Source organism: Schistocerca americana, chromosome 1 (assembly GCF_021461395.2).
Source record: "Schistocerca americana isolate TAMUIC-IGC-003095 chromosome 1, iqSchAmer2.1, whole genome shotgun sequence".
Lineage (NCBI taxonomy): Eukaryota > Metazoa > Arthropoda > Insecta > Orthoptera > Acrididae > Schistocerca > Schistocerca americana.
Window position 1 is genome coordinate 189,989,080 of NC_060119.1, and position 144,179 is coordinate 190,133,258.

At 38.7% G+C, this 144,179-nt stretch overlaps 1 protein-coding gene across 1 annotated transcript; it reads right to left on the reverse strand.

The window, feature by feature from the left end:
• Positions 1–24,791: 24,791 nt before the first annotated feature.
• Positions 24,792–117,103, reverse strand: LOC124621914 (parkin coregulated gene protein homolog). Its single transcript, XM_047147422.1, has 4 exons — positions 116,803–117,103; positions 101,463–101,634; positions 89,525–89,674; positions 24,792–25,933 (listed from the first exon to the last, which is right to left on the reverse strand). Exons 1-4 carry the CDS (start codon positions 117,040–117,042, stop codon positions 25,773–25,775), a joined length of 723 nt encoding a protein of 240 aa, XP_047003378.1. The 5' UTR covers positions 117,043–117,103; the 3' UTR covers positions 24,792–25,772.
• Between the last annotated feature and the right edge of the window lie 27,076 nt (positions 117,104–144,179).

The following is a 144,179-nucleotide window of genomic DNA, read 5'->3' on the forward strand; positions in this document are numbered from 1 at the left end:
CAGATTCCTCGACTTGCGCCATAGGGTGGTGGGGTTTTGGGTTCCGCTGGATAGGTCAGGAGTCCACTACACGCAACAAGCGGCTACACGGGTAGCAGGGGTTGTGTGGCGTGGGCTGGACGGTTTTTTAGGTTAGATGGCCTTGGGCAAGTACAGAAAGGGCAACAGCCTCAACGGGTGCGGGGCAAAGTCAGGACATGCGGGGACCAAGCAGCAATCGGTATTGTAATTGTCAACTGTCGAAGCTGCGTTGGTAAAGTACCGGAACTTCAAGCGCTGATAGAAAGCACCGAAGCTGAAATCGTTATAGGTACAGAAAGCTGGCTTAAGCCAGAGATAAATTCTGCCGAAATTTTTACAAAGGTACACACGGTGTTTAGAAAGGATAGATTGCATGCAACCGGTGGTGGAGTGTTCATCGCTGTTAGTAGTAGTTTATCCTGTAGTGAAGTAGAAGTGGATAGTTCCTGTGAATTATTATGGGTGGAGGTTACGCTAAACAACCGAACTAGGTTAATAATTGGCTCCTTTTACCGACCTCCCGACTCAGCAGCATTAGTGGCAGAACAACTGAGAGAAAATTTGGAATACATTTCACATAAATTTTCTCAGCATGTTATAGTCTTAGGTGGAGATTTCAATTTACCAGATATAGACTGGGACACTCAGATGTTTAGGACGGGTGGTAGGGACAGAGCATCGAGTGACATTATACTGAGTGCACTATCCGAAAATTACCTCGAGCAATTAAACAGAGAACCGACTCGTGGAGATAACATCTTGGACCTACTGATAACAAACAGACCCGAACTTTTCGAATCTGTATGTACAGAACAGGGAATCAGTGATCATAAGGCCGTTGCAGCATCCCTGAATATGGAAGTTAATAGGAATATAAAAAAAGGGAGGAAGGTTTATCTGTTTAGCAAGAGTAATAGAAGGCAGATTTCAGACTACCTAACAGATCAAAACGAAAATTTCTGTTCCGACACTGACAATGTTGAGTGTTTATGGAAAAAGTTCAAGGCAATCGTAAAATGCGTTTTAGACAGGTACGTGCCGAGTAAAACTGTGAGGGACGGGAAAAACCCACCGTGGTACAACAACAAAGTTAGGAAACTACTGCGAAAGCAAAGAGAGCTCCACTCCAAGTTTAAACGCAGCCAAAACCTCTCAGACAAACTGAAGCTAAACGATGTCAAAGTTAGCGTAAGGAGGGCTATGCGTGAAGCGTTCATTGAATTCGAAAGTAAAATTCTATGTACCGACTTGACAGAAAATCCTAGGAAGTTCTGGTCTTACGTTAAATCAGTAAGTGGCTCGAAACAGCATGTCCAGACACTACGGGATGATGATGGCATTGAAACAGAGGATGACACGCGTAAAGCTGAAATACTAAACACCTTTTTCCAAAGCTGTTTCACAGAGGAAGACCGCACTGCAGTTCCTTCTCTAAATCCTCGCACAAACGAAAAAATGGCTGACATCGAAATAAGTGTCCAAGGAATAGAAAAGCAACTGGAATCGCTCAATAGAGGAAAGTCCACTGGACCTGACGGGATACCAATTCGATTCTACACAGAGTACGCGAAAGAACTTGCCCCCCTTCTAACAGCCGTGTACCGCAAGTCTCTAGAGGAACGGAGGGTTCCAAATGATTGGAAAATAGCACAGATAGTCCCAGTCTTCAAGAAGGGTCGTCGAGCAGATGCGCAAAACTATAGACCTATATCTCTTACGTCGATCTCTTGTAGAATTTTAGAACATGTTTTTTGCTCGCGTATCATGTCATTTCTGGAAACCCAGAATCTACTATGTAGGAATCAACATGGATTCCGGAAACAGCGATCGTGTGAGACCCAACTCGCCTTATTTGTTCATGAGACCCAGAAAATATTAGATACAGGCTCCCAGGTAGATGCTATTTTTCTTGACTTCCGGAAGGCGTTCGATACAGTTCCGCACTGTTGCCTGATAAACAAAATAAGAGCCTACGGAATATCAGACCAGCTGTGTGGCTGGATTGAAGAGTTTTTAGCAAACAGAACACAGCATGTTGTTATCAATGGAGAGACGTCTACAGACGTTAAAGTAACCTCTGGCGTGCCACAGGGGAGTGTTATGGGACCATTGCTTTTCACAATATATATAAATGACTTAGTAGATAGTGTCGGAAGTTCCATGCGGCTTTTCGCGGATGATGCTGTAGTATACAGAGAAGTTGCTGCATTAGAAAATTGTAGCGAAATACAGGAAGATCTGCAGCGGATAGGCACTTGGTGCAGGGAGTGGCAACTGACCCTTAACATAGACAAATGTAATGTATTGCGAATACATAGAAAGAAGGATCCTTTATTGTATGATTATATGATAGCGGAACAAACACTGGTAGCAGTTACTTCTGTAAAATATCTGGGAGTATGTGTACGGAGCGATTTGAAGTGGAATGATCATATAAAACTAATTGTTGGTAAGGCGGGTACCAGGTTGAGATTCATTGGGAGAGTGCTTGGAAAATGTAGTCCATCAACAAAGGAGGTGGCTTACAAAACACTCGTTCGACCTATACTTGAGTATTGCTCATCAGTGTGGGATCCGTACCAGGTCGGGTTGACGGAGGAGATAGAGAAGATCCAAAGAAGAGCGGCGTGTTTCGTCACTGGGTTATTTGGTAATCGTGATAGCGTTACGGAGATGTTTAATAAACTCAAGTGGCAGACTCTGCAAGAGAGGCGCTCTGCATCGCGGTGTAGCTTGCTCGCCAGGTTTCGAGAGGGTGCGTTTCTGGATGAGGTATCGAATATATTGCTTCCCCCTACTTATACTTCCCGAGGAGATCACGAATGTAAAATTAGAGAGATTAGAGCGCGCACGGAGGCTTTCAGACAGTCATTCTTCCCGCGAACCATACGCGACTGGAACAGGAAAGGGAGGTAATGACAGTGGCACGTAAAGTGCCCTCCGCCACACACCGTTGGGTGGCTTGCGGAGTATCAATGTAGATGTAGATGTAGACTACAGAACAAGGCCAGAGAAATCTAATTTTTTTATCCCGTAGTTAAAATAGTTTGAAATCAATTTAGAAAGAACTTTTTTCCAGATAGTAGTTAGATTGTAGAACTGTATATTGTGTGATTTTCGTATCTGGACATTGAACTTTATACCATCTGTGAAGTAATTTGAAAGTTAAGTGTGTCTACGACAGTAAATTTGAAACTGTATTTAGTGATTAGAACCTGATATTGACAGTTATTTAATGGTATTGACTAGAGCGGCATTTAAAATGTCATTGAATCAGCAACGAGAAGTGCAACAGCCTCCAGCTGTTTGCGCAGGAGCAGAGGCCACGGATAGCAATTCTGAGACTGTTGTGGCTAGCGGTAGCAATATAAATAATCCCGCTGGTTCAGAAAACATTCATACAACAGCTGATCAGACTGTTGTTGACACATTAGTTGTTATTATGCAACAGTTGTCTCTATTAGCCGAAGGCCAAGCGGAGGTAAAACCAGACTTATCCGTTATACAAAATGAATTCCAAAATCAATTAGCCGAAAATCAAACAGAATTACAAAATCAGTTAAGAGCAACCTTTACCGAATTAGATCAGAGATTAAATACCCAGACACAGGAAATAAAAGAACTGGCAGAAAGGACCGAACAGAATCTTATTGCTCAAATTGAGCAGGTCCGCCAACAATGCCAAGAAAACAATAGTAAATTAAAAGCGGAACTAACCGAATATGTATCCGTCAAAATTGACACGATACAGAAACAAGTAGAACTGTTTCCTCAAGTAATACAAGCTCAAGAGGACATACAGTGTTCCGTATCTATGATACCAGAAATAACAGAATCCCAAGATAATCTAAAGAAGCAGTTTGACGAAGTGAAGGAAAAACAGGAGACAGTGGAACATAGAATGAATGTACTTGCGGGAAAGTTTTCAGAAATGACATTAGAGCGGCAAAATTCTCCTTCAGAAACGATAGAAGAAACTTTGAAAGTAGCTTTACAGTCAATTTCAGAGAGTTCCGAGGATAATTTTTTTAACAAAGGGTTAAAGGAAGTTCGAGAACAACTTGGCGAAGAATTCTCGCGTTGGAAAGAAAATATTGAAAGATCACTAAATCTCTCGCAACAGGATTTAGAAACAGCGAGAAGTAGGAAACAAAACTCTCAATCTGCGCGTGACATTCCGTCCACGTCAAGATCCGATTTAGACAGAACTGGAACGTCACAAGTTAGATTCGATATAATGGATAGCCACAGGGAAAAGTACGAACAGGACGATTTTTGGAATCATTGTACTGTTGAGGAAAAGGTGATTAAACAGAGACAATTTCAAATCTTTAACCCTGACAAAAAGAATGTTCATCCTGTAGTCTTTATTCGAAGTTTCAGAGGTCTATTTCCACGATCTTGGACAGAATGGCAAAATATTAGTTTTGTATCTGGATATATACAAGGATCAGGAGCATTGTGGGCATCCGAACAAACATCTTCCTGTAAATGTTACAAAGAATTTGAGCAGGCTTTTCTAGCAAAATATTGGTCTGCTGGAATACAAGAAAGACTTAGGCAGGAAGTATTATATCCTGAGCCTTTCTCATTTTCTAGAGGATCTCTAAAGAGATATTTTGAGAAATACATTAATAAATCTTTGTATTGGGATGTACCGATTCCTTTGCCGGATATACTTAGGATACTCAAGTCCAGACTACCCACCAGTATAAGGAATCAACTGTTATATATAAATGATAAGGATATAGACTCATTTATGACTACGCTTGATCATATTGATATAATTGAGGAGGACAATAAAAGGGTAAGAGAAATGTCATATCAAAGAAGAGCAATAGAAGCGAATCCGAGCTGCAACTCGAGTGGGAATGGCAGTAATGGTAGCAGTAACAATAATCATAACCAACTACACTCTCTGAGGAGACTTAGCAATGGACAAAATGCAAACAATAATTATTACCATAATGGAAACTTTAGTAATGGTGCAGCGAGGGGCTATTTTAGGAACAGTAGGAATTTTAATCAATATAATCCAATGTATGGCAACACAGGACAGTTCTACCAACACCAGCAGAACAACAACAATAATTACACGAATCAAGCAAGACAACATAGACAGAATTCACCACAACAACCGATAATCACTGAAGTAGCTGAAGAGACAAATACCAATCGGACCAATAATCAGTCAAACTAAACATGACCACATCGTGCCCAGGAGGAGCGGTCAGGGGATCTGTTAGGGGCGAAACAGTAAAATTACAATTGTTAAGATATAATGATGGTGAGCTGTTGACTGAAGAGTTAACAAAGGATTTAATAACGTGTCATAATGACAGATCGAAGGTTCCGGTATCGAAAGTATTTGTTGAAATAGAGGAAGTTCCAACGAATGTGATATTAGACACCACCGCTTCCGCCAATGTCATCTCAGGCGCTCTTTTTTGGAGAATTATTAGGAAGAAGAAGGTACCAATTTTGCCAGTACAGAACTGCAAAATCATCGGAGCTGTTGGAGCACGCTCTCCCAATGTCAAAATACAAACACAATTAGAGATGAAAATGGGAAATGTAGCAATAAAATGCACGTTCCTTGTAGTGGAGAAGTTATTAGTGGACTGTATTCTTGGTATTGGGAGTATGCAGGAGTACGATTGTCAGATAGATTTTTTGGAAGGAATAGTTAAATTTAGATTAAATGGAGAAGAGATAGCACTGGATTTAAATAGAAAGGAAACGGTGCATGAGAAATATTGTCGCGGTGCCATAATTCAATTAATTGACACTACAAACGGTCATTGGAAGGAGCTTTCAAAGGATTTGATACAACAGGAGGACTTTAATCAAACAACAATGATAAAAGCTAGTGAATCAAATCAGCTTACCGGAGAACAAAGGCAGCAGCTTCATTATTTGTTAGAGGCATATGAAAAGATTTTTGATGAGAAACCAGGAATTATTAAAGGGTATATTTGTCACCTACAAGTGAAGCCACATCAGACTTACTGTTACACGCACTATCCAATCCCCTGGCGTTTAAAACAATCCGTTCAAAGGGAGATAAATAGAATGTTAGAATGGAACTTGATTGAGCCATCAACTAGTCCATATTGTTCTCCGCTCTAAGTCGTTCCAAAACCTGGAGGCAACATAAGAAAAGTATGAAGCCCAGAATTTAAAATGGGAGGAAAAGATTCGACTCGCACTTGTCAATTTAACTAAAAAGGCAATACAACGGAAATTGACATATGATAAACGGATTCACCGGATTCAGACGTTTTCATCTTGGAGAAAAGGTTTTATTGAGGCGACACATCCATTCCTCGAAACTGATGAAGAACATAAAGAAATGGAATCTTATTTATACCGGACCATATGTTATTGTAAATATACCAAATCCTGGATCATACTTGTTGGCATATCCCGAATCGAAAAGAATAAAGGGATTATTCCCGCATAATGATATTAAGAAATTTTTTGAAGGATCGTAGATCTGTGATACCAAATATGGAGAAGAATTTAGAGTGGAATTTGACTATGAGTCAAATGTGTATATAAATATCAAGAAGTTAATGTTGTCTAGAGGTTAAGAGACAGTGAGATTGCTCCTGTGATAGGTTAAGAGACAGTGAGATTACTCCTGTGATAGGTTAAGAGACAGTGAGATTACTCCTGTGATAGGTTAAGAGACAGTGAGATTACTCCTGTGATAGGTTAAGAGACAGTGAGATTACTCCTGTGTTAGTTTAGCACAAAAATTTTAGGATAGGTAGAAGAATTTGTTAATTACTAGCGTTTGTAAGTGTGGAATATGAGCAGAAGCCACAGTGATATACAATGAAAGTGCATCTACATTTCCTCAAGACACGGCACTTATGTGAGAATTGCGTGTGAAACTTGAACAGTGTGGGATATGTAGGTAAATACGCTGTGAGTATGATGTGCGCTGTCCGCGCAAGAAAACAAATGAACTGTGAAATGAAGCAACAGTCGATAACGTCACTGTTGCAAACAATTGAAGAAACTCTCTGGTTGCGCTAGAGAAAATTATTATAATTTTTAGACTTTTCATTATGCCTTCTTTACCAGGAGACTCAATTTAAGAATTTTAACTAACATTTTAAGAATAGCGGTTTGTGTGTTTCATATTATGGACATAGGCCTAATTGTTGAAATATATTTCCATAAATGTTCATGAGAGGATGAAGAAGATTCTGCGATTGGATGATTGGTTAAATGAACATACATCATCATTAATGATATTTATTTGCAAGTGGATCTATAAATCAATTAATTATAAGAATAATGAAAATTTTTCAAATTATTCCTTTTGTGGAGTCAGTGTCATATGCCTATGTTTAAAATTTTTCATCAGGTGTAAACTTAAATTTTATCCATAATTTCGTAATTGAAAGCAAACCTCGGACAGATTCAATGCTCTACTTCCACCTGCACTATAACAAAACGAAGATTTGATTAAAAATTTTTTTGAGAGGAATACATTTGATATGAGCTACAACAAAATTTAAATGCCCACGGTCTATATGGCAATGTTTTGGACAATCAGCAGTTGTAATGCAAAACAACTTTGGTATTGAGGACTAAAAAAAAAAAAAAAAAAAAAAAAAAAAAAAATATTCGCGATTGTCAGGACTGATGGATGTTCCAGTCTAGTACAGGTGGAAGAAGAATGTAGGGATCCACTCCGATTTTGAGTTCAACGATGAAATATGGACTTCGTTGCCTTAATCCACTCTCTTCCAGGGATTTATTCAGTCAGAACCTTTTCTTATTCCACTTTAAACCTGTTTCATGTTCACGTCCCTGACCATCTGTTCCTGAGATCATCTTCCTGTTTCTACGGCACGTTACCAGCTTCTATCCTGTACCATAAGCCATCGCCTGTCCTCCGTGCCGCCTCCACCAAACGCTGTACGTCGCCTACCCAGTGTCCGTATCCAGTGTTCCTGTTCCATCGACTTCACAACGAGATCGCCGGCTACATCGTCGAAAGAAGAATTTTGAAAAATTTTTTTGAGCAATATTGTAAAATTTTTTTTGCCTATGAGGCACTTTTCCTTCGATCTAATCTATGGAGCTTCTATATATTTCAAAATTACTGGATTTAGGCTTTCCTATCTTCTTTAATACCTGAGCTGGGGTCTATTCTTCCGGGTTTTCCAGGGTTTCCCTGTGAAGGCCAGTTCCCAAATGGGTAGACCTTTTTCGTAATTACACCAATCTACATCTTCCCTGGTTATGTACTCGGGATGCGGGTATACCCCGGTACATGTAAAAGCTACAGCTTAGGTATTCCCGTAACTTATTGTCTTAACATGTTACCCATACTCTCTACAGTAAAATTCTACTAATTCAAAATATTCCTCTTTTGAATAAACAACCCAACAAATTTTTTCTGTTAGCTCGCAAAGTGTATTATCATTAACTTTGCTCGCTGCGAGGGGCAATTGTAATATCTCTTTATATTCGATGAATTATTCTGATACAATTCTACCCTTGAATGACGTTTACAAATTTTCTATCTTCATACTCGCAGAATCCATGCAAAAAGTAGTTCATACAATAGCTATGCCATGAGCGCATAAGTATTCTTTGTAGTACTCTCTCTGGTGGCAAAAAAAAAAAAAAAAAGAAGATAACTGATACGAACTGTACGATTAAGAGTGTGTGTGTATATATATATATATATATATATATATATATATATATATATATATATATATATATATATTTTTTTTGCTCCTTCAAATAAAAGGTGTGTATTGGAAATATGAGAATTAATGATATTTATCGATATATTGCGTAGTTGTTAATCAGAAGGGAACTTCCGAAAGACTGGATACGAACCTGCATTTAATAATCCAAGAGCTCCATTACTTCTTCGGAAGGTTAAACTTCATCAAAGCCAAATATCCGCTTGATATGAGATTTCCCGACTGATTATACAATGCTCCCAAAATTACGAGGCATTTTATTTGTACAGATTAGCAGACTGCCGCAAAGCACAAGCCTGCAGAGAAGAAGAATCATCGCCTGATTTCATTCTAACAAGTAAAATTTCAGAATCATTTTGAGTGACTGAGCTATGACTGTATTTCCTGTCATGAATGATTGATTGCTCGAACGAATTGCGAGCTACAGAATTACGTAGAAAAGATAGGAGGAAAAATTACACTCTGTTGATTATTATTGTTAGTATTGATGCGTGTACCATTTTTCTGATTGCCTTTCCACTGCGTCTACTTGTTCTAGATATTTCAATCCTTCCCTAAAAATTTGGCCCTTACACAGCAGGGTAACCGCCTAATGACAATGCCTAATAAATCTTCCTCTTTTATGAGATCATCCAGATATTTTGCTCTGTTAAGACAGCATTTCACAAAATTTCTATACCTGTTCCATGAGATATTGTTGTACAGTTTCAGTCCTAAAAGTTCTAATCTCAATTTCTTTTGGGCTTCCAATATTTAAGACTTAAATGATGTTTTAAACACATTGTAAGCTGTGAATTCTTCTAGCTTTAACACATCCCATTGTGCAGCATCACCCATCAAATGACATCACACATTGTATCTTACTTAAATCTGACCAGGAATTGTATCACATTCCCCAAAATGAGTTTAGAAATAAAACAGGGTAAATATTACACAAAGGTGAAAACTTGGAGAATTTGTGATTTATTCCTTTGCTTAGTGTTATGGTGAAGTCATCAAAGTTATTAGAGATTGTCCTGTTCTTCAATAACAGGTCTTCTACCTCTTCTCTTAGCTCTTTCTTTGTTTTCCCCAAGATCAGAGAGTTATTATTTATCTCTGCCTTTGTGTTTGAACTTAAAATACAGCTTTTGTGATTCCTGACATTGCAGACATAGTCTTTGTAGAGATGGACTTATTGTCTATCAATTCTGTACTACAAACATTCTTACTAAATTCAAGTTTTTATACCTTTGTTCCAATTCATTGAGTATTACAGACAAAACATGAATATTTTTGTTAGTGTAAGTATGTAACATTATTTTAGTATTTGTCAGTTCTTTCTCTAATATCTCAATTCTCCACACTAATTTGTCATTTTCTACTTTGATGATATGTACATGCTCTAAGGTACTGTCTTGTTTAGTTTCCACTATTTCTACATGCCTATCTATTTCAGAAACATGGTCAAAACTCATGTTCAATCTTGTTTCCAATAAATCAATATTACTTTTAAGTTGGGTAGTGAATGCATCAAATTGTGTTTCCAAATTCATGAGACTATTGTCAATTTATGTCTATCTGTTTTCTACTTGCGTGAACTTGTCATCCACATGCATAATTGTAGTATTTAAGTGATGCAACTGTTTGCATTAACTCTTCCTCAGCCATGCTTTTATCTATGTGTACCACAATATTTTTTTTCCCAAACTAAAACAAATTTATAACTATCTCATGTATTAACATAGGTTTCTTGAACTATACAGGGTGAAAAGTATTTAAATCGACAAACTCTGGGAGGTTGTAGGGAACATCAAAACAAATATTTTTCCCTAATGTCATTTTTTCCTATGAGGAGTATTTAAACCGGTAGAGGAAGATTTTTCTGGCGGCAAACTAATTAAACCAACAAACACTTTTCCATTTTTTTATGACCAAAAGACAACACATTAACACAACACAATTTCAATTACAGTAGATTTTTAAGAATGCCTCCATTGACACGTAAACAAAGGTTGCACCATCGGATCATGTTCTGTCTGACATGGGCTAAATCCCCAGGAGTATCCTGAATTGCTCTTGCTGCTGCTACTATCTGGGCAACTATATCCTCTTCTGATGCAACAGGAGTTGAGTAAACAAGGTTGTGCATCTCTCCCCACACAAGAAAGTCCAGAGGGGACATATCTGGGGATCAAGCAGGCCATGGTACAGGACCACCTCTGCCAATCCACGTTTCTGGGAACCGTCGGTCCAGGAATCGACACACACAATGACTGAAATGTGCCGGCGCCCCTTCATGTTGGAACTACATGCGTTGTCTTGTAGGGAGTGGGATGTCTTCCAGCAATTCTGGCAATGCTCTGGCGAGAAAATTGTAATAGTGCCTGCCATTTAATGGCCTAGGTAGCAGATATGGCCCAATTAAACAGTCACCAACAACACCGTGTCACACATTAGTGAAGAACCACACTTGATGAGCGCTAGTAACTGTCGCATGTGGGTTATCCTCACTCTAAACATGCAAATTGTGCATGTAGAAGACTCCATCACTCCCAAACGTTGCTTCATTGGTAAACAACACAGAGGATGGAAATGTAGAATGCATTTCACACTCTTCCAGGTACCACTGCGAAAACTGTGCTCTGGGTGGATAATCAACAGGTTCCAGGTTGTGGACACGCTGTAAGTGAAATGGACATAACAACTGCTCTTGAAGGACTGTTCTTACATTCGTCTGATTCGTCCCCATTTTATGTGCAATTGTACGAGTGCTGATTGAAGGATCCCGCTCCACATGCTGCAAGACAGCTTCCTCAAATTGCAGCGTTCTTACCGTGTGATGGCGTCGCTGTCCAGGTAATCTGCTAAATGACCCGGTCTCACGCAGACATTGGTACACAGCAGCAAAGATCGTATGATGCGGGATACGGCGATTAGGATATTGTTGTTGATAAACCCGCTGTGCAGCTCGTCCGCTGTGGTGAGTTACGTAGTACGCACCAACCGTATCAGTGTACTCACTCCAGGTGTATTGCTCCATTAGTAAACAGAGACAATGGACTACTACACTGGTGGACAGCAGTTGCCTACAACTGAAGAGTGTAATACGTCCCCTAACAACTGAAGATCGTAGTATGGCCTCTAACAACTGAAGAGCGTAATACGGCCTCCACCGGTTTAAATAATCCTTATCCGAAAAAAAGACATTAGGGAAAATATATTTGTTTTGATGTCCCCTACAACCTCCCAGAGTTTGTTGGTTTAAATACTTTTCACCCTGTATACAACATAAGATGTCTTAATCATGAAATGGGGGTACGTATATTCACTGTAATTGTCTGGTTTCTTCATTTACTATGTGTAATAGTACAATACTTGAAATAATAGAACATTTAAATGTCACAGTGATCTGGGTGTAAACAACTTTATTCACAGAAGTTGTCACAACCAAATTACTGTAGTAGTGTTTCAGTTTAATCTTTATATTCATGTGATCGCACCACTGCTCTTTGGAAAGAAGAATAAAAAATATCAGAAAATATCGAGTTACAGCATTTTACGACTCATGGACAGCTGCAGAGATGTTTGCTGTTTGGTGTCAACTGCTACTGTTGATATAAGTGTGCTGTATTGCAACAATTTGTCGAACTGTGACCTGATGGCAGCTGCCAAACTTCTATGCTCTGAACAGCACGTATGGTCATTCATCATGGGTACTCTGATTATCCATTTGCTGGTAGATGTAGTTGTGATTCCATGGTTGTTTAGTTGCTTAGCAACTGAATCCCAATTGTGATGTTATAAATATATTCATTCTTAAACTGAAATTCCAATATATGGAAAACTGTTATTTGTTCAAATTTGTTGAATTCCACTTTTGTGCTTTTGGCTGTACTGAGTCTTGATGTTTCAGTGTTGTACAGTTGTTTGTATTGGTCCCCGAATAATAACTTTAGTACTGGATAGTACTGCCTGTTACCAACACCTGTTACTTGGTTAGAATTGTTACTTCTTGAAAGAAGAATGTACATTTTGGTTGGCTGGTTGGTTGTTTTTGGGGAAGGAGACCAGACAGCGTGGTCATCGGTCTCATCGGATTAGGGAAGGATGGGGAAGGAAGTCGGCCGTGCCCTTTCAGAGGAACCATCCCGGCATTTGCTTGGAGTGATTTAGGGAAATCACGGAAAACCTAAATCAGGATGGCCGGACGCGGGATTGAACCGTCGTCCTCCCGAATGCGAGTCCAGTGTCGAACCACTGCGCCACCTCGCTCGGTACATTTTGATTATTTCCATACTGCCTGGTTAATAGTGGCTTCTTGTACTATCACTTTAACTTTCGTGCCAGGACTTCCTTATCGATTAAATATTCTTCTTATCTGTAGAATTTTACTAGAAACCAGGACTTGGCAACTCCAATCTTTTAAGGCTTTTATTGCGCCTTTAAATACAACACATATTAGACGATTAGTATATTGCTACAGGAGACCTTCTGGGCAATGAATAACAAGCATGTTTTCAGTACATACATATGTACATTTATTGATATGAACTTCTGATTATTGGTATTTCTCTGGCGCAGAAGAATCATTGCTGCCTTTGACTACTTTGCCCGTCAAGACTCCAAGTATCCTTTTAACACTCTTGGGACAGTGTGGATACTGGGAGGAATATCTCATGCAAATAATAAAATACACAAAACAGAACTTGTCCCCTAATAAACATTTTTACATAATAATTAAAACTTTATATTCTGAACAACTATTCTGGATAACACCAAATGTATATAATTCTACAAATAAAGCATGCTCATTTATATTCAAAATAAGTATGAGATTTCACTTTCACTGCTGAAAATTATTAATTTACAAACTCTACAAAACAGCTGGAAAATTTTGTACCTTCACAACATGCAATAAGCTTTTTAATTAGAATTGTGAAAATACAATTCAGAAAAATTGCCATAATTTTCGTAGTTTTGGTTTTATAAACAGCTGTGAAGCAGCAATGATTTTACCTCATTGTTATGAATAGTTTGGTGCATTCAGTTTTTCTGTAGCATTCACAGATCAAGGCATCATTAGTTAATAATGGAAGGATATTCTTAAATGACAGAGCAATCTATGAGGTGTGTTCAAAATACTCCAGAACATTCGTACTTTCGCGCCAATGGTGTGTTGGAACAAAATGCAATTGGCATCCTTGCACATGCCTGTGTTTAATATGTAACTGCTAGAAGTTTCATTGTTGCATGTCTGTTAGCTATTATTCAGTGCTGTATTGAGTAGAACAATGTATCACACAGTTTGCAAATTTTGAGATGGCACAGTTTGAGGAGCAACGCATCTGCATTAAATTTTGCATGAATCTCAAAAAAACCTTTACAGAGATACACTAAATGATGCAGGAAGACTACGGTGATGAGTACTGAAGCCACACTCAGCATTACAAATGGTTCACATGGTTTAAAAAAGGTCAGACGGAAGTAAAAGATGACCCTTGTTCAGGATGCCCTTCGACACCTACCGACAATGCTCATGTCAGAAACGTCAACGAAACAGTGCCTGTCAATCGAAGACTCACTGTCTGAAAGATTGCAGAAGAATGTAACATTCACCTTGCAATCTATGAAGAGCTTTTGGACCATGCAAATGAGAATGAGATATTCCATAATAGGATCATAACTGGTGATGAGACTAGGTCTTTGGTTATGATGGTGAGACAACGGTTCAATCTTCACAATGTGTCAGGAAAGATTCTTCAGGATCAAAAAAGGCTTGTCAGGTCAGATCAAATGTCAAAGCCATGCTGATAGTTTTCTTTAACTTTGAAGGATTAGTCCATCAAGAATTCAGTACACAGGGCAAATTGTTAATTGGTGGTACAATCAGGACATGTTGCAAAGGCTGTGAGAAAATCACTGTGCTGCCTCATCCTCCATATTCTCCAGACCTGGCCCCTATGGATCTTTTTTATTTCCAAAGTTGAAAACCCTGTTGAAAGAATGAAGATTAGCAACAACACACAAGATAAAAGAAAATTCACGGACGGAGCTTCACACAATCCAGCGAGAGGTGTACCAAGACTACTACTGCAAGTAGAAATGGTGCTGGGACTGCTGCATCAATTGTGGAGGAGAGCTTTTCAAGGGAGATGATGCACAATAAGAAAAAGGCAAGTGTAGAAAAATTTTGTGGATAATGTTCTGGAATTTTTTGAACACCTCATGTGTTATTAAATGGTAATCTCGTTAATAGTTCATGGTATACAATCCCAGTTACAGGTTGCCTATGTGACAACTTCAATGGCAATAAAATTTTATTTTCAACATTTTGTATAATTATTGCTTTTGCATAATCTACTCTGCAAGAGATAGAATCTTATCTTAAAGGTTAAACACAGTAAGACAAGTATTACAGTTAGAAACCATGTGTATGTTTGGAGGCAGTTTGCGCCAGTTACCTGGACCACATTCACCCACAATATGAGGATGAGAGCACTTGGGACCTTCCAAGAAACTTTATATATATTTTCAAATTTTTACAAATCTTTCGGACCATGCAAGATGATGAAAGGAAAAATGTTTATTGCTGTTTAGTCCAAATTATTTGTTTAAATCATGAAATTAACATAGACAGTTATGTAAACAATACTTTTGACAAAACTGTTAAATTACTTTGGAATTAATTAGGGGCTTACTTTGCTAACATGTTTCTGACTAGAGCCAAATAGATACTTTAAGAATATTAGCATTTTGTCTTCCAAATGTTTACAACTATTACAGAATTTATATTTGTTTATATGTCAACAATAGGATTTAAGTAACGAAACAGTTGCCGATTTCACCCTATAACAAAAGATATCAACTAGGAATAGTCAAAATAAATTAGAAAATCACTTACAAACATAAAACTAAGCACAAAATTGGATCTGGTGTTATACTCTTTAAAACTAAGGTCCAGCCATTCTCTTTTGTGAAAATGCACATTATAGTCATGTTTGTTAATGATAATCAGTTAAAAATTAAAAAACAAATTGAAGGAGGCAGATGGAAAAACAAGAGAGGAAGCAAAAAATATCCCAGCTTGCTTCATCACAAGGCGAATAAATGCCTTACATTGAAATATTCATGTGCTGTGTATTATTGGTACATTTCTGTATCCTACGTGAGGGAAAATATCTACACTGATGACCTCGACTACCTGTAATGTCACAATAACTGCAAAATTTCATCTCAAGTTGCCTTATCGAGTGTTAACAATGCAGCCATTTGTCATGAAACATGTTTTGTCTGTTATTCCACACATCTCTATTGTTCTGTTTTCATAAGGACCTGTGGCGATTAGTGTTCTCATTGTATTCAACAGCAGACAGTATGAAAAACTGGCCAGGATGCTAGTGCAAATTGTGGCTTCTCTAGGCACAGTGACTGCGACATAACAATGGCTGCCAATGGAACCATTATTAATGAAACTCCCCTCTGAACCTACTCTGGGAAGTTTCGTTGATACTGCAGACTTGGTGTTTGTGCAAATGAATGTTGTGCCAACTTCACCTTTTGTGACTACTGCAACAACTGTTTCAACACAATCACAATGCATGCACAACCATTGTGCAAAGTCGAAACCATGTTTGGTTCCACAATTGTGCTGTCGGTGGCACCAGTTATACCTTACTGTTCGGCTTCCACAGTGCATCTGTCATCATATTATACAGCACAGCACCCGAACTGTGCCTCAACATAAACTTCCACCTTTCCTTACCAATCAAGTGACATTGTGGTTTTCTTTGCTGGACAAGGTGGGTGACAACTCGAAGTTTGTTATGCTCTTATGTCATCTTGCTGAACATACTGAACCGATTACTGACATCTTATGCATCTGTTTGACCCATAAGTATGACACCTTGAAGGCAGCCTTGATACAACAGGTTGCTCACACCATGGAACAATAGATGCACAGCTCGGTCAGCGGCCTCCTCCTCAACTGTGGTGCCTTTTACATTCCTTGTGAATCATCTCGTATTCATGCCAGACCCTATGTTCTGGACGCTGTAGTCGTCATCAAACTCTCATCTCAACTAGTAATGATCACACATCAGGCAGAACCATTGGAACAGAAACTCACCCTAGTCAACAGATTCTAAACGGTTATACAGCACAGGCAACACATCAATGTGAGTGAGCCTGCTCCCTTAGTCCTGTCATCCGGCTCGCACCCCGAACAAACTCAGTGCCTCTTGACTCATATGAAGCCAACATCCTGGATCCCCTCCCAAGTGTCGGATCACAGAACGCATATGGCACCACACTGCTAGCAGAAAATGCTGCATCAGCTGACCCTACTGGCATGTGGCCACACCACTGATGATACTACTTGCAGTTTGGCACCCTGCTCACAAGTGCCAGCAACCCTGCTCTTACTCAAATGACGAATGTGGTCCACAGGTCAGCAACGCCAGCTGATGCCTAACATCAAGTCACCTCTCGTCCACAACCTCAACATCCGCTGAAGGGTGCCTTTATATTCATGATTAACCCACAACTTCCTTGTTCACATGGGTTTACATCTATGCACAGTGCTTTGACAGATGTTGGAACCACATTCTGAAGCTCTTAGGCTATAGCTGACAACACTTAGCATCCATGTGCACTGTGACTGCAGCTCATGTACGCCTTACAACTCACAGACCAGCTGCACTGCCCTTGTACTTCCTACATCACTGCCATTGCTGACCTGTGCTGGGGATTGACTTTCTCTGCAGATTTTGTCACTACCTAATCTTGACCATGCTGCCTTAGTCCATCATGTGATGCATCAGTTGGTCCTGGGGATCCATCATGGGCCACGAACCAGTGCTCACATGCACCTGTGACCTACATCACTGCCAACACCGACTGTTGTTCAACTCTTCACCAGTGCATTGCAACACTGGAATGTATCAGCATACAGGAAAGTCTCCTCAGCGCCGTGACAGTTTGCAGCTCCTATTCTCCATCTACGATGACCTGGATCGACAGTTACAGGAAAAATCTTACACATGTACCCGAGATACTCTGGTGTCTATCACACACTGTGGCTACCTCAGACTATGTGAGGTCAGTCCAGCACTTTCTGCATTGTCCCTCCTGGTTCAGTAAAGGCATTCCAATCTCCAACACAACACATTGCAGGTTAGGCTCTACCAGTGTCCTATCAGAAATGGTATGACGCATTGCATCATTACAACCTTGGGTCCACACATTCCTCATAAACCATGGTGCCTCACACCTGCAATCCTTCTCATGGCTAAGGCAGCAATGGATGAACTGAATGGATGCACCGGAGTATTGTTCAACCTTCAGACAGTGCTTGAACCTTGCCCATAATGTTGGTTGCTAACAAAGATGGTTAGGTCTGCCTCTACAGTGACTGCAGAGCTCTTAATTTCTGCACAGCTACCCATGGTGAATATCCAAGATTTTCCACATTTGCTCGCAGGGGCTATTATTTTTGATGTGATTGATTAGTGCAAGGCCCATTATCAGATTCCCGTGCATCCAGATGATGTTACCAAGATGGCTATTATCAAGTCCTTTCCCTTGTTCAAGTTCCTTATCATGCCCTATGGACTGAATAATGCAGCACCAATGTGAGAATGATTCACTGATGGAGTTTTTCAATCCCAAATGTACTTACTCTGACCTAGATGACATCTTCATTTTTTCTGTCGATGTTCAAACCACTAAGATCACCTCAAACTCATTCTCACTGTGTTCTTTGACGAAAGTGGGTGATCATCAATGAGGAAATATTGTCATTGCAGAAGCCAGACCTAACATTTCTCTGACACACTTTCAATGCTCATGGGATCAAACCAATACCAGACCATGATGAACTCGTTCACTAGCTGCCACTCCCTGAAACTATCATGACCTTTGCTGGTTTCTGGGAATTCTCAACTTCTGCTGATGACACCACACTCCACAGAGGCTCAAGCATCCCTGATCAAAGCCTTAGTGGGCACAAACACACACTACAGTCAATCCACGACATTTTGTCATCTCAATCTCATTCCTCTGCACACAAACTATGTCTGTCATCTGTGTGCAGTGGGCAACGTTGTTGCTGACTATCTCTCATTGGTACACACAATAACTTTCACTCTTGATTACAGCAGACAGGTTGCGGAACAAGAGAGGGACCCCAAAATTTCTGCCTTACTTGATGACAATTTCTTCAGTCTCAAAACTGAATGCTGATCAATTCTTGGTTCAGATGTCAGTATCCTCTGTGGTGTGCCCCATCACCAGCTTTGACTTCTCCTCCCCATACCACTGCAATGCCAGTCTTTGATCATCTCCACAACCTTGCTCATGTTGTTTTAATTGATGATATAGCTTGTCATTGAATGCTTTGTTTGGCCAGGTGTTAGTTGCGATAGCCACCAATGGACACAGGAATGCCTCGAGTGCCAATGTAGTATGGTGGAACACTACACACAAATATCCCTTGGCATTTGAGATTCAACTCAGATACTTCCATCACATACATCCGGATGTTGCTGGACCCTGCCAGAGTCAGAGGAGATTAAATGCCTACTCTCAACAATTGATCACATTTTGCACTAGGTGGAAGCTGTGCTGATCACAGATATCACAGCAGAATCCCAAACCAAGCCTTCATGGCAGCTTGGACCATCACCACTGATCAGAGTCTTCTGTTCAAATATTTGGTCTTCAGTACCCTTTGTAACTTCAGCGTCATCTACCACCATTGTAGTACGGCATCCCATCCCCTGAACAACCACATCATGGAACGATGGCAAAATATGATGGAGACGGCACTTGTTCCATGGGGATGCATAGATTGAGGCTCTTCTTTGGGTTCTTCTTGGTGTCTGAATGGTGTTCAAAGATAACTTATATCACTCATTAGCAGAAATACTCTAAGGTGAGACCCATACACTGCCAGCAGAATGTGTTCTACAGACTCTGGATTTGGCCCTGAAGTCATTCAAGTCATTCATCCATAAACAGTTCACAGATTGTACATATGTTGTGCCTCACAATGATGCCATACAGATGGTCTTACAACCACCCTACACTGGGCCGTTCTGAGTGTTGAAGCATGGTCATCACACCTTTAACCTTGACATAAATGGCACTTCTATGATGAGTTCCATCAACAGACTGAAACCTGCATGGGCCTCTTCACTTTAGATGATCCAACTGCTCTTCGGGGTGACAATGCTTGCGATAACTCACCCATATACAGCTCATGAATGCTGAACCAACGAACGACCATTACAATCGACATCCATGGCTTTCGATCAGATGAAGTCATGGTTAAATTGGACAACACTTAACTTTTGGTGGAAGCTACTCATGTGGCTCTGGATGCTCCACCTACACCAATCACAACCCAGCTCTCCTGCACTTACCCCTAATGCCATCTGTGCTGTTTGCTGCTGTGTTCTCCCGGCTTTCTCAGGCAGACGAGCTTACTATCACCCTGTCAGCTGCCTCTCCGTGCCTCTCATCACCGACAGCTATGCCACTGTTACCAACACCACCCATATGCAATCAACCACCACCAATGGAAAACTGCAGAACTGCCTTCAGCATCCACTACCTAATGCTATGATTGGCTCTCGCTGTACCGTTGGTACACAATATGCAGACAACAGCCACTGATGACTACTGGCAAAGATCTCTGCTCGTCGACGTCGACCTCACAACACATCCTCTATTGCTCCAGGGGCAGGAATAGGTGGTGGGGTATGGGGAGGGACAACTCTGTGGGGACATTGCTATTTGTTACAGATAACTATGCTGGCCAGAATTCCCTTGTGGAGGGGTGGAACATCTGTGACAGATATTTACTATCAAAAACAGTCTTGATCACAAATTATTTATTCCAGTGACCGGTTTTGCCCACAACTGTGGTCATCTTCAGACCCATGAGTAAGAACCTCCTTCTGGTGGTAAATCACTACTCGATTTACCGCCAGAAGGAGGTTCTTACTCATTGGTATGAAAATTATCACAGTTGTGGTCAAAACTGGTCACCGGAATAAATAATTTGTGATCAAGACTGTTTTTGATAGTAAATATTCGTAATAACACTGATCACTGCATACTCCCACAATGTAATCAAAAGTAATTGATCTGTAACAGAGACTGGCTGCAGACGGTATCAATATGTCTCACTGACTGAACCTGCCAGATTATATCGTTGTATGACACACAGTTTAGGAGATATGACATCATAAACATTGAGATGCGTGGAAAACTAGCTTCTGCACAAAACAGAGCACAAATTACCCAGACCATCATCACCCAGTGTTTGATATGTGGGCACTCTGTGACTTCCATCAAACTTAAAACATAATTTCAAACATTTTCAAAATTTTTTCTCATTTCCATGCTTAACATAAAATATCAACCATATATAAAGTAAGCAAAGATTTGAAGCTGTTTTATAAATGGAAGTTCAATTTTTTAAAGCTACAGTTGTTTATTGATTATGTAAGGAAGATTACCACAGAGAATGCAGTGTCCAGTAAATCATTATTCCTATGGTATATAGTCTAAAGTAGTCATATCTTTGATGGCAGAAATTCAGTATCAATGAAAATTTTCTCTCCATTAGGGAAAAGCTTTCTTTTATGAAGTTTCACATTTTAACAAACATTTGTTCATTTCTCTGTGGATAATTTTCCTTTCTAAAGTCCATAGCTGATTACACTACATGACAGAGCATATGGATTCACTTGATTGTCTGTTGCATTTTCTGTCTCAAACAGTGTAATGTCTCTTGCAGCAGTCTCTCCGCGATATTTTCAGAAATTTTATAAATTATATAACTCAGTACATATCTCGAAATACGAGGGTTATTCCAAAAGTAAGGTCCGATCGGTCGCGAAATGGAAACGACTATGAAAATCCGATAAAGCTTTGCACAGATGTGTTGGGTAGTGTCTCTAGTATAACCCCAGTTAGCATCACGTCGCTCTTCTCATTTCTGAGCTCGCAGTGAGTGCGTAAAGATGTCTAGAAAATAGTTTCTGCCGCCAAGTACGAGGGCCTGGTGAGAAATTTCGCCTGAAGCTATGCAGCCAACATTACGTAACTGTCGTGCTGTTTCGTCTTCACGACAATTCTCAGCCGCATTCTGCAGGGTCAATGAAGATGCTCCTGCATTGTTTTCAAATGGAAATGTTAGATTACCCACAATACAGTCCGCAATTGTCTCCCCCTGAGTTTCATCTCTGGTCACATGAACCGCTGTCTTTGAAGACAAAATTTTGACACAGACAACGAGGTGTAGGCCAGCGTGGAGAATTGGCGGAAAGCACTGGCGGCTGCCTTCTATGATGAGGCTATTGAAAAGTTGGTACAACGCTATGACAAAAGTCTAAGTCAGAACGGCGACTACGTAGAGAAGTAGCTGAAAGGTGTAGCTGATTGTTACAAGTAAAACATTTCTGATGTTCACTGTGGTTTCAATTTGGCAATCAATCGGACCTTACTTTTGGAATAACCCTCGTATCTCTTCTTATCTTACCGATTCCTAAACTTTAATATACGGTGATTATCAATGCAAAGTAGTTTCAAGCCCTATTATTCCTTGGAGCGTCCATTTACTCCATGGAATAGTTTCTCTGCTATCTGTTTTCTCTTATGAAAAGAATGAGGCAATGCTTGCCGATTAGCCGTGAAGGAAGGGGGATGTATATGTGTGTATTGTTGAGCTAGTCACCATCTTGATGAGATTCTGTATGAGAAGGAATTTAATATATGAACTAAACTAAAGTAAGTGTGTTCGTGTATTATTTAACTGATTATTATTGACAGTGTCTGCTTACTACGCTGTGTTGCACGGGATCAGTGGGGAACATCTGATTTACACTGGACGAACCTGCCGTTTTGTACGCTCAAGATATCCAGTTACTTCAAATAAATAGGCTAACATGGTCTTACCAGCAGATCTCCGGTCTTCCCCATGTGATCACCGAAAGTTAATAATTATTACAAATGTTTTCAGGAGATCGACTGACAATTTTCGTTGCGAGCTGCAACCAGACATGGAAGTGACATTGGAGGTTGAGCTCTGGAGCAAAATCATCATTCTAACTCATCCCAATGGTGTTCCATTGGGCTCACAATCTGAGCAGACTGTTGCATGGAAACGAAAATATATTATTTTTTCATTAATGAACCAAACATGGGGAAAAGATATAGACAATTATTTTTAAAATTAATTGGCGCTCATTTTATGGTCACAGTGTAATTATTTTGAGAATGAACCAGTTCCTTATTTCTGTGAGAGTGCCCAAACATGAATGTTAGTATTTCATGCTTTGAGAAACCCTGTGACTGAAGCAATAATTTTAACTTATTGTCAGATAAATAAATTTAAAATATAAATCATCCTATGTTAACCTCAATTAAACATATAAAATCTTGTAATTATAGTGAACATTAATCTAGTGTGTTGCCCTTTTGCGTTTATGACAGCTTGAGCTCTGGAGACAATTTAATTGAGGTATCTGAATGTCTGTGGAGGAATGGTAGCCCATTTTTCAAGAGCTGCAACCAGACATGGAAGTGACATTGGAGGTTGAGCTCTGGAGCAAAATCATCATTCTAACTCATCCCAATGGTGTTCCATTGGGCTCATAATCTGAGCAGGACAGTCCATTTCAGTAATGTTATTGTCCACAAGCCATTGTTCACAGACACTGCTTGATGACAGCAGATATGAATTCATGCTGATACAAACAGTCAACACCTCCAATGCTGTAGCATATATTCATATCTTTCTACATTTAGCATATTCTTAAGTACAATAAGGGCACCACACCTAACCACAAAAAGACCCCAATACCATAACACCACCTCCTCTGTACTTCACTGTTGACACTGCACATGATGGCAGGCAACATTCTCCAGGCATTCATCAAACCCAAATCACTCCATCACATTGCCACAGAGAGTAGCGCAATTCATCACTCCAAGTCACTTCTTTCCATCCATCCATTTTCCAGTGACATCCCTCTTTACATCACCTCAAGTGTCATTTAGCATTGACTATAAAAATATGTGGCTTGTGAATAGCTGCTTGATCAATGTATCTCTTACTTTTTAACTTCCTACATAAGTCATTAAGCTAGTTTGATGCTGGCAGCATTTTGAAACTCATAAGTGATTCCCTCCGCCAATTCATGCAATTTCCTGCAACCACCTTCTGCAATTCTCGATGGTGCCTGTCCATCAGCACATGAGGTCTGTTGGTTTAGTTGTGGTTCCTTTGAGTTTACTCCTCACAATCACAATACCAATTGTCAACTTGGGCAGTTTTTAAGGGTTGAAATGTCCCTGACGAGCTCTTGTGACTGACCCATTTTGCTGTTACTGCTTCTCTACTAACAATGCAATACTCTCCACCTCCTTTTATACTGGCGGATCCACCTCTCACCTTATCTAGTGGTCAATTTCGCCTTAGATATAGGGGCATCTTTGTAATTTTGATCAGCTAGTGTATTAAAGCATTTTCAGCTTAGTGTCCTTTTATACTGACTAAAGGTGTTGTATGCCTGATGCTAGTATGTTTTGTGGCTTGTAATAATAATAATCTGCAATTCATTTCCTTCACATAGTCAAATCCAAATATATACAAGTGGAAACAACAGATACAAATAATGTATCATCCAATCTTACTAAATAATGCATGTGTGGAATTTCATATAGCAAAGGCACACTTGCATGCAGCTTAAATGTATTTATGTTCATTTAAGTGTAAACCTGAAAGCCACTTTGAAATATTACCTCTTACAAAGAAAAGAAACAGAATTGTATGGCAATAACATATCTTTCCAAGTATATTAACCAATAACCTGATGAAATTCAGGCAATAGCATCCAATAAATGTTGTGGTGAATTTCAAGCTTTGGGTTGGACATTACATTTATTCAATAAGAACAGCAGTGGTATGTGGTTGAGATCTATTCATTTCCAATAGTCTTCTCTTACATGCACAGAAAGCAAGTAAGTACTGAGATAATGGTATATCATGTTGCTGTAATTTATCACTTCTGTCAAGGTACAATGTGACAAACATTTAATAAACTTTATACAATTATGAATACAAACAATGTTAAGTAGACAGCCTTGTGGCACAACATGCAGCTGAACATAACCTGCTTGATTTCAATGGCTGCTTCACTACTTGAACCATCTGGATCCTCCCCTTCATCACCAACTTTCCTCAACAGTTATCCTTACATACATTCTCTACTCAGGTAATTATCCAGTCCTCAACCTCCAGTAACATACTGTCCCCGCATCTCTGTCCTATCATCTCCTCCCTATTCTTGTCTCCCATCCTCTTTGTTTGTCACCCGCTGCCAAATGCACCTGTCCACAATTTCCTGCTCCTTTCCTTTTTGTCCCTTTTTTCCCCATGTCCTTGCCCCACAATGTCCTGACACTGTGCTTGTTGGTGTTCTAGTCCTGCACACTCCACGAGACGGCATTCACCTCTCCACCCACCCTTACACCACTATCCCTTGCACTTTGCCACCCACTCCAGATTGCTGCTTGCATTCTACATGATAGTTGTATTCTGGTCCAAGCAGCCAGGGTTGGTAGTCAAGTGTGCATGCAGTGTGCTTGCTTGTGTGTATGAATGGTGTGTTTCTCTTTTGCTGATCATGGCAGTGGCTGAAAGCTTTATATAAGTTTCTTTACCTGTCCTCTTTACTTTACAGTTAGTAGCAATTTCTCTTTTCCTTCAGTGTTAATCTACCTGTTTTCACTAATACATAGTTTACCTAGTAGATAAAAAGTTTTGTGAACCAACTCCCATGAAATTAAACAAGTACCCATGACTTATTTATGAACACATATATTACATTGTACTGAAAAATTTAATAAACATAACAATTTATTTGGTGATTCTAGTGTGCAGTAATAACAATTGTAGTCTGTTAACAGTATATGAAATCTATTTTGCCTACAAATAACCTTGTCTCCTTATGGTTGCTCATTCTAATTCATAACACAGGATTCATAGGTAGGCACCATGTATTTTATATTAATGTACGCATCATCTCCACCATGTCTTTCCAGAATTTCAAGTGTTTCTTGAATAAGATCGCCAAGATTCTCATGCTTCATTTGAGTATAGTCAATGTCATCGCCACAGTTCACTGAAATAGAACATGTCATCACAATATAAAATACTGAGGACATGAAATAAAAAAGCATCAATACATTCTCTGTGTGGATTTGAAAATCAAGTAAATATGTGAAAGATATGAAGTACAAAGCATGTTCAGAAAGTAAGTGTACTGTGAGCATAATGGGCTCTGGTTGTCAACACTGGCCACAGCAAGCATGTCAAGAACACAGTAGTGTGTAAACTCATGTTGTGGTGTCCAGTTGTGTGAAAGATGTCAGTAAAAAATCCCACCAAGTGCAAGCCATGTGCTCTGATCCGCTTCCTACTCGCAGATGGAGTGTATCAAAATTTTTTCGCGAGTCAAAATGGTTTACAGTGAAGGTGTTTCAAACACAACGAGTGTGTTTAAATGGTGTAGGGAGTTTGTGGAGGCAGAACGAATGTTCATGATGAACAGATGAGTGGAAGGACTTCCATTTGGACTGACGAGTTGCTAAATAAAATCGTGGAAACTGTTTGTGAAGTTTCTGCAGTGTTTCCACAATTCACCAGAGCTCTCTTATAAGAGATACTCACAGAAATATTGGGATACCAGAAACTCTGCAAGATGGGTCCCAGAATAGCTGGCAGAGTAGCACAAAAAATACTGGGTCAGTAGCATCTGCGAGTTTCTAGAGCAACTTGAATTGAAAGGTGAGGATTTTCTAAGCTCTATTGTGACTGGATATAAAACTTGGATGGCTCATTATAAGCCTGAAGCAAAAAGATAAGTCATCACAATGGCATCGCACCAATTCCCGTCTACCAAGAAATTAAAAACAACAAATTTGGAACCAAAAATGCAGCATTTTGGTTGAATTTCTGCCTCACGGAAAGATCATCAACTCACAATGATATTGTGAGACCCTAAAAAACCTCAAAACAAAAGGACAGGAATGCTGACAAGAGGAGTATGGCTGTTGCACAATAACACCTGTCCTCACACAGCCTTACCTTGAAGGTGCTCTTGGACTCATTTGACGGGGATGTTTTGCCCCCCCCCCCCCCTCCCACTCCCCCCATCTGCCCATCTATACTCCTGGTTCAGCACCTTCAGATTATCATGTTTTCACCTCCCTGACCATCAACTCACAAGCAGATGCAGAGGGAGGTTCTGAAGTGAGGAAAGGAGGCGGCGGGAGAGTTTTTCAAGGAGGGCATAAAGAAGCTGACACCACGGCACATCACATGCACTGAATGAGATAGGATTTATGTGGGAAAATAGCCAACAAGTGTATCAACGATATCCTGTACTTTTTTCAATCACACTTTTTCTAAGAAAAAATAAAAATCTAGTACACTTAGTTTCTGAACATGCCTTGTATGATTTAGTGCTAGATATTTAGTAACTTATTTTACAAATTGTTTGTTAAGACCACAATAGCTAGTTTTAGCTATGGGCAATACCAGTTTGTATTTTGCAGACAGACAAGTTTGGGATTATATAATAATGAAGTTCTGTATGTTCATTAAATCTGACACTGTGACTACCACACTCTATTCTGTACTTTATTGAGTCGGGTGCAAACAGGTTTCAAATGATGCCATGCAAAGTTACAAATGGCTAAGATGATGGTTTATGTGAAAATGATGCTAATGAGAAAAAACTTTCATTGCTCATACTTTTGTGTCATTAGAGACCATGTTAAGCAATATTTATACGTTATTGGAGATCATATTTGTTGTTCGGTATTCTTTCCATGTTTTCCTGCCCCATTTTATCTCTATGGCCAATGTTCTGCTTGTCTTCTTTGTGGTAGACTTTGGAGCTGTTGATAAAGTATTTGTACTTTATTTGATACGAAATTCTCCACTTGGTTTACTTCTACTTTTCTAGGTATTCAGAGAGTTTAACTTTCATACAGATACGCTGTTTCAATAAGTAAATTATAGTGTTTAAGTTCAGTTTGTTTTAATGTAGAATCATTCAAGTAAAAGTTGTACATTCCACAAGTAGAAGCAGCCATATTATCTCATCTGATGATGTTAATTTCTGCTGTATTAGTTTTAATCATGTCAGTCAAGATATGACCACTGCTGCTTTTTGAGAAACATACAACCTTCACTTGAAGAATTTGACAGGGTGGTCCATAGTTGTGGAACAACCCTGCTAAGAGAAAAAAAGGTGAACAAACAGAAATGTACAGCCAAATAATGTGAGAGACCAAAGGGAGAATAACCTATGAGGTTATGTTACCAATGTGGAGACCATTTTGTAAGCTGCCACCCTGGATGCTACTCAAATGGATAGGGGATCATGTGACACAGAGAACTACACGACAAAAACAGTAGTGTATTTCATTTGAGCATAGCTCTATCCATTCTTAAGTTATGTCTCATATTGCACAGAACAATACAAATGCTATTTATAATGTATAAAGGCTACAGGATGTGCTTGATATCTCAGCATATTGTACGGTTATAGTTATCTCTGGTATCTATTCCTAATGGACTTTAAACCACACATGTACCAGAATGTGAGCACAAGCATAAAAAATGTGCTTCCTGAGATGTACAAGGTTTTTGACATTCACTGCATACACAACTGCCTTCACATGTACTGACGGATAGAAATCTAATACCAAATTTTGAAAGAAAGACCAATTCCAGCCACAACTGTGCATGAAAATAATCCATTGGTGAAAGATTAACATTTGTGCCAGACTAGGACATGTATACATATCTCCTGCTTAATATAAGCAATTGCCTTATCTGCCCTGGCCAACAAGACATGCTTCCTGTATGACTCAAATTCTAAACTTGTCTCACACTAGTAGTGTCCACACTGTCCATTCACCCACTTGTTCTCAGTGAGGCCTGTATTCCTGCAAGAGACTCAGGCCCTGTTATGCATCCATGTGTGTTTTTAAGACATGTCCGACAGAACAGACACCACACAGTTGTTGATACAGTGGCTGTATCAAGTACAGTGGCCCGGCTGTCTGGCCGAGTTGCGAGTTGGTTAAGGCATCTACTTGCGTTAAGAGGGAGTCATGTTCTGGTCCAGAGCAAATTTTCAACTTTCACTATCAAATTATTTCAATGGTGTTGGTTGTTCCTTCAAAAATTGATATTTTTGACCATTGTCTCAACAAGTGTGTGGTGTCTATTCTGTCAGACATGTTCACTTGAGAAAAGAGATGGAGCAGCCACCCTGTGTTTACCTTCAGAAAATTAAACTGCAGTACTACTGATAGACATATTTAGAATGAAAAAAAAAAAGCTGTTCCTAGTGGGCAGCCTCTTCAAGGTAAGCACGGAACACCCTTTAATGTCTCTTTTTAATTTTATAAGTACTTTATCAATAATGGTTTAAAATCATTATGTTAAAAGTAAAGAGATGATTATAAATGAACACAACAATGGAGAACAAACACAGCATTGTGAGAGGGTCTCAGCAGTCAAAATGGGCAGAGTGTTCTGTGAAAGAGAACTGATGTTTTAAATAGATAAAATAGATACCCTGTTTGCTTTTGGGATACGTAGAACATGTCTTATGGCCAGGAGATCACAAGATTGTCTTATTCCCATTATTTGCTAGCTCATTTAGCATTAAATAGGGTGCAGATGTAGCCTTCTGCTACAAACATTGACTAGCTTTAAAACATCATTCAAAAATGTATGGTAAAACCTATGGACCTTAGGCATCCATCCTACATTTTTCTGCTCTGGGTATTGTCTTTTCAAATGCTAAATATTGTGCCCAACTTTGGCTAAACAGCCAATTAGCACAAAATAATCAATGTTTGAAAATATAATACAATGACAGATAGAAAATATACTTACCAAGCAGCGGCAGGAGAAAATACGTACAAAATATAAATAAATGTGCAAGCTTTCAGCTTCCACTGGCTTTATCTCCTGTGTGAAGGGCTGAAGGGAAAGGAAGAGGGATGAAGAAATGGACTTATAAGGTTTAGGAAATGGTGAGAGGTTTGGAAAAGTGGCTCAGAACGCTGGGGCAGGGGAGACTTATTCGACAGGATGAGAGGGAAAGACTGATCACTGGTGCCTCCAACAGATGAGACTTGACAACCTGAGAACTTACAGGTGGAGGAGAGGATAGTAAGCATGATAGAGATTACTGGAAAAGCATTTTGCAAGAGCAGAAACCTAAGTGCCTTATACCTGGTAGACTGGGGAGGGGCAGGAAGTAATAGACAGATTGGAAAATAAAAGATTTAGAAAAAATAAGTGGTAGTTACAAAAAATAAATGGTTAGCCTGCAGAAACTAACATGAATTTTGGCCTTGTGGGAGACAAAAACCAAGCACGTGTGATACCAGTTCCCATCTGCGTAATTCTGAGGAAGTGGTGACAGGGGAAAGAACTCAGGTAGCACATGTGGTGAAACAGGCACTGAAATCATGACTGTTATGTTGTAGAGTGTGCTCTGCAACAGGACATCATTTGTTACCAGTATACACCCTCTGACTATGTCCATACATTCAAAATGATAACATGGTGGTAGCTGTACCAAGGTACAAGACTGAACAGTGTTTGCATGTGTTCACAGGTGGCTCTACCTTTCATAAAATGTTTCACCAGTTACAGGGCTGGCATAGGCGGTGGTACAAGGGTGCATCAGGCAAGTCTTACAGGGGAACAGTCACAGGGGTAGGAGCCTTAGAGTAGAGAAGAGGGTGCAGTAGGAGCAGGGGGTATGATCAAGATATTGCAGAGATTGGGAGGGAGGGGGAAGGGAGGGTGCACATAAGACTATTCTAGTCGTGATTAACTTCTCATGGCAGGGGTTCACAGTCACGTAGAACTTTTTAAAAACTTTATTTTCGTCATTGACTATATCAAGTATTAGTTTCATAATTTCAATTTTGGCCTTAGAGCCATTATCAAGTGGTGTGCTGCAAACATATCTTCACGCCAGTTGTCTCTGTTTACATTTAAACAAGGTACAAGGACAATGGTTTCTTGAAATTTATGTTGAGGAAGTTCACACTGTTATAGGGTTCAGATACAATTGCGACGTGTAAATATCAGAGGATTTTTAGAGTGAGACATGTGCTGAAGCTGAGTAGTTTGCAGCAGATCACTTGACAATGGCCCTATGGTTGAAACTGCTTTTGTAAAAATAAATACTTAGTACAGTCAATGGTGAAAATGATGTCTTTTAAAAATATTCTAGGTGTGGTGGACAAAATGTCAAGCAAAATAGACCTCATTTCAGGGCAAGATTTTAGGAATTCATAGCCTTGTTGATTAATATATTCAAGACCAGAACAGTGCTGAGTGACAAGAGGTGTACTCCATAATTGGTTTTTGGAGGATCAGCAGTGCCAGGCTTTGATGTTATGGCCCAGGAAAGCTGCTTACGAATTAGACTGTGGGATAATTGCACACCATGAAAGCCGAGGAAGAGGGCATATGAACAAATATGTTCGCCTCGAATGCCAAGGCTGCATGAGAGGAAGTGTTTGACATGCCAACAATAGCAACTGTCAACATGTGAGTACTGCTGTTGTTTGCAGCTTAAATGTGAATAAGGATGAAGTCAATGTCAAGGAAAATGGCATGTGATGCAGAAAAAGAACTTGCGAAATTTAATTGGAGACTGTTTTCAGAGATTCCAAAAATTTCAACAGATCAGCCTCAACATGAGCCCGTATGGCAAAGATGTCATCAATGTGTCTAATCCAAACTAGGGACTGAGGCTTTTAGATCCCAGGAAAGTTCTCTCCATGTGACCCTTGAAATGATGCCATAGGAAAGGGCCTATCATGGTTCCCATGGCCGTATCCTGTGGTGAAATGTATCACTTTGGTAAAGTGATATGTGATGACATACTGTTTGGGAGTTAGCTTTTCCGTTTGTGCATGTATTCTGATTTGGTTGAATGCTTTGCATCTTCAAGATGGAGTGACATGAGCAGTTTTTGCTACATGTTACAGTGCTAGCTGGTTAGGCAGTTTATTCTGTGCCTTGACATTCCTATGAGATGTGCTGTGGAATAGAGAAGACTGTTACAGTTAGAGTAACCTCAAGGAAGAGAATTTACCATTATTGTCACAGTTCTGCATGGAGTTGTACTGATTGTATGTCAGAGAAGAGTTAATGTCCTATAATTGTCTGTACATGAGTTGCGCGTGAAGACGTTCAATATTATATAACAAGGGTCAGTATATTCACATTTACAAAGAAGGACTTTCCAACATTTAGTAGAAGGTTGGATTTGAGAAAACTTCATAACTGCCAGTGCAGGAGAAAATTCAGACATGTAGCATTCCGCAGTGACTAAGAATCCCGCATGGTTGTTCTGACCACTGAAGTAAAAGGCAGAAGGTCAGAATTAATGATTAATGGAAACTGAAAATTTGTTCACAAACTCTCACACACAACACAGAACACCTAATTCTGACTCATAGTTATATGACAGCACTGAGTAACACTTCTGTGCCGGAAAAGGGAAGAAAATTGAACGAGAATAATAAATTAAATATGAACTAAGAATAAAGTAACAATTTTGTCCTTACAAACATGATTGATAGCCAAGATTATGGTGCAGTGCAAAAGCCATTACTAGCACTGTAGTGAAAAGCAATTAAAAAGAACTGAGTAGCCAATGAGCAATCATTAAATTTGTCAGCTATAATTATGTGAAAGTAGTATTTAGTAAAGCCACGAGTTGAAAGATCATCCACTACAACTTCTGAGGACTTCAGTTGAATGGGTGAGTTGGAAAAGAGGTCATGTTCTAGAACGCAAATATTTCAAGAGAGACAAAAACCTGTTTTACTATACAATGAGTTTAAGATGGCGTCATGGAGTTTCCATGTACCAATTGGCCCCATGAAGAAACAATATGCACCATTACAACATAGTTTAGCTACTGACTGTGGTCAATAATAGAGTCTGAATTTACTGGAGATGATCTCTTTCGGAACCAGATGATGTTGATGAGGCAACAAGCATTCTGTTTGCAGTGTAAGTATTGCATTATGCTAGTTTATTTCCATTAGAACTGCTGATAGCCTTGGGAGAGCCAGCCCTAACAAAACTGTACCATCTGGTGAGCAAGATGTATGAGACAGGCAAAATATCCTCAGACTTCAAGAAGAATATAATAATTCCAATCCAAAGAAAGCAAGTGGTGACAGGTGTGAAAATTACTGAACTATCAGTTTAATAAGTCATGGCTGCAAAATACTGACACAAATTCTTTACAAACGGAAAAACTGGTAGAAGCTGACCTTGGGGAAGATCAGTTTGGATTCTGTAGAAATGTTGGAACACGTGAAGCAATACTGACCATACGACTTACTTTATAAGATAGATTAAGGAAAGGCAAACCTACATTTCTAGCATTTGTAGACTTAGAGAAATCTTTAGACAATGTTGACTGGAATGATCTCTTTCAAATTGTGAAGGTGGCAGGGCAAAAATACAGGGACTGAAAGGCTATCTATAATTTATACAGAAACCAGATGGCAGTTATAAGAGTCGAGGGGCATGAAAGGGAAGCAGTGGTTGGGAAGGGAGTGAGACAGGGTTGTAGTTTATCCCCAATGTTATTCAATCTATACATTGAGCAAGCAGTAAGAGTGGCAAAGAAAAATTTGGAGAAGGAATTAAAATCCATGGAGAAGAAATAAAAACTTTGAGGTTTGCCAGTGACACTGTAGTTCTGTCAGAGACAGCAAAGGATCCGGAAGAGTAGTTGAACAGAATGGACAGTGTCTTGGAAGGAGGCTATAAGATGAACATCAACAAAAACAAAACGAGGATGATGGAATGTAGTCTAATTAAATCAGGTAATGCTGAGGGAATTAAATTAGGAAATGATACACTCAAAGTAGTAGATGAGTTTAGCTATTTGGGAAGCAAAATAACTGATGATGGTCGAAGTAAGGAGGATATAAAATGTAGACTGGCAATGACAAGAAAAGCATTTCTGAAAAAGTGAAATTTAAGTGTTGGGAAGTCTTTTCTCAAAGTATTTGTATGGAGTGTATCCACGTTTGGATGTGAAACGTGGACGATAAGTAGTTTAGACAAGAAGAGAATAGAAGCTTTCGAAATGTGATGCTACACAAGAATCCTGAAGATTAGATGGGTAGATCACATAACTAATGAGGAGGTACTGAACAGAATTGGGGAGAAGAGGAATTTGTGGCACAACTTGTCTAGAAGAAGGAATTGGTTTTTAGAACATGTTCTGAGGCATCAAGGGATCACCAATTTAGTATTGGAGAGCAGCATGGGGGGTAAAAATCGTAGACGGAGACCAAGAGACGAATACAATAAGCAGATTCAGAATGATGTAGGTTGGAGTAGTTACTTGGAAATGAAGAAGCTTTAACAGGATAGAGTAGCACGTAGAGCTGCATCAAACCAGTCTCTGGACTGAAGACCACAACAACAACATTACTTATATTCATCATAGCAATAAAAGAGCGAATTATGAGGACACAGATTTATTCACAGTGTACCCAAAATACAGCCAGAAGCAAAATATAGCAAAGCAGGCAACGGTGGGTAAACTTTATCTCTAACTTGTTTATCCCTCTCTCCCTACTGGCAGATACTGTTATAAAATGGTTTCCACTCATCAAGTATGTACTATAGAATTTTCATTACATCATCCATTGATGTAACATTGATGATCTACCTGTACCAAAGGGTGTAATACTTGGTGAACATGGTTTTAATGTTGAATGAGTTAGTGAAATAGTAAATAGTTATTGTAATGGAAATGCTGTTACTGAAATTTGCCCTGAGGTAGAAGCAGAATCACAGGTTTTTATGGGAGGTGATTAATACTTGCTTTCTAGAGAAACAGTTCAGCAGTATTTGGATAGATAAAAGGCAGAGAACATTAAAAAATTAACTCTATTAAGAGAAGTAAATGTATCAATGTTGAAATGTTTATTACTCAATGTGTACATTTTAAGAAATTTTGTAGGGATTATAATGTATGTTGTTTAGATATAATTGTTATTTTGGGAGTATGCTCAGTAAAAACATGCCATTATATATATGTTGACCATCAGATTTACTGCTACACAAGAGGATTCTGATGACTGTATTTTTAAGAGCAATTGTACCAGGATGTATGAAGAAAGCAAATGTGGGGCACTGCATTGTTCTTAGTATGGCTAGGAAAGTTGCACCCAGAGCCCGGTTGAGCTGATCGAAGTTCATGTCATTTTATAAGAGGAAATATATGTGTAATTCAAAAAAAATAGTGATGAGTGTAATAATAATATATGCTATGAGCTGGGACTTTGGGTATCTGCTGAAAAATAGCAGATAATTTATCTCTTTAAATAAAATGTTTATCAGTTGTGAAGTCTGTGGAGGTAATCGGATTCTGAGATTGGTTCATTATCAGGAATCTACATTTGTTTGAAATTTTGTCTGTTCACTTTGCTCTGTGCTTTAACGTCTTTCACTTGTGAGCTGATGCAGTGGACACATGGTAAACCAGGATGGGGTTCAGTAGCCTGATCACTGGGAAGCCATGGGATCACAGTTACAGGCAACTGCTTATTTGGGTCATTTTTTTAAAATATTTGTCAGGACATGGTTTGCCTGATGAAGAGTACAATGTACTGGTGACTGTACTTCTATGCAAGAGGGGTGGTCTTGCCAATGGCAGATGGAGCTGGAACTCAAGGAAGCAACTGGGAGACTGCAGTGAGGCCATAACCAGTGAAGTGATGTGCTATAACATGGAGAATTGAAGATAGGCAATTCTATTAAAATTGATCTGATTGATGCCCCCACAGAGATCAATTGTTATTGAATTTATAAACATGCTTAAAATGTAGACATCACTTAGAGTTTAGATGTATACTCACCTACATATAACTTTTATTTCTGTGTTGAATTGTTCGCCACATGAAGTTTCTATTCACACTGTGGCACATTTGTGTGTGTGTGTATTTTGTATGGGACTGGATGTTTTGGTGCTACTTTGTGCAGCCATCACTGGGGTAACACATTCATGACATGGGGGTCCTGTAAGATAACAGGTGGCAGTGTCGTATGATAATATATATCACAGCTGCAGTAGCGCCATCTGCTGGAACATATGTACTGTGGGAAATTTCACAAATAATTTTCCGATGAGAGAGAACAGTGATTTAGAAAAAATATGTGTCAAGACAAGTCATCCACAATGAAACAGTTCTACTTCAACCCATGTAAGATTTGACCATGTTTTGAATGAGAGTCAGAAATTGGTATATACATATATAAACAGAAAAATAACATTTGAATAATGCTGTGTCAAAATGGAAGCTATAAATAGAATAAGACTCTTGACTAGTGTATATGAATTCTGGGGATGTAATGATCCAAAAACAAAAAAAAGTTAATTTTATAACAATTGTGAACTGAATATTTTCAATTTTATGATAAATAATTTTAGTGGATATGATTAAATGTTAAATATAAATGACCTTTTGTGACTAAATGTGGTTGGCTGTATATGGGAGTTTTGACTAGCGTAGTGGTCACATGACTAATGGAGCTGAGAGAGTGCAGGGAAGTTCAGGGAAGTTTTTGGAGTCTTTTTGCTGGTGGATGCTGATAGAGTAAGGCTTGTTAGGTGGCAAAGTGATGCTTGGGCATGTGAGCTGAGTACAGCTTGACATTAGGACTGAAATATCAGTAGCCGGTTGTCTTTTGAGCACTACGTAACAATCTTTTTTGGATTTGCATATACATAATTTACCTGCAAACTGCTTTCCATGCACTGGCAGTCACATGACCAGTTCAATTTGTATTCGACCATTTACCAATTTCAGAAAAGGTCGATATCGTGTTGATGTATGGCTGTTATGTTCAAAATGCCCAACATGCGTGTGCTATGTATGCTGCTCGGTACCCTGGATGACATCATCCAAGTGTCCGGACCGTTCACTGGATAGTTACATTATTTAAGGAAACAGGAAGTGTTCAGCCACATGTGAAACGTCCACAAGGACCTGCAACAAATGATGATGACCAAGTAGGTGTTTTAGCTGCTGTTGCGGCTAATCCGCACATCAGTAGCAGACAAATTGCGCGAGAATCGGGAATCTCAAAAACGGCGGTGTTGAGAATGCTACATCAACATCGATTGCACCCGTACCATATTTCTATGAACCAAGAATTGCATGGCAATGACTTTGAACGTCGTGTACAGTTCTGCCACTGGGCACAAGAGAAATTACCGGACGATGACAGATTTTTTGCATGCGTTTTATTTATCTACGAAGCGTCATTCACCAGCAGGAGTAACGTAAACCGGCATAATATGCATTATTGGGCAACAGAAAATCCATGATGACTGCGACAAGTGGAACATCAGTGATCCTGGCCAGCCAGTGTGGCCGAGTGGTTCTAGGCACTGCAGTCTGGAACCTCGTGACCGCTACGGTCGCACATTCGAATCCTGCCTCAGGCATGGATGTGTGTGATGTCCTTAGGTTAGTTAGGTTTAAGTAGTTCTAAGTTTAGGGGACTGATGACCTCAGATGTTAAGTCCCATAGTGCTCAGAGCCATTGGCGGATTAATGTACGGTGCGATGCAGCATTATGGGAGGAAGGATAATTGGCCCCATTTTATCAATGGCAATCTAAATGGTGTAATGTATGCCTACGTAATGTTCTACTGATGTTACTACAAGATGTTTCACTGCATGACAGAATTGTGATGTATTTCCAACATGATGGATGTCCGGCACATAGCTCACATGCGGTTGAAGCGGTATTGAATAGCATATTTCACGACAGGTGGATTGGTCATCGAAGCACCATATGATGGTTCGCACATTCACCGGATCTGACGTCCTCGGATTTCTTTCTGTGGGGAAAGTTGAAGGATATTTGCTATCGTGATCCACCGACAATGCCTGACAACATGCGTCAGCGCATTGTCAATGCATGTGCGAACATTACGGAAGGCGAACTACTCGCTGTTGAGAGGAATGTCGTTACACGTACTGCCAAATGAATTGAGGTTGACAGACATCATTTTGAGCATTTATTGCATTAATGTGGTATTTACAGGTAATCACGCTGTAACAGCATGCGTTCTTAGAAATGATAAGTTCACAAAGGTACATGTATCACATTGGAACAACCGAAATAAAATGTTCAAACGTACTTACGTTCTGTATTTTAATTTAAAAAACCTACCTGTTACCAACTGTTCATCTAAAATTGCGAGCCATATGTTTGTGGCTATTACAGTGCCATCATAAAGCGAAAAAAGTGGTTCAACTAAAAAATTCATATTTCCTTACATATTACACTATTATGTAATAAAAAATGGGTGTTCCTGTTTAAAAAAACGCAGTTGATATCCATTTGACCTATGTATGGCAGCACTATCTAGCTGGCCACCCATAGCGCCATCTGGTTTCCCCCTTCAAGCTAGACAAGTTTCGTTCTTTGTGGTTTTTTCATTTGACGCTTATTTCGTGAGATATTTGGCCTGGTCACAATCAATGGACCACCCTGTATATATTAATTATCTGACATGTTAACATACAAATCACCAAGAAATAACTAATGTAATGAAATTTTGGAAATGCATTAGTCTAGAAAACATATTTAATTGATTAACATGACAAGATCACAGGTTAATGTAAGCAAGAGAAAAGTCATTGCAAATGTGAACTGCTTGTACATTAATAACCAGTATAAAGACCGGAATATTGAGTGCAAGCATGCAAACATGCAAGTATTGTGTCATACGGATGTCGGAAGTCAGTTTTTTTGTGGGGTGGACTTCCACGCCTGTTGTATTTAGTCAGTCAATACAGGGACAGATACTTATTGTTGTGGATGATACTAAAGGTGTCGTCTGATGACATACATGCTCAATTGGAGACAGATCTGGTATTAGAGCAGGACAAAGCAACATTTTGACACGCTGCAAAGCATGTTGTATTGCAACAGCAGTACGTGAGTGAATGTTATCCTGTTGGGAAACACCCTGTGGAATGATGTTCACAAATGGCGGCACAACAGTCTAATTTTAGGGTGTGTGGGATAACCTCAACAGTGCTTGTGCTGTCATATGAAATCACACTCCAGACCATAACTCCAGGTGTAGGTCTTGTGTGTCTATGCCGCAGACAGATTGGCTGCAGGCACTCACATGGCCTCTTCTAACCAACACACAGCCATTACTGGCACTGAGACAGAACCAGCTATCTGCAGAAAACACAACAGACCTATAATCCATCCTCCATTGATCTACTGCTTGACACAGCTGAAGTTGTAAAGAGCACTGGTTTGTGGTCAGTGAAATGCACACTTCAGGGCATTTGTCTCAGATCTGCAGTTGAAGTAACCAATTTGTCAGAGTTTATTGCGTTACTGTGGTGTCAACTGCATCTCAAATTGCTGCTGCACATGCAGTACAATGCACCACAGCCATACACCAAAACTGACGGTCTTAACTTTCAGAAGAGGCATGTGGCCATCCACAGTCCTATCTGCTTGTGACCATACCTTCCTGTGACCACCACACCTAGCAAACGTGTCAAGTTGTTACATTCCTGCCAAGTCTTTCTGCAGTATCACAGAAGGAGCATACAGCTTCTTTTAGCCTCATTACATGACCTTGTTCAAACACAGTGAGTGGCTGATAATGGCGTATTTGTCATCTTAAAGACATTCTTGGGTAACATCGACTTACCATGTCCAATCCCAAAGATAGCTAATGCTCATGATCATTACAGCATGTATGTAAAGCAAACCTAATTTGTAACCTCATAGTGGTGTTACTGTCCTCACTCTTAAGCTACTGGTGTGAAATTTGAACAGGCATAATCTTCCAGATGTAGAAACACGCTTACTAGCTTTCGTTTATCTTGCACAACTCCTTCTTGGTGTTGCAATTCTTTTTTCTGTCAGTAGAAGTACACTGAAAGCCGCATCAGCATAACTGTAATGAATAATTTGCAATGAATAAAAATAAGCTTTAGCCACTTTAAGTTGAACACAGAGGAGTATACTTGAGAGAAAGTGGATGAGAAATGTCAGTGAGCAGGTGTTGTTGTTGTGGTCTTCAGTCCTGAAACTGGTTTGATGCAGCTCTCCATGCTACTCAATCCTGTGCAAGCTTCTTCATCTCCCAGTATCTACTGCAACCTACATCCTTCTGAATCTGCTTATTGTATTCGTCTCTTGGTCTCCCTCTACGATTTTTACCCCCCACGCTGCCCTCCAATGCTAAATTGGTGATCCCTTGATGCCTCAGAACATGTCCTACCAACCGGTCCCTTCTTCTAGTCAAGTTGTGCCACAAACTCCTCTTCTCCCCAATCCTATTCAATACCTCCTCATTAGTTATGTGATCTACCCATCTAACCTTCAGCATTCTTCTGTAGCACCAAATTTCGAAAGCTTATATTCTCTTCTTGTCCAAACTATTTATCGTCCATGTTTCACTTCCATACATGGCTACACTCCATACAAATACTTTTAAAAACGACTTCCTGACACTTAAATCTATACTCGATATTAACAAATTTCTCTTCTTCAGAAATGCTTTCCTTGCCATTGCCAGTCTACATTTTATATCCTCTCTACTTCAACCATCATCAATTATTTTGCTCCCCAAATAGCAAAACTCATCTACTACTTTAAGTGTCTCATTTCCCAATCTAATGCCCTTAGCATCACCCGACTTAATTAGACTACATTCCATTATCCTCATTTTGCTTTTGTTGATGTTCATCTTATATCCTCCTTTCAAGACACTGTCCATTCCGTTCAACTGCTCTTCCAAGTCCTTTGCTGTCTCTGACAGAATTATGATGTCATCAATGGGTTCTAAATACAAGAGGAGTGAGTCCTTTAAAATACATGAGGAAAGGGGAGAGTAGAGTAGTATACAATATTAAACAAGATACTCTGTCACTGTATATGAGGATAATCCCAAAAGTAAAGTCTCCTATTTTTTTATAAGTACATAGACCTGTTTATTTCTACAGTGGTTTACATCAGTTCACAGCTTGAACATTTAGCTATTTTTTGACACAACCACCATTTCTGTCGATGCATTGTTGTAGACACTGTGGCAGTTTTTGTATGCCCATGTCATACCAACTCACCACCATGCTGTTCATCGTGAATTTCGGCCCGACCAGCTGCAAACTCTCTACACCACTTACAAATATTTTCGGCATCTATGCACGACTCACCATACACTTCCATCAATTGGCGATGGATTTCAATTGGCGCAGTGTCCTTTCCGTTCAAAAACCGAATAACTGCGCACAATTCCGATTTGGCGGTAACACCAAACGGGATCTCCATTCTCAACGGCTGCCAGGCCAAGACTGAGTGCCTCAGCGTGGCGTGCGCATGTTTACACACAGCGTGTGAAGCACTCTTCATGACCAACTGGCTCACAAACAGAGTTCTGTTCTTATAAAAAATAGGAGACCTTACTTTTGGGATTACCCTCATATAAATTTGGTAATTATTAGTGTGGGTGTACCAATAAATGGATAACTCACACCAAATTTTGGATCATTGTTTAGGGAGTGTCCTTCTGCAGGAGGGTTTGTATTTGAGGGTTCCTACAGAAAAAGGATACGTTTGCTTTTGAGGCTTATTCCAAAGCTGCAAAGTAGATGAACCTACCTGAGTTCTATGGTTTGTTGTTTATAAGAATTTAATAAATCAATGATGAGGATGCAAGTATGTAGGCTATTCATGACATAGGGAACTCATATAATGGAATAATTATAGTTTGCAAGACAATGTAAGGTGAATAGTTGTTCTTGGCATGTGACTCCTTTAGTCTGATGAGAGGACGGAAATAATGTACACCTATACATGCTGTAATGCATCCTGGAGGTGTCTGGTGAAAAACCAGCTTAATAATATGTATTTGGATCTCCTATAATGCATTATGTACACATAGTATGCAGATACAAATTTGTAAGTTTTGCAAGCTCTTCTCATGTGTAGTGATAATTTTGTTCATTAAGAGGTCTATATAAATTAGCTGGACAGATTAGCTTCGTCTGCTGTATATAATTTTAGGTGATTTTCCTACTTTGATTACAAATGGAAGTACAAACCAATTACAAGGTACGGCCTGAGTTACTTTAGAAGTAAACAAAAGTTAACATGGTACTAAACTGGTAACAACAGGAGACGCTTGTTTGATACCCGATAAGCATGGTGAAGGGATAAGTATTCATCTTGTGTAACTGAACAACTGAATGACTACAGTCGTGATTGGTGTGCCAGCCGTCTTTGTGTCTAGTTCACATGTATAAAGAAATAGTGTAGATCTGATCATGTTATGACTATAGCTTACTTGAGAATTAAAATGTATATTGTATGAATGGTTAACAGGTAGTCATGTTTATACAAGCTGACTGAAATAATTCTATGTCAATTACATTCCCAACATCAGTAGTTAATGGTAATCAACATGTAAGGAACAAGAAATGGAAACACTACTTAATGATTTAAGATTTTAAAAGTGAGTAATATGAAATAATGTTTAATACAAATGCCATATGTTAATGGTTTTCATTCCCCAAAGTTTGAGATGATTTTGGTTGGTTGGTTGGTTAATTTCGGGGAGGGGACCAAACAGCAAGATCATCGGTCCCAGTCCCATCAGGTTAGGAAAGGATGGGGAAGGAAGTCACCATGCCCTAAAGACTGGTTGTAAATATTTTTTTAATGGTATGAATCACCAAAGTGTGTTCAGTACTACCAGTATTATTTATTTACATCCAATTATTGTCATGACATCATTTGTCTAAGAAAAGGGTATTTCATGTAATGTAGCGCTTTGGTGTCTACAGCAACAATGAATGCTGATCGCCATCAATGAAAGTATTCTTTCTTTTAGTTAAGTAATTTATAATGGTATACTGTTTGGGTGTGGTTGGATACCAAATACCTTCAAGACATGATGATGAGAGCAGCTTTTGCTACAATTTGTGTTACCTGTTAGTTTGGCAATTTATTCTACACTTTGTGGTCCCACCAATAGTAATGGTAGTGTAAAATGATGCCTGACAGCTCAAAACACTGCTGCCAGCTTTCAACTCCAAAGTGCTAACAGGTGCAGTCTATAACAGTAGCTGTCAACAGAACTGTGAAAAACTGAGGCATTGCCAAAGAGATGTTTACAAAATACAGAATTAAACGTACAATTTGTCTGACTGAGCTATACATAGTTGGACTGATTGTACATCTGATAAGAGTCAATAGCTGATAATCGTTTGTGCATGCATTGTATATGACAAACCATTCCGGATTGTACAACTAGGATCAATATATTCACTTTTACAAAGAAACACTTTCTGTCATTTGGAACGAAGTTGGATTTGACCAAATTTCACTGCTGACAATATTGAAGATGCAGAGATAAAGAAGTCTTCGATGACAAAGAAATATACATGGTAATCCAGATCATTAAAGTAAAAGGCAGATGATAAGAATGAATAATACTATGTTGCATTTTAAAATACTGTGAATAATGTTCTATGACAGTAAGGTGACATTTAATGTACTGTCATTCTGATTTCAAATCTGATTTTGGTTTTTCTGTATCATGTTAGATTTTTGTGCAATTCATGTCTGAATTTTAGCTGAAATCACATTTTTTTATCAGAGCATTTTTTAATTGGATTAAAAATAAATTATTTAGTTTGTTACTTTGCATAGAATAGCTACACACAGCATTAGAATAAATAATTATAAATATTCACTTAAAAATACTAATAATGATTACAAAAACAAAACATAAAATGTTGACTATTTAACTTCCATTGCTGATTTCACTGCATCATGTTCCTTCTGACATGGAGCAAAACTTTTCTTCCTTGATTGTCTCCCTTCACCAGTGTTATTTCTCTTAAGTACAAAACAGCAGTTAGCCATCATTTTTGCATTCCACCATTCCTGGTATCTCTTTTCCATCTCCTTGATGCCCTGGTGGAACCATTCTCCTTGTTCTTCACTGACATCGCCAAGGTACGAAGGGGAAAAATCAATCTGTGAATTTAGAAAATGAAGCCTCATGCTCATGTTACACTTATAATTTCATGAAATTCTGCAACATTGTTTTAACTGAGTTTTCTAGTGTGAAATTTTTGCCCAAAGTGTTGGCCACTACTTCTTTAAACAAAATCCAACCACTTTTTTCCCCTCAGGATTTATTCTACTTTCAGACAAACTGTCTTTTATTAAATTTCTGATCTGTGGCCCCACAAAGATCCCTTCTTCAAGTTTCACATAAATTACTTTTGGAAATCTTGTTACCCAGTACAGGAGGCAGTCATCATCTTTTGGGAGTGCTTTAATGAATTGTTTCAGTAACCCAAGCTTCAAGTGGGATAATAGCTTCTTGCTTGGCTGAACAATTATCTCATGTTTTATATTCTGTGAAACAGGTTGGAGGGTTTATCTTTCAGACCAGTCACATTCTTTTCCAGTGCTTGTCTTTGGCTCAGCTGTCCCACTCACAAATGAAACACTGCATGTTTTGCAGTTGGATTGTTGACGAAGTAACATGCCAACTAGCTTTAAATCTTCATATACTGTCCAAGAATGTTTCTCATAAATCATGTATTTCAGCACAACTTTGAAGTTCCTACACATCTCCCTATGATGTACTGGACAGGCAGCAGATATTGAGCCAAATACATTTCCATTACATAAAAGTATCTTTGAGGATACATTTTGAAGAGTCTATTAACAACCTCCACCTACTTGGATCATCACTGACACTGAAGAAATTCAATAACCTCTTAATATCGCAACAAAAAACACATGAGTAGTAGAGGTATGAGCATCCTGGAGCACTTAGTGTACATCTGTGACATTGTGTGACCTAGGTCACTTACGTAGTGATTCCACCATCCTTATCAGTAACATCATCATCCTTATCAGTGATGCCATTATCTCTGTCAGTGTGAAGTAACATACCTCCCCTCCCCTATCTCCAGCCAATCATAGTGCAATAACAAAAAATCCTAGATAAATCTTGTCCTCCTCCCCTATGTCAAAACAATCACACAGTGCACTACTCACTACCTACAGCCAATAATATTACGGTATTAAAAATCCAAGATGGTGCAAAAAGCACAACTGCATTAATGGAAAACCTTCAGGAACCAATTGTAGTCTTCATACCCCCCCCCCCCCCCCCCCTACCACTCTTCTTGAGAGTGTAGTGTTTGAAAATAACACGGAATTTTTTTTTTTCTAAAAAAAAGAGTTCTTCCCATTGCCCCCCTCCTCCTACTCTCCATCCAATCACAGTAGATGTAGGAAACAGACCAACTGTTCGTTTTATACACCACACCACCTCCTCTCTATCTCCAACCAATCAGAGTGTGGTATTAAAATGGCGTCATATTACAGTATTTCTGACATACACATCAGGTCATGACCCCCTTCCCCTCCTTTGACCTTACCTCCAGCAAATCATAGTGCATTACATAAAAATGCAAGAGATTATGGCTGTAGACCAATTGTGTATTCCCCTCCTTCCTTGTCCACCAAGACAGAGCTTACTATTTAAATGATGTGCAAAATTGGTGCCAAACATGTAAAAAGTTATGTAACCTACACTTGAGGGTCAAAGACAATGATTATTTCTCTTGAAAGTGTAAGATGTTCAACCTGACAGTCTCATTATTCCAAGAGTTACACATTACATCCCTCTCATGCAAAGTAACCTCTCTCTCTCTCTCTCTCTCTCTCTCCCTCTCTCTCTCTCACACACACACACACACACACACACACACACCTCTGTATTTCATATGCCAAATATACTATATGCTCTTTAAACATACATATCGTCAGTAATCAATTCTTGTCGATTTTCCCAGGAACTGTAGCAAATTTCCCATGAAATTACCTCTGCAGTGTTTCCTCATTATATCTCATCTCACATATATGTTTGTGCACATATATCTCATTATTAAATGTCATCTCTTATAAATTTTTATGTGGAAGCATACTCCTATCTCTCAAGCTTTTTTCATCACAGGTATGTATACAGTTCACACATTATAAAGCATCAGTGCACATCTGCAGTGAGGCAGATGAAGCCCAGTGCACAGAGATGAATATGAGTTTCCAATAATTGCTGATTCGCTGCTGAAAAATATCAAGGTCTCCAACTGCAAAATCGATGTCCTGAGAATTAGAATGCAACAACTCGACAAACATTTTTAAAATATGGTAAATTCAAATAGACAAATACAAAACCAGATTCTGAAACCAGTGTGTCTTTATATATACATTGGAAAAAATTCATTAAGAAACAGCAGTGAAGAATAAATTACTAATGGAACAAGAAATATAATTCGTTTGGCAAGAAGTGTCTATGTGGGATTCTTGTTGACACTTGGCTGAATAAAAAAAAGGAGGTCGGTGAGTTACAAATATATATCCAAAATAAATTATGCTGTCAAAGAACAGTGTGATTGTCTTGTGGCAGTCTTCATAGATCCAAACAAATTTCTATGTGAAAACTGCCTAGGAAAGGATGGCATGCATTTAAACAGATTACAGTCTGTAATTCACAGCAGAATGTTTACAGATGTCTGCAAAAAAATGAAAAGCAAGGAAAACTAGTATGGTCTGATGGGAGTGAAAGATCAATTACTGCAGCTGAAAAAGCAAAATATGAGCATCACACAAAAAAGGAGGGACTACAGAACATGATCTCAGAATGCAGCCCACAACATGTAGCAAAAGAAAAGTTACATAAAAGTACTACTAAAAGCAAAAATAGAAGTGAAAAACAATCAGTGAACATGGTATAACTGAAATTCAGATAGATAGCTTGACAATAAAGGACTATATCTAATCCAGTTATTTCTGTAGATCTAAATATAGAGGTGGTCCTTATATATTAAAACAGCACAGCCCCTAAGGACTGCAAACAGAAAAGATGTGAGATTACCCATAGCTATAGAAAAATACTTTGAAATTATTGATGTAGTGATGGATAGCTTTAGATTATTTTGTGTGTACAGATCACCATGTGACAAGATTAGTATCTTTCTGAAAAGAATTGCCAACTTACTAAGAATGAATATGAAGAAAAACATCCTTATATATGCAGACTTCATACTGACATGGGAAAAGAATCAAAACCAAGACAAGATCCTGATGAATTGTTAATACAATAGAATATGAGGGCAACAATATCTGCACCAACAAGAGTGACTTCTCAAAGTCAAACAGTTATTCACATCATTACTAATACTAGTAGATGTAACTGTGAGTCACATGTAGTCCAAACAGAAATATCTGATCATCATGGACGGCTGATCTGCTTCCGCAGAAGAAAGGACATAATATCAGAACCAAAACAAACAACCAAAGAAATCGGGGACATCAGTGAACAAAATATTAACATCAAATTTTGGTATAGGGAGACCTGGAATAAAACTCTACAGGTGCGGAATGTAAATGAAAAGTATGATTCAATTATTACAATAATTAAACCTCTTTTTAATGTAGCATTCCCCAAGGTAAAGAGACAAGAAAAGCTCCAGGATCAGACAAAGTGTATTATCAGTGAACGAATAGAACTGTGGGGTCTGAGATCGAGGGTTGAAGCTGAAAATTATAATATGTTACAAAAGAAGTATAGAAAAGTAATGAGAGAGGCAAAAAGCAAGTGCAATTAATGCCACCATTATAAACACAAAAACCAAGGTATAGGTAGCTTGGAATGCAATTAATGATGAAAGAAAGTAAAAAGCTGGATCAAACAAAGAAACAGATATTGGGTCAATGAAAATAGACAAAACATTTGTTAAAGATGGTAGAGAAATAGGTATCACACTCAGTGGTAACTACATAAATGTGGTATGGAATTTGAAATTGAAAAGAAATAGGCCACAAAAGAATGTTACTAAGCAAAACCATGTTCTTGAAACCAGTTACAGAAGATGAAATGAGGAGAACTATACCAAAACTGAAGTCCAACAAATCATCTGGTGTTGACAAAATATTGAATCACATAATAAAGCTAGCAGGACAAACAATCTCACCATTGCTGGACATAGAAAACAGTTCTATCAGAGGTAGAATTTTTCCAGAAACACTGGAGATAAGCATGGTGGTATCAGGATGACCCCAACAACTGTAGGCTAGTTCCACTGATATCAGGTTTCTCAAAAATCCTGGAAATGTTTACATATAATAAATTACTTGATTATGTGGACAAATACAATATCCTTATACATTCACAGCATGGTCTCAGAAAGAGTAAAGCTACAGAATCAGCAGCTGCATCCAACAGAATATATTATACAGTCCGTACATGAAAAACATGATGGGTCTGCAATGTTTCTCGATCTCTCCAAAGCATTTGACATTACTAACCATGAAATACTGATACAAAAATTTGAAAACTCTGGTATTTGAGGACAAGCAGGAGAGTGGATAGAATCATACTTATACAACAGGAAACAAACAGTATGTATCAATATGGAATGCATATCAGTCAAAAACAAAAGTCATTAAATGTGGCGTGCCACAGGGATCCACAATGGGGCCATTGCTGTTTAATCTGTTTGTTAATGATACAGGTGTTGAAGAGAAGGAGAAGAAAATACTGTATGCAGATGACACGACAATAATGAACAATGGCCAAAATGTCATACATCTTGAGGCAAGACATACATATGGGTTGGAACTTAATTAGTGGCAACTATATATTCACAACTGATACAAAACAGTTACATGTTTGCATCTGTTATTATCCTTCAAAGTAGTCACCAGCATTGTGTAGAACCCATTGTCATTGATGTGGAAGGCGTAGTATACTGTTAGCAGAACCTGTTCTGTTGATGGTGCGAATGGAGCGGTCTAAAGTTATGGTGATTCTCGTGTACGACTGTGATGGTGTTATCCTAATGCATTATGTTCCTCCACGGCAGACTGTCAATGCACAGTATTACTGTTCATTTTTGGAGCATCACCTGCGACCAGATTTGCGAAAAAAGCGCCGATGCTTTCTGCATAACACACCCATTATTTTGCATGACAATGCGCGGGCGCATACAGTGCAAGCTGTGGCCGCTCTGTTCGATCGATGGGACTGGAAAGTACTGTACTATCCACCATACTCCCTGGACTTAAGTCCTTCTGACTTTGATTTGATTCCGAAGATGAAGGAACCACTTCATGGCATTCGCTTCGGAACTGTTCCAGAGATTCGACAGGCAGTAAACCACTCCATTCACACCATCAACAGAACAGGCTCTGCTAACAGTATACTATGCCTTCCACATCACGGGCAATGTGGTGACTGCTTTGAAGGACAGTAACAGGTGCAAACATGTAACTCTTTAGTATCGGTTGCGAATAGTTGGCACTATTTAAGTTCCGACCCTAGTATCTGCAAACACCACAGCTCGGTGGTTCCTGGAAAATGGACTTCTTATTAACCTAAAAAAGACTATGTATGCAATGTTCAGAAGCAAAGAGAGGGCTGTGCACATGGTTCTAGAGGTGGATGACACAAACTGGAAGAAGTAAAATCCACTACATTCTTAGGTTTTACTGTAGATAACAACCTGAAATGGAAACAACATATTAATTATTTCTGTATGAAACTCAGCTCTGTCATGTTCATAAGGAGGCAGCTATCACAATATGCAGACAACTTCTGTGCAACAATGTGGGTTAACTACAACATTCAAGAAGTAAAAACGGTGCTCATTATCAAAACAAAAAGCAATCAGGATCATATTAAAAAGAAAGACTTCTAAAACATGCAAAAGCTGCTTCAAAAGACAAGAGCCTTAACTTTTGCTTCTTTGTACATACATAAAACTATAACACGTCACAAAAGATAGTGCAGAGAGGATTACAAATGGTAGCATCCACACCCACAACATACAGAGGAAGACTGACATATGAAGCAATTCCCACTGACTGACAATGCTTGAAAAAGAATCCTAGTACTCAGGTATCAAATTACTAAGAAGTCCGCTTAAAAACTGCTTGGCAATGTACATGATTCTAAGTCTTCAAAGAACCTCAAAGACTATTTGGTGAAAAAGGAATTTTACATTGAAGAGTACTTATCACATTAAATTTGTATAATCTCTTAATTAAAATTAATGATGTTAGAATTTAAGAAAAATGGTTAGGAAGTATGTAATAAAGAATGTTTACTATTTTTGATGTGTCCTACATTACATGTATCGTTCTGGCATATCGACAAGCGCCGGCATGAAGATGAAGAACGCAAGAGCAGAGAAGGCTGTGAGACGACATCAGCCAATAGCCCACTGACTAGGACCGCACCACGAAAGGAGCGGCTTCTATATGAAGAGAATATAAGTGCTGCTCCTGCCAGCCTTGGGGGAGTAGAAGACAAGACACTAACAGAGAGAGAGGCCTAGATGAGCAGTGATATTAACGATAGCAGTGACTTATGACCGAGTGTGAATGCTTACATGGACATCTTATTTAGTGAAGGACACTGACTGACTGCATGTCACCCATCGCTTGTGACAACTCATTATAAATTAAAAGTTAAGTATTGTCAATCTTCTTTATTGTAATAAAAACTATTGATGTGATTTGCTAGAATTGTTGTATAGCTATCCAAGAAGCCAGCACCCTTTAGGCACCCTGTAAGAGATGAGCGGGCAGGACCCCACATGTACATTCACTGTACATCACGTAATCCTACAGGATCAAATCAAATTACATTCAGTTCAAGATATTTCCACATATCTCAGCTATCTTGAAAAAATGCAGCACAGTTGAGAGATACTCACTAAAGTTGTGTGGAAACAGATTATAGGGGAATAGGAAAGAAAACTCAAACAGAATGAATATTACATATAAAATTTATTATAAAACAAATTGTTTTTTCATACAATGGTTTTTCGTGTATTTACATTGTTATAACATTCACAATACATTTTTTAAGCATTTTTACCAACACAATAAAATCAAATTATGAGGATCAAAACAAAATTTTTCCACCAAAAAAGAGAGATAATCAAGTTATAATTAATTGTTGTTGTTGTTGTGGTCTTCAGTCTGAAGAGATGCAACTCTACATGCTACTCTTTCCTGTGCAAGCCTCTTCACCCCCGAATAACTACTGCAACTTATGTATTTCAGAATTTGCTTACTGTATTCATCTCTTGATCTCCTATGATTTTTATCCTCCACACGTCCCTCAAAAACTAAACTGGTGATCCCTCGATGTTTAAAAATGTGTGCTATAAGCCAATCGCTTCTTTTGGTCAAGTTTGTCACAAACCTCATCTCCCGAACCCTATTCAGTACTTTCTCATTAGTTACGTGACTGACCAATCTAACCTTCAGCAGTCTTCTGTAGCACCACATTTCAAAAGCTTCTATTCTCTTTTTATCTAAACTGTTTATCATCGATGTCTCACTTCCATTCGTGGCTACATTCCTGACAAATACTTTCACAAAAAGAGTCCCTAATACTTAAATCTATACTCTATGTTAACAGATTTCTCTTCTTCAGAAACACTTTCCTTGCCATTGCCAGTCTACATTTTATATCCTCTCAACTTTGGCCATCATCGGTTCTTTTGCTGACCAAATAACAAAGCTCATCTGCTACTGTAAGTGTCTAATTTCCTAATCTGATTCCCTTGGCATCACCTGATTTAATTTGAATACATTCCATTATCTTTGTTTTACTTTTGTTGATGTTCATCTTATATTCTCTTTTCAAAGCACTGCCCATTCCATTCAACTGCTCTTCCAACTCCTTTGCTGTCTCTGACAGAACTACAATGTCATTGGCATCTCAAAGTTTGTATTTATTCTCCCTGAACTTCACTTCCTACTCCAAACTTTTCGTTGGTTTCCTTTACTGCTTCTTCAATGCACAAATTGAATAATATCACAGATTGGCTACAACCCTTTTTCACTCCCTTCTCAACCACTGCTTCCCTTTCATAACCCTTGACTCTTATTACTGCTGTCTGGTTTCTGTACAAGTTGTCAATAGCCTTTCACTCCCTGTATTTTACCCCTGCTACCCTCAGAATTTCCAGTCAACATTTTCAAAAGCTTTCTCTAAGTCTATTAATGTTATTAATGTGGCTTTGCCTTTCCTTACCTTTATCTTCTAAGATAAGTTCCTACAAATCTTTAGAATCCAAACTGATTTCCCCGAAGTCATCTTCCATTCATGTGAAAAGAATTTGTGTTAGTATTTTGCACTGGTGACTTATTAAAGTGATAGTTCAGTAATATTCACACCTGTCAGCACCTGCTTTCTTTGGAATTGAAATTATTACATTCACCTTGAAGTCTGAGGGTATTTTGCCTGTCTCATACATTTTGCACATGAGATGGAAGAGTTTTGTCATGGCTGACTCTCCCAAGACTACAAATAATTCTAATGAAATGTCGTCTGCTCCTGAGGCCTTGTTTACACTTTGGTCTTTCAGTATTCTGTCAAATGCTTCTTGCAGTATCATATCTCCCATCTCATCTATATCAACTCCTCTTTCTATAATACTGTTTCAAGCTCATCTCCCTCATATAGACCTCTATATACTCATTCCACCTTTCAGCTTTCCCTTCTTTGCTTAGGACTGGTTTATCTTCTGAGCTCTTGATATTCATACAGCTGTTTCTCTTTTCCCAAAATACCTCTTCAATTTTCCTGTAGTCAGTATCTATCCTAGTGAAATATGCTTCGAAATCATTGCATTTGTCCTCCAGCCATTCCCGCTTAGCAATTTTGCAACTCTAGTGAATCTAATTCTTTAAACGTTTGTATTCCCTTTTGCCTGCTTCATTTCCTGCAATTTTAAATTTCTCCTTTCATCATATTTCATCTCTTAAAGCTACCCATTCATCTTGTACTGTATTGCTTTCCCAAGCTCTACTCAACTGTTGCCTGATGCTCCCTCTGAAGGTCTCCACAATCTCTGGTTCTTTCAACTTATTCAGGTCCCACCCCCTTAAGTTCCTACCCTTTTATGTTTTCTTCAGTGTTAATCTACAGTTCATAACCAATCCAGGACTTACACTCTATTGGTGAAAACCAGGAGACATGTGGCACAAATTGTCTGAGGTTTTTGAACCCATCATGAGTGACTATTATGCCTCTAAATATTCGATTTTTAAAAGCTGAATTCTCACAAACCCCTTCTAGACTGCTGTCACTGATTTTAACATGCTCTTTGTGACTGGCTCACCTGTTACTTATAAATATATACAAAGTCTTGCTCTACTGATAGTAAGCTGAGGTTGACAACGATGATGACAAGGTTGTCTGCAAAGTTCAGCAGTTCTTTTCCTTCTGTTGCTGCTCAATCGGTCCACTTCTCAATTATAGAAGGACTGCAGATTCTCTTTATTGTTTTATCAGGAAGACAGCAGATTCTGTAATATTAAATGAGAAAATATGTATTCATAGGTATGACAAACAGAATGTTTACAGGATAGTGTGCATATGAATAGCACGAATATTTACATTTATTTCCTCGAATTTCCGATTCACATCTGATTCTTTTTAGTGCAGAAAAAACTCTACTGTTTCTTTTTTGCAGATTCTTTTCCAGGTGTTCAAAAGGGATGTTTGTAGCTCCAAGAAAAAAATAAGAATAATGTACAGCTCCAAGGATAAAGCAAGAATGGCTTATGCGAGATGCGCCTGGACTTTTTATACTCAGCAAAAAATTATGGTTTTTATAACCTGCAAAAAATTGTGGAGGTGGGATTCCCGCAGAAATTTTTTTGCTGAAATCAGAGCTCATGTGTACTGCAGAAGAAACTACACAGGCTCAGTACCAGACTGTAGATTCTGTAACAGTACAGAAGAAAACATTTATAGATGTGGCATTCTGAATGTTTAAATGATATCTTGTATAAGAATAAGACGAATACTTACTCTTTTCTCAAATTTCTGGCAACCCAACTGTTTTTTCAGTGCAGAAAAAATTCCACTACTTCTTTTTTTCACAGATATTTTCCAGGAATCCCAAACAGTGTTCACAGCTCTGAGGATAAAGCAGGAATAACTTCTGCAAGTTGGAATCTCTGCTTTTTACACCATCCAAATACTTCCGAGAGAACGTTACTAATGCTGCAGGGCCTTATCTTGTGTGTGTTCAATCAGGAGGGCCAGAGATTACGAATCATTAAATAAGGAAAAACAATTATTCATGATATGACAAAAAATGTGTTATAGATATCACAAACAGAATGGTAAAATGATGGACTAGATAAGTGAGAAGAATACTTACACCTTTTTATATGTGGAATTTCTAACTCTGCTCTCTCAAATCGCAACTGATCCCCTCAGGATGTTGTTGACTTTCCCCAACAGCTCAGTAACAACTGAAAGCTTTTTAAGTGAGTCTTTCCTGCCTTTATACCAAAACCTCCCTTGCTAAGTCAACAGAGATTTCTTATCTTTAGAGCTGGATCAGAGATTGCCTAAGCATATTCCCAGGACATCCAGTGTCCCACAAACACAATGAATGAGCAGAAAGAAAAAAACTTGAGAAAGTTGTTTTTTGAGTTTATCAAGACAGCCACAAGTAGCAATCAGTATCCCCCCCCCGCCCCCTCTCCTCTGAGAGACAGGAAACAGCAATTTGAGTCTTTTTCCCTCACAGGTTTCTTTTGATAAGGCTTATCTTCAGATCGTAGAAATCTCCAGCCTTTATAAACCAATGACGTGTTCTGGATTAAATTTAAGTTTTTTATAACATTAACATAATTTGTATTTACAAACCACAATGAAATTCAATGCCACATGAAGAATTACAGGGAAAGACAGTAACTGCACAAAGTTATGTACCACATGTGTTGCATGACATCAAGAGAATCATGAAATTTCCTGTCTCTTGCACAGATTCCACTCTTTAAATCGCCTCTGTAATGCTTCCACACATAGCCACACATTTTGTGTGTGACACCAAGCCTGTTTCCTTGTGAAAAGGTAAGACAATGTGGGCCTGTCCTTGAAGATGACTGAAAGTGTTGTACATGATGCCAGAACTTCATGGATAGGCTGATATAGGGTAGCAACAAAATCAAATTTGCAATGGAGCATTGTTTTGAATGTGAATATTACTGCCATTGAGCTTAGCAGACTAAATGTAACCTTTTACAAACTGATTGCAGCAGGAATGTTAATTTTAGATGTTTCCATGACTTTTCTCTTTTCTCAATTGCACACTTCAGATCTTCCTACTTGAGACAAATCTGAGAAAGTACCAGGTCCTTCTACACCTAAGATCATGATGCTAAACATACAAATACGGAGGTAATAGATTTTATTATGTAAGAAACTTCTCTGCGCACAATGCTATATTTTAGTTAGCCAACAACATTGTAATATAAATGAAAGGCATTATTGAGTCAACACAACTACAGTTTTTTTTCCACAGTGTAACAACGACATTGATAATAGAACTCAGTGAACTGTAGATCAAATGTTGCACACAAAGAACTAGATCCTGTCGCAGGGATAGAGTCCTTTTGCACCTTCATTCCTGCCTCCAGCTTGAGAGGGAATTTAATGTACAGTGAATAACAATAATACTTCTGCGCATGCGATCGGTAAGTAGTAGTTCCACCACAGATCATGTTTCTCTTGTGTGATATCTTGGAGTGTGGGGAACACAAGGGTATACTTTTTTTTCCCATTGTGACTGACAAACGGTGACTGTGATTTAAACTGGCATTTATCTGGTAATAAATATGCAACCAGTCATTTTTAAGTGATTGATTGCACATTTATTACCAGATAAACGACAAGGGTATTCCATCCTCCAACATTATAATCATTCTATGATGATAACAGCAGTTGTAGTACATATATATGGAGTCCATACCTGGAATATCATCCCACCCATTATCTGTACAGTGGAAAGGGGGCTGACTTCCAATTACATTGTTATCAGAGAGTAATGCAGCAGTCAATGGTCTCTCTCTCACAAGATTTGAATCTGTCGGAGGGCTTCGTATTGAGAACGTTTTTGTGAATAACACTTTCCTGACAGAGGTATATATGTGCACATATATGGATACTCTGCAAATCACATTTAAGTGCCTGGCAGAGGATTCATTGAATTACCTTCACAATTGTCTATTATTCCAATCTCATATAACACGCGGAAAGAACGAACACCTATATCTTTCTGTACAAGTTCTGATTTCCCTTATTTTATCATGGTGATCATTTCTCCCCCTGTAGGTCAGCTTCAACAAAATATTTTCACATTCCGAAGAGAAAGTTGGTGATTGGAATTTCGTGAGAAGATCCCGCCGCAACAAAAAACGCCTTTGTTTTAATGACATCAATCCCAAATCCTGTATCATTTCAGTGACACTCTCTCCCCTATTTTGCGATAATACAAAATGTGCTGCTCTTTGAACTTTATAGATGTGCTCTGTCAATCCTATCTGGTAAGGATCCCACACTGTGCAGCAGTATTCTACAAGAGGATGGACAAGTGTATTGTAGGCAGTCTCCTTAGTAGATCTGTTATTTTCTCTAAGTGTCATACCAATAAAATGCAGTCTATGATTAGAATAGCCTTCCAGACAATATTTTCTATGTGTTCCAATTTAAGTTGTTCAGAATTGTAATTCCTAGGTATTTAGTTGAATTTACGGCCTTTAGATTTGACTGATTTATCATGTAACCGAAGTTTAACTGATTCCTTTTAGCACTCATGTGGATGATCTCACACTTTTCGTAATTTAGAGTAAATTGCCAAGTTTTGCACCATACAGATGTCTTCTCTAAATTGTTTTGCAATTTATTTTGATCTTCTGATGACATGACTAGTCAATAAATGACAGCATCATCTGCAAACAACCTACGACAGCTGCTTAGATTGTCTCCCAAATCATTTATATAGATAAGGAAGAGCAAATGGCCTATAACATTACCTTGGGGAATACCAGAAATCACTTCTGTTTCACTCGATGACTTTCTGTCAATTACTACGACAGGAAATCATGAATCCAGTCACATGACTGAGATGATATTCCATAAGCACACAATTTCACTACAACATGCTTGTGCGGTACAGTGCCAAAAGCCTTCCAGAAATACAGAATCAATCTGAAATCCCTTGTGAACAGCACTCAATGTTTCATGCAAGTAAAGAGCTAGTTGTCTTTCACAAGAATGATGTTTTCTAAATCCATGTTGACTGTGTGTCAATTGACAGTATTCTTCGAGGTAATTCATAATGTTTGAACACAATATATGTTCCAAAATCCTACTGCATATCAATGTTAATGATATGGGCCTGTAATTTAGTGGATTACTCCTACTGCCTTTCTTGAATATTGGTGTGACGTGTGCAACTTTCCAATATTTGGGTACGGATCTTTCATTGAGCGAACGGTTGTATATGATTGTTAAGTATGGAGCTACTGCATTGCCATACTCTGAAAGGAATCTAATTGGGATACATTCTGGACCAGAAGACTTGCTTTTCTTAAGTGATTTAGGTTGCTTCACTAATTTGAGGATATCTACTTTTCTGTTACTGATGTTGGCAGCATTTCTTGAGTCGAGTTCTTGAATATTTACTTTGTTTTCTTTTGTGAAGGCATTTCAAAAGGCTGTGTTTAGTAACTCTGCATTGGCAGATAGTATCTCCATTGCTATCGTGCAGAGAAGGCACTGACTGTGTCTTGCTGCTAACGTACTTCACATATAACCAGAATCTCTTCGGGTTTTCTGCCAGGTTTTGAGACAAAGTTTCGTTGTGGAAACTATTATAAGCATCTCACATTGAAGCCCGCACTAAACTTCGAGCATCTGTAAAAGATCGCCACTCATGGAGAATTTGTGCCTGTTTAAATTTGGCACATTTGTTTCATTGTTTCTGCAACAGTGTTCCCACCCATTTTGTGTACCAAGGAGGATCAGCTCCATCGTTTGTTAATTTATTTAGTATAAATCTCTTATTTTCTGCTGATACTATTTCTCTGAACTCAAGCCACATCTGATCTACACTTACATTGTTAATTTGGAAGGAGTGGAGATTGTCTCTTAGGAAGGCATCAAGAGAAATTTTTATCTGATTTTTTGAATAGGTATATTTTTGAAGATTTTGGGGTTACAATATTCATCTCACTATGATAACATTGCGTTCACTAATCCCTATATCTGTTTTGATGCTCATTATTAACTCAGGACTATTTGTTGCCATGAGATCAAGTGTGTTTTCACAACCATTTACTATTCGCGCGGGGTCCGTGAACTAACTGCTTGAAATAATTTTCAGAGAATGCATTTAGCACAATGTCAGATGATGTTTTATGTGTACCTCTGGAATTAAACATGTATTTTCACCAACATACTGATGGTAATTTAAAGTCACCACCAACTATCATTGTATGAGTCAGATATGTGTTTGAAATCAAATTCAAGTTTTCTTTGAATCTTTCAGCAATTGTATCATGTGAATTGGGAGGTTGGTAAGAGGATCGGATTATTATTTTATTCCAGTTGCCAACAATGACCTCTGCACATACTAACTCTCAGGAGTTATCTGCTTCAATTTCACAAGAAGATAAAATACTTCCAACAGCAACAATCACACCACCACCAACTTCGTTTAGCCTATTCTTTGAGAACACTGTTAAGTCCTTCACAAAAATTCTGGCTGAGCTATCTCTGGCTTTAGCCAGCTTTCACTGCCTATAACAATTTGAGCATCAGTGATGTCTGTTAGTGCTTGGAGCTGTGGTACTTTCCCAACACAGCTACAACAATTTACAACTGGTTCCTGTATCTATGTCCTTCCTATGCTCAGTTTGCACCCTTTGTGACTGAAACCCTTTTTGTGTTTTCCTGAGACCCTCTAACCTCAAAAACTGACTAGTCCATGCCCCACAGCCCTTGCTACCTGTATAGCCGCCTCCTGCATATAGTGGACTCCTGACCTATTCAGCGGAACCCGAAACCCAACCACCCTTTGGCACAAGTCGAAGAATCTGCAGCCTACATGGTCGCAGAACTGTCTGAACATCTGATTCAGAGCCTCCACTTGGCTCTGTATCAGAAGTCCACAATCGGTCCTATCGACTATGCTACAAATGTTTACTCTGCTTTCATCTCGCAAGCAAGACTGGCAGCCCTTACCACTTCTGTTAGCCGCTCAAAACCAGAGAGAATATCTTCTGATCCAAAGTGACACACATCATTGGTACTGATGTGAGCCACCACCTGCACTTGGCTGCACCCTGTACTCTTAATGACATCCGGGAGTCTGGAATACACCACCTAACATGCACACGGAGTGCACACTGGCTGTCTTCCTCTTCTTGGCAGCCCATGTTCCTAAGGGGCCTCATAATGTGCCTAATGTTGGAGCTCCCAACTATCAATAATCCCACCCTCTGTGATTGTCCGGGTCTTGCAGGCTGAGAGGATTCCTCTGAAAGAGGACAGGCGATGGCATCTGGCGCAGTGACAGTGTCAGCTACACACATCACCTGGAACCTGTTTGTCAGACTAACCGGGGAGGCCTGCAGCCTTACATGTGGCCCCCTGGAAAGCCTTTCACTACCTGCATATTAGTAGTTATGCCTTAAGTATCAGGTGTTACTGGATCTCTAGCACTTACCATGTGGTTACCACAATACTACGTCATGTACGGAAAGGAGAAAACGCGGTCACCATAATATTATGCTGCACAACATTCCACATAGTTTTTATGTTCAAACGTAATATTACTATTCCCGCTGCAACCCACATATTCTTTAATGATTTTAGTTCATCACTTCGGTGTTGGATAGCAGGGCATAACACAGTACAGTGATACATCGATATATATTTCTGAAAGAATTTGCTTATGATTATCATTTGTTTGTTACATGTTCTTTGATGTTTTGTTGTTTGTTTATCATTGCTTATGTCACTAGTATTATTTGTGTTAGGCTGTTTATCTTTTTAATCAAAATGATATGTGATAATGATGCAAAACTTGAAAAAATGATTGAAGAAGTACTTGATGTTTGATGGTGATGTTTGGTTTTGTGGCGCTCAACTGCATTGTCATCAGCACATGTACAAAGTTCCCATTTTCACACAGTCCAATTTCTCTTTACACAGTCCAATCCAGCCACTGTCTTGACGCATACAAAGTTCCCATTTTTACACAGTCCAATTTCTCTTTACACAGTCCAATCCAGCCACTGCCTCGAATGATGATGATGAAATGATGAGGACAACACAAACAACCAGTCACAGGCAGAGAAAATCCCCAACCCGGCCGCGAAGAAGTACTTGCTGAAACTATGGACGATGATGATCTTTTTGGATTTAAATAGTGACATTGATTATGAAATGCAAGAAAATAAATGAAGTCCTGGTAAGTCTAACTTCTAAAACAATATGGATCAAAGCAATTCATGCGAAATTTTAAGCAATTGGTTCTGTTATGTCCTGTATTATTGAGACTCAGATTCAATGTCAGATGAAGGTGGGCCATCGTTTATGAACCCACCTACTCAACATCAAAAAAGACCAAGGCTGTGTAACAATTCGGATGACTGGACTGAAGTGGATCAAATTCCAAACATTTTGGTATTTACAGGCGCTGATGATGTGCCACATAAAGTAGGACTTGATCATACTTGATAATATTTGGATTTTTTCTCCTTTTATAAATGACAGTGTTATTTCAAATATGAAAGAACAAACAAAACCTATATGCTAGACAGAAGCTGACCATACTTAGAACACAAAATGAATTAGGACCAAATTCTACAATCATCCACATATCAATAAATGAGAGGCCAAGTATGGCCAGTCACTGGCCCACCCAGTTAGCCGTGCGGTTTGATGCACTGCTTTCCGGACGAGAAGGGTGTGCCGGCCTCGGCACGAATCCGCCCGGTAGATTAGTGTTGAGTTCGGATGAGCCGGCCAGTCTGTGGATGGTTTTTTAAGGCCCTTTTCAATCTGTCTGGGCTGGTTCCCCTTATTTCGCATCAGTTACACTATGTCAGCAATTGCTGCACAAACACTTTTTCCACATATGCGTACACCATAATTACCACGCAAACATTGGGGTTACACTTGTCTGTTATGAGCGTCCCTGTGGCGGGGAGAGGGGCGGGAGGGGGAGGGGGGGGGGAGGTGTCCACTGGGTGACAAACCACACAATAACCCTGGGTTCAGTGGGGGTGGCACTGGGGTGAGTGGACTGCAGTAGCCTATTGTTGGGTTGTGAAGCACTGACGGCTAAGGCAGGGACGTAGCCCCTCTGTCGTTTCTAGGTCCCCAGTTCCATACAATACAATGGCCAGTCACTAGTGTAGTCATTCAATGGTTTGCTACAGCTTGTGCTCCAATGTTATGCCAAGGGACAGATTTTTTGAATATTTTATCTGTAAGACACATAGGAACTACAGACATTAACTGCAAGTGGGCACTGATTGAAATCAACAGGGAAAGTTCAAAGTTTGTGCTGGACTGGGATTTGAACCCAAGTCTCCTGCTTATGAGGCAGATGCTCTAACCACTAAGCTACATGGACACAGAGGTCATTACACACAGCACAGAGTGCAGCATTTTGCCGATTTCCATAAGAGTTTGAGCCTGGTGTTCATCTGTGCCGTGTGTCCGGATGCCTTAATGGTCAGAGCATCTGGCTAGTAAGCAGGAGATTCAGTTTTAAATCTTAGTCTGGCACTAACTTTCAACTTTCCCCATTGATTTCAACCAATGTCCACTAGCAAAGCCAATGTCTATAATTCCTTTATAAAAGGTGAGATGGCCAATGTTCCCTTCAGTACAGATGTACACCAAGCTCAAAATCTTATATGAATCGGCAAAATGCTGCAAGAGGATAATGGGCAAGGGGCACTACATTAGTAATGTGTGAGTAAATTGAGAATCTGGGTCTGATGGGAGGTGTACTATGGTAGACAATGCAACTGCAATGATGCAAGTGTCTGGATGGCTTAGTGGTCAGAACATCTGCCCTATAAGCAGGAAAGCCAGGTTCAAATCCAAGTCTGGCACAAATTTTCAACTTTCCCCATGGATTTCAATTAATGCCCACTCACAGCCAATGCTGTAATTGGTTTGTGTCTTAATTCATAGTGGCTGCTGGATCGAAACTGTCTCTGTTCTTTTGAACAAGTCCAAAAGAACAGACACCGTTTCATGCAAATCACAACACAAAGCATAAAAGTTTATGTGGTTACCACACAGAACAAATGTGGCATGAAGCTATGCATTCTTGCAGTCCAAAACTACATATGCCATGGAAGGGATGATAACTTGTACAACAGTGCTTCTGCAGTGGTGAAGTGATTGCTTGGCATGCTCCATAATAGGGCCACACAGTATATGTTGACCAGTTCTATATCAGTGTTCAGCTAGTCAAAGAACTGGCTAGAGCCAACATTGATCTTTGGAGACTGTGATGCAAAATAGAAAAGGATTCCCCAGTGCTCTCAAAGAGGTAAACCCAAGAAGGGGGAACAAATTTTTGATCGCAAGATGCTGTTCTAGCAATATGATGGAAAGACAAGACCAATGTGTGGGTGGTAAGTACCAGGCACACGTCCTCAATCATGCAATTAGCATTTATCTTTTACAGTATAGGGTTTACCAGAGAGAGTGTGGGGGGTATACAAAACACAACTGGTCTGTTACAGTCATAATGGGATGTTTGATACAGTCCTCGAAAAAGGAAGGGGTGGGTTATAAGGAACACATTCAGTGTGTAAGTAAATTATGTAACTTGGCGTCATTTTTTAGGCCAGAAATAATGAATATCTTCGACTTTCAATGAAATAATGAAGACATTCAAGTTCAATATCTTTGAGTTTCTAGGAAATAATGAATATATTTGACTCAAAAATATATAACTATCTGACACCATTTTTACATATTATTTAAATACTATGCTTTGACTGGGTGGAAAAAAAGAGGGGGAGCATACAACTGGTTTGTTTCCATCATCTCTTGCATTTTTTAAAAATACTTTGCTATGATTTGCTGGAGATAGGGAGGGGGGAGGGGGCATTACTTGATATGTTCATCAGAAATAATGTAATTTGACAGCATTTTAATTCTATGCACTGACTGGTTGGAAGTAGAAGGCGTATAAAGCACACAATGTGTCTATTTCCAAGATCTTGCTGTGCTGTAATTGTATGGAGATAAGGAGGCAGTGATGCCACATTCTGAACAAGAGAGGGAGGAGGGGTATAAGGCACACTATTGGGCTCGGTTTCCATGTAAGCGGGGGAGAGGGTTTCAATTTTTCCATTCACACAATTGTGCAATTTCCACCTTCTTGGATTTTTCACACTATGATTGGCTACAGATAAGGAGTACTGTGCAGTGATTGGTTGCAGACAGGGGAGGAGAACAGGGTTTTCAATTTTCCACTAACGTATTTGGGCTATTTCTGCCATCTTGAATTTTTAATACCGTGCTATGATTTGTTAAAGACAGAGAGAGGTGAGGGGAGGGGGAAATGTGTGTGTCTTCACACTGATCAAGAAGACATCACTGATAACAGCAATTGACATCACTGATAAGGATGTCACCAGATAAATGACCTAAGTAACATATCATCACAAACGCCAACAAAGTGTTCCACAATGCCTATAGCACTACTACTTTCATGGTCTCCTTTAAAGAATTTTATTAATTACTTTTCTCTGCTACTGTAGTAGGAGAACGATACTCCAGGTAGTAGATGTTTTGCTTTCAATCTTGAGCCAAGCAATTCAGTAGCACCTTTTGTCAGATTCAATCAACAAGATAAATAATGTACACACATCAAAAAAAGTTTTGCACCATCTTTGTTTTGAGAGTTCCGGAACCTGCACAGAAAACTGGAATAGAGATCAACATAAACATCCATTTCCCCCCTCTTTATTGCTCATGAAAACCACACATTGCATGTTGTACCACCATACAGTGAGACCTTCAGAGGTGGTGGTTCAGATTGCTGTACACACTGGTGCCTCTAATACCCAGTAGCACGTCCTCTTGCATTGAAGCATGCCTGTATTCATCGTGGCATACTATCCACAAGTTCATCAAGGCACTGTTGGTACAGTTTATCTTACTCCGCACTGGCAATTCGGCATAGATCCCTCAGAGTGTTTAGTGGGTCACGTCATCCATAAACAGCCCTTTTGAATCTATCCCAGCATATTCGATAGGGTTCACATATGGAGGACATGCTGGCCCCTCTAGTCGAGCAATGTCGTTATCCTGGAGGAAGTCATTCACAAGGTGTGAATGATGGGGGACACGAATTGTCGTCCATGAAGATGAATGCCTCGCCAATACACTGCCGATATGGTTGCACTATCAATCTGAGGACGGCATTCATGTATCGTACAGCTGTTACAGTGCCTTCCAAGACCCCCAGTGGCGTGTCGGCCCCACATAATGCCACCCCAAAACAGCAGGGAACCTCCACCTTGCTGCACAGTGTGTCTAAGGCATTCAGCCTGATCAGGTTGCCTTCAAACACGTCTCTGACGATTGTTCAGTTGAAGACATATGCAACCGCATCAGCGAAGAGAACATGATGCCAATCCTGAGCGGTCCATCTGACATGTTGTTGGGCCCATCTGTATTGCACTGCATGGTGACGTGGTTGCAAAGATGGACCTCACCATGGATGTTGGGAGTGAAGTTGAGCATCATGCAGCCTATTGTGCACAGTTTGAGTTATAACAGGATGACCTGTGGCTGCACGGAAAGCATTATTCAACATGGTGGCATTGCTGTCAGGGTTCCTCCAAGCCATAATCCGTAGGTAGCGGTCATCCACTGCAGTATTAGCCCTTGGGCGGCCTGAGCAAGGCATATCATCGACAGTTCCTGTCTCTCTGTATCTCCTCCATGTCTGAACAACATTGCTTTGGTTCACTAAGAGACACCTGGACACTTCCCATGTTGAGAGCCCTTCCTGGCACAAACTAACAATGCGGATGCGATCGAACCATGGTATTGACCGTCTAGACATGGTTGAACTACAGACAACACGAGACGCGTTCCTCCTTCCTGGTGGAATGACTGGAACTGATTGGCTGTCAGGCCCTCTCCATCTAACAGGCGCTGCTCATGTATGGTTGTTTACATAGGGACTGTGCCTGTGATACAATATCCACAGTCAACATCTACCTTCAGGAGTTCTGGAAAACGGGTTGATGCAAAACTTTTTTTGATGTGTGTATTTTGTTTTGACTAAATAATTTTTGTGCATAACCTGCTTCTGGCTTATAGTCACCAGCATCACTACATTCAAGTTCTGATCTGCTCTCCTGTTGCAAATCTTCAAGAATCGTACATGGAACTGGAACAGGGAGAGAATTACTATGTGTTACTGGTCATTCGGCTGAAGAAATGTTAGGGTATTTTATATCATTCTTACTTTTTGCATTATGGCCTTCAACATTAACCATACAAAAATAGCAACCATACAAAACTTTTATAACTCCATCCAAGCCATGGGAATTGCAAAAGGCATTCATTTCCTCTTCTCATTTTTCCACAGTCTTAGTTTCTCAACACATGTACAACATGCCCTGTGTGGCACCCCACTTTCGTCTCATACACGAAGCCTTATACCAAAGTATGTGTAGTGGACATTTTTCATGAAACTATTAATTTTCTGTTGTGGCAGTAATTTTTAAGTCAATTAAATGATGCTCTCTCTGACTACTAGATAGGAATACCATATGTGATAATGATGAAAGATATAGAGACCAAAGATGATTATTAATGAGCAATCCAGCAAACACTAATTAATTATTAACTGTCTGTCTGTCAGTCTGTCTGTGTTGGGAACTCAAAGAGACTACACACCATGCGTACGCCCACCAAGTATGAGTAGCATTGTGACTGTATTACGTAAAGGCTGTATGTATAAATATATTATGGACAGTTAATCCACCTAACAATTTTAGACGAGTGTGAGGACACAAATGTGTCACCAGCTTGTGCGAATTGTTGTTGTCTTGCAAACGTCCCCATCTGTTGACCCAGGAATTGAGAAGTGGCTGCACAATCTGTTACAGCCATGCAGATAAGATGCCTGTCATCTCGACTGCTAGTGATGCGAGGCTGTTGGGATCCAGCACAGCATTCCATATTACCACCGATTCCATATTCTGCTAACAGTCATTGGATCTCGACCAACGCAAGCAGCAATGTCGCGAAACGATAAACCGCAATTGCGATAGTCTACAATCCAACCTTTACCAAAGTCGGAAACATGATGGTACGCATTCCTCCTCCTTACATGAGGCATCACAACAACGTTTCACCAGGCAACGCCGGTCAACTGCTGTTTGTGTATGAGAAATCAGTTGGAAACTTTCCTCATGTCAGCACGTTGTAGGTGTCGCCACCAGTGAATGCTCTGAAAAACTAATCATTTTTGTATCACAGCATCTTCTTCCTGTCAGTTAAATTCACAGCTGTAGCACATCATCTTCGTGGTGTAGCAACTTTAATGGCCATTAGTGTAGATTTTCAGTTGCTGTTAATTATATAAAATGAATTTTGGTTATTGCGTAATTTTTGTTGCTCCTGAAGTACTTTTTTGCACTGCTTTCACATCTGTTACTCATTTTTTCCACCACATACAGTTTCTTCACAAATCAGGTAACGTAATTTTTCATTTTAGCCTCAATTCCATAGAGAGAAACTTTATTGCAAGTAAGGGAAATGTTATTTTGTTGAGTGGGAGTAGTTGGCCATACACTAGTCTGGCTGTTAGTTGGGAAACTTTAGTTCATTTTTGACATGTTATAAACATGAGGTTACATTTGTGCTGTTAAATTTATTTTTGTCATTTCTTGGAAATGGTGTTCCCGTGAGTGTTTGAACAACATAAATGTATTCTGTTATGTTTGTGGTAACAAGATAATTACGCAATAACCAAAATTCATTTTATATAATTAACAGCAACTGAAAATCTACACTAATGGCCATTAAAATTGCTACACCACGAAGATGACGTGCTACAGCCGTGAATTTAACTGACAGGAAGAAGATGCTGTGATACAAAAATGATTAGTTTTTCAGAGCATTCACTGGTGGCGACACCTACAACGTGCTGACATGAGGAAAGTTTCCAACTGATTTCTCATACACAAACAGCAGTTGACCGGCGTTGCCTGGTGAAACGTCGTTGTGATGCCTCATGTAAGGAGGAGGAATGCGTACCATCATGTTTCCGACTTTGATAAAGGTTGGATTGTAGACTATCGCAATTGTGGTTTATCGTTTCGCGACATTGCTGCTTGCGTTGGTCGAGATCCAATGACTGTTAGCAGAATATGGAATCGGTGGGTTCAGGAGGGTAATATGGAATGCTGTGCTGGATCCCAACAGCCTCACATCACTAGCAGTCGAGATGACAGGCATCTTATCTGCATGGCTGTAACAGATCGTGCAGCCACTTCTCAATTCCTGGGTCAACAGATGGGGACGTTTGCAAGACAACAACAACTCGCACGAATAGGCTGACAATGTTTGCAGCAGCATGGACTATCAGCTCGGAGACTATGGCTGCAGTTACCCTTGACACTACATCACAGACAGGAATGCCTGTAATGGTGTACTCAACGACGAACCTGGATACACGAATAGCAAAACGTCATTTTTTCGGATGAATCCAGGTTCTGTTTACAGCATCATGATGGTCGCATCCGTGTTTGGCGATATTGCGGTGAACGCACATTGGAAGCGTGTATTCGTCATTGCCATACTGGCATATTACCCGGCGTGATGGTATAGGGTGCCATTGGTTACACGTCTCGGTCACCTCTTGTTCACATTGACGGCACTTTGAACAGTGGACGTTACATTTCAGATGTGTTATGACCCGTGGCTCTACCCTTCATTCGATCCCTGCGAAACCCTACATTTCAGCAGGATAATGCACGACCGCATTTTGCAGGTCCTGTACGGGCCTTTCTGGATACGGAAAATGTTCAACTGCTGCCCTGTCCAGCACATTGTCCAGATCTCTCATCAATTGAAAACGTCTGGTCAATGGTGGCCAAGCAACTGGCTCGTCACAATACGCCAGTCACTACTCTTGATGAACTGTGGTATCGTGTTGAAGCTGCATGTGCAGCAGTACCTGTACACGCCATCCAAGCTCTGTTTGACTCAATGCCCAGGCGTATCAAGGCCGTTATTACGGCCAGAGGTGGTTGTTCTGGGTACTGATTTCTCAGGATCTATGCACCCAAATTGCGTGAGAATGTAATCACATGTCAGTTCTAGTATAATATATTTGTCCAATGAATGCCCATTTATCATCTGCATTTCTTCTTGGTGTAGCAATTTCAATGGCCAATAGTGTATTTACAACCTACCTCACCCAACATGGAACACTTAATTCTGGTTCAGTTCCATGACAGGACTGTGTTAACACTTTAACACCTGACCTGTTTGTATGACTGCCCTTCAATGGTAAAGTTCATGTTTGCAAGTATTAAGTTGATTAATGTCCAGCAGGAAGGGTGTCAAGGTTTGAAATCAGGTGGGCACTGGTTGAGGTAATGTTCAGCAGCAGACAGACTGTGTACATGGGAATGTTGCTTAGAGGGAGGTGGCATCAGTGGCGACAAACAAGATGTGTGGTGAAAGTGGAACAGGCACAAATTTCAGGCAATCTAGGAAATGGTTGGTGTCTTTAATATAGGAGCGGAGTCTCTGTAGGCTGCAGATCTTGATCAACCTAGGTAAAGACATGTTCAGTGTGTGCTCTGAAGCAAGCAACTTGGGATAGGCTGTATGATTGGCTTTGTGAATCTGAGGAAGAAGGTAAAAGGTGGGACTGCATGGTACAGGTCAGCAACGACACTCTACAGATTGAGGTGTTAGTCCTTGTGAGGTGCCTGACATTTTAAAGAGGGACTGTTGGCCAGTTTGCATAATGAGGATGTGATCTTGATGTCAGATGCTGAATGTAGAAGTGTCAGATAGCTGGTGTAGACCATCCCTTACATACTTCCATCAGTCAGGTACCACAGTGGTATATACCTTGTTCACTGAGAGGATACTGATGGGAACATCAGTTATTACGCAGTGAAATGCTTGGAATTCAGCAGAGTGCAGGTTGGGGTCATGTTGTAGGGATCTGAGAAAGGGTGGTGAAGCAATGCTGGATTTAGAATTTCTTGGAAAGCTTGTTATTGGTGATTTTGAGGTTGTGGTAATGGAGTAAGTTAGGGAATGGGTTCTAACTGTTCACCAGAGTGTTCAATGTAGGTTTCCTTTTGGTGTTGCAAAGTGATACTTCTGGCTGCATAGCATTTGAGACAAAGTAGGCTCTGTCCTGGAATTTTTAAGCCTTTTGCCCCTGGTTTGGTTTAGATACACTGATGACATCTTTGCAGTATGGACTCATGGTGAGGCTGACCTGTTGAAATTTTTGGAATCTTTAAATGCATTCTCCCATTTAAAATTCACATGATCCTATTCCAAATCTTGACCCCACTTTCCTTGAGGTTGACTTTATCCTCACTCATGGCACCATTCATATTGAAGCTACAAACAAAGGAAAGTGCTTACATTTTCACAGTTGCCATCATTTTCATGTCAAACATCCCCCCCCCCCCCCCCCCCCAATACAGCCTTGGCATTCATGGGAAATGTATCTGTTCAGATGCAGACTCTTTACAGCAGTAGACCATAATTTTCACCTCAGCCTTCACTGAACATAAGTATCCCACCAACACATCGGAAAAGCAGATTATCCAAGCCATCACATCCACTCTTAGTATTTCTGGTCCCTCCAAATATCAACTTAGGAGTACACCTCTTGTCGCTCAGTACCATCCTTGTCTTGAATGTATTAATAAAGTACTTCAGCGAGGTTATGACTTCCTAAAACCATGCTCTGACATGACAGCCACTCTGTCAGACATTTTGCCCTTCACATCTAGAATAGCTTTTAGTCCCCCCTCCTCCTGGTCTCCCAACCAATCTCTGCAGTATTATGGTCAGGCCCTACACTGCTTCTGCACCCATTTCCCTCCCCTAAGGCTCCTACCACTGTGACCATTTCTGTTTTAAGACTTGTCCTGCACACTCCTATCTACGTGTACCAGTTTGCAGAGAGAGCCACTTGCGAACGTATGCTGTGTACCATCTGCTATATAAACATTTTTGAGTCTTCTACATTAGTATGACTATCACTTAGTTAGCAGATGGGATGAATGTGCTTAGACAGAGGATGTATACTAATAACAAATAATATCCTGTAGCAGAGCACATTCTATAACATGACGGTTGTGACCTTGGTGCCTCTTTCACCACATGTGCCATCTCTATTCTCCCTCCTGATACTAGCTTTTAGAACTCCACAGGTGGGAACTGGCATTACAAAATGTGATTGGTTCTCACCAACCCCCTGACCTAAATTACATTAATTTCTGTGGTGCCAGCTTTTTTCTCAGCAACTATAACTTTTCTTTGCTCCCTTTTATTTTTCTGTATCTTTTATTTTCTGATCTGTATATTCCCCACCAACCTTTTGTTGATTCTTGCATGGTGTTTTTTCCATTTTTTTCAGTAATCACTGTCTTCCTTATTACCCCACATTCCACCTTCAAGTTCTCAGGTTTTCAAATCTTATCTGGTACAGGCTCCAACAATTAGATTTTACTTGCCATATAGAGCAGTGTGTCTCCTGTGACGTGGGGTCTATAGTGACTTTTCTGTAACTCTTCCCATTTACTAAACTTCACAAGTCCTTTTCCTTCATCTCTCTTCCTTTCCCTTCAATCCTTCTGTCAGAAGAATAAGCTTCTGACTCTGACAGCTTGTGCATTTCCATAGTTTTTTATGTGTTTCCTCCTGCCTCTACTTGGTGAGAATATATATGCATATCATGTGCTCAAAGGACAGATGTCCAGCTAAATGACATCATCACAATGATTGCTGGTGTTATCAAATCAACATCTATGGAATGGCTGGCAGTACCAATCTGCATTTCACCATTCCACCCCCTTAACTACTACACACAAAAACACTAACAAATGAGTACTAAAAGATGACGACTAATAAAAATTTACCAGTCCAGCAACATATTGATAATGCAAATCATAACTGACTCTGCTCTAGGTGACCACCATCATTAACAGCAAGAGTCACTGTGGAAGATGAGTTCAACCTTACTAATGCATGGATTCAAGAATGGTCTGCACAATGATATAATAATAGGCTGTGTATCATTCAAACACCACTAGACTATGACTTGCCATGCAAAACATAATCTATGTTAAACAGAATTAGAACCCAGCATGGCAGATGTGCACAATTTTTACACAAATAAGGTTAACAACTATCTCCACTTTGTGACTGCGTAGAACTGACCATTAGACATTTGACACAAGAATGCCCAATAAAATCTAACAATGGTAGACCAGAAACTAGCCTGCTGGTGACTCCAAAGCTGATGGATTTCACATGTGCTCTAGAAGTCTGTCTATAAAATTTTATATAATATATATATTGTGTTATACACGCTATGTATGTAGCCCATACAATAAATAAATAAATAAGGTATCCCATGACACCCGATTCCTTTTAAAGTAATAGTTATTGTAATAGTCATCCATAAAGGGGAATATAGGTTGAAATGTGTTAATATAATGGACTGCTAATCCTTAATGTGATGGGTATTGGCTCTTTAAAGATATATAGGTTATGAATGAACTTCCATAAACATCTTCCAATTTTTAACCTTTTCTGGCTGCAGACAAAGTGAAGCTGCAACTATCAGTTTCATTCATATTTGTTCTGGTTTGTTTTTATGATTAAGCATTTGTTTATCTTGAGTAACTCTTACATTAATAGTATAAATGTCAGGCATGATTCTCTTATCCGAAGGGTGTGTATATCTAAGAGAATAATGTGAGAAAATGTACAAGGTGCACTCAAATATTGATGGGAATTTTGCAATTTCACTCAATTTTTGCTGTTACGTCAAGAAACATGACTCAGTGGTATTTGTACATTAGCCATATGAGATATTTAGTCTGCTGTTAACTGTCAAAAAGTTTACATTTATTTACACAGATCTAATGATTATCTATTTTGTATAACAATCCAAGTTTTAGAAAAGTTAAATACTGTTTTTGGTGAGGCTACTATGAGTAAAACGAGGGTTTATTACTCAGATAAGCATTCAGAAGGAGACCATGAAGACAGGGAAGATAACAAGCACCCTGAATGTCTTGTTTATGAATAATTGGGAAGTCAAAATAAGAGAAATGTTGGCAATGTTGGAATATTAATAGGCTCAATCCATGAACTGTTTTTGGATGTTTTGCATATGAAATATGTGACAGCAAAATTTGTTCCAAAAGTGACTACAGGTTGACTGAGGTTGAAATTTAGAACTCTGGCTAACTGAGAGTGGCTTTTACACAATTTTAACATCTATCTCAATGTACTCCTTACACGTGATTTTGAATTCTCCACATATAAACAGAAAGCACATGAGAAAAAAGTAGCAGTCAATATCATTTATTTATATTATAAATTCATGTGACAATGCTTGAGAGACCTTACTGCACATTATTGAGAATGTTGTGAGACAAAGAATTCCATTTAGTGAAAAAATATATTTTCATCACTTTTTTTAGGTAGCAGCTTAATCCAATCTCTCTCTCTCTCTCCTTTTTTTTTTACTTGTTTTCTTCAGTGAATTTATATATGACCTAAGTTTTTTTCTTTTTGTATCATGTACTATTTTATTACAATATTCTTTTATTATAAACTAAAAAAATAGGATAAAACATGTAATTTGAATGAAGAGTGCTTTACTATTTCGATATGAACAAAGATTTACTGACTTATATACATGAAAAAATCTCTTTCTACATACGAACTGTGTATCCATTAGCTTATTTTTTTTTTCTTTTTCCTTAAAGCATCTAACACAGCTTTTTCTCCAATGAATTGCCTATTCATTATCTTGGCTGACTTTACCCTCCCAGCAAGTTTATATTACAGCTACCCTTATACTCCAGAATGAATTTTCACTTTGCAGTGATATTTGCACTGATTTGAAACTTTTCCAGGTAGACTAAATTTTTATGTGGGACTAGAACTCAAACCTGGGAACTCTGATTTTTGCAGGTTAGTGCTCAACCGGTACAGCACTTGCTCATGAAAGGCAAAGGTCTCAGGTTAATGTCCCAGTCTTACATAGTGTTTTAATGTACCAGGAAGGCCATAAAACAGTATTTCAATCATTTGGATGTCTTCATGAAAGTGTTCATCTTGTTTCTCACTGACAGCACCAAAATTTTTCAGAAAAAAGTGTAAAGACGGCTATTCAAAAAGTAAATCTTGAGGCTCATTTAACATATCGCAATTTATCAGAATGCAGACTAGAAAAATGTGAGTCCCTTTTGTTCCCTATGAAGTTGATAATGAACTCTTTGCACTGTACCAAAGATTCCCTCTCTCTTACATAATTTTTGATTTAACACTGGAATCAAAGAACATTATTTGAATGTCAGGCCCAATAACGATGCCCTCTTTTGCACTTTTGATGGATGAGGAAAATTCTCATAGAGATACTTGAAATATTCTCCAAGTTTCAAAAATACTTCAAAGACTTTCTTGCAGGCCTGTTTATTCTGGACCAATATTGATACCTTCCCCTACTAGCCCACTCACATAAGAAACATTACTATGTAGTAAAGTCACTTTACCGGCCAAGGAAAATACATGACACTTTCAAATTGCCAAATATTTTCCAAACATGTGTCAAAAAGTTTACTTTATTTAAAAATAAAAGAAGGATTTTGTAATGCACCATTTATACAGAATGGAAAACAGCTACTGATACATAGGTACTGCAGTGCTTCGAGAATTTCGAAGCAACTTCTAGAACCACTCACCCTTCCACCATTTCGAACACCTGATATTTTAGAGGTGAGTGGGAGAAACGAATATGCCCTACTGCACATCACCTATTTGTATGTGCAGGTCAAAAAACAGTTATGAGCAAAAGATGGACTCAGCGGCGGCAGAGAAGTACGCGCTGTACAGTCCACAGAATTTCCGTGTATGGGCAGAAAAGAACAAGAAAAGTTTATGTAGTATTCTGTGCTCTTTAGTGTCTGCATTGATTGTAAAAAGACTAATGAACAATTGAATATAGATTTTTATGTACATTCATGTATTGGTCTCGCTTGGGACTAGAGACTTAACTTACTTCATGTCTTGGCTGTGAACGAAGCATGATGTTCATAAATTATTTGGTTATCAAACCAATGATATTTGAATATGTGTAAATAAGTTTTAGGACTAAGTTAGCTTGTAAAAGTTGTCTGTGGAACTTGAAAATATAAAGTGATTGAACTTAAAAGTAAAGTGATTGAACTGAAAAGTATTCTACGAGTACCCAAATTATTTCAAAGATACAGAAGTAGTTTAATAAATTCCTTTAACAGCTATAGTCTTCACAGAAGAAGCTTTAAGGAGATTGACGTAGCTGATTGCCCAGAGAAGAGGATTGGCTACACACAATGTGCAAGTTTACTGACTTGAGAGATGTGTGAGCCTTGCAACCCAATACTACACTGTCTCTTGGGGGTCCGAAAAATGTTAAGAGTGCTACTGTTGTGTAATGAAACAGCCTTTAAATTACTTTTACAATAAACTGTTAAACAGTTCACATTCCTCCTGCTTATATTCAATTCCAGATTCATTCACCAAACTGGCAATATTCCCGACCAGCAGACTAAATCACTTTCTTCTCTGAAACATTAAGAAAATATCTGCTCTTCTCTCTTGTATAAATAAATGTTTGTTCCTGCTCCTAACAATTTCTTTTCTTTGAGTGTAGAACCATGTGGCTCAACTTTTTCCTTTTTTAACCCCAAATATATCTAGTTTAGTTTGTGTCAGAAGCTTTGCTTCTAAATTGTTCAAAATACAATGAACTGGATCCAACTAGGTGTTACTACAAAGATACAGCCTAATATCATCAAAAATTTATTGCAGTTTTAGAATGGGATTTTTAAATTTTTTTTAATTTTGAGGTGAAATTTACACAAACATAAATTTTACATTTTGTAAATACAAAGATATGACATTTTCTAATATTCAATGATAATTTTAGCCAAAATCTCATGTGGCACATATTCACTGTAGTTTAGCTGGTGTTTGTAGGCAAATTGGAGGCTGCTTCCTGGCTTGATAGACCACAAGTGTCCTGTATCAATTTGTTCATGTTGACTTCACCTACATCAATGTGGTACATCGCAAACAGTTACCATTTATACCCTATATACTAACCAGTGCTACCATGGTTAATTGATAGAATGGCAGATCAGATATTTTTACTTTACAGATATTATTACTTTACTAGCTGACAAACCTGACATAGCCAAGATACTCATTTTGCCAATTTTCTATTAAAACAGGAAAAAATGAACTGTGCTCTTGGTGCTGTATTGAAAAAATTTCATTTCTATGTATTCGTGAAAACGCAAGTGAAATAGCTGTACAAAGAAATATGCATGATGCACAAATGTATAAGTACAGGTGATTCGCCTGCCTAAAACATGATTTTGTAAACATCTCTATGGCAATGCCTCTTCAGAGCTCTATAGGCGGCTATTGTTTTTGCGTAAGCGACTTGCGCTTCGCATTTGAAAGCTATTAAAACCACTGCCAGGTGTCAGGGATTTCTTTAAGCTGACTCAACTGTAGGAATGTCTTAGTAATAAGAGTACATGTATTAAAATTTCATGTATGATGAGTCATTTTTCGATGTTTATGATGTCATATCTCTTGAACTATGTACTGTACAATGGTGTATTTGTGTAGGTACAATCAGTGGCAATGTGGATATTGTCTGCAAAATAAGTTGAAAATAGAGTTTGTAGCAAAGAAGTAATACATTTAAACACCACACATGATGGGGCAGTTTCTCATCCATCTAAGTGTTTATGGCATCATATCTCCTGAATCATGTATGGTACCATGATATAATTTAGTAGGTTCATTTAGAAGCATATGTGGATACTGTCTCTGAAATTTGTTGTGACTAGAGTTAGTAACAAAGAGTTAATAAATTTAAATGTTATGCATGAGTGGCAGTTTTTCATGCACCTCATTGTTTATGATATCCTATCTTCTGAACTGTGATAGAAAGGTAATTGTTACCCCACCAGTGATTGTTGTCAGAGAGTAAGGGATACATGCACCAAGTTTGGTTGAAATCAGTACAGTGGTTTAGGAGGTGGTGTGGTACACACACACACACACACACACACACACACACACACACACACACTTACACACATGAGTTCGCACGCATGGGTTTTTATAATATGCATGGATTTTTATTTTTTGTTTGTAACTACTAATACCAATGCTGGGCTCCCTCTGAATCACTGGAATAAAAGACCTATTTTCTTCACAAAACTGGTTTTACAACCACATCTAGCCACTGTACTAAACATATACACTAAACAGTATCAAAATTAACTCTAAAGAATGAAGAAGAGCTAAAGAACTTGTCAGATCATTTGCAAAAACCAATTGTGTGTACAATTCAGTTTAAACTTAATTCTTACAAGGACAATAGTTTTGTAGTAAGGAGGCCAGTCAAACAAAATGATTTAATTGTTAATTTTATGCTATTAAAATTCACAATATCTTGAGGTAAAATCTACACAAACATCAATACTACATTTCGTACGTGCAGTAACAGGAAGGAGTTTTTAATATTCAAGGATGATTTTAGCCAAAATCACACATGGAACACATGCACTGTAGTTTATGTGGCTCCTGTAGGCCAATCTGAACCTGTTTCTTGGCTTGATAGATCACAAGTACTCTATATCAATTTGTTCATCTCAACTTCATCCACACTACTGTGACACACTGTAACTGGTTAATGTTTACAACATGCACACTAACCACTACTAACAAAGCAAGTGGATTTCCCCCTGTTGTTTTTCTTCCCCCTAAAATTATTTATTTGTTTGTTTTGCAAATATCTGCAAGATTATCACTTCCACGGCATGTGCACAGTTCCAGAAATGTTGAATATTAACTCAGGCTTTAGCCAACTTTATTATATGTTACATTTTTTTGAGGAACTGAAATTTGTAAATGTGATTAGTTTACCTAAAAACTTGGCTAATGACAAATACCAGTTACATAGAACTTTGTTATCATTGTTCTTTGTAAACATACTAACTCTTAGATAAAGTAGATCAAGAGTATATACAAATAAGAGAAGCATCTAGACAGCTAATGTTGGAAATATGTTGGTAACTGCTACACTCGTTTGGTTTCAGAGGAATTAAGACCTTTTGAAAAACATTGTTACCGAAATAGAATACCATATTTTGCAAACTAGACAGCATAGTTCAATAGCAATTACTGTTTTACGTAAAAGTCCACATTTAGAAGAACTTCCTTTACTATTCATTTGCTCAGAAGCATATATCCTTAATTTTAACCTGTAAAACTCCAGCAAAGAACAACAGATAAATTTAGTTTAGTGATTGTAAACTTATAAAAGGAACAATTTAGGAGACATTTTATTCAGTCTGCGGAAGTGTATAATGTGAGGAAGATCAGTGCCCAGAATTACAACAAGCTTCAAGAAATGCGTTAATCTACTAATAATGGCTGCTGCAAACTGTGACAATAGTATCAAACTGTGAACTGTGTTATTTCAAAATTATGCTTACTGTGTGTATTGTTTCCATTTTGATATGACTAGCTACTTGAAAGGACAGCATAATTGGTGAATGTGTTAATGATTTCCTTGCTGCATGTTAATTATTGTGAATCAGTGCATTTGTGTTAGGTTACTGCATTCAATCAATCATTATCATTATATGACATCAGTCAAGTGTAGTATGCAACTTACCCATCATTTGTACATAAATAATAGTAAATGAGACTTGATCTGGCCATAAACAGCAGGTGTTTTGGTCTGGTGTGGACAACATTATTTAAAATAGTCCACTCTCACCAATTACTTTTCAGCCAGATTCAACAGAAGTGCAGCTACTGGAGGCATATTAGCACAAGTAACTATGGTAATGTTAAACCTTCAACTTGATTTATTATTGAAAATAGTATATGAAATAGTTAAAAATGCTTTTTTTTCAAAAATGTAAGTGTTATTTGCTTAAAATATATTATTGCTTAAAAAGGGTGGTTGATGTGACTTTTTTGTTAACACATTAGGATTTAAGCACAAGAACGATTCACTTTCAATAAAAAAAGCTTTTTTTATTGTTGGCATATGTAACTGTCCCTCTTACAATATACACACATCAATAAACTGAGAAGACTGGACATCACACATAGTGGTGGAATAGCATAGACAGAGCATATGATATGCTATTCCATCACTCCGTGTGATGTTCAGTCTCTTCAATTTATTAATGTGTGAATATTGTAAGAGGGACAGTTACACAGGCCAATTAGTATAAATAACAACAGGAGTGGCTTAAATAGTGATGACGACAATGATGCTGACTGTTTGGAACAAATGCCTGAAAAACAGTGACAAAGGAACAGTGGGTACTGAGGACGAGATTTGAGTTGCATCAGTAAAACATTTCTGATATGAAGAAGACTGCAAGTGGCAAGAAATTGACAGCTCTCATGTGCTTTTAGAGACATCATTTATTGGTAAATGTGTGCCAGTAAAACAAGTAAATCGTGCAGTTGAAGCATTCAGGCTGTGTTACAATGAAACAACCATAGGTGAAATTAACCAATACACTGCAGATTTTATTCAGGAATGAACTGTTATACAACAACGTTCTAGGCTTCATAACTACATAGATTTTTACAAAGATGAGCTTTGCTTCCCACTGCAGATGTTATTGACAATTATTCAGAAAAACACCCATAAAAGCTAATTTTCAAAAGCATTCACTTTTGAACAACCTAATTTTTTATCAGACTATGTGGCAAGACATATTTGAGCTGCTTAATAAATTCCTTCATTTTGTAAACAATGAAGAACTGCATGCACTTAAGAGGAATAAAATATTGTTTAAATTGGGCTTGGTCATTTAGCATTTGAATGATACATTTAAAAATACATACAACATGGGAGAAAACATTTCTTGGATGAATCTCTTGTATTATAGAAAGGAAGGTTGGAATAAAAACTTACCTATCTCTAAAAGCAGTGAAGTTTGAAATAAAGTCTGTGAAATCCATGAATCACCCACAGGATATTTAAGGCAATTTGTTATTTATACAGAAAGTTCCACAGAGATAGAGACAAAATTTCTTTCGGCAGGTACCCTGAAAACAAGTCAGATTCTAGTAAACTTGTAAGAGTCTCTTTTAACTTTGGTCACATGCTCTGGATGGACAATTACCATAACAGTGTGCATTTGTGTCACTTTCACAAGGAAGAAGTATCATTGTAGAGGGCACACTTTGAATACAACAAATGTACCTGATGTCTTGAAAAATGCAAGATTCAAGAAAGATGAACCTGTAGTACATCACTCATGGTACATTGTGGTGCAGAAATGGATGGATAAAAATAGGTAGTCTTTATTGGAACATTCCATAATGATGCAGTTGGTACAGCAACCAAAATGGGCAACAAGGTAAGAAAACCTCAATGCATTAAAGAACACAATTTTTTTATGAATGATGTAGACCTAAAAGATCACAAACTACAACTTTTTCTCATGGAAAGAAAGAAATGAGTAAAGTAATACATGGAAAGGCTAATGAATATTGTAGTGTACATCGATTTTATTGTTTGTTATACCAGTGAAAAGACACAGAAAAAAACACATGTAAATTTCAAGCTGATTCTCATCTCAGAACTGATGGAAATTCATGGTAAGAGTGTAGCTTCACGTTACTGTGGGCACCCTTCAAAACTATTACACCTGAATAGCTCTCAGCAAGGCATTTAATTGAGAAGATTCTACCCACAGAGAAGAAGAACAAGCAAAGAAAGAAGTGCCTTTTGCAGCGAGAAAATGGGGAAATGAAAGGTAAAATGTTTCTGATGCAGAGTTAACAGTTTGTTTTAATAAAAATAAAGATGTACTGTTAACAATTCCTGAAGATTTCATTACTTTTCTGTAAATAATTACTGTACTAGACCCATTTCACTAAACACTATATTCCTGTAACTACTACCTTGGTAAACTGCCGCCAGCGAGCTACATGCGCACGTGCCCACACACACACACACACACACACACACACACACACACACACACACACACACACACAGAGAGAGAGAGAGAGAGAGAGAGAGAGAGAGAGAGAGAGAAACTACCAGATTGAAACATTAAATTTGTGACTCAAATACTGAGCTCAGGAATGTCTGCAACTTCTTCTTCAATGAGGAACAATCTTTGGCAATATTCAGGTGGCTGACTCCAGTGATCTGCAGTTCTTTGCCCTATCAGTATAGTCAGCTTGCCTGTGTCTGTCTCTACCTCTTGGACTACATTCCAGCACCACCTCTGTACAGTGGTCATCATTTCTTCTGGCAACAAGGCAGGTCCATTGCCATTTCATACTGGCTGTTCTCTCCAGGATGTCCTTGATGTAAGTAATCTCACAACTTCTGCCTTTTTTTGTTTTGCTTTTAGATCCCCACAAATCTCTCTCCATGCCTCACTGTGCAGTTCTAAGTTTCTATCTTGTATATTCATGAAGTGTCCAGGTCTCTCAGCTGTAAGTCAAAATGGAGAGGACAGACTGATGAAAAACTATTGTTTTAAAGTTTCACTGGCATGTTTGACCTAAAAACCTGAAGGTAGTTGAATGTTTTCTACCAGCTTTCCAGTTAGCTTGATGGACCAAAAGATCTCCTGTCATATTTAGGAGATGGCCAAGATAGATGTTTTCTCGGACAGTGTACTGGATGTATTTTTCAATAGCTTATTCCTACCATGCTCCATTTATCAGATATAACTTTTGTCTTGGAAACAAAATCAGACAATAGAAACTCCAGGTTGGAATATCAACATTATTAGGAAGACCACAGATTGCTGCTCACTGTAAAGATGACCCACTGAGTTGCAGACAGGCACAACAAAAAGACTGTTACACATTAAAGCTTTCAGCCAAAGCCTTTTTCAGCAATGAAAACACACAAACATTCATACAAGCAAGCACACCTCATCCACATATGACCATTATCACTGGCAGCTCAAACTGGAATGCGACTGTCATGTGAATAGCAATCTAGAGTGGGGAGGGGATGGGGGAGGTATAGCAGGGTTCGAGTGGGAGGAGAGGAGAGTGCTGTCTGGTGGGGTGTGCAGGCACTAGCTTTGAGAGGATGAAGAATGGATAGTGCCTGTTTCTGAAAGCCTTGGTGAGACCTTCAGCATACTGAGAAAGGGAAATGTTTCACTGCACATGCACCATGCTGAGATGGCAGGCTGTGTGAAAGGGATTTTTTAATGTGGAAGAGATGGCAGCTGTCAAAATGATCTATCACTATGCCCTGACATGAGGGAAATCCTATCCAAGATCCTACACAATCATCCTAAAGAAGTGTTCCATCGCCCATCTAGCCTCCAGAACATCCTGATCCACCTGTATGTCACTTCCAGTTCTAACCACTTGCCACAGGGATCATATCTCTGTAGAAGATCCAGGTGCAAGACCTGCCCAATCCACCCAACCAACACTTCCTATTTCAGTCACATCACAGGTTTATCCTATCCCATCAGGGGTCAGGCCACCTGTGAAAGTAGCCATGTCATTCACCAGCTCTGCTGCAATCATTGCACAGCCTTTTATTCTGCTATGACTACCAACCAGCTATCCACCTAGATGAATGTCCACAGCTAAACTATGGCCAAGAGCAAAGTGGACTGCTCTGTGACAACATGCAGCTGACCACAACATGCTTGATTCCAATCACTGCTTCACATCACAGGCCATGTGGATCCTCCCCTCCATTACTAGCTCTTTTGAACTGTGCAGATGGGATTTATGTTTACAGCACACTCTCCTCTCCTGAAGCTATTCCAGCCTCAACCTATGGTCGTGGTTGTTTGGCCAGGAGACCAAACAGTGAGGTCATCGGTCTCATCGGATCAGGGAAGGAAGTCAGCCGTGCCCTTTCAAAGAAACCACCGCAGCATTTGCCTGGAGTGATTTAGGGAAATTGTGGAAAACCTAAATCAGGATGGCTGGATGCAGGATTGGACCATCGTCGTCCTGAATGCGAGTCTAGTGTCAACGTATGGTAACCTACAGTTCCCACATCTCATACACAATAGTTTCCACCACCTTGTTGTATCACCTCCCCCTTTTCACATTCCCTCACCCTATTTCTGTGCTGACCTCTGCCAATGTACCCGCTTGTCTTTTTCCCTTCCCCGCTCTTCTCCTTTTCCATTCCCCATTTGTTTCTCCACTCACATCTCGCCTCCCAACACTATGCCTAGCAAACTCTAGTCCCTGCACGCAACGCCAGACAGCACTCTTCTCTCTCCCTGCCTGTTTCCACTCCAGGTTGTTATTCATCTGACAGTCCCATTCCAGTTGGAGTTGCCCGTGATTGCTGTCATAATTTTTGTGAGGCATGCTTGCTTGTGTAAATGCGTGTATGTTTTCTTTGCTGAAGAAGGTTCTGTCTTGCAAAGGCTTATGTTCAGTCTCCCTGCCTGACATTCTGAGACCTGATACAGACATTTGCAATTCCTAAAAATCACTTGCCAATAGTAGAGCACCATATGCAAATCTCAGGTTGTTGTCTCTTCCCATTGATTCCAAATCATTTTTATTCCCTGTTCAATTCTGACATTATGTGGTAGAGAAGGTAGAGAACAGCTACAACAGGTGGAATCACATTGTTTCACTCTTCTGTGAATTGGTCATTCCTGTGTTGCTTCCATGTCACTAATAAAACCTGTAAAAGTTTCATATATAATGTACAAGAATTTAATATAGACCACCTTCACCCACTGCTCAGCTAACTCTTCCGTTACAGCAGGATGACTAAATTAATCAAACGACTTTTCAAAATCTGCAAAAGCTGCACACAGAAGCATCTGGTACTCATCTGTGTTGCTTATCAGTTCCCAGAGAACATAAATATGGTCTAGCATATTGAAGGTGCTGCACAATATAGTGGAGATGATGAGTTGCAGACACGCACAACAAAAAGACTGCTAACAAGTAAGCTGTTGGGTTGTGTCAAAGAGGAGACTGATACAATTTAACAATAGTGCCACAGAAGAAGCTGTGGTGTAGCGGTTATGATACTAGACTGTTGCGTGGAGGGTAACGAGTTCAAATTTAAAAAATGAGATGACACCATGTGTTTGGCTAATGTATTTTTCTACTTGTCAGGCATTGCCAAGCAATGGTATGAGAACAACGAGGTGAAGTTCACAAGTTTGGAAGTATTCCAGGCGAAACTGCACAAGTATTACGGCGACACACAATGACAGAAGTGCAAGGCTGAAGATAAATTAAAGTGCAGGGCACAGCGTCCAGGAGAAACAGCATCCTACATTCAGGACGTCTTGGAGCTGTGTAAAATAGTGGATCCTAGAATGAAGGAGGAAAATAAGGTTGCAAATCTTATGAACAGTGTTGCTGAGGACATGTATGAAACCCTACTCATGAATGAAGTTTTGACTGCAGACGACTTCATAAAATGGTGCCAGTATATAGAGACAATGCATCAAAAAAGAATTACACACAAGAAGTTTGAATGGCTTCCAAACATCTTACTGATGTCTGTGATAGAGGAAGAAACTGATTTCACAAGTGTTCTACGTCAGATAGTGAGAGAGGAAGTTCGGAAGGCACTTGGTTTGCACAGCGAGCAAAAAACCGAGACGCTTCAAGAGGTCATAAGAGAGGAAGTGGAACAGACATTGAACCCAATCTCTTGTCCTTCATTTCCCTTTAAAATGGTGAAAAAGTCAAGACCCAGGCGAAGTTATGTTCCTACAATGCCGCATGAGACACCTGTTTGGGCACCAAGGAAGACTGATGTCTGGAGGACCCAGGATAACCAACCAATATGTTTCCACTGCGGACAACGGGGGCATGTGGTGCGCTATTGTTGAGAAAGGCGACGGATATTTGATGACGCCTGTGCCAGAAGACAGCAGACCAATCTTAGCCAATGCCAACTCTGGGACAATGAAGATGTGGGTGCAGGATGATGTAGGTCACCATCGCTGCACGCTAGCCATTAGAGAGGACGCTCCCCAACACACCGTTCAAGGTCTCCATCGCTGTTTAGAAGCTCCAGTCGATCACCTAGCCACCGCAACCTGGAAAACTAAAAGGTGCAACCTTACTTGGAGATGAGGCCGCCGAAGAGCAAAATCCTCCACCATCGATCACTACAAAAATGACAGGAAACTATGTCAATATCCTCATGGATGGCCAACCAGTCCAAGCTCTTGTGGACTCTGGACCATCATATTCAATCATTTTGGAAAAGTACCATCGCCAGTTGCAGAAAACTGTATTCGTCAACAACAAAACATCTCTGCTAAAAGTGGCTAATGGAAAGTATGTAAAAACTACAGGAAGATGTGTCATTCATGTGGGTGTAAATGGCCATACAGAGCACTTAGAATTCATCGTCTTACAAGAGTGTGGTCATGATGTCATTCTTGGATGGGACTTTTTGAAAGTTTCTCAGGCAATTACAGATTGTGGTCGCTCGAAGATTATGCTAGACGAGATGAGATACTGTGGACAGGAAGATGCGCACCCGAGTGTGGGAGACTATGTGTGCTGGATGAAGTGATCATTCCTGCAGTCAGTGCTAGAAAAGTAACTGTCACGCTTCATGCCATGCAACAACCCATGGATCTTGTAGTGGAATGTGAGACAAGCATACCACTGAAGAATAATTTGGTCATCCCAGGCTCTGTCATCTCGTTTTAGAACGGATTCAGTGAATTGTGGATAGTTAACTGTTGCCGAGAACTGCAGATCTTTCCAGGACACATGTACGTAGCAAACACCGAGCGGTTAATTGCAGAACAGCTGAGTGTCACAGAAACCTCCCACGCCAAGTCTGTAGGCGAAATTAGTGCTACCACTATGAGACAAGATCTTCTAGCTCGATTATCACCAGTTCTCACTAAGGAACAACAGAAGAAGCTACTTGCCATTCTTCAAGAGTTATCTGAATGCTTCAATCCACAGGTGAAGAACAAATTAGACAAATTGACGGTGAAGCACCGGATTAGCACTTGAAACCGTCAACCAATAAGCCAGAGAGTATACCATGTGTCAGCAAATGGAACATCAAATAATTCGCGACAAGGTAGAGAGAATGATGGAGAATGACATCATTCAGCCTTCGCAGAGCCCATGGTCATCACCAGTGGTTCTTGTCAGGAAGAAGGATGGCAGTTGGCGCTTTTGTGTTGATTACAGGACGCTTACTAAGATAACTAAAATGGATGTTTACCCTCTTCCACAAACTGACAGTGCACACTGGATTGTCTGAAGGAGGCTAAGTTTTTTCAACCATGGACATGTACTCGGGATACTGGCAAATCAAAGTAGATGAGGCTGATTGTGAGAAAACTGCATTCATCACCCCTGATGGCCTATTTAAGTTCAAGGTGATGCCGTTTGGTTTGTGTAATGCACCAGCAACTTTTGAAAGGATGAAAGATAATTTTCTAAGTCACCTGAAGTGGATGGTGTGTCTTTGTTATTTAGATGACATTATAGTGTTCTCAGACACATTTGATGAGCAAAAGAAATCAAAATACTTGGACACCTTGAGTCAAACAAAGGTGCGCGACCAGACCCAGATAAGGTGAGATCCATAACGGAATTTCTTATTCCTAAAAATATTAGAGATGTGAGAAGCTTCCTCGGATTATGTTCTTATTACCGTGGTTTTATCAAAGACTTTTGTATCAAAGCCAGACCACTCCAAGAGTTGTTAAAAGCCGATGCTAAATTTATCTGGGGTGGTGCTCAACAAGATTCTTTCGATGTGCTGAGAAAAGCTCTAACGACTGACCCTGTACTTGGTCTGTATGATGAGAGAGCAACTACAGAACTACACACAGATGCCAGTGCTCGGTACTGTTCTGGTACAAAATTCAGATGGAAAAGATAAGGTTATAGCCTATGCCTCTAGGAAACTTACAAAAGCTGAGAGACACTATTCAACTACAGAAAGAGAATGTCTTGCTGTGATCTGGGCCATGTGCAAATTTCGACAGTATCTCTATGGAAGTCCATTCAGAATTGTTACAGAACATCATTCACTTTATTGGTTGACAGGTCTTAAGGATCCAACAAGATGACTCACTAGGTGGGAATTATGCCTTCAAGAGTGTGACATTATCATAATGTACAAAAGTGGGAGAAAACACCAAAATGCCGACTGTCTCTCAAGAAACCCTGTGCAAGACCATCAAGACATTGATGAAGGTAGTGACTATCTCGACTGTCTTGCTGCACTCCAGGATCTCTCAGCTCAGCAGAAGGATGATGCCAAGATATCTCAAATTATGCTTGCCTTAAATTGGTCAGAGGATGTGAATGGACAATTTAAGGTGGTTAATGGATTACTTTGCAAGAAAAACTTTGATCCGTTTGGAAAGAGGTGGCTACCAGTGATTCCTAAAGATATGTGCTTAGATGTTCTACAGAAATTGCATGACACACCTGAGGCCGGTCATTTATGATTTATTAAGACATACAATAGGATCCACAAGAGATTTTTCTGGCCAGGTTTATTTAGGTGTCTGTCACTATGTGTCACACTGTCAAGAGTGCCAGAGGAGAAAGGCAGTTCCTCAGAAATCACCTGGCGCCTTTCCAGTGTGTTGCGATTAACCTCCTCGGATGATTTCCAATGTCTGCTAGTGGCAATAGATTGATTACTGTTTGCACTGATTATCTGACATGCTAAGCCATTACAAAAGCCGTGAAAACAGCCGAAGCATTCCAGGTAGCCAAATTCATCATGGTAGACATTGTATTAAAACACGGTGCCCCAAGGTTGTTAATTACAGATCGAGGGAAAGTTTTTCAATCGAATCTTGTGACAGAGATAAACCGTTGGTGCAACATTACTCATCACATGATGACAGCCTACCATCGGCAAACTAACGGGCTTACTGAACGCCTTAATAAGACCTTTGCCATCATGCTATCAATGTTCGTCAATGTTGAGCAGAGCAACTGGGATGAGGTGCTACCTTTCATGGCATTTGCCTACAACACCGCCAAACAAGACACCACAGGATTTACGCCATTTTACCTGGTGCATGGGTGCGAGGTGACGATGACGATGGACACTGTGTTTCCGTTACATCCTGAGGGCATGGACGATGACTACATCAGTCAGGTGTTAACCAGCGCTGAGGAAGCTCGGCAGTTAGCTCAACTCCGCACACTGCAGGCTCAAGAAAATTATCGCTGAAGGTATGACGCGAGCCACTGCCCTGTTGTCTACCAGCCTGGTGACCACGTCTGGATCTTCACTCCTGTCTCTCTGAGAAGCTCCTCAGGCACTACTTTGAACCTTATAAGGTTGCAAGACAGTTGTCTGATGTTACTTATGAAGTTGAAGATTTCAACCCCAACACAAGATGATGAAAGATCAGAGATATGGTCCACGTCCATCAAATGAAGCCCTATAAGGATCCTGCAAACAAGGGTAAATTCGAAGCTCCAGTGACAGGCAACAAGTGGAAAGGTGATGAAGAGCATAGCAGCAAAGGAAGTTTTAAGAAGATCACCACCAGGGTGAACATCAGTCATCAGGAGTCGGAGTATGCAGGACCGATGACTCGTTCCCGGACTAAGGGGACCTAACACCGGGACGCTGTTCTCTTAAGGAGGGAGAAATGTTGCAGAAGAAGCTGTGGTGTCATGGTTATGATACTAGACTGTTGCATGGACGCTCATGAGTTCAAAGCTCACCTGAACAGTAAAATTTTAATTTCTATATTCAGTTCGAGTACATTCTAGAAGTATCCACACATGTCAAGAATCATTAACTGGTATGTTCTGTAACTGTATATATACCGTATGTGTTCTGGCCGAAGGCAGTTCGCTCTGAGCTTTTGTATGTGCAAGTGCTGAATAAACCTTCATTCAGTGAAGTTAGTGTTTGTCATTCATCTAATTACACCTTCTTCTATGTGACAATAGTCTTCTAAAATCTTTGTACAAAACACAGATTAGGTTTATGGGATGATAGTTTTTTATTTTGTGATTGTTTCCTTTCATGTGAAGCAATTTTATCATTGCTTTGTTCCATGATACTTGAACTGATGCACGGTCACTAGACAAAACAAAAATTTTTGATAGTTGCTCGTAAGTTTCTTCACCAGCAAACTTCAGAACATCGACAGACAACTCATCATAATCAGGATCAGCACCCTTCTTCAAAGTATCAATAGCATATTTGACTTCCAAAGGAAGTATGTCCAAAATTTTGGGTGCATTGGAGAGGTCATGTAGTGTTGTAAATAGCTTTTGTTATGCATACAATTTAAAATTTCTGCTTTATTGGTAAGTCTGGCATTGTCTCTGTAAGTTGCAATAATCTGCTTCCACCAATCATGAGTTTTCATTTGAGCTTTTTTCCCTCTAACTAGATCTTGGAATTTTCTTGAAATCACCCTCCATTTCTTTTCTCAAGTTTACATTCATACAGTTTGGAATATTCTCTCATGTCACAATAAGATCGGATTTTAACTTCCCTTCATATTTTAGGTAAACTGTTAGTTTTATCTTAGTTGATCTTTAATCTTACTTGTGCCACCCCTGCTGAATCTCGAAATCCTAGTTAAAGGACTTGCTTAATGTTTTATTTATTTATTTATTTTTCAAACTTCATGAGATTAACAGTATTTCTCTTCAATCTCAGAAGTTTAAGCTTTTCTTCCCTTGAATTTATGCCAAACCTTGACCTTAATAGTTCGTGATCACTGCCAGTCTTGAATTTGTTTATAACAGAGATATGCTTAGTAATATGAGGGGAATTCAACTGTGTGAAGCCTATTTCATTTTTAACATTGAAGTCGTGGCTTTTCCACTTCCATTTCTCATTAAGATGCTTGTTGAAAAACGCATTTATTACAGGCATCGTAGTAAATTTTACAATTTATGCTAGTCACACTCCTCATTCATTTTCTCATCAATCTCATAGTTACAAACTACTATTTCGCCCTTTTTATGTGACTGAGGAAGTTTTTGTTTTCGTTTTTTCCACACTTGTCATTTTAATGCCAACAGTAATATGGTTCACTATACTTGTTATTTTCATGAGAAATGCTTAGAAAAAAAAAGTTACAGAAATTTGAATAAAATTGTTTACTCCCAGTTTTATTTCCATCAGTCTGCAACAGACAAAGCTGACAACGCTTTGATGATATTTGACGCTTTACATTGATGAAATTCATAGAAGCAAATGAAAATTTGGAGCCTATACTGTTGTAAGAAATCAAATTATAAAACACAAATACAATACACTGCAATGCATTTAATGAAAAAAGTAGTTTCAACATAAATAATATTTTTAATGGTGGACTTCAGTCTGTGACGTCAGCTTAGTTATATGCTTTAACACATACTCACTGCATCAGTACTCACCATTTTTATTTTTGAACAGATTAAATACAGGTAGTATTTGCCTGTAATATGGAACAAGGGCTTCTCCCACCATATCAGCACTCATAACCAACTGCTGCATCACCTTCAGTGTTGTGCAGACTACATCATGCTTTCTCGTATTTAAAGCATCTGGAGCAATATAGAGAAAGAGAGATTAAGAAATTTGCTGCCAGTTCAATACTGAGCATTTGAATAACAAGAGGTAATAAAAATTGTATACACAAGAATTAGAATCATTTTTATCTGTTACAAAAATTTCTCTCATTCGTTTCATATCGTTCAGGGATATCTTATGAAATCCATGTCCTCAACCTTTTCAGACATTGCAATATTAGTAAGAAAATGTAAATGCTCTAGTAACTGGTGTAATTACAATATTAAGAAAAGGGTAGATTTCTACTCACTATATAGTGGAGTTGATGAGCCACAGACAGGCACAACAAAATTACAGCTAAACAAGTATGCTTTTGACCAAAAGGCCTTCCTCTAAATTAGGCAACATACATAAGGCCTTTTGGCCAAAAGCTTACTTGTTTAGCAGTCTTCTTGTTGTTTCTGTCTGTGACTCAACATCTTTGCCAAATGGTGAGTAGCAATCTGTCCTTTTCATAATATTGACATTATTCCACCCTAGTAATTGGTGTATTATAAGAAAATAACTGATAACAGTCAGGCTGGATACTTAGAAATTCCACTTGACTGATACACTAAGATGAGTAATAAATGGTATACTGTAGCTAATAAATCACTATAGAGGTTTTCCTTCTGTGAGAAAGAGAAGTATAAAAAGAGAGAGATATGCATCAATGTATTTCAGATGTAAGAAAGGATGGCAGCTAGAGTGATGATGGCATGTTCAGTTATGACAGCACTTTATAGGAAAGACTGAAATGGAAGTGAGATGGAAGTTGGGGGAGAGAAGAAAGCAGCTTGAAGAAGAATAAAGACACTTTAACATATAGAAAACAGAATAAAAATAGCAGAAGCAGTTATTTGCAGACTTTTTTAGAAGTGCCCTGGGGTTTAACTGCAGCTGATTAAGAAATGTATTTGTAAGCAGTATTTACAGTAATTAAGTTCGTAATTGTAATAAGATCACATGTGAAATACAGAATGCAAGATAGAATGAAGATTTAAACAAGTAGTAAATTGAGCTATGAAGAGAAAGCCATAGTGGAATCTGACTAGGGGAAAAAAGTGGGGCATCAATGTCAGTGGCCCTCCTTTTGCAGATGATATGGCCCTACAAGACAACACCAAAGAAGAAGCTGACGACCATACCCTCAAACTGTAAACTAGCAGAAAAAATAGATCTCAAAACCTCCACCGAAAAGACAAAAATGATGTCAAATATAAAAAAAAACACTGAAAAATTTTAAAATAGGAGGATAAAAAAAAAATTATCAAAGAATTCAAATATCTTAGAGAACAGGTCAGCTGGAATGCCTCTGAGGAAAAGGCAATTGAATTTAGAAGAAACTAGGCTTTCAACTCACCGAAAACACATAGTTCCATCTCGTAAGATGCAAAAATAATGCGGTAACTGAATCAGAAGCTCCATACACAGCCACATGACTGTCCAACTGAAAGGCTGGAGATCAAAGAAAGGAAAGTATTATGAACAATCCTAAGCCTCAAGCTCCATAGTAACAAAGTAATCCACATCTACATCTATTCTCTGCAAACCCCCATGAGGTTCATGGCAGAGCATATGTCCCACTGTACCAGTTATTTAGATTTCTTCACATTCCATTCACATATGGAGCAGGTGAAGAATGATTGTTTGAATGCCTTTGTTAATACAGTAGTTATTCTAATCTTATCCTGATGATCCCTATGCAAGCAATACATAGGGGACTGTAGTATATTCTAGAGTCATCATTTACAGTCCGTTCCTCAAACTTTGTTAATATTCTTTCTCGGGGTAATTTATGTCATTTCAAGAGTCTCCCAGTTCAGTTCCTTCAGTATCTATGTGACACTTTCCCACGGATCAAACAAACTTGTAACCATTCCTGCTGCCCTTCTTTGAAATATGGTCAATACCACCCCCCCCCCCAGTCATATTTGGTACGCGTCCAACACACATCAACAATATTCAAGAACAGGTCACACGAGAAATTTAATCTCCTTTGTAGAGTGACTGCACTTCCCCACTATTCTACCAATAAACCAAGGTCTATCACTTGCTTCACCCATGACTGAACCTATGTGATCATTCCAGTTTATATCCCTGCAAAGTGTTATCCCCAGATATTTGTATGAGTTGGCTGAATCCAACAGTGACTAATTGATATTATAGTCATATGATACAATGTTTTTCTTGTTTTGTGAGGTGCACAATTTTACATCTCTGAACACTTACAGCAAGTTGTCAATTTTTGCAACACTTTGAAGAAATCTTATCAAGATCTGACTGACTATTTAAGCAGCTTCTTTCAGAGAGTACTTCATTATAGATAACTGTATCATCTGCAAAAAGTGTGAGTTTATTATTAATATTGTCTGCAAGATCATTAATATACAACATGAACAGTAAGGATCCCAACACACTTCCCTGGGACACTGCCAATGTTACTTCTACATCTGATGGTGATTCTCCATCCAAGATAAAATCATCCCTACCGAAACGTCCACAGTCCAGTCACAAATTTCACCTGATACCCCATATGATCAAACTTTTAAATAAATCTGGTAATGAGTCAAATGCTTTTTTGGAAATGAGCAAATACTGCATCTATCCCCCGGTTTTCATTCAAAGATTTCAGTACGTCTTGTGAGAAAAATGTAGGTTGGGTTTCACATGATAGACATTTTCTTAGCTCATGCCAATTAGCATGGAGGACATCATTCTGTTCAAGATACTTCATTATGTTTGAGCTCAGAATATATTCTAAGCTTTTACAACAAACTGATGTCAAGGTTATTGGCCAGTAGTTTTGTGGATCACTTCTACAACCCTTCTTGTAGATAGTTGTGACCTGGGCTTTTATTCAAGAACAGAGCATTGTTTTTTGTTCAAGAGATCTACAATAGATTATAGTTAGAACAAGGACTAATTTAGTCATAAACTTAGTATATAATCTGACGGGGATTCAATTGGGCCCTGGAACTTTTTTCAATTTCAAAGACTTCAGCTGTTTCTCAATAGCACTGTCACTAATACTATTTCATTCATCTTTTCAGTGATACGAGGATTAAATTGGGGCAACTTTCCTTCGTTTTCCTTTGTAAAGAAACATTTGAAAGTAGAGTTAAACATTTCAGATTTTGCTTTTCTACCCTTAATTTCAGTTACTGTGTTATTCACTTAGAACTGGACACTAACTTTGGTGCCAATAACAGCCTTTACATATGACCACAAGTGCTTTGAGTTTTGTGAGGTATCATTTGACGATATCCTACTATGGTAGTCACTGAAGGCATCATGTATTGCTCTCTTGACAGCCAAACACCTTTCATCCAGCATCTCTCTGTCTACAGCCCTAGACATTGTTTTACACCTATTATGCATTAATCTATTTTTCTTTAGGAGTTTCTTTATAGTGAGTATATACCATGGAGGTTCCCTCCCATTACAAACCGGTCTAGTTGGTACTTATCCATCCAGTGCATGGTCAACTATTCTTTTAAACTTGAGCCATTGTTCCTCTACATGCTTCTGTCCTGTGCTGAAAGTTTCAAGTTACTCACTGAAATATGACACTTTTGATTCTCTATCTAGTTTACTGAAGATATATATCCCTCTGCTCATTTTAGTTGTCCTTTGTACTTTGGTCATCATTGTTACCACAACCACATCATGTCACTGATACAAGTTTCGATGTGGGCATCCTGAAAGAGGTCAGGTCTATTTGTTGCAATCAGATCCAACATATTTCTATCAAAAATGGGATACCTAACTACATGTTCCAGGTAATTTTCAAAGAAGGCATTTAATAATGTTTCACAGGATATCTTATCATGCCCACCACAAAAAATGTCATTTTCCCAATTAACTGTTGGCTGATTGAAGTCTCCACCGATGATTACAGTATGATTGGGGAACTTAAGTACAAGTTAACTGTGGTTTTCTCGAAAGTTTTTGGTCACATCAGGAGATGAGTCTGGTAGGCAACAGAAGGATCCAGTTATCATCTTATGTCCACCCCTGACACTGAGTCTTGCCTAAACAATCTCACATGTAGCTTCAATTACTATCTTGGTGGTTTTGAGTTTCATGTCTACTGTGACAAACAAACCACCTCCATTTCTCATTTGCCAGTCTGCTGAATATATGCTTAAATTTCCCCCCAAAATGTTGCTGGTATCAATTTCAGGTGTCAACCAGCTTTCTGTGCCTAGTATTAGCTCTGGCACTTTTTTGCAAATGCTTCAGCAGTGTAACATTAGGATTTTAATATTCTCATCTGTGGCAGGCATTTCTTTTGATCTTACACGGATACTTCTGGGTATCCTACAGCTACCATTATCTGGATTGGATGGAGAGTCACCTAAACTAAAAGAAACCCTTCTGTGCACTCCACACAGTCAACTACCTGAGAATCAGAAATTAAACCCTTTATTAAATAACTGAGAAGCTTTCAGGCACAATGAGGAAAAGAAATTTTGATTTTTATGGACACATTCTGAGAATAAACCCAAATACAGAAAAAAATGATATTTCTGAAACAAAAAATTAGACAAATTGGTTTAAGGGAATGGAGTAAGAATTTAAAAACCTCAGTCATAGGAAGTATGTTCACAGCTACAAATGTAAAATGGAGAACAAGAAAGAGCAGTTCCAAGTCAAAATCAAAACCAAATGAATGATCCGGTCAACAAAAGAAATGAAAGTGAGATAAGAAAGAATGAATGAAAAATACTGGACTAAAAGAAAAGACAGAACAATGAAAAATGATTGAGTTAATGTACTCCAATAATAACAATAATAATAATAATAAATAATCTTATAACACCCCCAAAATAAAAGAATTTGGGACATCACACAGATTATTCTTCCAAAGTGTCAAGTAACAATAACAAAGTTTTTTTCCACGATATTCTTTTCACAGAATAGAAATGAAAATACGACATCATTTTGAGGTTTCCATACATTTTTAATTTATGAATCTATAAATACTGTCACAGATGTTTGTTTGTCTCAAATTTGTTGCAGAGCACTTAACACTATGAAACTGAAATTACTGAAAAATAACAGCTGTAAATTTAACATGTATATATAGATTATGCAGAAATTTATTTTGCATGACTATAAAATAAAACAGATTAGAGAAATATTTGTTGCACCTTCGTATGATGCTTGAAATAATGCATAGCAAATGAGGTGTTGATTGAGATGCAATTCCCTGTCCTGATACTTGACTGATTCTCTATCAAACAATTTTTGAGACTGAAAAACAGTTGGAACTTTTTTTACCCATTTCAACATAGATAATAGAAGTATGTCAAGGCCACAAAACAATAGTTGCACAGTCTGCATAATCAAACAGAAAAATATACTCCACTAGTCCTAAAAATTCAAAAATTCTAAATTGACTCTTTGAGCCCCCCCCCCTCCAAAAAAAAAAAAAAAAAAAAAAAAAAAAAAAAATTTACACAAAACTGACCTTTTTAGTTGTAAGAAGCACCACCTACAAGAAGAAATTGGCAAAATTAAACAATCAAGTTATTTTAAGGAGATGGTTTCACTCAGGAATATGCTTTAAAAAATTTTTACAATACTAACCTAACAAATGTAAGGATTTAGAAGCATATACAACTTAGGGAATGATAGAAATTGCCTACAAGAAAATTAAAGATACCTTCGAAGAAAAGAGAAGCAACTGTATGAATATAGAGATGGAAAACCAGCACTAAGCAAAGAAAGGGAAAGCTTAAAAGCAAAAAGAATATATAGAGGGTCTATACAAGGGAGATGAACTTGAAGGCAACATGGAAGAGGACGTAGATAAAGATTAGATGGGAGATACTGCAAGAAGTATTTGACAGAGCACCGAAAGACTTATGTGTAAACACAGATCCAGGGGTGGACGACATTACATTAGGACTACTCATAGCTTTGGGAGAACCAGCCATGACAAACTTTCATCTCATGTGCAAAATGTATGAGACAAGCAAAATACCTCAGACTTCAAGGAGAATGTAATAATTCCAATTTTGAATAAAACTGGTACTCACAGGTGTGAATATTACTGAGCTATCACTTTAATAAGTCACAGCTGCAAAATACTAACACAAATTCTTTTCATAAGAATGGAAGCTGACTTGGGGCAAGATCAGTTTGGATTCCAGAGATGTGTAAGAACACGCAAGGCAATACAGATCCTATGACTTACCTCAGAAGACATGCATTTGTAGAGTCAGAGAAAGCTCTTGACAATGTTGACTAGATTACTCTATTTGAAATTCTGAAAGTAGCAGAGTTCAATACAAGGAGTGAAAGGCTGTTTACAACTTGTACAGGAACCAGATGGCAGTTACAGAGTTAAGGGGCATGAAAAGAAGCAGTGGTTGAGAAAGGAGTGAGACACCGTTGTAGTCTATCCTCAATGTTATTCAGTCCGTACATTGAGCAAGCAGTAAAGGAAATCAAAGAAAAGTTTGGAGTACGAATTAAAGTTCAGGGAGATGAAATAAAAGCTTTAAGGTTTGCTGATTACATTGAATTCTGTCAGAGATAGCAGTGGACCAGGAAGAGCAAATGAAGAGAACTGAAAGTGTCTTGAAAGGAAAATATAAGACGAACATCAACAAAAGCAGAAATAGATAATGGAAAGTAGTCAAATTAAATCAGGTGATGCTGAGGCAAGTAGATTAGGAAAAGAGACACTTAAAGCAGCAGATGAGTTTTACTTTTGGGCAGCAAAGTAACTGATTATGGCAGGAGTAAAAAGAATACAAAATGAAGACTGGCAATAGCAATAAAAGTGTTTCTGAGGAACAGAAATTTGTTAACATCAAATATAGAGTTAAGTGTTAGGAAGTATTTTCTGGAACTACGAGGGCTGTTTTTTTACGCTGGCGACAGAAAGTGGACATGCGCTGTAGGCTACTACGCAACTCTCTCACTACATACCCCACCATTGACGACCTCAAGGCATTAGTCTGCATTGTACTACAGCCACGTAAAAATGGCTGCCGTCATTGTTGCTCCTGCCAAGTGTGAATAATGAAGTTAATTCGCTTTCTGCAAGCAGAAGGGAATAATGCAGCAGTAATTCATCAGGGAATGAGCCGAGTGTAAGGTGATAACTTCATGACTGATGGTGTTATGTGTGAATGGTGCCGAAAGTTTAAAGATGGCCAAAATGACGGGGGCCAAGGACGCAAGTCTGTCGTTACAGCCAACCTTGTTGAACGAATTGACAGAATGGTTAGAGAAAATCATATGTTCACCATTGCTGCTTTATCTATGGAAATTTTGGAAATTTCAAGATCTGTTGTACACTCTATCATTACTGAACATTTAGGCTACAAAAAACTTTGTGCTCGTTGGGTTCCAAAAATGTTGACGGATGCCCACAAAAGTCACCAAATGGTGTCAGGTTTGAATTTCCTTGACCATTGTCACGATGAAGGAGAGAACTTTTTGAAATCAATTGTTACTGGAGATGAGACTTGGATCCAATACGACACACCGGAAACAAAATGACAGTCACAACAATGGATGCACCCAAAATCACCGAACAAACCAACAAAATTCAAACAAACATTCAACAACATGAACCACTCAACAATGGATGCATCCAAAATCACCGAGCAAACCAACAAAATTCAAACAAACATTCAACAACAGGAACCACTATCAACGCAGCTGCTTACTGTGAAACTTTAGGACATTTGCGCAGAGCCATTCAAAACAAATGAAGAGGTATGCTGACTTCAGGAATTGTGCGGATCCATGACAACGCTCGTCCACACACTTCTGGCAAAACCCAATGGCTCCTTGAACAATTTGAATGGGACATTTTCGATCATCCACCATACAGTCCTGACCTGCACCCACCAACTTTCACCTTTTCCCTGAACTGAAGACGTGGCTAGGAGGGCAGCTCTTTCAAACCAACGAAGATCTTCAAAACAACATCAATGCTCATTTAAACTCATTGGCGGCAACATTTTTTGAAGAGGGTATTGCAAAGCTTGACCACAGGTACGATAAATGTCTCAATCTTTTATGTGATTATGTTGAAAAGTAACCATAAGTATACAAAACTTTTGGTAATAAAATCATTGTTTTCTATGAGCTTGTCTTTTATTTAATAGCCACCTGGAGATTGGGGGGGGGGGGGGAGGGGGGGGGGGAAATCAGCTGTCGTATTTGTATGGAGTGTAGCCACATATGGTATGACACATGGACAATAAGCAGATTAGCAAGAAGACAATAGAAGGTTTTGAAATGTGGTGCTGCAGAATACTGCTGAAGATTAGTTGGGTAGATAACATAACTAACGAGGAGGTGCTCAATAGAACAGGGGAAAAAAAGATAATTTATGACACAACCTGACTAGATGAAGGGATCAGTTGATAGTAAACATTCTGAGTGATCAGATGATCACCAATTTAATACTGAAGGAATGTTTGGGGGAAGGGGGGTAAAAATAGTTGAGAGACCAAATTGCAGTAGTTAATTTGGAGATGATGAGGCTTGAACAGGATATAGTAGCATGGAGAGCTGCATCAAGCCAGTCATTGGCCAAAAGACCACACCCCAACAGCAACAATCTTTATTATCACAGTGATAAATGAATACAAGAAGAAGTTGGCAAAAGTAACAATACGTTATTTTAACCTGTTAAGTGGGTATTAAATGTGCACATGCTTCTTCCTTAGTGGGTCATTTGTGTCAGTACACCCTGGTGCAGTGGTACTGTGCACTTTTCTCATACATAAATTTTTTTCGTGTTTTCTGTTTTTTAATTTAAATTGATATTGGGTGGCAATGAATACAACATATACTGGAGAAGTAACAAAAATTTGTTTTCACGATATTACTTAATTACACCAATTACTTTCAAGCAATTAAATACTGTTTTGAAAAACTAGAACTCACAGTGGTCAATTTGATACCTCATTTGCCCATTTCCCACTCTACATTTGGCTATACTGAGTGAGGTTGTGCAATGGTTAGCACACTGGACTACCATTCAGGAGAAAGACAGTTCATTTCCCTGTCCAGTCATCCAGATTTAGGTTTTTCCATGTTTTCCTTAAACTGACCCAGGCAAATGCCCGAATGATTCCTTTGAAAAGCACCTGGCTGATTTCTTTCCCAAGTTCTTTTGTAATCCAAGCCTGTGCTCTATCTTGAATGACTGTCAATGCAATATTAAACTCTAATCTTCTTTCTTCTTCCTCCACATGGCTATGAAAATTCAGACAAAAACCCATTGTGTATTTTATATGGAGTATTTTTTAGACTCTGCTCAAACATGCATTTGGGTCAAGATTTAAGCCTGCCTTTTAATTTGATAGAAGGAAGGGCTGTGATATTTCCAAGCAGGGTATTGACCACCTTCAAAGTAGTTTATGCTATTCTGTGGCTACTTATTTTCTATTTTGATTTTAGCCTGACAGTGTGCAGGTCAAGATAACAGTTTCATTGTTTTAGCAAACAATGCTGCTTTTAATATGAATACATTTGTAAAGGTAAGCACTTTCAAGTTAAGAAATAAGTTATGGAGTGACAGTGGCTGTTTTCCTGTTCAGTTTTAGTTAAATGTTTAAAACTGCCTATGTTCTTGCACCAAACATATCTAACATATAGTTATAATTCAATAGGAAAAATACATGTTAGCACAGTTTTTAATACATACATATCCTTTCAGTGTTTACCATTTTTGTTCATGGCTGTCTTGCATATTTAAGAATATTAGTAACTGTCATTGCTTGCTTTTATGATTAAGTTTAAGATTACAGTATTTAAATGTGTCGTTCTAATGAAAAAATAAATAAATAAGAAAAAGATGTAGTAAAGAACTTCCTAATCATCACTAAGTCCTGGACGAAAGATACTCATAGTTCTCAAAAAAGAATTTTTGTCTTACATCATTAAAAATAAAGAGTCAGTGGAAGCTTTTATGTGATTTCATTTCTAAGACAGTTTTCCTCATGAGTATTGTGACAAAGGAAATCATAGGATTGTGATAAATATGAAACAGATTATGAAACATTAGGAATTCCACTGTGAAGGATATTCAGTGATTTACATGTATGTTTCTGCAGAGAAAATAACTTAGTGGCCCAATACTTGGGGACACAGGTGGGCAGACTCTGGAAAAAGACTTTACTGAACTGATAGCATGTTTGCAGTACAAATATACTATGAACTGCCCACAAACATGCTTCTTGCACTCTTCCATTAATACACATTTAAATCATTCCCTCACTTTTGCACAGACTGCAAAAATGAGCAGAAGCTCTTTAAGAATGGAGACAATCCAAGTTAGTAAAAACACTAGGGAACATATAAATTAGTGTCAGCTGAAAAAAATATCAAGTGGCATAAAAGTAGAACAGAGGTACTGCATTCAGATTACAACTTTGGAAACTGTCAACTTACAGTACAGTTGCTTTACATTTGGTGTCTTATGGCTTCCAATTCATATTTATACAGACACCTTTTAGGTCAACACTTTGTACATGAAAGAGTGCTCTTAGCATTCAAAAATTTATGTATGCTCATTCCAACAGTGTTTTAGGTCAGTTTTACATGACGCAGATAAGGAAATAGTGATTGAGTAAACATATCAAATTTCTGCATGTTACAGGTAACATGTACAGTGGGCCTTGCTTTTTTCATTTTTTTATTTTTAAAAAAGGAAACACAGAATCTTCTGCACCTGTTTCCTTATTGACCTAAATCCACATTAGAGTCCTAGTTTCAAAAGTTGTAGTTCCATTACATGTTATTTTGTATCTCTGTCAGTTGAGTTCCAGGTAGTCCTGTTTTAACAAGTCTTGCTCCTTTGTTTCATTTAGTGAGTTGCTGATTTTTTTTTTAAAAAAAAAGGAAAAAAAAAATACTGAAACACTCTCTAATGTAACCAAATAAAAGAAGTATACAGGTTGATGTCAGAAATGAACAACTGCAGAATTCTGAATCCCAAGAATTTAGCTTTTAAGACTTAAAAATCTGGTATGTTGCAATTAGGGTGGCCAATTCTATCATATTTCTGGGGATATTCTGTACTATAGTAACTTCTTTGATCCTCCCAGCTCCCTTATTGACTGCCTGTTTCTCCAGTATATTTTGTCAAAGATCACTGTTGTAAATATTGATCCCATTAAGTGTTACCTATAGTTCAAATTCCATGACTGACAGATCTCAAAAACCTTTTATATAAACACCAATCTACTGTCAGTCAACATATAGTCTCTTTTTCTGTTCATGCTTCTATCGAAAGAAGATGGTTTGGCTCAAGGAAAGTGAGGAGCAGAGAAAGAATGTTATAGCCATAGTGTCTAGAGGGGTTATGCGAGTGAGAATGTTTAATCAGTTCTTGGTCAGTACCAGCAACACACAGATGTGTTCACATCATATGCAGAGCCTCCCAATTTTTTTTATATTTATATCTCTATTGTCACCCATTCCAAAATATTGTGTTGTAGTTGCGCAGTGGAAAATTATTGTCACTAAATTTCCCTTGAACCTCCGTTAAAACCATGGTCAGATGTTGGCCATCTCCCTTAAAACCATGATCAATTGTTGGTCACCCTACATTCTATCCTCTGTTTGTATCCTACTCCTCCTTTTTGAACATGACTATTGTCCTGTAATTAGGCTATTTCTGCTGCCACTTCTGGCAAATTTCTGCAACTTCCTAGCCTTATGTTTTGTATACAGATCTTGTGGTGTAGAATAAGTAAACTTTAGGACAGAAACTTGATAAATTAAAAGTGTAGTAAGTATTACTTTTGATGGGTATAATAAGCTGTGGTATAACTGGTACAATTTTTGGACCACCATGTTGCATCATGTCTTTTATCCCTTGCTGTGCGAAGAACTTATAAGGATATTCAGTCTCACTTAACCCATCAAAAAATATTGGCAAGTAGTGATGGTAGTCCAGTTTCTCCACTTCCACCTGGAAAAAAAAAGAAATAAAATTACTCAATGTGTTTCCTTTGGGATAGCCACAATGTTATAAGCTGGCAACACATGACTGTATTGATTAAATACTTCCAAAGAACTCAAAAGTTAAGTGCATCCAAAATCCTACTGATATCTTGGATTTTGCACAGCCAAATATCAAGCTGATCTCCTTCATGTATAATAACTAATGTTTCATCTAGTTGTTCATTTGTATTACAGCATCTGATATCATAGAAATAGTTAATTTCTCACCAAGAAGTGTACTAATGACTCTGCAGAATTGCTCAGATAGAATATGTCACAGATAATCCCACCCATCTCAGTTACTATTTTTATTTTACTCAAAATATGTGCATGAAAAATCATAGAAACACATCTGACCATGACATTTTCTCTCAGAAGTGAAGGCTGTGGCCCAACGACATTAATCAAAAATTTATAAAATGACTAGGCTAGCAGCAAAAGTAATTGTGGTTACAATTATATAATGTAATGATACGCAACTACAACATTTTCTGCCCTATTACTGAAGTTTCATCACAGCTGACGACTTTACTAGAACACTGGCTGCTGCCAATATTGTAACAGAATTGCAACAATCTGTCTCTCAAGAGGCCAAATCAGGGGAGAGAGAGAGAGAGAGAGAGAGAGAGAGAGAGAGAGAGAGAGAGAGAGAGAGAGAGAGAGAGACAGAGAGAGAGAGAGAGAGAGAGAGAGAGAGAGAGAAAAGAAAAAGAAAAGGTCTGAAAGTTTGGGTTGAGGATATAATGAAAGCTGTCAAAGAAAAACAGGATGCATATATAAAATACTTCAGCAACCCCACTACTGAGAACAAACAATACTATAAGGAGAAAAGAAATAACGCTAAATGCGTAGTAAGGAAAGCACATCAGGAACACTGGGGTAGGTTTATTTCTAATATCGAACATAATATCCATGGAAGACAAGAAATGGCATATAAGGTTGTAAAAACTTTAAACACAACAGAAAGAAAGAAGATACACATAAATGGTATTGAACAAGAACAGTGGATAAGTCATTACAGCGAGTTGTGGTATGATCATACAGCACAAGAAACTGAAATTGAACAACTAGACGAGAAAGGATTAGATGAAATACAATCTGACGAATTAACATCTGCACTAACATCACTTAAGAACAGAAAAGCAACAGGAAAAGATGGCATTAATGCTGAATTATTAAAATATGGAGGAATGATACTACACCATTGACTGCTGCATCTCTTCAATGAATGTTGGAAGAAGAACAATATTCTCAAAGACTGGAAAACAGCTCGAGTGATATCAATTTTTTAAAAAAGGAGATAAAAGCTTATGCAGTAATTACAGAGGAATAAGTTTACTGGACTCAGCGTACAAGGTGTATGCTAAAATTATAAAATACAAGACTCAAAAACATAGCAGAAGCAGTACTGCATGAGGAACAAATGGGTTTTAGGAAAGGACACTCCACAATAGATGCAGTTTTTATTCTACAACAAATAACAGAAAAACGGAGAGAGAGCACAATAAAGAAACACATGTTGATTTTATCAACTTTTTTTAAAGCTTTTGACAATATCAACAGACAGAAACTTTGGGAAATAATGACGAATCGTGTAAATCCAAAGCATTTAGTAAATGTGATGAGAAGTTTACATCAAGACACAAATATCACTCTGGATCTCAATGGTAAAACAACTAATGAGATACCAACTAACAAAGGGCTATGACAAGGCTGCTGCATCTCCCTAACTCTCAACATCTACATTAATGAAATAATACATATATGGAAATCAGAATTGCAGAAAGGCATCTACCTAGACAGGAACATTCTTTTAAATAGTTTACTATATGCTGATGATGCAGTGATCCTAGCAGACAAGGGAGATGGCCTTTGGAAAGGAATCTACATGCTAAAACAAATAAATGCAAAATATAACATGAAAACTTCAAAAGAAAAAACTAAGACGATGGCCTTCATGGGGAAAGAACCAATCAGAACCAAAATAGTGATAGATCAGAAGATTTTAGAGCAAGTAAGCCATTTCAATTACCTCAGATGTGAAATGACATATGGCTACAGCAGAGATATTGAAATTAAGCTTAGTAAATTCAGCTAGGTATGCAGAACAATGAACAGAAATCTAAAGAACAAAGCCAGGAAAGACACACAAATTAAATTTTACAAAACTGTTGCAGTTCCCACACTGCTCTATGGAAGTGAGACCTGGATGGTTACCCAGAAGCAAGAAGCCAGATTCAGGCACAAGAAATGAAATTCTCATGGTTTTAAAGGTTGCACGGGAGAAGACAGGCTAAGAAATCAATATATTAGAGAAGAACTGCAAATCTTTAGCCTCAACGATAAAAGTCGAGATTACAGAAGAAAATGGAACAAACATCTACAAAGAATGGAGAGTGAGAGACTTCCCTTAAAGGCAAGAAATTATAAGTGTCATGGGAGAAGAGAAGGAGGAAGAGATGGGTACTGTAACAGGCAATTCCTTCCTAATACCTGAAGAGAAGAAGAAGAAGATGATGATGAAGAAGCTAATGCTCAGAATATGTTAGCAGCTTTTGCACATTGTGTGCAGCTGAAATTTCTAGTTCATTCTGCATGAATTCGTCCATTGTGTAATAGCATTTCAGTGTCAGTGTCTCATATAGCTTTCTTTTAATTGGACCTAAATTCATCTGCATTAGCTTGTTCCCTTTTAATTTATTGTAAATTTTCATTCCCATGTACTGAGGTCAATGGGCCTACAGTCTGAGGTAATGGATGAGAAACATAAAATATTCTTAGCTTCTTGTATCATGCGAACAAACAAAATTGTTTCCTTCAAATAATTATTGTCTGATGTAATAAAAGACAATAATCTCTCACATATATAGGGGTGGCAGAGTTAATATTTTAAGTTTTCTGAATAATAGACAGTACGGTTCTCTATGGCTTACAGTGCACATATTTCAAATGATCTCTTTCTGTATCCACTGTACATTTGTTGAGTTTCCCTAAAACCATTACCATACCTAAAACCAGATTCAAAGTAGCTTGTATAAGAAATTTTGCCAGTCCTGAAACTGACAAGAAGGCACAGCTCCCCATATTCTCGCCAATGAGATGATTTTTAAAAAAAAAAAAAAAAAAAAAAAAAAAAAAAAAAAAAAAAAAAAAAAAAAAAAAAATTCACTAGTATGGGTGATTAATTTCACTGATCTTTGTAGCAACCAAGGCATACCTTGTTATTATCCCTCACTGATTTACTTAACTTATTAACACTCCATTCCTATAAATTTGGATGCAGAGGGAAGAGCTGCAAAATGCATCTGGAAATTGAACACAGGTTGTCTCCTTCCCACTGAGATGCCTTGGTCACTACACCAGTGGCGTTTCTGCTCAGTAGTGTCCACCTTATGGGTACACAAGTGAAAGCTATAACAGTTTCTTTCCTCAATTTCTTGGAAAAGTGAGTTTGCAGATACCTTATTTGATGATGAAAATTGCTGTTTTCAATTAGCTATTGGTCCTGTCTATTTTGATTCAATTATGTCTCATGAAATTTAGAACTGTTTTTCTCAAAACTGGAAGGGAGCTGAGCCTTTCATTTTATGTTGTACAACTGACTTGCTGAATGTTAATCAAATCAGTTGACTGTGTCTGCGGCCTTCCCCTTGCAAAGTGCACAATTTTACATTTCTGAACATTTAAAGCAAATTGCCAGCCTTTGCACCACTTTGAAATCTTACCAAGACCTACTGAATATCTGCACAACTTCGTCCAGACTGTATTTCATTGTAAATAACTGCATCATCTGTGAGAAGTCTGATGTTGCTGTTACTATAAATCAAAAGGTCATCAATAAACGAAACAAATAGCAAGGGAGCCAACACCTTCCCTGGTGCACTGCCAAAGTTACTTCTACATCTGATGGCGACTCTCCATCCAAAATAACATGCTGTGTCCTCCCTACCAAAAAGTCCTCAGCCCAGTCACAAATTTCACTTGATACCCCATATGATCACACTTTTGATAATACACATAGGTGTGGTACTGAGTCAAATGCTTTTCAGAAATGCTGCATCTACCGGACTTCCTCGATCCAAAGCTTTCAGAATGTCACCCGAGAAAAGTGCGAGTTGGGTTTCAAATGACTGATGTTTTTGAAAACCATGCTGGCTGGCATGCAGAAGGTCATCATGTTGAAAATACCTCATTACGTTTCAGCTTTGAGTATCTTCTAAGATTCTACAACAAAAGGATGTCAAGGACATTGAATGATAGTTTTGTGCACCACTTCTGCTATCCTTTTTGTAGACAGCTGTGATCTGTGCTTTCTTCCAGCTAATGGGCATTGTTTTTCATTCATGAGAACTACAACAGCTTATAGTAAACAGAAGGGCTAACTCAGTCGGAAATTAAGTACAGAATCTGATAGGGATTTCATCAAGCCATGCAGCTTTGTTCAGTTTTAACAATTCAATGCCACCAACACTAATATCTTTTCATGGTATTTACTTACTCTTTGGCACTACAGCCTGTGTTGGGCCTTGGCCTCCCGGACAATTTCCGCCCACCCTTCTCTGCTGGCTGTCTTGGCTCTCCATCTTCTAATGCCCATTCTTCTCAAGTTCTCCTCCACTTTGTCTAGTCATCTGGTCCTTGGTCTGCCCTTTATACAGTGTCCTCCTGGTTTTCCTTTGAAAACTTTCTTTATCATGCTGCTCTCCACCATTCTGTCTACATGTCCCAACCTACGTAGTCTATTGCTCTTTAATTCTGTCCCAATATCTGGTTTGTTAAACAACTCTCTGATCTCCTCATTATTTCTGATCGCCTAAACCCCCTATCATTCACTGGCCCAATGATTTTCCTAAGTATCTTCCTTTCCCATCTCTGCAACAACTCATCATTTTGTGTCATTCTCCAAATCTACAACCCAAACATCACCACAGGTGTCACTGTACGATACACTGTCAGATTCAGATTCCTACTAACAAGGGAACCTCCCCATCACACCCCCCTCAGATTTAGTTATAAGTTGGCACAGTGGATAGGCCTTGAAAAACTGAACACAGATCAACCGAGAAAACGGGAAGAAGTTATGTGGAACTATGAAAAAATAAGCAAAATATACAAACTGAGAAGTCCATGCACAATACAGGCAACATCAAGGAGAATGTGACTCAGGAGTGCTGTGGTCCCGTGGTTAGCGTGAGCAGCTGTGGAACGAGAGGTCCTTGGTTCAAGTCTTCCCTCAAGTGAAAAGTTTAATTTTTTATTTTCAGTTTACGTGACAAACTCTTATGTTTTCATCACGTTTTTGGGAGTGATTATCACATCCACAATAAAACCTAAATCGGGCAAAGTAGAAGAATTCTTTTACCCATTTGCCAAGTGTACAAGTTAGGTGGGTCGACGACATATTCCTGTCATGTGACACACATGCCGCCACCAGTGTCGTATAGAATATATCAGACGTGTTTTCCTGTGGAGGAACCGGTTGACCTATGACCTTGCGATCAAATGTTTTCGCTTCCCATTGGAGAGGCACGTCATTTCGTCTACTAATCGCACGGTTTTGCAGTGCGGTCGCAAAACACAGACACTAAACTTATTACAGTGAACAGAGAGGTCAATGAACGAATGGACAGATCATAACTATGCGAAAATAAAGAAAGTAAACTTTTCACTCGAGGGAAGACTTGAACCAAGGACCTCTCGTTCCGCAGCTGCTCACGCTAACCACAGGACCACAGCATTCCTGAGCTCACACTCTCCTTCGTGTTGTCTATCTTGTGCATGGACTACTCAGTTTGTATATTTTGCTTATTTTTTCCGTAGTTCCACACAACTTCTTCCTGTTTTCTCGATTGATCTGTGTTCAATTTTTCAAGGCCTATCAACTGTGCCAACTTATAACTAAATCTGAGGGGGGTGGGATGGGGAGGTTCCCTTGTAAGCCTTCTTGCTTTAAACACTGTGAAGTAACTCCTGTTACCAGCTGTAATCCTTGTACGTATTTTTTCTCTCGTATCATTATTCTCAGTTACCAGTGACACAAGATATTTAACACTCTCACAGCATTCAAATTCTTTTCCATTCAAAGTCATGCTTCTTTCTCCTTCACTATATCTTTTCCTAGATATTAACAAATACCTGGTCTTTGACTTCATAACTGTCAACCCCCACCTCTGCTCCACATCTAATTTTTCAAGCTTTTCTTCCAGGTCCTGTTTCCTCCTAGATAACAAATCAATATCATCTCCTAATGCAAGATCCTGTGACACTGTTAAACAGTGTTCCCCCAGGGTTACAGCTTTGTGTCTTTTGCATTACCCTCTCCAAGGCAACATTAAACATAATAGTTGTTGCAATCCTTGGTTAACTTCAAATGCCTTTGATAAAGTGCCCTCAACTCTTACTTTACATACTGTTCTTTTCAAAGTCATTTGGACCAGTCTTCTTAGATTGTTGGGTACCCCTGCATCTTGCATTGCCTTCCAGAGTTGATCCCTTTTGATATTATCATAAGCTTGTTTGAAATCAACAGCTGGTGGACATTGATGTAATACTCTCAACATTTTTCAAGGATCTGTCAATGGTAAAAAGCTGATCTACGGTGGATCTATTAGTTCTGAAAACCACACTGGTAGTTTCCTAGATACTCTTCTACATACGTACTGAGTTGCCCCACCATGATTTATCCTAATACTTTTTATACTATACAGAGCAGTGCAATTACTCTATAATTCTCACAGTCAACTTTGTCATGTTTCTTATGTATAGGGTAGAGTATAGCTGTGTTCCACTGTTCCAGCATATTTTCTTTCCACCATAATCTCATACAAAACCCTTATTAGCTTTTCTTCACCACATTTTATCGCTTCTGCTACAACATTGTCTTCTGCTGGAGTTTTACTGTTTTTAAGAATCTTGATACTAGCTTTAACTTCTTCCAGTGTAGGTTCCTTGACAGTTCCCTGTACTTATTTCATTCATCTTTTCAGTGGTATGGAGATTAAATTGGGGTAATGCCCCTGTGTTTTCCTTTGTAAAGGAACCTTTGAAAATAGAGTTAAGTATTTCTGCTTTGGTTTTCTACTCTCATTTTCAGTTCCTGTCTTGCATCATGAATGACTAGATGTTACTTCATGGCGCCACTAACAGCCGTTACGCATGACCAGAATTTGAGTTTCGTGAAAGATATTTTGACAACATTCTGCTACAGCAGTCATTGAAGGCTTCATGCATTTTTCTCCTGCAAAAGACATTTCATTCAGCACCTCTCTAACTATAGCACTATGTTTTGTTTTATACCTATTATGCAGTAGTCTATGTGTCTTTCAAAGTTTCTTTACAGTGACTGTATGCCACAGAGGATTTCTCCTATCATGAATTGTTCTGTAAGCTGTAGTTCCTCTATGTGCTCCTGCCCTGAGCTAAAAGTTTTAAGCTCCTCACTGAGATATGACACTGGTGATTTTTTGTCTAGTTTCCTGAACAACCAGTAAGCTAATAAGAAAACATGGACTGAAAGTCAATAAAATTTACTATCATAAATTAGGTGGTTTTGCAGGAAACAACACAAAAGTGGTGGGGTAGCAATATTTATTAGTGAAAAATTTACATTTAAAAGAATCTCATTTCCTGAACAATACAGCAAAGAAGGAACAATTGGAATGGCTCTTGTGGTCCACATAAATGGTTATTCAAGTAGATTAAATAAACATAAAATAATTGGAATGTGCTGCCCACCAAATGCTGATGTGTTACACTATCTTGATACAGTTAACAGAACCATAAGCAGAAATATACCAATGACCTTAGTATAGTTAAATAGCTAAATACTGAAACAAAATCCTGCTGTTTAACTGACAGACATATGTTAAAATCATATAACCTCACAAATATAGAAGCTCTGGCACTAGTGTAACACACTTAAACTCAAGAGCCAGAGAGCAGCTAAAATATGTGAGAAGTGGATTATGAGAAGCACCATAATCAGCAATATCAAAACTAAGCTAACAGAGGGGTGGGACACCATTTACCAAACTAAAGAGTCAGAATGCAAATGGGATGAGTTTTATAGGACTGTGTTGAGGCATTTCAACAACTGTCGCCTATCAAAGAAATACCCAGGGTACTAACATACTGCCATACTGAAAGTAATACTAGACTGAAAAAGGGTCGTGCAAACCTGTCTGATCCCCTGCGTGCCAATGGCCGCACAGAGCTGCAACTTCTTAAATGTTACAATATGCAGACACTCTCATTCGAAGTGATCAATGGATCATAATCAAACACCTTGTGGCTCAATTGGATGTCCCTGTTCGTAGTGTTGACATCGTCGTCCACTAGTTGGGGTACTCAAAGGCGTGAGCCTGCCAGGTTCCTCGCTGCCTAACAGATGACTATAAACAACAACAAAGGACTAGCTATGCACAACTGCTTACATGTTATGAGGCTGATCATGACCGTTTTCTGTTGATCATCAGTTGTTGTTTCAACAAGACACTGGCCCTGACATCGACCCATAGAATGGCACCATGTGGACATACAGAACCCGCAATAAAGTGGCCTAAGGCTGTCACACTGAACAGAGATTACACTGAAAATAGAGTTTTTGTAGCCAAAAGAGTGGGGAACAATATCATGTATTGGAATCCTAAATAAAACCAATCCACTTTCAGAAAAAGTGTTGCACACTTAATGGCTGCCGCTCGTGTATATGATCTTGACTGCGTACATAAAGAAGAAGAAGTAAACTGCATATGCTTAAGGAAATTTACAATGAAGCCAAAAAAACTATTTAAATCGAACCTTTTACACCTGAGGAAACAGATGAACAAAGGTGTTATAGAGCATTCACCTAACACTGGTAAAGCATTCTGGAGACTAATCAATAAACATAAAACCACCAGCAATGTCCACAGTGAATCAGTGAGCATTAGGCATGAAGGCCACATACTGAAAGATTGAAATATAGAATTAATTTATTCAATAAACCCTTTATCTCTCCATTTGACCAGCCAGCTCCCATCACACACTTCGTTTCAAAAATACTTTTACAAACTCTGGTGACAGGTTCCCTACACAAAACAAAAAAATGTTCATATAAACATACGTCCACAAATCTTTCATTACTGAGTTGTTAATGCAAGCTGACATTCCAACAGCTTTCCAAGTACAACCCAAAAACTTCACTTACCAGTACACCTGTTTGACTCATTGTAGCCTAGATAGCATTGTGTTGCCTGGGAGACTGTTTGCTTTCATGTTGGTATGTCTTCAATGAGTCCATTGTGTTAATGTACTACAGGGAATGAGTCAAATGAAAATGCTCGAAACAAACATGGCAGGATATTCATTTCATGAGCAGGCAGACATGATTTTTATGTACAGCTCCCATAAACAGTAATGAACACAAGGTTGCACGGCTATATCAGATGGCATTTTCAGTTCAAAGGCAACTCAATCAACCAACCTTTGATGCTGTGTATCATATCATAACTGAGATAGCATATGTAGTGCCACAAACTATTGGCGAAAGAAGACCATGTGTTGCTTGTACGCCTGATCAGGAACAGTATGTTCTATGGGCTGTCGAAGAAGAGCCAAATATCAGGGCAAAACAAGTGGCCCTGACGTGGTACTTCTCCAGTTTCAGCACGGAGGATATTTCATGTGCAACTCATGGGTATCTATATCATCTTCAACATGTGCAAGGCCTTGTGTCTGCTGATCACCCACCACATAAAAACTTTTGCCAGTGGTTTGTTGCAAAAACTGCCAAATCCATTATCTGTCTCTAAAGTTCTGTTCAGAGAGAAGGTAACAGTTCAGAGCACCAGACCCATTGTTGATCATAAATATTTTCACAGCTATTACGCCCCAATAACTTCTGCCTGTATGGTACACATCAATTAAGTTAAAAACACAGTATAATTTTGCATTCTGTCAGAATTTGGTAAACATTTTTGCAAAGTATGGGGTTACTTTTAACTTGGGTCAAAGTAACCCCAAAACACAGATGAAATGATGTTAGTATCTGATGGTGATCCTGAAACTTTCTCTGATGTGCAAGATGATGCCCAGTACCACAAAATATTGAAAGATAAATTAGCATTTTGGCAATATGCTACAGTTTCATATGACAAAGAATTTTTAGGAATTTGGAGATGATGGATGAGGGTGCTAAAGTCCTACTCCAAATAACGACAACAATAAAGATAAACTATTTTATCCTTGGAAGGATTTGATAAGAATTATCAGTCACACATGGCTAACGAACTGTGGCTACTTTCAAATACTGGAGCTTCAGTAATTTGTGTAATAAGGCTCATATCCAGACTGTACAAAATTCTTAACATATTATTTATTGTCTTTGCATGTAGTTACCACAGTGTACCATCTAACTTAAAACTTAATTAGTCAACTGACGAATTATACTACACACGTATATTTAATATGTTGCTTTCTGAAAAAAAAAATTCAATATTTCCTGTCTTTGCCTCCAAAATTTGGTGTTTTACTTATTCCTCATGCTCCTGAATGTCTACTTTATGGATATCCATTGAGTTTATTTGACCCAACTTTTTATATTATCAATTTTTTATGCATAAATGACTGAATGAATCGAAGTAGGCCCAAGTGCAGGTAATATTGGTCCATTTTCTGTGGTGCAACAGCAACAGACGTTATGTATTTTGTTTACTATTTTTTTTAATTGATGGCACAAGACTTTGATAATACTAGAAAAAGTACATGAAATTTTCTCTCTCCACTATTCTTTGTTTTCTTGCCATATACAAAAAGACACACAAAAATTGGGTCACAGTAGCCCCAGATTACAGCAAGAATCTAATATCTTTCAGTAATTTTGATATGGTAAATACAAACCCAATAGCATCTCTTACATTATCAACAGCTTCATGCTCGACATCAAACCTTGTTTCAAGATGTTTACAGAGATCTCCTACCCCATTACCCATTGCTGAAAATATCCATTTTCTTGTCTCATTTTCTGTACAGTGTTTTCCAAGCTCATGAAGCTAAAATCAGTTTTTAAAACAAGATGCCTTACCACCAGTTCCATACACTTATTTAGGAAAAGCATGCCCTCTAGATGTTATTTCATCAATTGTAATTTTGACAGCAATACATGTAAGTGCATTGTCATGAATTAGATCGTCAATAACAGTGTGCCATTTGAAGGAAGTGAGCAACACATGTGAATAGTGACATTTATGGTGTCTGCCAGTGGTAACTTTGAACTTCATTTGACAAAGTGAAGGGCCAGTTATCAGCAGAATTGAAATGAAGAACCAATGTATCAGGATTGTGGGATGTGGTTGATTTTACTTCTGCTATGGCCTGTCTCTGAATGCCGTGGATATGATGGTGAGGTACACCTTCCGTGACATTTGTAACAAAGCTCTGGCTCAACTGCCTTTTTCACCAACTCACTTCTCTACCACAGAGCACACGTTATGCCATTGTCAGTATCCTGAAGGTGCAATGCAGCCAATATTTATCTTGTGGCTCTTGTCATATACACAAAAGCATCAAGTCAATCTCTGTGTACTTCTTTCCTGAGATGCTGCTCATGGATAAACAGGTAAGTTTCAAATTATTGCAGGAAATGCAAGTGTATATTTTCTTCACTGGTTGGCACTGTACCCATTTTGGTCATAAGGACGACAATTTTGTGAGACCAATTTTTAAACTTAGGTTCTCCTCCTTCATTAGGAGGTATGTCTCTCTTACTGATTTTGTCATATCTTTTTAACTTTCTATTTTCACTTACAGAGTTAACATCAATGTTATTAGGACTTTGCCTGCTACAATCTTTGTCATCAGTTAGGTAATATTCCAGAGCACCATCTAGCAGATGGTGTTCACAGTAAGAATCTGCGCATGCTCAAATACTATTTTTCTTCTTTATTTTATGGGCCTTTGAAATTAAGCAATTTGAGGAAATGGGTATCTATTTCTGTAATTGCTGCTCTGAGTAACTATCCGGTATCAGTGTTAGCAATTGTACCTGCTCAGAATAAATAGCCGAGAGACTGCTGTGGTTAGGTTTTGAAACCATACATCACAATGGGTGTTCATGCCACTGCCTTCGATTTCTGCACCAGGTAGATCTACATTGTACATTTTGCAAAGTTTCGTGGATGTTGATTGTGTAAAACTTGATCAAGTTCTTCCACCTTTATCCTTTTATTTAGCCTGCCATGGCATTTGTGGGGGGATAAGTTAGGCTATAGCAGAAATGCCAACATCAAGACCTTCATCCTTGGAAGTACAAACATCTGCGTCGTCTTTTCAGTTTTACGTTCTGGTAACTGTGATCTTTCATATGAGGTATCACTAAATTTCTCGTTTTACTGAGCATAGAAATTCTTACACAATGGCTGTTATGGTAACAGTGTAACTTGAGGACCAAGATATTTCTGCAGTTATTCATCCAGATTTCCAAAAAGTGTTTCTCACTTTTTTTTTTACTTCTCCTTTTGTCTGTTTTCATGGGCCGCATATATACCCTTTCACTACTATATTCCCTCAGTGACGCAGTATTTTAAAGTTTAAACCACATACAAATCTCTAAGCGGAATGATTTGTATGCAAAGTTAGATGTTTCTGAAACAAACAGAAGAGAGGTGAAAACAGTGTTGCCAACAGGGTTTTAACACCAGAAATTAAATACTGAATACACAGAATATGGAAAAAATTTTAAAACTTTACACACAAAAAATTGCCTACTTTGATTGAACCACCTAGTAACACAATAACCAAATAATGTACTGCGCAATTCTCATAAATTTTGTGATGGGGGGGGGGGGGGGGGGGGGGGGTTTCCTTCCAGTAAGTAATTTGTAAAAACTTATAAAAATGTGACTTTTAAAATTTTTATTAATAAATATTTATATAATACAGACAGATGAAACGATAAGACAATAGGAAAGCTAGTATTATGATGGTTTACAAATTTAGAAAAATTGTTTTGAACACTAAAAACAAATTTAAAATTTTTATATTTTATTCTTAAATGTGTATATTAAAATAGCCCATAAGTGTTGTGTCAACTAAGTTTGAACATACTAACATGGACATTTGGAGCAAAAAAATCTGCCAGGTCTCCAGTACCTTTGATTTATTAGTCACATTTTTGGGGTCAATTCTAGTGTCTGATTCCACTCGTCAGCTTCGAGCATTGACGCCATGCCTAAGGGAGACACGTGGGCTCTATGTGGGGTCTCTTTGGAAACAACTGATCATGTTTGTGAACAAACGAATGTAGCATACAATAAAATTACAAAGTTCACGTGATTAATTACTCAGTCACAAATTATACCAACAAGGATTAAAGCTAACGGAAATAAATAAGAACACAAAAAGAGAAATATACATGTCCGAAATAAATTATTATCATAATTTATGCGAGTAAGGAAAGCACAGAGAATCTTTACATCCAGTACAGTATAGCGCATGGCAAAGTCATAATAACTTTTAATACTAATTGTAAAATCTACTGGGCAAGTACACAAGTAATGAAAACCGGCAAAAAGTAGTGTCTAACAAATAGTGAAATTGGTAACTGGAACTTACCTACATACGTTAATTCTAGTTACCGATTCGAACTACTCCACAGTGCATTATTTAGATGGTTTTAACAAGTGTATGCACAAAATGTTACAGGATTTCTACATATGGTATTACTACCTTCATTACTATGAATAAGAGAAAAATCTGGAAGCTGTACTTACAATATTTATTAGTTTTTCGAAGTAGTTCTGAGATCATTTAGAAATCTAAAAAAATCTAAATAAAAACACACTGCACAGATTTACTGCAAAAACACCAAAAATTATGAACCATCGAAAACTTGGTATCAGTAACTAGAATTGACTTTCTATATACGTCAATTCTTGTTACCGTTTCCAGCCATTCGATGATTCATTAATTAGTTAGTTTTTTCTGCATGTTTGTGCCCTAAAATGAAGGTTAATATGATTTCTGCATTTGTAATTGCTCTTTATAACTACCGTAAAAAGGTACTAATATTGGAAACGGTAACTGGAATTGATCTATATAGGAGGTCAGTTCTCGTTACCGATTCCAATTTTTGTTATATGCCACAGTAGTTTTAGAGTTATCGATTCCAATATTCGTTATTTTTATGGTAGATATTCGTTTGACACGTACTGGCTTTTCTTTTAGAATTTAGTGTCGGTTTCCTAACATTTTATGCTACAGTTTCGTATTTGTTGTCATTCATTTAATTTTCCCGTCGCATAAATTACTTTTAATTCTTAACTATTTTCGTTATTTTCAGTTCGTTTCGTTATATAATTCATGACTAAGTAAATAACAGCGTGAATGTGACTGTAATTTTATCGTATGCTACATATAGGCTATTTACCATCCATTGCTTTCATACATTCCCCAAGCCGACGAGTGGAATCGGACACCAGAATTGATCCCATTTTTGTAGTTCTCCACTATGTTACGAATTATTTACAAAATATTTATTTTCCACAGGGCTGCATCAGTTTCAAAACTCGATAGAAATAAAAATATTTATGCCTTAAAAATGTGATATAGAAATCGCCCCATTTCAAACTTCTTTGCAGGGCACTGATAGGGATGTAGATCCAGAAAGACCTGTTTTCCTAAGCTATACATATCAAAACTACATTGGTATGAAAGTAGTAAAAATTTATGTATTTCTTATCTTTCCGAATTCTGATCATAGCTAGTCTTATATCTATTTTCCACCCCATCTCACCACGTACAACACTAAATTTAAAAATTATCGGGATGGAATTGAAAAAGCAAGTTATTCACGAAAAAGTTCGTCATTGATTATTACTTCACCATGTCTGTGGTAACTACCGATATGCTTGTCTGAGATAGGGGATGCACAGGTTCGGTTAAACACACACACACACACAAACACACACACACACACACACACATCAGTTAAAAGAAAAAAACGTATTACTGATGAACCATGCTTGTAATACAGAAATTTCAAGAACTGGAAAAAGGCTGCTAGAAAGTTGTCAACAAAATTGTAATCCTGCGCAATATAAATGTGGATTTCAAGTGGAAAATAAAATTTCCGATTGGTGCCCTGTTCGGCGGTATTTACCTTCCAGGTGAGCTTGGTGCCATAGGTATCGAAAGCCAAGGATATCGGCAAGTCCCCTCGGAGGTAAGCCTTTCTGAAGATTGACTCCTTTGGTGGTTGGCGCGGACGAACTGCACTAACGCGAGGCGGACCTTGGACGACAACTCCGCTTTGCAAGGACTGCACCGTGAAGCCTGGCACTACGCGCTTTTTGCGCCCTTTCTGCCGCAGGCTTTCACGGAATTCCCTCCCAGTCACCATCCCTCCAACGAAACAATAATTTTGCCCACTGCACCGCCTATAGCTTCCTTGTTCTGGTAAATTTGCTACCTGAATTCACCGGCTATAAATCTACCAATTTGTTTATTTCGCCTAGCAACGTAGGTTATTATCGATTTTCAGTCAATCGAAAATATGCATCAGTCGTAAATTTATTTTCAAATTCTGCGTTCCAAACACTGAAAGGTAACTGTAACAACTCGCTGTAGCAACTTTTCTTGTCTTTGCTGTGTCGTAGTAATAATTACTTCATTTCGTTTGAAGTTTTGTTGCCATTTAGGAGTGCTTATATTATTTTCTGACATTTTATTTAACAAATCATACCAAAAAAGATACATTTATCGTAGATTTTAATATGCAGAAAAGTATCGTTTTTGCATTATTTTCTGCAATAAAACATCGGAAAATGACACGTCTGTAAATTAAAACTTTGTGGTGCTTTAGAAACTTACGAATTACGGTTACAATGTGCAAGCATGTAATTCCTGTGGCGTACGTATGCGATTGTTGACGCGAGAAAGAACTTTTTACTATAGAAATCCTGCTCAAATTAGCTGTGTGCTATTGTAGTTATGACGCTCCAGGCAACAATATTACGACAGATGATATTTAGTTGCAGTGTATTCGCAGGCAAGAACATTAACGTAACTTTACCGAAGAGACAATACGGCGTGTGTTTCAAGTGAGGAAATTCTTCACAATAACTTGGTTTAGCCAAGACCAGAAATAAATGTCTGCAAGGTGATTTTGGGTGGATTCTAGTTATTATTCTGATTACACAGCGAAAAGAACTAACTTTGCATCTTCAACTAACTTTGCATGTTTATAGAGTGACAAGTCGTTAATATATATTAAGAACAATAAGGGAACCAAGACTGAACCCTGTGGGACACCATTCTTGATACCTCCCCAGTTAGAGGACTCTCCTGGTTTTTGTAGACTATCTGTACTGTTAATTTCAACCTTCTGCATTCTTTCAATTAAGTAGGAATTAAACCATTTGTGCACTGTCCCACTCACACCACAATACTTAAGCTTATTTAGAAGAATGTCATGATTCACACAATCAAAAGCCTTTGAGAGATCACAAAATATCCCAATGGGTGATGTTCGGTTATTAATTGTATTTAATATTTGATCAGTGAAAGCATATATCGCATTTTCTGTTGAAAAGCCTTTCAGAGAACCAAACTGACGTTTGGTTAGTACTTCATTTTTATAAATATGTGATGCTACTCTTGAATACATTACTTTTTCAAGAATTTTGGATAAAGCTGTCAGAAGTGAGATTGGGTGGTAGTTGTTAGCATCAGATCTATCCCCTTTTTTGTGTAATGGTTTAACAACAGTACATTTCAGTCTATCTGGAAAAATTCCCTGTTTCAGTGAGCTACTACATATTTGGCTGAGAATCCTACTTATTTGTTGGGAACAAAGTTTTAGTACTCTGTTGGAAATTCCACCAATTGCACGTGAGCTTTTACTTTTGAGTGAATTTATTATTTTCCTAATTTCAGTAGGATTGATGGGTTGAATTTCAATTTTATCAAATTGCGTAGGTACTGCTTCTTCAATATGCTGCCTTGCATTTTCTAATGAATAGCTGGAACCTATTTTCTCTACAACACTTAAAAAATGATTATTAAAAATGTTTTCTACTTCTGACTTCTTGTTAACACTCTTTTCATTGTGTTTGCTAGAAGTACAGTCTTCCTGTGCTCTTCGTTGCCCTGTTTCCCTTTTCACAATATTCCAAATTGTTTTAATTTAATGTCAGATGTGCTAATCTCAGACATAAACAACATACTTCTGGACTTTTTAATAACTTTTCTTAATATAGTGCAGTAGTTTTTATAATGATCCGGCTTTGTAAAAGCTTTGCACAATGATCATACATCCTCTATCACTTGTCTAAGACATGCACTGGGCTTGAAAATACTTGTGACCTGTTACCTAATTTTTCCTGCAAAATGTGGCCCACACCCCTTCCATGGCTACTACCTAACAACAGAGCTTTCCTCCTACTTGCTACTTTTTTTTGCAACAGTTGGTTTCCTGGTGAAAGTCTATCGAGTGCTAACTACACTTACATCTACTTGAGCTTCTTTCTTAGCTAACTCAGATAACAGGGTAAATCTATTGTTTGTGCCAATGATGAAACTGTCTGATACTGTTCTCTTTCTGTGGCCCCTGTTCCTAGCTACCACTTCCAACCTGTCTTCACCCTCCTCCTCCCTTAACCTCATCAGTTCCTCCCTAGCACTATCCAGTTCAGTCTGAAGGGCTCTAATCTTCCCTTCCTGTTCTGCTGTTTTTCTATCCCTTGAACATTATCTACAATGCCATGGAAGAGACCTTAACAGTAATACTCATTTTTGCAAATCCAAACTGAAGGATTTCCTTATGGTTCACACTTAAAGAAATGCATATTTTTTTGTTTCCTCCAAAATAATTCCTGCCCCGAGATACAGGCCTCGAAAATGACATTGCGAACGCCATTTTGAAAATGGTGGACAGGGACAGTGCAGCTGGGCAGGTAGATGGCCCAGACTCGAACCCACAGTTCACCAGGGAGGTAGGCATCAGCGAAAGTTAGTTAGTTAATTAGTTACATGTTCCATTGATCAATCTCATGGAAATCATTATGATGTGGAATGTGTCACGTGCATTTTTTTAAGCTTAAAATTTTTATTGCCTACTCACTTCCCTTAAATGGCACGAAATGCATATATTATATCTATAGAATATCTGTAGATTTATTTATTCCTATTATAAAATTCATCTCTGGTATAGAAGGAGTTGTCAAGGAGATATGATTTCAATTTATTGTTTGTATGTCAGATTTTTATTTCATCTGGTAATTTATCGGAAAGTTTTACAGCAGCATATTTTACCCGTTTCTGTCCCAAAAGTAGGTTAAGTACAGGATAGTGTAAGTCTTTCTTTCTTCTGAAATTATGATTGTGAATGTCACTGTTGTTTTTAAACTGGTCCATGTTGTTTAGCACACATTTCATTATTGAATGAATTTACTGTTAAGCTGTTGTAAGAATTCCTAACCTTTTAAACAGGTGCCTACGAGATGTGTGACTATGAGCCCCACACATTATTCTAACCACTTTCCTTTGAGCAGTGAAAATTTTTGCCTAAGTGTTGAGTTACCCCAAAATATTATTCCATATGACATCAGAGAGTGAAAGTATGCAAAGTATGTTAGTCTTTGCACCAGTTTGAAAACTTATCAACTTTAACTGGATATTTGTGCAGCTTTGTGTAGATAGTAAAGGTTACGCCCTGTGTTCTGGCCGCAGACAAGCCAGTCAGGCTTGACTGATTATCGTGTTGCTCTCTGCCAATGACTTTATAAGATGCCGCGTGGAGGAATATGCACACTGCCTTTCTGGTCGTTTTCAGGTTTCTGGACCTTGGAATTGCTACTTATTGGTTGAGTAGCTCCTCGGTTGGCCTCATGAGGCTGTGTGCACCTGTTGCCAGTCCTCCCACTAAGGAAAATCCCTGCCAGTACCAGGAATCGAACTTAGGTCCCCCACATGGCAGTCGGCTATGCTGACCACTGAACTAAGGAGGCAGAGTTTGTTTGGATAGTACTTCATTATATATACTGGTAATTGCATCAGCTGCATAAAGTTGGAGGTTTTTGTTAATATTGTCTGCCAGGTCATTAATATATAATGTGAACAAGCAATGATCACAACACACTTCCCTAGTACATGCCTGGAGTTACTTCTAATTTATAGAAAATAATAATAATGTTTTGTTAAAAGTTTATGTTTTTGAGATATATTCCTATTACGAAATCAACATTATTAGCATACATTGTTTGGAAACATAGCTCTCTCCTGATAGCCTTGAATTATACGAGGACGTAACAACTAGTTAGCAAATACTCACCTTCGTTTCTCGGCAATCTCCAATGCTGCAGTAGCTACAAAATAATTTTCAGTTATCTGCTCCACCAAAATTTGCCACAACTATTATTTCTTGGAAGTGTAGCTAATGATTTGGCAGTACCGAGAGATGTTTCTAGAATGCAGTTTTCACTCTACAGCGGAGTGTGCGCTGGTATGAAACTTCCTGACAGATTAAAACTGTGTGCCGGACCGAGACTAGAACTCGGGACCTTTGCCTTTCGCGGGCAAGTGCTCTACCGACTGAGCTACCCAAGCATGACTCATGCCCCGTCCTCACAGATTTAATTCCGCCAGTACCTCGTCTCCTACCTTCCAAACTTTACAGAAGCTCTCCTGCGAACCTTGCAGAACTAGCACTCCTGAAAGAAAGGATATTGCGGAGATATGGCTTAGCCACAGCCTGGGGGTTGTTTCTAGAATGCAATTTTCACTCTACAGCGGAGTGTGTGCTGATATGAAACTTCCTGGCAGATTAAAACTGTGTGCCAGACCGAGACTCGAACTCGGGACCTTTGCCTTTTAAGGGCAAGTGTTCTACCGACTGAGCTACCCAAGCACGACTCACGCCCCGTGCTCCTCACAGCTTTAATTCCGCCAGTACCTCGTCTCCTACCTTCCAAATTGTACAGAAGTTCTCCTGCGAACCTTGCAGAACTAGCACTCCTGAAAGAAAGGATATTGCGGAGATATGGCTTAGCTACAGCCTGGGGGTTGTTTCTAGAATGCAATTTTCACTCTACAGCGGAGTGTGTGCTGATATGAAACTTCCTGGCAGATTAAAACTGTGTGCCGGACCGAGACTTGAACTCGGGACCTTTGCCTTTCGCGGGCAAGTGCTCTACCGACTGAGCTACCCAAGCATGACTCACGCCCCGTCCTCACAGCTTTAATTCTGCCAGTACCTCCGCTCCTACACATCTAATCTTCAGCATTCTTCTGTAACACCACATTTCGAAAGCTTCTATTCTCTTCTTGTCCAAACTAGTTACTGTCCATGTTTCACTTCCATACATGGCTACACTCCATACAAATACTTTCAGAAATGACTTCCTTTTCCTAATCTAATTCCCTCAGCATCACCTGACTTAATTCGACTACATTCCATTATCTTTGTTTTGCTTTTGTTGATGTTCATCTTATACACTCCTTTCCATTCAACTGCTCTTCCAAGTCCCTTGCTGTCTCTGACAGAATTACAATGTCATCGGCGAACCTCAAAGTTTTTGAAACTTCCTGGCAGATTAAAACTGTGTGCCGGACCGAGACTCGAACTCGGGACCTTTGCCTTTCATGGGCAAGTGCTCTACTCCATGGATTTTAATACCTACTCTGAACTTTTATTTTGTTTCCTTCACTGCTTGCTCAATAAACAGATTGAATAACATCGGGGAGAGGCTACAACCCTGTCTCACTCCCCTCCCAACCACTGCTTCCCTTTCATGTCCCTTGACTCTTATAACTGCCATCTGGTTTCTATACAAATTGTAAATAGCTCTTTGCTCCCTGTATTTTATCCCTGCCACCTTCAGAATTTGAAAGAGAATATTCCAGTCAACATTGTCAAAAGCTTTCTCTAACTCTAGACATGCTAGAAACGTAGGTTTGCCTTTCCTTAATCTAGCTTCTAAGATAAGTCGCAGGGTCAGTATTGGCGCACGTGTTCCAATATTTGTACGGAATCCAAACTGATCTTCCCCGAGGTCGGCTTCTACCAGTTTTTCCATTCGTCTGTAAAGAATTCGCGTTAGTATTTTGCAGCTGTGACTTATTAAACTGATACTTTGGTAATTTTCACATCTGTCAACACCTGCTTTCTTTGGGATTGGAATTATTATATTGTTCTTGAAGTCTGAGGGAATTTCGCCTGTCTCATACATCTTGCTCACCAAAAGGTAGAGTTTTGTCAGGACTGGCTCTCCCAAGGCCATCAGTAGTTCTAATGGAATGTTGTCTACTCCCGGGGCCTTGTTTCAACTCAAGTCTTTCAGCGCTCTGTCAATCTCTTCACGCAGTATCGTATCTCCCATTTCATTTTCATCTGCATCCTCTTCCATTTCCATTATATTGTCCTCAAGTACATAGACCCTCTATATACTCCTTCCACCTTTCTGCTTTCCCTTCTTTGCTTAGAACTGGATTTCCATCTGAGCTCTTGATATTCATACAAGTTGTTCTCTTTTCTCCAAAGATCTCTTATTTTCCTGTAAGCAGTATCTATCTTATCCCTAGTGAGATAAGCCTCTACATCCTTACATTTGTCATCTAGCCATCCCTGCTTAGCCATTTTGCACTTCCTGTCAATCTCATTTTTGAGACGTTTGTATTCCTTTTTGCTTGCTTCATTTACTGCATTTTTATATTTTCTTCTTTCATCAATTAAATTCAATATTTCCTCTGTTACCCAAGGATTTCTACTAACCCTCGTCTTTTTACCTACTTGATCCTCTGCTGCCTTGACTACTTCATCTCTCAAAGCTACACATTCTTCTTCTACTGTATTTCTTTTGGTTTAGTCAGTTTATCCAGGTCCCATCTCCTTAAATTCCCACCTTTATTCCATAAATACTAATAAAAAATGGTTTCAGTTCTTCTAAAAGGTATTCTGTAATTAGAAAATGAGAATTGTTTATGTTCAAGTATTGATTAGTAACAATCCAACCAGCACAGAAATATTTGTAAGCTTGCTAATGTCAAATCAAATTAATAACAGAATGTGAATCAGTATAATAAGTTGAGTTCTAATAGACCACATAAATGAAATACAAATGTTACGGAATGTATATAAGCCTGTAATTGTGGCAGCCTGACACCTGAGGTCAACACTTCATGTTACTTATCATAATGATCATGTATTGGTATGTTTCATCCTTACTGAATAGTTTCTGGAAGTCATAGTGTTCATAAAAGTTCAAGAATTTTTAGAACCATTAGGAAGTTCAGCCAAAATCTTATGGTTGACCAGCATTTGTAGAAGAAGAGCAAATTATGAACAATTAAGATGCTGAAAGACAGACAGTAAAAATTAACAACAGTGTTACTGAAGCAGTTGATGATTTCCTGTATATAAGGCAGCTGGGAATGAGAGTAAAAATTGCAAGTGTTAGAAACAAATAACTAGAGATAAAAAAACTTACATTTCATTTAGAGAAATGAATGCCACATTCAAAAGCAGTTTCACAGTGTGTCTGAAGACATAAATAACTTCTAGAAAACATTTCACATACTTTCTAAAAAAAAAGTGAACTAAACTCTGCCCAATAGGCTATGAAGGCACAATGGTACCGACCAGCTGCCATGTCATCCTCACCCCATAGACATCACTGGATGCGGATATGGAGGGGGATGTGGTCAGCACACAGCTCTCCCAAACGTATGTTGTTTACCAGACCATTCAAATACTTTCATATTAAGAAAATCTGTCCTCATTGTGCCATATTTTTGCCTTATAAAAGGCAGTGACAGCTTTTCTCCCTTTGAATGCCCTAATTTTGTGGAATACACTATAAAAGGTGGGAGAGGGTACCCTAACACAAATCAGCAGAGAACGAATTATTGAGAAAAAACCAGCAGATGTCTCTCAAGGTATTGTACTGCATCTGCTTCTGTATTTAGCAATCCACGTAGAGTGTTGGTGGAAGACACTTCTGTTTCCGTCGTCCTCTCATGAATGGTACATAAGTAGAGTAAAGAGGAAGCGGGGGAGAGGGCACCCTAATGCAAATCAATAGAGAATGAATTATTGAGAAAACACAAACAGATGTTCCTCAAGGTGTCGTACTGCATCTGTCCTGTATTCAGCAAACCGTCCTACAGTGCTGGTGGAAGATGCTTTTGGTACGACTCTCAGTTCACTTCATTCCCTGTTCCTTTCATGAAAGGTGTGTGAGATGAATAACTGTTGGCAAACATCTGCATGAGCTCCAACATTCACATTGATCATTTCTAAAGATAAATGTGGGAAGAAATGATGTACTGCCCATTTTTCTTGGAACATGCTCTTTGGGTGATTTAATACTAAACCTTTCCATGATGCCCAGTGCCTTGCTTGTTGCATCTACCAGTGGAGTAGGTTGAGCACCTCTGTAACACTCTTGCACTTACTAAATGAGCCCATGGCTAAACACACAACTATTTGTTGGACATTCTCTATCTCTTCTATTAATCAGACCTGGTAAGGGTCCCAGACTGATGAGCAGTACTCAAGAATGAGTCTAGAATTGTTTTGTAGCTCACTTCTTTCGTGGATTAAGGACTTCTTTAAGATTATGTCATTAAGTATCAGCCTGAGGTTTGCTTTTCCTACTACTAGTATTATGTGGCCTTTACATTTTTAAGTTCATCCAGACACTTACTTCTCAGTATTTTATGAATGTTCCTGTTTCCGTGTTTTATCATCGATACTGTAATCAAACAGTAATTGACCTAAGTGCCTTCTTATCCACAGTCTGTTACAATTATCTGTGTTCAGGGCTAACTGCTAGTTCCTGCACAATAACTGATGCCTTGCAAGTCTTCATGCAAAAGACCCAAATTTAATAGATGCATAAAAAATATAAATTCATTTTCCACTTACAATGTTTGCAATGACACAGTCAAGATCTACTGCATTTCTGGAATCATAATAAGGCACACTATTAAAATATATCTATACTTTGTAAAGAATCACATTTTTTTCTCTAATTCTTTATGTGCCATAGATAATATTGGCATAAAAACAAACAAGGAGAGATACGCTCTTCAGTTGATTAATTTTCACCTGTTTGACTGTATTAGGGATAGCGGGAGGGCGTATTACGAGTTCCGCCGAGTTAATATTGTTAACAAATGTGTATTCCAACCATACATTAAAGAAGTGTTATAAAAAGTTATTAGGAAAGCAAAGTTTATTTGTACATTCACATTCTGTTCATCATTTCGCCAGCACTGAGAATCCTGTATCAAGATGATCAAAGCAAACAAGAAGATTTTGCATGAGCAGAGGAGGGGTGATCTGGAACCAGTATTGTCATACCAATCTCTATGCACAATAGTGGTTACAGGAAAAGGATGTACATAAATTTACGAATTTTAATCTAATAATGTATTGAATATCGAAGGTCTGTCGATATTAATGCCAGCTAAAGTTCACTCAGGATCTGAGTACATTCCAATTTCTTTCAATTATTCTTTCAAAATTGCTTTTTTAATTATTTAAGGAGCAAATTTTAATCAGTTTCCGTTATATATTGTATTTTTATGCATGCCCCTCTATTATCTCAAAAACTATTCAATGGCGACTGTTCAAAGGATGGTGTTGAGTGGAATACGAACAGACCTTTCAGTTGCTGAGATAGAAATGTTTTGACATAAATGGTCCATTTTATTGTTACAAGAATGTAATGAGGCCTTTGTTGCATTTGTTACATGTCCATGAGATTGGGACGAATTAAAACTTGAAGAAGCAAATTAAAATTAAATTCTGCCAACAAGTGAGATGCCCCGGGAATGCTGATTTTAGTGGCAAAGGTAGGAAGCTGCTTCACTGCATGCTTATATGGCTGCACTTGGCACTGTCTCTCTCACCGTAAATAATCTCTTTTCCATCCAATTAATATCCTGTACGGAAAGTGAATTTCTATAGGAAAGACGAAAATTTGTGTAAAGTCAACATTAAAGTGCAAAATAAATCATTCAAATTCTGTAAGACTGTACCAGAGAATAATCAAGTTCATTAATGAAACTGCTTTAATTGAAAGGTACCAATACAAACAAAATTTCGTTTTTGAAAATCTTTTTTTTTTTTTTTTTCATAATTTTGTTAAACACCATTCACAATGGAGTCAAAGGAAATGGCCATTGTTGAAAACTCATTCCAAAATGCAGTATGTCAAGATGTTGGAAATCCGAGCTTGACAACATTTGAAAGTAATGCTTCAACTCATGAACTGGCCGATGGCTACCAAAACAACCAGGTTGGCGTCCCACAATTAAAAATTAATGAAACCTGTAATATAACTAATCATGATGTCACTTGAATGAAACTCAGGTCTCATCAGGAAACATTTTTTCAAATTGTGAAACTGAAGCACACGACAGCAAAAACTCCTTTGATTATTTGCTCACAATATGACGAATGCAAGAACAGGAAACAGTTCACAAAAGCAATGCAAATACTAGTGGGACACACAGTTTGCAGTGGAAAATCAGGCATTTAACAATTTCAAGAATACTATTAGTCAACAGTTCATCTACATCTACATCTACATTTATACTCCGCAAGCCACCCAACGGTGTGTGGCGGAGGGCACTTTACGTGCCACTGTCATTACCTCCCTTTCCTGTTCCAGTCGCGTATGATTCGCGGGAAGAACGACTGTCTGAAAGCCTCCGTGCGCGCTCTAATCTCTCTAATTTTACATTCGTGATCTCCTCGGGAGGTATAAGTAGGGGGAAGCAATATGTTCGATACCTCATCCAGAAACGCACCCTCTCGAAACCTGGCAAGCAAGCTACACCGCGATGCAGAGCACCTCTCTTGCAGAGTCTGCCACTTGAGTTTGTTAAACATCTCCATAATGCTATCACGGTTACCAAATAACCCTGTGACAAAACGCACCGCTCTTCTTTGGATCTTCTCTATCTGCTCCGTCAACCCGATCTGGTACAGGTCCCACACTGATGAGCAATACTCAAGCATAGGTCGAACAAGTGTTTTGTAAGCCACCTCCTTTGTTGATGGACTACATTTTCTAAGGACTCTCCCAATGAATCTCAACCTGGTACCCGCCTTACCAACAATTAATTTTATATGATCATTCCACTTCAAATCGTTCTGCACGCATACTCCCAGATATTTTACAGAAGTAACTGCTACCAGTGTTTGTTCCGCTATCATATAATCATACAATAAAGGATCCTTCTTTCTATGTATTCGCAATACATTACATTTGTCTATGTTAAGGGTCAGTTGCCACTCCCTGCACCAAGTGCCTATCCGCTGCAGATGTTCCTGCATTTCGCTACAATTTTCTAATGCTGCAACTTCTCTGTATACTACAGCATCATCCGCGAAAAGCCGCATGGGACTTCCGACACTATCTACAAGGTCATTTATATATATTGTGAAAAGCAATGGTCCCATAACACTCCCCTGTGGCACGCCAGAGGTCACTTTAACGTCTGTAGACGTCTCTCCATTGATAACAACATGCTGTGTTCTGTTTGCTAAAAACTCTTCAATCCAGCCACACAGCTGGTCTGATATTCCGTAGGCTCTTACTTTGTTTATCAGGCGACAGTGCGGAACTGTATCGAACGCCTTCCGGAAGTCAAGAAAAATAGCATCTACCTGGGAGCCTGTATCTAATATTTTCTGGGTCTCATGAACAAATAAAGCGAGTTGGGTCTCACATGATCGCTGTTTCCAGAATCCATGTTGATTCCTACATAGTAGATTCTGGGTTTCCAAAAACGACATGATACTCGAGCAAAAAACATGTTCTAAAATTCTACAACAGATCGACGTCAGAGATATAGGTCTATAGTTTTGCGCATCTGCTCGACGACCATTCTTGAAGACTGGGACTACCTGTGCTCTTTTCCAATCATTTGGAACCCTCCATTCCTCTAGAGACTTGCGGTACACGGCTGTTAGAAGGGGGGCAAGTTCTTTCGCGTACTCTGTGTAGAATCGAATTGGTATCCCGTCAGGTCCAGTGGACTTTCCTATGTTGAGTGATTCCAGTTGCTTTTCTATTCCTTGGACACTTATTTCGATGTCAGCCATTTTTTCGTTTGTGCGAGGATTTAGAGAAGGAACTGCAGTGCGGTCTTCCTCTGTGAAACAGCTTTGGAAAAAGGTGTTTAGTATTTCAGCTTTACGCGTGTCATCCTCTGTTTCAATGCCATCATCATCCGGGAGTGTCTGGATATGCTGTTTTGAGACACTTACTGATTTAACGTAAGACCAGAACTTCATAGGATTTTCTGTCAAGTCGGTACATAGAATTTTACTTTCGAATTCACTTAACGCTTCACGCATAGCCCTCCTTACGCTAACTTTGACATCGTTTAGCTTCTGTTTGTCTGAGAGGTTTTGGCTGCGTTTAAACTTAGAATGAAGCTCTCTTTGCTTTCGCAGTAGTTTCCTAACTTTGTTGTTGTACCACGGTGGGTTTTTCCCATCCCTCACAGTTTTACTCGGCACGTACCTGTCTAAAACGTATTTTACGATTGCCTTGAACTTTTTCCATAAACACCCAACATTGTCAGTGTCGGAACAGAAATTTTCGTTTTGATCTGTTAGGTAGTCTGAAATCTGCCTTCTATTACTCTTGTTAAACAGATAAACCTTCCTCCCTTTTTTTATATTCCTACTAACTTCCATATTCAGGGATGCTGCAACGGCCTTATGATCACTGATTCCCTGTTCTGTACATACAGAGCCGAAAAGTTCGGGTCTGTTTGTTATCAGTAGGTCCAAGATGTTATCTCCACGAGTCGGTTCTCTGTTTAATTGCTCGAGGTAATTTTCGGATAGTGCACTCAGTATAATGTCACTCGATGCTCTGTCCCTACCACCCGTCCTAAACATCTGAGTGTCCCAGTCTATATCTGATAAATTGAAATCTCCACCTAAGACTATAACATGCTGAGAAAATTTATGTGAAATGTATTCCAAATTTTCTCTCAGTTGTTCTTCCACTAATGCTGCTGAGTCGGGAGGTCGGTAAAAGGAGCCAATTATTAACCTAGCTCGGTTGTTGAGTGTAACCTCCACCCATAATAATTCACAGGAACTATCCACTTCTATTTCACTACAGGATAAACTACTACTAACAGCAATGAACACTCCACCACCGGTTGCATGCAATCTATTCTTTCTAAACACCGTCTGTACCTTTGTAAAAATTTCGGCAGAATTTATCTCTGGCTTCAACCAGCTTTCTGTACCTATAACGATTTCGGCTTCGGTGCTTTCTATCAGCGCCTGAAGTTCTGGTACTTTACCAACGCAGCTTTGACAGTTTACAATTACAATACCGATTGCTGCTTGGTCCCCGCATGTCCTGACTTTGCCCTGCACCCATTGAGGCTGTTGCCCTTTCTGTACTTGCCCAAGGCCGCCCAGCCCACGCCACACAACCCCTGCTACCCGTGTAGCCGCTTGTTGCGTGTAGTGGACTCCTGACCTATCCAGCGGAACCCGAAACCCCACCTTCCTATGGCGCAAGTCGAGGAATCTGCAGCCCACACAGTTGCAGAACCGTCTCAGCCTCTGATTCAGACCCTCCACTCAGCTCTGTACCAAAGGTCCGCAGTCAGTCCTGTCGACGATGCTGCAGAAGGTGAGCTCTGCTTTCATCCCGCTAACGAGACTGGCAGTCTTCACCAAATCAGATAGCCGCCGGAAGCCAGAGAGGATTTCCTCGGATCCATAGCGACACACATCATTGGTGCCGACATGAGCGACCACCTGCAGATGGGTGCACCCTGTACCCTTCATGGCATCCGGAAGGACCATTTCCACATCTGGAATGACTCCCCCCGGTATGCACACGGAGTGCACATTGGTTTTCTTCCCCTCTCTTGCTGCCATATCCCTAAGGGGCCCCATTACGCGCCTGACGTTGGAGCTCCCAACTACCAGTAAGCCCACCCTCTGCGACCGCCCGGATCTTGCAGACTGAGGGGCAACCTCTGGAACAGGACAAGCAGCCATGTCAGGCCAAAGATCAGTATCAGCCTGAGACAGATCCTGAAACCGGTTCATCAGACAAACTGGAGAGGCCTTCCGTTCAGCCCTCCGGAATGTCTTTCGCCCCCTGCCACACCTTGAGACGACCTCCCACTCTACCACAGGTGAGGGATCAGCCTCAATGTGGGCAGTATCCCGGGCAACCACAGTCGTAGTCCAATCGGGGGATGCGTGGGACGAGCTGGCCATCCCCGACAAACCCCCATCCGGAACCCCACAGTGATGCCCATTGGCAACAGCCTCAAGCTGTGTGACCAAAGCCAACACTGCCTGAAGCTGGGAGCGAAGGGATGCCAACTCAGCCTGCATCCGAACACAGCAGTTGCAGTCCCTATCCATGCTAAAAACTGTTGTGCAAAGAACATCTGAACTAATCTACAGAGAGCGCAAACAAATTGACACAAAATTTAAACGGTTACTAAAATACAAGATTGCCTAGTAAATGCAGTAATGTTGCTACTTGCGCACTGCTGACACACTGCTCGGCGCGGAAGGAGACTACGCGATTTTACACTATTCAGGTACTAAAACGCGATGCTACAACTCTCAAATACTATAATACGCCAGAAATTTATGAATTAGACAATGCAAGTACCAAAAACACGCAAAGAAATTAAGAATTAAACTATGTAACAAATGAGTGAGCTAGGAGTATATGACTTGCTGCTGCTTATCCAGCAACGGCAGGGAGCACACTGACTGTGACCAACCGACACTGGCCGTTCAAAACAAAAACAGAAGACAAACGACTACGTGAATTTACACTATTCAGGTACTAAAACGCGATGCTACAACTCTCAAATACTATAATACGCCAGAAATTTATGAATTAGACAATGCAAGTACCAAAAACACGCAAAGAAATTAAGAATTAAACTATGTAGCAAATGAGTGAGCTAGGAGTATACGACTTGCTGCTGCAGCTGCTTATCCAACGACGGCAGGGAGCAAGGCAAGCAAAACTATACGCACTGAATTATCTGACAAATTATCTGGTAAGTTCACAGAGCTCAGTAAACAACTAAAAGAAGAAATAATTACCAACATGTCTCACAATATAAATACATTAACGGAAAAATTACATCCGTAGTCTATTAACAGTCTGAACAACTTTCAGGTGAGTTACAAAATCTTAGTGAAGCATATTCTCAAATTCAGAAGACGCAATCCGAAGTGGATGTGGCGCTAAAAAATGAGACGAACACGATCAGTGAACTGCAAGACGTATGAAAAAACATACCTACAGAAATACACAAGTTGAGTCTAAGAGTAGATCAGTTAATTTTAGAGTTAGAATTTCCCAAAAAACAGGGAGATAAGTTATGTGCAGATGTAAGGGAAATAATTGAAAAAACTGGAGCTGGGAAACTGGATAAGGGCAGCACCCTTGCTGAAAAGGTAGTGTCAGAATGCAAAATTTATGTACATGCTGTAGAAAAAGCTCTAAAAGAGAAAGAAAGTCAATTTCTAGCTAAAATAGATTTGGGTTTAAAGGAAGCAGAGGAAACGTTACAAGGCAGTGATGCTAAAACTACTGACATTCCAAACCAACTTATGACAGAAAACAAACCTATGCTTTTAGAGAAGTTAGATACCTTCACTGGTTACCCACAACACGGGGTTAGCCTGTCAAAGGAAAGTAGTGAAGGTTGCACAATGCCGACGGTTGCACCTGTCAAGCAAGTGCAGTTGCCATGTGCTACACCATGAGCAAGCATGAAAACGCCTGTCACTGACTGTGCAGCTTGTTTTATCAACATTACTTGCAGATGATGGATTACTTAGGCATCGTCAATTTCCAATATTTACTTCTTAATGGAAAATAACACACCCTGTGGTCTTTATCAAAGCATTCTGAATTTTTTTACCTTGTACCTGGACCAAAGTCCAGAAAATTATATTTGTTGTTGGATACACACAGGGTAACATTCTGCTATGGGCTACAGACATGGCGGAATGTTGCCACTATTATGAACAGTTTGAGAGAGCATTTCTGTTTAAGTATTGGTCTAAGGCTGTACGAGAGAGGCTCAGTCTGAAGTATTCAACCCAGCTCCATTCAGTAACAAGCATGGAAGAGTAAGGGGCTAGTTTGAAAAATATTCTAATAAAACCAGATACTGAACTCTGTATCTGAAGTAGATGTGCTGAAAATTTTAAAGAGCTGTCTTTTGGTCCATGTTAGGGAAAAGCTCATTACTATCCTAGAACATGACATTGAATACTTTCTATCTGTACTGGACTCAATATATTTGACATACTAAGAGAGACCAGTGTAACCCAAACCTGTTAATATGCCTAAAGCAACACAGAGATTTACGGACCAACAAGTAAACAACAGATTTGTTGTACAACATGGATGGCAACCGTACCCCACACAGGCCTATGGTAATGGTAATGGTAATCACAACGGCAATGGAGAAAGCCATAAAGACAAAGGTGGATATAAAAGAAATAGGCAAAGATTTAGCAAAAACAACTACAATGGGTGAGTAATGTATGGGCAGCCTGTACAATATGCACAGACACAAGCTACCGGCAATAATCAGCCAATCGCTTGCAAACGCAAAACAATAACGGACTATGAAATAAACCACAGACAGCGGAATTCGGCCAACGAAGTAACACACATATGCCGAATAACATGCAGAGGCAAAGAGAATTTCAGTCGAGAGCCTCTCAGGACACTAATCGGCGTAATCAAATACCAACGGTCAACATAGTGGAAGTTACGCCCAACCCAAAGATTGATGCCACTGCGACGCCGGGAAACTTGAACTGGTCATGGTAGGCTGCCATTCCGTGACCTTGGAGGGGCGAGGGGGTCATGAGCTTCATCAACACTAGTTTTATCAGATACGATGCAGGTAAGTATACCCTATAATGACTAACTGCACCAACGCCAATTAAAAAGCAAGATAACCGAGGGTCCCATGGTCATGGCTAAACTTAATCACAATGAAGTTGTCTCTGTGGTGCACCAATGTTAAACGCTGATTACCAAAACACGGTTAGCTAATCGGGAGTTTGACCGCGGTTAACTTCGCGTGTTACAAAGGAAAGTGCGCATATACATGCAAAGATAACGATGTTCACTGTCTGCCTGTGGCAAGGGTGTTGTAACTGCATTGGTCTGTGATACTTACGCGTGCTTTTCATATTGTTGGCGTAACGTGAGCATTGTTACTGCACTATGAAGAACAAGAAAAGGACACCACATTTTTTGATATTCGAAGTAGATGTACTTTGGAGTTGGTTGCCTCCAATTCAAGTATATTAGAGTGTAGAAAAATGGATGGTTGCACAGTTAGGGAAAAACTGGATGCATGGGAAAATATAGCAACACAATTTAATTTAACTCCAGCTAAGATTAAATTTCATTTGAATCATAAATCAAACGTCTGTTACTAATGTAAATTAAAACACTGTTTTTCATGGTGCTTAGATTAATATTGAATAACAGTTCAAGATACACACAACAAAAATGATATCAGCTACTACAAAATATATTCATTTCAGGTGTAACAAAAAGAAGGCCTGAAAGGCTTAAAACATGTTACAAGAATCTGAAGAGGAGGTTGCGGAAGGATTTGGCTGAAGAGAAGGTTCAAGTCTATAAAACAGGAGGAGGGAAGGCAGTACCAGTACCTAAAAAGAGTCCACACAAGGCAAAAATACTGGAAGTAGTTGGCTCATTATTGAAGTCACTGGAAAATACCTTTGTTCGGATGCACAGTACAGTGTAATAATGGATCTAAATGTAGATGTAGTTGATGATGCAGCAGTTGGCGATGCCAACAGTACCACAAACAGTAATGGAACTGTAATTGCTGCTGAAGCTGGCAAAATCCTGATCCCAGAACAGGTTGTTAAGGAGAATGTTCAACAACCCTTCTCCAAACCTTCAAGTGCAGGAACACAAGAAACATGTAATCGGAGAGGGATGCCACCGAGACCTAAACCAACTTCCTCCACTGCACTGGACGGTGTGATGCAGAAGAGGGTGGAAGTACTCCAGCAGCAACTGGAAATGATGAAGAGAGAACATAAGGTTGTTAAGGATAATGTTCAACAACCCTTCTCCAAACTTTCAAGTGCAGGAACACAAGAAACATGTAATCGGAGAGGGATGCCACCGAGACCTAAACCAACTTCCTCCACTGCACTGGACAGTGTGATGCAGAAGAGGGTGGAAGTACTCCAGCAGCAGCTGGAAATGATGAAGAGAGAACATATGAAAGAAATGAGAATAAAAAATCTCAAAATTATGGCACTAAAAGAAAAATTAAAATATTGGAAGCGGAAGAATTCTAACGAATGTAATGTAAATGTTTAAAAAACATTTTGTTATTTGTGCACTATAATAATTTCAAATAAAAATAATTACATATTTTACATGTATTAAGTAATAGTATACCTTATTGAAAATGTTCATCAATTATAGTGTGATGAACTGCTCGTCCTGGTAATGTGTCATCACAATACATTTGTTGACCAGGAGGCATTGGCCCATTATCGTCAATTTCGGGGCCCCTCTGGCTACATAATAGCCTCAGCAGCCACATAATTTCCATATGTTCTGGTGGTTCCTCCTTGCTTGTGCTCCTTGCAATATTATTCAAGACAGCCGTACGCACTATAATTGCCATTGTCTTTTGTGAATTACACCTCATTCTCATAGATAAAATGGGGACTGTCCTCCTCCACAAACCAAATTATCTCACTACAGTGTTCCTTGTTGTATTGTGAGACCTATTATATCGGTGCTCTGCCACACTCTGTGGATTTGAAAGTGGTATCAATAAGTGAGGTCTGCATGCATAGCTACTATCTCCTAGTAAGTGACGAACTCGTATTTCACCATCTTCAAACTGTGCCCTTCAAGTGCAATTATGAAATATTGTACTATCATACACAGAGCCAGGTCACTGGACCACAATGTCTCATATTATTAAATTGTGGTTGCTGATTGTTTGGCAATTAAAGGAGAAAAGTTTGCATTCTGTCCCCCGGGTTACTGAATCCTTATGTGACTGCAATCCACTGTACCAATGACTATAGGAAATCCAGTCAGCGTGGTGAAACCATCCATCACAGAGCGTACTTCCACTCGAGAAGGAAACTTGATGTATTGACGAGATATTGTTGCTATGATTCCTGACACTTCGCTTATAATTCTTTGTGCCGTTGTAGAATGTACATTAGCACTGTCACCAATCACTATATTAAATGCTCCAGTTGCATATGCCCTTAATGTCATCAGAAGGCTGTTCATGGGTGAGACCGTATTATTTCGATAAGTTGGAAATTCTAACCTATCGTGGATTTGATCAAATAACCACCACACTGTTTCTTTTGAAAGACGAAACCTCTCTTCAAATTTCCAGTCACCATAATCTTCCAAAGTATTTCCCCTTTCCACAAGTACACCAACACGGTTGCAACGATTTATATGTTGAAGATATAGCATTTTCTCTTCTATGCCATCTAAAACGTCACAACGCACTGCCACGTTCCGTGTTTACAATAAGTTAACCACGATCAATTCAAGATAATCGACCCTTCGAGCCTGGTTAACTTTAATCACGATCAAATCCCTCAATTAACTTTGATCGAGGTTGGTGCAGCTGAATATCAAGTTAATCAGGGTTAAATGCTGACATGACTGTGGTTAACTTTTAATCGCCATTGGCGCAGTCGGCCCTAAGTTGTATATATGTATAATAATATCAGATTTATGATACTGGAAAATCACATTCCAGAATTTATGTTGTTAGTTGATAAGGAACATTTTTTTGTGTTTTTTCTTGTATGTCAGATGTGTAAATGATAAGGGGAGGGGATGTAACAAGGAAGAATTTTTTGTGTCTAGTTACAATGATACTTTAAACACAATGCTTTGCCTTGTGTGTAGCTGAGTCATAAATGAATAAACGAAGTTGTGAAATGTACTGTAGCATGCATTCCAATACAAAACTCGCTATGACGTTAGTGATAACAGAGCGACACAGCCCATGCGCATTGGGGAGAAAGTTAGTCAACAAACAGCAAGCGCCTGCATGCCAGACAGACACAGCTGAAAGTGTTGGAGCACCAAAAACAAACAAACCCTATGAGCTACAGCCTATGCTAGCATTTTTAAAGTCTATTGCATAAAAAGAGACATAGGAAATTAAGGGAGAGTCTGTACTACAACTACGACTATCTATAGAATACACACAAACATAGATAAACTAAGGGATTATATACATGGAAAGGGTTCCTAAACTACGAGATGTTTACTGAAATTATGCTACTATGCACATTATATCTATATATTTACAAATTTAAGTATTTAAAGTACACACATTAGTTATAATTGAGGGACCAGAAAACTCTTGCTGCAGGTAAACAAGCAAGTCCAATATAAGTGGCAAACTGAATAAGAGGTCGCACCACGATTATAATACACTTTATCTTTCAGATTTATAAGGTAAGTAGAGATGCACGCATGACATTAAATGAGTTTGTGATGGCACAACTGCACACTCAAGTAAATGAATACATGGTTGAATATATGAGAGGGATATTAGTGAACATCGAGCCAACTTATCTATGAAGATTTAGTTTTATGTTAGTATTAAGTTTTTTCCTTCCAGGGAATGATGCATCGACATGTCCTAAAGTTAAGGAAGATAAATGCTTGTTGAGTGTTAGGTACCATATAAACATAAGAAAGGACCGCACCACAAGTAAATATCATTGTACGTTTATGATATGTATCAATATGATAGTGTGAAATTATATGTAGAAGAATACAGTTGCAGTACGTTGCACATCACAATGCTGAACTAAGGTGGAGCAATACCAAATAATCAAGGCGCCAAAACCTAACTACTGTGAGCGTCGACTACCCATGAAAGCGTCAAACACCAGATTTACATTGAAATTTTTATACACGTTTGCTACTTATATAAACACTATTTTATGCTCATTGTACATAACATATAGTATTGACGATACAACTCTGTATACCTCTGCATATGAAATGGTTATCCTTTACACAATGAACATAACAAGTAAATATTGAGCTGCACTTTAAACACTGAATAAGTATTCGATACGATTGGTATTGTCAGGTTTGTGTTGTGTTTATAAACAACAAACTGTTTTGTTCCTAGAATCACAATTAAGTCTAGTAACAAGACTTAGCCGAGCATGTAAAAGCCTTTCCATGAAATTTCCTCAACCCTGTAGTGTGTAGATCCATCCTGGAGACTGCTAGAGAGGCAAGGCCATGCGTAGTTATTTGAGCAATGCGTAGAGTCTGTTGTAGCTACCATTGTTCATTTCTTTAATTGTTTGAAATTGATAAGTATTGCTGCGACAAGAAGTCATTGTAAATTGAAAAAATGTATGTCAATTTATGCCATAAAGAAACGAAAAAAGAATCTATTATTGTATGAATTGTTATGTAAAGAATGTAAAACCAAACAAGAATAAAGTATGTACTCATATAATTGGAATTGAACAATGTAATGAAACCATAATGTAACAAAATGTACTGAAACAAAATGACAATCAGACTATAATGTATATAAGCAACAATAATGGCATGTCAGCAGATGAATAGGATACGTTTATTTTTGTAGTTGTATTTTTTTATTTGTGTAGAATGTGGAAAGGACACTATAGATATTTTGTGTAATGGAGTGGTATGAAAGACGCCAAAAAAATGAAGTGCAAAAATATACAAAACCTGCCTGCAAAGTGTTAAGTGTGTGTGTGTGTGTGTGAGATATGTGGGTGTGTGTCTAATGAACTAAAAAATGACAATACTTCATGCAACATGAATTTTCTGTGCTCAACAACGTTGTAAAAACATGAATTTTATGTGCTTGATAACGTCGTAAAAGCAGCAAGAAACTTACCTTGTCGGCAGATGTCGGATGTACGACTGGTGTCCCCGCAGAATAAGTGCGAGCGATGAGGTGAGATACATTCCTCGGGCTGCTGATATGGAAACCAGTTGTCACTGCAGCGAAGATTTCACAAAAGATCACGCCGCTGAACACGAGCTTCATGAATTTGTGCAGTGAAGGCTATGTGAACACACGACATGGGCACTCTGACTTTGTATTAAACATGTGCAAGTGAGCTGGGATGGCACCGGATGTCAAGCTGCGCACACATGTTTCGCAAGCTAAACACTATGCAAATACTGACTGACAATGATGGGATTACGTGGTTACAGCAAGCACTTTGTTATGACAGAAAACTTATGTATGTAAGGGAGGTGACATGCCTATATAAATTGACAACCATATAGGATAACTACAATGGCTGAAAACTAAAGGCTATGCCCCTACCAGCCAGAGTTATCAACCCGTAAAAAGAGAAATAAGCTCAGACACTGCTCATCTCCGTATGACGTCAGTACACAGTGGGGGGGCAATTGTAAAGAATCATATTATTTTTTTTTTCTTTTTCTTTTCTTTATATGTATAAAATAATAAGAATGTTGTACCACAGATAATATTGGCATTAAACAAAACAAGGAGATATATGCTCTTCAGTTGATTAATCTTCACTTGTTTGTCTCTATAAGAGATAGCTGGCGGATGAATTACAAGTTCCACCGAGTTAATATTGTTAAAAAATGTGTGTTCCAACCGTACATTAAAGAAGTGTTATAAAAAGTTATCAGGAAAGCAAAGTTTATTCATACATTCACATTCTGTTCATCATTGCGCTCGCACCGAGAATCCTGCATCAGGATGATCGAAGCAAACAAGAAGATTTTGCGTAAGCAGAGGAGGGCCGATCCAGAACCAGTATTGTCATACAAATCTCTATAGCGGTTAAAGGAAAAGGATGTATGTAAATTTACAAATGTTAATCTAATAATGTATTGAACATTGAAGATCTGTTGATATTAATGCCAGCTAAATTCACTCAGGATCTGAGTACTTTCCAATTTCTTTCAATTATTTTTCCAAAATTTCTGTTTTAATTATTTAAGCAGCAAATTTTAATCAGTTCCCTCCCTTCCCTCCCCCTATTCTCTATCACACCAACTATTCAACTTCATTTGTTGTCTGCAGCAAAACTAGTCTCTGGTTTTGCTGTTTTGCCTTTTGTAAAAATGCTATCTTGCTTTTGTGAAAATGTATCTGCGTTATATTTGGTTTAATTGTATATGTTGTCTTTACATTTTCAAATCTGTGATGAAGTATGTTTCAGATGAATGAAATGAGGGGGAGTTGCAGTCATCACAAAGTGGCAGTCGGGAATTCTCCTTCAGATGCCTATTGCAACATCACTCATTTGTACAACACTCCAGGATTATTATCAGACATACCAGGTGAGTAACATGATGATGGTGAATATAAAGTAGTACCTGTTTGCAGCTTGTCTCAGCTGTTGTCAGCTCAGATTGTGTAAGATTATGTTGCACTTACGTTAAATACTAAAGCAAATGCTGAAGGTGTGATGTAGGAGTACGATTATAGCAAGCATGATTGTTCCATCAAAATACCCCTTTTGTTGCATGAATTGCATGAATATCAAAATCAAGTTTTGTCTGTGTACATCAGAACTAGAAACTCAGTTTTTGGATATTTAGTGTGATCATGTCTTAATTTTTCTGGATTCAGCAGGATACTTGTTTGTACTGTAGTTTAAAATTATGGTTTACGCATGTGATGAAACTTTTTATTATTTTATATGCATGATGTTGATGAGTTAGATGAAAGGCCCAGAAAACATTCCCAAAATAAAAATGAACTACTTTACATCTGCTGTAGTGACTTCCAATTCTCTGTTTGCAATATAACAAATACATTAGATTAAGAATTTAAGACACTTGATTAAAACACGTTTCATTTTATACTTGCATAATAAATGCACTAATTTTTATATAATTATTTATTTACCATTATATTTTTATACTTTCAGGAGAAATATTGAATTTAATTGATGAAAGGAGAAAATATAAAAATGCAGTAAATGAAGCAGGCAAAAAGGAATACAAACGTCTCAAAAATGAGATTGACAGGAAGTGCAAAATGGCTAAGCAGGGATGGCTAGAGGATAAATGTAAGGATGTAGAGGTTTATCTCACTAGGGGTAAGATAGATACTGCCTACAGGAAAATTAAAGAGACCTTTGGAGAAAAGAAAACCACTTGTATGAATATCAAGAGCTCAGATGGAAATCCAGTTCTAAGCAAAGAAGGGAAAGCAGAAAGGTGGAAGGAGTATATAGAGGGTCTATACAATGGCGATGTACCTGAGGACAATATTATGGAAATGGAAGAGCGTGTAGATGAAGATGAAATGGGAGATATGATACTGTGTGAAGAGTTAGACAGAACACTGAAAGACCTGAGTCGAAACAAGGCCCCCGGAGTAGACAACATTCCATTAGAACTACTGACAGCATTGGGAGAGCCAGTCCTGACAAAACTCTACCATCTGGTGAGCAAGATGTATGAGACAGGCGAAATACCCTCAGACTTCAAGAAGAATATAATAATCCCAATCCCAAAGAAAGCAGGTGTTGACAGATGTGAAAATTACCGAACTATCAGTTTAATAAGTCACGGCTGCAAAATACTTACGCAAATTCTTTACAGACGAATGGAAAAGCTAGTAGAAGCCGACCTTGGGGAAGATCAGTTTGGATTCTGTAGAAATATTGGAACACGTGAGGCAATACTGACCCTACGGCGTATCTTAGAAGCTAGATTAAGGAAAGGCAAACCTATGTTTCTAGCATTTGTAGACTTAGAGAAAGCTTTTGACAATGATGATTGGAATACTCTCTTTCAAATTCTGAAGGTGGCAGGGGTAAAATATACGGAGTGAAAGGCTATTTACAATTTGTATAGAAACCAAATGGCAGTTATAAGAGTTGAGGGGCATGATAGGGAAGCAGTGGTTGGGAAGGGAGTGAGACAGGGTTGTAGCCTCTCCCCCATGTTATTCATCTGTATATTGAGCAAGCAGTGAAGGAAACAAAAGAAAAATTCAGTGTAGGTATTAAAATCCACGGAGAAGAAATAAAAACTTTAAGGTTCGCCAATGACATTGTAATTCTATCAGATACAGCAAAGGACTTGGAAGAGCAGCTGAACGGAATGGATGGTGTCTTGAAGGGAGAATAGAAGATGAACATCAATAAAAGCAAAACGAGGATCATGGAATGTAGTCGAATTAAGTTGGGTGATGTTGAGGGTATTAGATTAGAAAATGAGACACTTAAAGTAGTAAAGGAGTTTTGCTATTTGAGGAGCAAAATAACTGATGATGGTCGAAGTAGAGAGGGTATAAAATGTAGACTGGCAATGGGAAGGAAAGCGTTTCTGAAGAAGAGAAATTTGTTAACATCGAGTATTGATTTAAGTGTTAGGAAGTCGTTTCTGAAAGTATTTGTATGGAGTGTAGCCATGTATGGAAGTGAAACATGGACAATAAATAGTTTAGACAAGAAGAGAATAGAAGCTTTCGAAATGTAGTGCTACAGAAGAATGCTGAAGATTAGATGGGTAGATCACATAACTAATGAGGAGGTGTTGAATAGGATTGGGGAGAAGAGAAGTTTGTGGCACAACTTGACTAGAAGAAGGGATTGGTTGGTAGGACATGTTCTGAGGCATCGAGGGATCACCAATTTAGTATTGGAGGGCAGCGTGGAGGGTAAAAGTCGTAGAGGGAGACCAAGAGATGAATACACCAAGCAGATTCAGAAGGATGTAGGTTGCAGTAGGTACTGGGAGATGAAGAAGCTTGCACAGGATAGAGTAGCATGGAGAGCTGCATCAAACCAGTCTCAGGACTGAAGACCACAACAACAACTTTCAGGAAAATTATTGCATCCCATCACAATTGCTGGTTAAAAGGCTTGGACACTCAAATGGAAGTAGAGTAACACTATGAACTAACAAAAAGAGTGCTATTATAAGAAGTTAGTTGAAATATGAACCAATAGAACTAGTCATTATAACTGTAATGGAAATTTATGTATCGAAAAATGTGTAAAATAAGGGAAAGGTAATCACTTACCTATAGAGGACTGATGAGTGGTGCACAGAAACAAGTAATAGAAATAGTTAACACTAGCTTTTGAGCTCTTGTTATTTTTCATGTCTGGGTGGTTGTTATGCATGTATTCTTACTAGAAAAAGAGGAAGGCCGTTTGCACATAGAATGACAGAAAAGGAACGCAACAGGCAGCAATCTACATTGGCAGCTGGTTGTTGACTGGTTGGCAGCACAGTAATGGACATGGTGCAGCTCTGAAATGAGGAACTGTAGTTTGTGTGTGTGTGTGTGTGTGTGTGTGTGTGTGTGTGTGTGTGTTGATAGAGGGAATAATGTTTGTCACACCTGAGCATCTTTTGGTTTCACTTGGTATGTCAAGAACAGATTCAAACACAGAGGAAGATGTAGTTCTGTATATAATAATAAAACAAAGAAAATACTGGATTCATCCTTACAGCCAAAGAAATGTAGACCACATGCTGTATTAGTAGCCAAGGAGCTGTAACAGACAAAACAACTAAACAGTACTATAGTGATTTGGCACAGTTTATTTGCACCATAACATACTATAATATTTGTTTTGAAAACCCACTTATCTTGAGATTTACATACGTGCAGATATGGTGATGGTGGTTTGTGCTTGTTAAATCACTTGTATCTGAACACCATTGTATTTACATGTGTCAGAGGTTTGTGGCTTGTCCCTGTTCATTTTCACTTGACAGTGTAATTTTATGTTACACGTTTTTGTACATTTTCTTCCACTGATGTACCGGTCATTTTATTTTAAACAGTAGATGTACAGTACACTATGCATATGATATGAATTTTTTCTCACTTCACATCTGCTTTCTCTAACAGATCTCTCCTTCAGTAGCCTGGGTACTCATAGTTGTATAAAAAGGGAATTCTATCAACTTTCTGTATAAAACTAATGTTCATAACCAGCTTGTCCATCATCAAATTAAACCTATACAGAGCTGTGTTCGGGGACACGATGTAACTCAGACTGCCTGGCAACACAAGTGCCAAATCATCTACAACAGGTTGGCAGTGCATTGCAAGTGATTTATTGGTAAGTCACTGTGGAGTCGTTCCATTTGTGTAGCCGTACTCAACTACACAGGAAGTTATTCACTCTCATCTCAGTACCAACACGGGTCAGAAAGGAGTTGCTTTTGAGACGCCCTGTATGTGGGGGGCCTAAGAGCCCGAAAACTAGTGTTAACTGTTTTCTATTATGTATTTCTATGCATCATGCACCATTCCTCCATAGGTATATGGTTACCTTTTCTTTATTTTATGTAGTTATAACAGTTGGTACTGATATTTTGGCAATGCGCAACTGGGCATAAATGAGGGTCGATAGTCTAAGTAAATTAGAATTATATTAATACCTTCAGCTGCTGACGGGTGTTGATATATATC

Excerpts from the sequence above, each read along its gene's own strand:
- LOC124621914 (XM_047147422.1), bottom strand. The coding sequence starts at position 117,042 with ATGGTGACTGGGAGGGAATTCCGTGAAAGCCTGCGGCAGAAAGGGCGC. Across the intron at positions 101,635-116,802 it reads GCACCAAGCTCACCTGGAAG|GTGGAAGTGGAGAAACTGGA; the intron begins GTAAATACCGCC and ends TTTTTTTTCCAG. Across the intron at positions 25,934-89,524 it reads TCTGTTCAAAAATAAAAATG|TGAACTGTGGCGATGACATT; the intron begins GTGAGTACTGAT and ends GTTCTATTTCAG.